At 46.3% G+C, this 115,403-nt stretch overlaps 3 protein-coding genes across 3 annotated transcripts in view; all 3 read right to left on the bottom strand.

Moving 5' to 3' along the window:
* LOC132780519 (carcinoembryonic antigen-related cell adhesion molecule 19-like) overlaps nucleotides 1–15,765 on the bottom strand; it is a 20,387-nt gene extending 4,622 nt beyond the window's left edge. The window contains exons 1-4 of the mRNA XM_067462448.1: nucleotides 15,753–15,765; nucleotides 11,176–11,550; nucleotides 9,547–9,742; nucleotides 2,289–2,329 (exon numbers count right to left, since the gene is read on the bottom strand). Coding sequence (XP_067318549.1) covers nucleotides 2,289–2,329; nucleotides 9,547–9,742; nucleotides 11,176–11,550; nucleotides 15,753–15,765 — 625 coding nt within the window. The remainder of the gene's footprint in view (nucleotides 1–2,288; nucleotides 2,330–9,546; nucleotides 9,743–11,175; nucleotides 11,551–15,752) is intronic.
* A 14,861-nt stretch (nucleotides 15,766–30,626) lies between these two features.
* On the bottom strand, nucleotides 30,627–37,976 carry LOC137095097 (carcinoembryonic antigen-related cell adhesion molecule 16-like). The gene is made up of 3 exons (XM_067461337.1): nucleotides 37,877–37,976; nucleotides 32,958–33,314; nucleotides 30,627–30,728 (listed from the first exon to the last, which is right to left on the bottom strand). Exons 1-3 carry the CDS (start codon nucleotides 37,905–37,907, stop codon nucleotides 30,724–30,726), a joined length of 393 nt encoding a protein of 130 aa, XP_067317438.1. The 5' UTR covers nucleotides 37,908–37,976; the 3' UTR covers nucleotides 30,627–30,723.
* A 12,219-nt stretch (nucleotides 37,977–50,195) lies between these two features.
* On the bottom strand, nucleotides 50,196–103,239 carry LOC137095418 (B-cell lymphoma 3 protein-like). The gene is made up of 9 exons (XM_067462075.1): nucleotides 102,214–103,239; nucleotides 97,607–97,775; nucleotides 80,092–80,200; nucleotides 67,320–67,521; nucleotides 64,678–64,766; nucleotides 60,795–60,872; nucleotides 59,674–59,841; nucleotides 57,759–57,879; nucleotides 50,196–55,296 (listed from the first exon to the last, which is right to left on the bottom strand). The coding sequence occupies exons 1-9, from the start codon at nucleotides 102,542–102,544 to the stop codon at nucleotides 54,830–54,832; spliced, it is 1,734 nt and encodes a 577-aa protein (XP_067318176.1). The 5' UTR covers nucleotides 102,545–103,239; the 3' UTR covers nucleotides 50,196–54,829.
* Nucleotides 103,240–115,403: the final 12,164 nt, after the last annotated feature.

The following is a 115,403-nucleotide window of genomic DNA, read 5'->3' as shown; positions in this document are numbered from 1 at the left end:
TGTCAATTTGGCTCTCAATGTTTTCCAGGAAGTGTATTGTCGAAGGCTTTCATGGCTGGAATCACCAGGTTCTTGTGGGGTTTTTTTTCGGGCTATAGGGCCATGTTCTAGAGGCATTTCTCCTGACGTTTCGCCTGCATCTATGGCAAGCATCCTCAGAGGTGAGGTCTGTTGGAAATAGGACAATGGGTTTATATATCTGTGGAATGGCTGGGGTGGGGCAAAGAGCTCTTCCTTGCTAGAGCTAGGTGTGAATGTTTCAACTGACCACCTTCATTAGCATTTGAAGGCCTGGCTGAGCCTGGGAAGAAATCTCCTGCTGAGAGGTGTTAAGCTGTGCCTGGTTGTTTCCTCTCTGCTTCATTAGCATTTGAAGGCCTGCCTGAGCCTGGGAAATCTCCTGTTGAGAGGTGTTAAGCTGTGCCTGGTTGTTTCCTCTCTGCTTCATTAGCATTTGAAGGCCTGCCTGAGCCTGGGAAATCTCCTGTTGAGAGGTGTTAAGCTGTGCCTGGTTGTTTCCTCACTGCTGTTTTTGCTGTTGTAATTTTAGAGTTTTTTCCAGGAAGTGCCCATGGAGAACCTTCTTCTTTCACCAGTTTTCTCTTCTGCTCTGCATCATGTTTTTATGGCATTCCCTCTTTGTCTTTTGCACTTTAAGCAGTTTTCTCCTCTTGACTTCCCTCCATGTTGGTTCTTGACTGCCTTTCCCATCATCTGCCAGTCCGTGTTTCTCTTCTTCTTCTCCCATTTGTTTCCCTTGCAGAAGCCCTCTTCTCTCTGCCTCCTGATTTTCTGGGCAGGTCAAGTCTGTCGACATCATTACACGGGTGTCACAAGGAGTGGATGGTCATCAGTTGTCTTGTTTTTCTGTCCTATTATTATTATTATTATTATTATTATTATTATTATTATTATTATTTGCCTGCCTCTCCTTGCAGCTCGAGCAAGGCACAATGTATCATAAAACATTATGTAAAATTTATTTATTTATTTATTTATTATTTACTATTCTTGTAAATATCTCAAGCCCGAGGGCGACTCACAGCGGTTTCCAGACAGCAAACAGCAAAGACAATAAAAACAGCAATAATTAATATGCAAAACAGTTAAATTACACATTTCCATAACTAGCTAATAAACCATCATCAATACACAGTTATCACAATCGCCTCATCATCCAAGCGTGATCCAAATTTGTCGTCCATTGTTCCGTTCCTATGTTCAAATTACCAGAATTGCACTGAATTACTCAAAAGCCTGCACAAACATCCAGGTCTTCAACTGTCTACGGAATGTCATGAGAGATGGTGCCAGCCTAACATCTACAGGAAGGGCGTTCCACAGCCGAGGAGCCACCACCGAGAAGGCCCTATCTCTCGTCCCCGCCAACCGTGCTTGAGAGGCTGGCGGGATCGAGAGCAGGGCCTCCCCGGAAGATCTCAAAGTCCGGGTGGGTTCATAGGCCGAGATGCGGTCAGATAGGTATCTTGGGCCGGAACCGTTTAGGGCTTTATAGGCCAGTACCAACACCTTGAATTGGACCCGGTAGCAAATCGGCAGCCAGTGGAGCTGGTGCAATAGGGGGGTTGTATGCTCCCTGCGCTCTGCTCCTGTTAGGATCATGGCTGCCGCGCGTTGGACTAGTTGCAGCTTCCGGACCGTCTTCAGGGGCAGCCCCACGTAGAGAGTGTTGCAGTAGTCTAGGCGGGATGTGACAAGAGCGTGTACCACCATGGCCAAGTCAGACTTCCCAAGATACGGGCGAAGCTGGCGCATGAGCCTGAGCTGTGCAAATGCTCCCCTGGTCACCCCCGAGACCTGGGGCTCCAGGCTCAGCGACGAATCCAGGGTCACACCCAAGCTGCGAACCTGTGTCTTCAGAGGGAGTGCGACCCCATCCAACACAGGCTGTCACCCTATACCCTGTTCGGCCTTGTGACTGACCAGGAGTACCTCTGTCTTGTCTGGATTCAACTTTAATTTGTTTGCCCTCATCCAGACCGTCACAGCAGCCAGGCACCGGTTCAGGACCTTGACAGCCTCCTTAGTAGCAGGTGGGAAGGATGTATCTGTTTAATGTATCTGTTTCATATATTAAATGCATATATGAAACAGATACATTAAAATACAGTAAATACTGGACATTGTTGCTTCTAAGGTATGTATGTATGTATGTGTGTGTGTGTGGGGGGGGCCTGAAATTGCAGAAAATTCTGCAACTGTTGATCCTGCAATATGAACACATTGCAGCCTTTTTCTGTCTTGCAAAACAGGATGGAAACACTCACCGTGTTTTGGTGACAGCGATTTCCTCCCTCTCGGATCCAGCCTGAAAGGAGATTTGCATAAGTGAAAGGGGGGAAAACCCATGCTATACAGTTCGATATAGCGATTGCAGGACGCTAACAATGCTTTGATGCAATGTTGTATTACAGATTGTTATATCATGCTTTGTTATATCATACTCCCCAACTTTCTCCGTTTGGCAGAGAGGGACAGTCCCAGTTCACCCTATGACCCTTCTTGGAAGGAATGGAAACCATCTGAGATTGGAAGGAGAAGATGTCTAGGGCTGGTTCTAAGGCTGGTGACATAATACAGTTTGAACTGCATTGAACTCCTGGCCCTATAATGAAGTTCAATTGCATCTTCATCGCCATGATCTTGTTGACGGGAAACTTCCCACCAGAGTGGAAATCAACTATTGGACAGATGGCAAGCTATTGAACCTCAGCAGACTGAAAGCCAAAACCAAAGTCACAACAACATCAGTTATAGAACACCAATATGCTGATGACAACATCGTCTGTGCACATTCAGAAGAATACCTACAAGCCACTCTATACATCTTTGCGGAAGGATACGGGAAGCTCAGCCTCTCATTGAACATCGAGAAAACTTAATTGCTCTTCCAGCAAAAGTCACCAACCAATCTCTCTCCAATGCCAGAAATGCAGCTTAATGGTGTAACATTAGAAAATGTGGACCATTTCTGCTCCCTTGGCAGCCACCTCTCCACCAAAGTCAACATTGACACCGAAATACAACACCGCCTGAGCTCTGCGAGTGCAGAATTTTCCCGAATGAAGCAGAGAGTGTTTGAAGACCGAGACATCCGTAGGGATACCAAGGTGCTTGTCTACAAAGCTATTGTCCTCCCAACCCTGCTATACGCCTGCAAAACGTGGACTGTCTACAGATGTCACATGCAACTCCTGGAACGATTCCATCAGCACTGCCTCCGGAAAATCCTGCAAATCTCCTGGGAAGACAAGCGGACAAACGTCAGCATGCTGGAAGAAGCAAAGACCACCAGCACTGAAGCGATGATCCTCTGCCATCAACTCTGCTGGACCGGCCACATTGTCCGGATGCCTGACCACCGCCTCCCAAAGCAGTTGCTCTACTCTGAACTTAAGAACGGACAACGGAATGTTGGTGGGCAGGAAAAGAGATTTAAAGATGGGCTCAAAGCCAGCCTTAAAAACTCTGGCATAGACACTGAGAACTGGGAAGCCCTGGCCCTTGAGCGCTCCAGCTGGAGGTCAGCTGTGACCAGCAGTGCTGCAGAATTTGAGGAGGCATGAATGGAGGGCGAAAGGGAGAAATGTGCCAGGAGGAAGGCGTGTAAAGCCAACCCCCGACCGGGACCACCTTCCACCTGGAAACCAATGCCCTCACTGCGGGAGAAGATGTAGGTCAAGAATAGGGCTCCACATTAGTGTAGAACTACTGCAACGCTCTCTACGTGGGGCTGCCCTTGAAGACGGCCCGGAAGCTCCAGCTAGTCCAGCGCGCGGCAGCCATGTTGTTAACCGGAGTGGGACGCAGGGAGCACACAACGCCCTTGCTGTCCCAGCTCCACTGGCTGCCGATTTGCTACTGGGCTCAATTTAAGGTGCTGGTGTTATCCTACAAAGCCCTAAACGGTTCCGGCCCAAAATACCTTGCGAACCGCATCTCGGCCTACGAGCCCACGAGGACCTTGAGATCATCTGGGGAGGCCCTTCTCTCGGTCCCGCCTGCCTCACAGGCACGCCTGGCGGGGACGAGAGAGCGGGCCTTCTCGGTGGTGGCCCCCCGGCTATGGAACTCCCTCCCTGCTGAAATCAGACAGGCGCCTTCCCTCATGGCCTTCCGCAAGGGCCTGAAAACCTGGCTCTTCGAAAAGGCCTTCAACTAAGTGCTATGTTTTTGGAATGACCACCGGAATGGACTATGACTATGAGATTGATTATGACCCCAAACTGGACGAATGCGGATTTTTAGTTTAATTAGTTGTTGTATTAGTAAGATGTTATGTTATGGTCTTGATTTATTGTAAATTGTTGTCTTTTCTATGTTCTGTACACCGCCACGAGTCGCCCTCGGGCTGAGAGTGGCGGTTAACAAGTGCAAATAATAAATAAAATAATAATAAATAGAACCAACTTAGGATAAGAAGTTAGTGAGATGACAATACTATTTCTATCTTATGCCTTTAAGTTCGCAGATAGGAAGTCCATTTTAACTTTATTATTTTGAAGTTCATTTTACTGGGTGTATCTATAACCACCATATATGCCCTATATTGGAAAGTGGCTGTCTTTACAAATCGGACAATGACACTTTTGCACTCTGAGCCAGGAACACCTTTCCACCCAGATCTACACAGAGTCCAGACGTAGCTAACTACAGGAGTTTATTTACAAAAGCATATACAAAGGGAAAATGGGCATTTCCCAAAAAGCAGTGGAAAGGGGGCTAAGAAAGAGCAATAGTCCAAGTATCCATAGATCAATAGTCCAAGATGGCAAGGGACATGAAATCCATGAAGTCAAGAGCATAGGAATAAAGCCATAAGCATAAAAACAGGAACTTTTTCCAATACAAAACTCATTCAGGAACAAAGGCAAACTTGAGAGCCAACAGGAACTTGATTTTGTGACAACGTTGTCTGCTCTGAAGAGGCCAGGAAAACACCACTTAATTTAAGTTCAAACCCGACCAAACAGTCATGAGATCTGGGTTGTTGTATGGCTATATGGCCATGTTCTAGAGGCATTCTCTCCTGACGTGTCGCCTGCATCGACCTCTGAGGATGCTTGCCATAGATGCAGGCGAAACGTCAGGAGATAATGCCTCTAGAGCAATGGTTCTCAACCTTCCTAATGCCACGACCCCTTCATACGCTTCCTCATGTTATGGTGAGCCCCAACCATGAAATTAGTTTCATTGCTACTTCATAAATGTCATTTTGCTGCTGTTATGAATAGTAATATAAATATCTGATATGTAGGATGTATTTTCATACACTGGACCAAATTTGGCACAAATACCCAATACACCCAAATTTGAATACTGGTGGGATTAAGGGAGGGTATTGATTTTGTCCTCTGGGAGTTTTAGTTGCTGGGATTTATAGTTCACCTACAATCAAAGAGCATTCTGAACTCCACCAATTATGGCATTTGAATCAAACTTGGTACACACAACTCCCATGACCAACAGAATACTGGAAGGGTTTGGTGGGCATTGACCTTGAGTTTTGGGAGTTGTAGTTCACCTACATCAAGTGAGAACAGTGGACTCAAACAATGATGGATCTGGACCAAACTTGGCACGAATTCTCAATATGCCCAAATGTAAACACAAGTGGAGTTTGGGGGAAAATAGACCTTGACATTTGGGAGTTGTAGTTGCTGGGATTTATAGTTCAGAATGCTCTTTATAGAATCAAAGAGCATTCTGAACCCTACCAACGATTGAATTGGGCCAAACTTCCCACATAGAACCTCCATGACCAACAGAAAATACTATGTTTTCTGGTGGTCTTTGGTGACCCCTCTGACACTCCCTCACAACCCCTCCAGGGGTCCTAACCCCCAGGTTGAGAAACACTGCCTTAGAGTCATGAGATCATCATTACGGCACCTGGATTTCAAGGACTGTTTCTCACTGAGTCTTTCTGAATTTCTATTAACCTCTCCTTTGCTCTCTTCAAGCAGAGACCTAAGCTTATATCCTGGGGCAATTCCCCATTTTTTGAAGGCTGAGAAGGCCGAGAAGATCGATTCTCAAGAGAAACAAAATCCCAAACATTCTCCATCTCTTCTGCAGCTGCCAGCCCTTCTCTCTGATCTACAGCATGCATTTCTGTCTGTGTTTCAGCCTGAACATACACAGACACAGTGAAAAACCCATCATCCCCTTCATCCTCTGAGGCAGAATCCCCACTTCTTGCTGCTGAGCCCCAACGGATACATACATTGCTGAAAAAAGTTAATAAATATATCCATGTTTAAAATCTCAAGGTCCTCGTGGGCTCGTAGGCCGAGATGCGGTCAGATAGGTATTTTGGGCCGGAACCGTTTAGGGCTTTGTAGGCCAACACCAGCACCTTGAATTGGGCCCGGTAGCAGATCGGCAGCCAGTGGAGCTGGAACAACAAGGGCGTTGTGTGCTCCCTGCGTCCCGCTTCTGTTAGTAACATGGCTGCCGCGCGCTGGACTAGCTGGAGCTTCCGGGCCGTCTTCAAGGGCAGCCCCACATAGAGAGCATTGCAGTAGTCAAGGCGGGATGTGACCAGAGCGTGTACTACCGTGGCCAAGTCACGGTAGTACAAATACAAAAGCAAACTGTTGCAATTTTTCCTAACTCTTTTCCATTGTAGCCCAAGTGGGGCAATGGGTTAAACCCTTGTTTCGGCAGGACTGAAGACCGACAGGTCGGTGGTTCAGATCTGGGGAGCAGGGTGAGCTCCCGCCTGTCAGCTCCAGCTTCCCATGCGGGGACATGAGAGAAGCCTCCCATAAGATGGTAAAACATCTGGGCATCCTTGCAGACTGCCAATTGTCTCTGTGCTGGTACGGCTGTACCAGGAGCTCCAACTTTATTTTCTTTCTGTTGTCTGTTTTGCAGTCATAGGACAGGCCTCCTGTCCATCATAATTACGCTTTGGTTCCACCCCTTGTTCTGGGCTCTGGGAGGGAAAGGAGCCATTTTTGGGGCAGTCTCACACAAGGTAGCTAAGCTATAGGATGTAGACCAGCTCGTCCTGTAGAAAAGCTTCCTTTTTCAATAAGCACCCAGGGAAAAAGTAGCATCCAGGGAAACAGAGCATCCAGGGAAAAGGTTCCAAGGCTCTGGCTGAGAGCTCACAGCCTCTCAGCCTCAAAGCAAACAGAGGGAAAACAGCCCTGAAGTTTCAAAGAATTCTCTGAGAGAGGACAGCATCACAGATCCATGGAACTCCAGCTGAAATATCTTCAAGCCTCGGCTGGTAGGTCTACTGGATACCCAGACGCATTTGGAATCGGTAGTAGGTCCCACACCGATGAGGCATAGATAGAAAGCAGCCTGGGAGAGGTTAAAAAGCGTTTTTTCCTACAGAGAAAGTTCAGTTACTCAAAGTCAGGTACCAGCCCATTGAGGACTAGACCAGGAAAGCCTTGAAGTGTTGTTTGAAACATTGAAGATTTATTGTTTGTTCCATAATAAAGACTGTTTCATCCTTAAGGACTCTAAAGACCATCACTTCAGGAAAATCCCTGAGAACCTCTCTTTGAGGCACCCCTGGCTTCCCACTGGGCTTAAAGTATACGTCCTATAGAAAAGTACAGCTGTTACAGGCTCAGTGCACGACAAAACAGTCTCACACCAGAAATGACTTGCAGTTTCTCAAGTTGCTACTGGCATGAAAAAAAATTCTTTCCCATTACACTATGTAACAAAATTTAAAATAAACATTCTGTCTCTGGCTTGCAAGTATTATTTCCTATTTAATTGTGCTGTTCTTACTTCGAAAATAGTTGTCCGACTCCAGAAACTTTATTTTTGTGCCACAAACTAGGTTGAATTGGTTGAAAGTTTATGAGATACTCATTGAAAAACTAGAGCAAAATGCGCTCCAGCAGGATGTCCCGTCAAAACAACGTTTCAGCAGCTTAATAAACTTTTCCAATTAGAACCAATTAGGAGATGACATTGATAACCCAAGAACAAAAATGGTGTTACATACTGTAATAATAGTAAACATTGAAAACTTGAAAGCAAAGATGTCACTCTGTCAGCCACACAGATGGAGAACTTTTCAGTATTTATGTTTCGTTGATGTATTTCAACTAATTTACATAGTGTTATCACGCCATCTTTATATTTACTAGAACTCAACGGCCTCTACCAATTTTCTCCCTTCTTTTGGGGGGCTCAGATTAGGAGAAGACAGTTGCAGAAGGTGAAGTCGAACATGACCCCCCCCCCCCATTAGAGATAGTAACTTATAGTTTGCTAAGGGCAAGGACACTAGACTGGATAATAAGGGTTAAGCCTTGGTCATTTCGGTGTGTATCATTTAATCAAGGCTTTGTGCCCTATTTTCATATGTTTACAGCAGAAAGTAACCAATTTATTACTGAAAATCATGCCACAAAAGTATTTGACTTTTCCCACCTGGGACACACCTGGGCTCCTGAGGGTCCCCCACCTCACAAACAAGGGAATCTCTTTAGCCCTCGTGGAGATATTTCTCTTTATGGACCTTCCTATGAATAATATGAACTATGGTTTACTCTCTGTGTTATGACTTCTATATTTTCCTATTTTCTCCTGTATTTCTATATTTCCCTTCATGTATTTGACCTTGCCCTGACCCTTTTGCCCCCTACCCCTCTCCTTGGGGGAAATCTACAAGGAAGCTGTCCTGCCTCTGGAAAAGCCATCAGTGATCATGAAAAGACCCTTCTCTTTGGACATTCTTTGCATGGACAATAGTAAAGGAAATCCTTTTGACTTCAGAGTTGGGCCACCATTAGGATTTCCGTTTGGCAGACTTTTTAATCATATAACAATGGGGGGAATATGACCTTAGGAAAGTCCTCTTTTCCTCCAAGCCGTTTTTCTTTCAAATCTTCCCACTAAGGACATTCGCAAAAGTTTCCCCTTTGTGCCCTATCTGATTGTAAGAGGAAAACCCGCATTAAGCCACCAATGCTTATCACAGATCCATCTCAGGACAATAAAGTGGCTTCTCTGGAAGGCTGATCCCCGGACTCGATAAGCCTAAGGACATTAAAACTCCATAATCCACTCCAGAATGCATTGTTTCCCTTCATCCCACCTCCCTCCCTTCTGATTTGCTGGAGCGTCAAGGCAGCAGGAGCCTCCTGATAGGCTCTGGTGCCCCGCGAAAGCCCTGCGATTGGCCCTGATGCATGGGGGACGGCCAAGCCTCCTCCCAGCTGTTTGCGCATCAGCCAATCCCCTTTGAGCTGGGCGGGAGGGGGAGCGGGAATTTTGAAACTCACAACTCTGTATTTCCTATAAAAATGGCCTTTACTTCTGTAACCACATGCTCTGCTTGGCGAATATAGCAACCAAATGTTCAAATGTTCTTGTATTGCTTTACTTTCCTTTAAAGGAGGATGGTTCAGGGATTGGAGAACATGCAAAACTCTGCTGATAACTTATGCTTAAGCAACTCATCAAACCTCTTACAGGCCACATTCTGATGCTCTTTTGGCCACAGCTTTTCATCTATGACATGTCGGAAAGTATATGTTGCCTTACCCGCCGGTGCTGGGCTCATTCTTGTACACGACGAAGCGGTAGACCAGCGTGGCCCCCACGGCCCCCGCCAGCAGGATGCCCACTACCACCCCGGCCACAATCCACCCCAGCATCAACGGGGGCTTGGTGGGCTCCTTGACGGCTGGCGTCTGCGGAGTGGATGTTGTCACCGTAGAAGGTGGATGCGTGGTCGGACCTGCAAAGAGAAAGCAGGCAGAATTCAGCCTCCTGTTATCAGATTTGATATGAGGAGAAAGAGGACAACTCAACACAAAAGACCTCATTCTTCTCCTTGTTTTCCTCTCCTGTGGTTGCAATCCTTAAACAATTATTCAATCAATTTTATATGCATTTACACAGACAAAAGCAGGAGCCCCCAGTGGAGCAATGGCAGGCCTGAAGACTGACAGGTTGGAGATTCGAATCCAGGGACAGAGAGTTCCACTGCTGAACAGCTCTCACAATTAGGAAGCTCCAGACTTTGCATTCTGATAGATGTTCAAAGCATAGTGTAGCGAATTTGTTGATCTATGTAAAATTTTGATGTATAGCTCTATGTTGCAATGTGGCAGAATTGGCAGAAATAGGGTAGCAACATTAGAGGCAAGATTAATTTGCATACGTGCAGCTGATTGGTCGTATGTAGATGAGTGTAGGCCAGGATTTGAAAGGGCCACTGAGCCAGAATGGCAGTTGGGGGGAAGAGAGCTGAACATTCCAAAGGGGCGGAGTTAAGTTTAAAAATAGGCAGTTAGACAGTCAAAAAGGTTCAGTTAGGGATTCCTGTTTGTGAAGGAACTTCTGTGAGAGAAAAGCAGTTAGGAAAATGGAGCTTAAGTTTTAAGGAAAATAAAGAAGTGCCAGTGTGGTTTAAGGCAGAATATAGTGCTGTCAAGAGTGTATGAAAAAGTAACATATTTGTTGATGTGAAACAGTTGAAGTTTGATAAGAAAAGTTAACTAAGTGAATGATATTGAATGTAAGACTCAAGACTGTAACAGAACACACAAATGTCACCATAAGCGTTGGAGCCAGAAGCTATAAATAAACTTTGTTACTTCGTTTACTACAAGAGTGTCTCAAGCCTGTAATATAAAAGCCTCAAGGTAAAAGCTCATAAGAAAGCCCCAGCCAATTTAAAAGGGGGAAAATACATCAATACAAGGCAGTAAAAAGATTTAAAAGAAAATATTTTTCCCCCACATCGTCACACATTAAAAGACACCTGAAAAAGGACTGAAGTAGTGAAATGTCGCACATAGCTTTGGAGAAACCCTAGCTGAGGAATCCTTTATGAGGGAGAGGGCCTTCTTGATGGTGACCCAATTCACCTATAAAACCCTACATGGCTTGGGTCCAGCCTATTTGCATGAGCGTCTCTCCCCTTACGAGCCTCCACAGGCTCTGAGATCCACCCGGAAAGCCCTCCTCTCAGTCCCACCACTGTCACAAGCCCCGTGCTGAAGAACAGTTACATGTAAGGTGTTTAAACCCGGATCTGGTATGTTTGGATAATATTATTGCAAGCCAAGAGTCTCAAGCTGCAGATGATTCAGTTTCCCTTCTTCCCTGGAGAACATGAAACTGCATTTGCTTACAAATCCAAGGGTCAAGAGGAGCCCAACTTACTGGCCAAGCGCAGCTCGAAGGTGCCTTTGAGGGTGACTTTGGGCCGGAGCAGGAGCAGGACGGTGTAAATCTTGGCATCACTGGGCCGGAGGTGCGTGATGAGGAGGGATCCGTTGGGGAAGCCAAACTCCCGCTGGGTGCTTTGGACCCCATCGCGCTGCGGACGGACCGGGTTCGCAGGGAAGTAGGTGAAGATCCTGGTGGAGCCGTCAGTGGCCTGGCCCCGGTACCAGCTGACCTCCCGCAGGACGCCGGTCACGTTCTGCACCGAGAGGGTGACGTTCTGGCCCTCAGAGAGTTCTTCTGGGATGGAGACCACGGAAACAGGATCAATGGTGCCCAGGATCGGGGTCACCCACGAACTCAAAAGGCAGACTGTCGGAGGAAGGGGTCGGAAAGGGGAAGCCAGAGCTCAAAATGAATGACAGCAAAGACAAAGGGAAGTCCTACACTTAAACAACAGAAACAAAGTGCAGAGATCCACATTTTCTCGAGTCTAGTGCACCTTTGAATCTAATGCACACCTCAATTGCCAAGAAATGTATTTGTTGGCAAATGAAATGCACAGTGGCAAAAAATGCACTGTGTTGTCGAAGGCTTTCATGGCCAGAATCATGAGTTGCTGTGAGTTTTCTGTGCTGTATGGCCATGTTCCAGAAGCATGCTTTCCTGATGTTTTGTCCACATCTATGGTAGGCATCCTCAGAGGTTGAGGGGTCTTTGGAAACTAAGTAAGTGAGTGAGGTTTATATATCTGTGGAATAATGTCCTGACCCCCAGGTTGAGAAACACTGCTCTAGGGGCTAGACCAAGACATTAATCCAAAGAATCAAACAATAACCTTGGCTAGGCTTGAGAGCCTAAAGGTTATCACCCAGCCATTTGGCAAACATTGGTCATCTTAATCCAATCAGCTAGACATTTCTTCATTGTTTCCCTCTTGCCCGCCTCCCTTTGGCTGAGCGGTCAAAGCAGGACTCAGGCCGCCATTGGTTCTCCTGCTGGCTTGCTGACGTCACAGCCAATCATAACAAAGCCAGCTTGGGGTTGGGGGGTGGGTGGGTATGGGAACTTTTGAATCTGAAAGCTATAAATATTGTATCTCTCTGTCCAATGGGCATGTCGATTTTTTTGGCAGATTACTGCAATCGTCACCCTTTCCAGCTGGAATGAAATAAAAAAAACCTCGGTGGCTTTCTCTTCAACTTGGTGAGATTTATTCTGTAATACTGGCTTTTCTTTCTCACTAGGCAACCCACAAGGGCTTGGGCCTATCCACAGCCATTCTAAAATGCTCAACAACAGGTTGACTTATTACACAAATCTAATGCACACCCTAATTTATTAATGACTTAGATGAAGGGCTAGAAGGCATCAAGTTTGCAGACGACACCAAATTGGGAGGGATAGCCAAGACTCCAGAGGACAGGGGCAGGACTCAAAACCATCTTGACAGATTAGTGAGATGATGGGCCAAAACAAACAAAATGAAGTTCAACAGGAACAAATGCAAGATACTCCACTTTGGCAGGAAAAACTAAACGCAAAGATACAGAATGGGGGACAATTCCTGGCTCAAGAGCAGTATATGTGAAAAGGATCTTGGAGTCCTCGTGGGGAGAAAGGTAAACATGAGCCAACAATGTGATGTGGCAGCAAAAAAAGCCAATAGGATTTTGGCCTGCATCAAGAGGAGCCTAGTGTCTAGATCTAGGGAAGTCATACTCCCCATGCTCTATTCCGCTTTGGTTAGACCACACCACCTGGAATCACATTGTGTCCAATTCTGGACACCACAATTCAAGAGAGATATTGACAAGCTGGAATGTGTCCAGAGGAGGGCGACTCAAATGATCAAGGGTCTGGAGAACAAGCCCTATGAGGAGTGGCTTAAGGAGCTGGGCATGTTTAGCCTGAAGAAGAGAAGGCTAAGAGGAGATATGATAGCCATGTGTAAATATGTGAAGGGATGTCATAGGGAGGAAAGAGCAAGCTTGTTTTTTGGTGCCCTGGAGACTAGGATGCAATGGAGCAATAGCTTCAAACTACAAGAGAGGAGATTCCATCTGAACATGAGGAAGAGCTTCCTGACTGTGAGAACCATTCAGCAGTGGAACTCTCTGCCCCAGAGTGTGGTTGAGGTTCCTTCTTTGGAAGCTTTTAAACAGAGGCTGGATGGCCATCTGTCAGGGGTGATTTGAATGCAATATTCCTGTTTCTTGGCAGAATGGGGTTGGACTGGATGGCCCAGGAGGTCTCTTCCAACTCTTTGATTCTAGGATTCTAATGTTGGGAAGGTAATTTAGCCAAAACAACGGTGAGCGTTAGATTTGAGTAAATACAGTTGGTTGGGTTCAAAAACAGTCCCTGGGAAAGCTGGAAATGAGGAGATGATGCCACAGAGGGGGAAAAGCCAATGTGATTCTGCCTGGGTTGAATATCGAGGATTCTAGTGTCCAGATTGAGGGAAGTCCTAGTCCCATTCTCTTCTGCTTTGGTCAGGCTTCACCTGGAAAAATAATAAGGCTATTTCCAATTCTGGGCACCCAAAGTCAAGAAGGAGGTTGAGCAACTGGAAGGTGTCCACGGAAGGGCCACCAAACTGGTCCGAGATCTGGAAACTATGCATCCCTATGAGGTTTAGAGAGGTGGAGATGTTTAGCTCTGAGAAGAGAAGACTGAGAGAAAAGGATGGGAAACCTAGAACTGGAGACCCCTCAAGGATCATCTTGGCTGTTTGTTGACACTGTAAACCTCAACCGGTTTTGGGAAGACTTTAAACTGTTGGTGGCTCCCAGCTAGGAAACTCAAGGAATTCACAACACAATTTGTCCTAACTTGTTCTAGATTGCTGGTTTTTAAACCTGACTTTACAACTGTGCTTTGTCCCAGGGTTGTTAGATGCCTTGCCAACTGCCGTGCTTTGTCCTAGGTTGCCAACTTTCCAACCGGACTTTACTCCTGGGTCTTTAAACGACAGACCACAGCAGAATCATAGAATCATAGAATCATAGAATCAAAGAGTTGGAAGAGACCTCATGGGCCATCCAGTCCAACCCCCTGCCAAGAAGCAGGAATATTGCATTCAAATCACCCCTGACAAATGGAATCACCCCTGACAAATTCGACAATTCGACAACTGCACTGATGGCTGCGCTGCCCTCCCAATTTCACAGAATCCTAGAATCCTAGAGTTGGAAGAGACCTCGTGGGCCATCCAGTCCAACCCCATTCTGCCAAGAAGCAGGAATATTGCACTCAAAGCACCCCTGACAGATGGCCACCCAGCCTCTGTTTAAAAGCTTCCAAAGAAGGAGCCTCCACCACACTCCCTCCGGGGCAGAGAGTTCCACTGCTGAACGGCTCTCACAGTCAGGAAGTTCTTCCTCGTGTTCAGATGGAATCTCCTCTCTTGTAGTTTGAAGCCATGGCTCCATCGCGTCCTAGTCTCCAAGGAAGCTACAAGAGAGGAGATTCCACCTGAACATTAGGAAGAACTTCCTGACTGTGAGAGCCGTTCAGCAGTGGAACTCTCTGCCCCGGAGTGTGGTGGAGGCTCCTTCTTTGGAAGCTTTTAAACAGAGACTGGATGGCCATCTGTCAGGGGTGATTTGAATGCGATATTCCTGCTTCTTGGCAGGGGGTTGGACTGGATGGCCCATGAGGTCTCTTCCAACTCTTTGATTCTATGATTCTATGAAGCAGAAAACAAGCTTGCTCCCTCCTCCTCCCTGTGGCTTCCTCTCACATATTTATACATGGCTATCATATCCCCTCTCAGCCTTCTCTTCTTCAGGCTAAACATGCCCAGCTCCTTAAGCCACTCCTCATAAGACTTGTTCTCCAGACTCTTGATCATTTTAGTCGCCCTCCTCTGGACACATTCCAGCTTAGAGTCAATATCTCTCTTGAATTGTGGTGCCCAAAATTGGACACAATATTCCAGGTGTGGTCTAACCAAAGCGGAATAGAGCATGGGGAGCATGACTTCCCTAGATCTAGACACTATGCTCCTCTTGATGCAGGCCAAAATCCCATTGGCTTTCTTTGCCGCCACATCACATTGTTGGCTCATGTTTAACTTGTTGTCCACGAGGACTCCACACGTACTGCTCTCGAGCCAGGCCCCATCGTCCCCCATTCTGTATCTTTGCATTTCGTTTTTTCTGCCTAAGTGGAGTCTCTTGCATTTGTCCCCGTTGAACTTCATTTTGTTAGTTTTGGCCCATTTCTATACAAAGCAGAAGAGCATGGGTGGCATGGGTCAGTTGGCAACCATATATACCTATATCTATATAGAGCAGTGTTTCTCAACCTTCCTAATGCTGCGACCCCTTAATCCAGTTCCTCATGTTGTGTTGACCCCCAACCAGAACATTATTTTCATTGCTAATTCATAACTGTAATTTTGCTCCTGTTATGAATCATCATGTAAATATCTGATATGAAGGATGCATTTTCCTTCACTGGACAAAATTTGGCCTAAATTTGCCCAGATTTGAATACTGGTGGTGTTGAGGGAAAGATTGATTTGGTCACTTGGGAGTTGAAGTTGCTGGGATTTATAGTTCACCTACAATCAAAGAGCATTCTGAACTCTACCAATAATGGAATTGAATCAATCTTAGCACACCGAACTCCCATGACCAACAGAAAATACTGGAAGGGTTTGGTGGGCATTGACCTTGAGTTTAGGAGTTGTAGTTCACCTATATCCAGAGAGCACTGTGGACTATAACTGATCTGGGCCAACAATGGCACAAATACTCAATATTCCTAAATGTGAACACTGGTGGCGTTTGGGGAAAATAGATATTTACTTTTGGGAGTTGTAGTTGCTGGGATTTATAGTTCACCTACAATCAAAGAGCATTCTGAACCCCACGAATGATAGAATTGGGCCAAACTTCCTACACAGAACCCTACGAAAATACTGTAAGGGTTTGGTGGGCATTGACCTTGAGTTTGGGAGATGTAGTTCACCTACGTCTGGAGAGCACTATGAACCCAAACAACTATGGATCTGGATCAAATTTGGCACAAATATCCGATACACCCAAGGAGGGATTTAGGAGGAATTGGCAGTGATTTAGGGGAGATGTAGGTCACCTACCTCTAGAGAGCACTATGAACCCAAACAACTATGGATCTGGATCAAATTTGGCACAAATACCAGATACACCCAAATTTGAAGACTGGCGGAGTTGGGGGTGGGATGGGTTGATCTTGTTATTTGGGAGTTGTAGTTGCTGCCAAAGGGGTTCCTCAGACATATGAGTTTTCTGATGGTCTTTGGCAACTACCTGAAACCCCTCTCGCGACCCCTTCCCAGGGGTCCCGATCCCCAAAATTGAGAAACCCTGATATATATAGAGAGAAATATGAATTCCATGACTCACCTACTAGAAAGAAACTCTTCCCAGAGACATCCCGGATCCTCGATGCTTCCATACTCAAAATAGACTACGTCTCTCTATTTGGGTTGGAAACGATCCTCAAAGACGTGAAGGAATGGTCACTCTGTGTGGTGCTGGACGCCTGGCCTCTGTCCCGGTGCCATCCTAGGGAGAGAATTCCTGGGCTTTTCCTTGGGGACAATGGAGAAGGCTTGATCCTGATCCTGGAAAGAAATCCAGAGCGTGGGTTGTGTTGTAGTCTTTGTGTAAGAGAGAAGGCTGGGGGTGCCAACTTTTGTGGGTTAAGAGCCGTAACTCCCTCCTGTGTGGCGTCAAAGCCACCCAGGCTTGACCGATTGGCCTCCAGGAATGTCCAGGAACATTAAGAGACCTTTGGCACCCACCCAAGAGTGCACACTTGCTGCCTCATTGCCTTTGGAATCACTGGGTTGTTGTAGGTTTTTTCGGGCCTGGCAGTGCCTGGGGCAATCTTTTGTTGAGAGGTGATTAGATGTACACAGATCTAATAATAATAATAATAATAATAATAATAATAATAATAATATATTGTTGAAGGGTTTCATGGCTGGAATCACTGGGTTGTTGTAGGTTTTTTCGGGCCTGGCAGTGCCTGGGGCAATCTTTTGTTGAGAGGTGATTAGATGTACACAGATATATAAATAATAATAATAATAATAATAATAATGTATTGTTGAAGGGTTTCATGGCTGGAATCACTGGGTTGTTGTAGGTTTTTTCGGGCCTGGCAGTGCCTGGGGCAATCTTTTGTTGAGAGGTTATTAGATGTACACAGATATATAAATAATAATAATAATAATAATAATAATAATAATAATGTATTGTTGAAGGGTTTCATGGCTGGAATCACTGGGTTGTTGTAGGTTTTTTCGGGCCTGGCAGTGCCTGGGGCAATCTTTTGTTGAGCGGTGATTAGATGTACACAGATATAATAATAATAATAATAATAATAATAATAATAATAATGTATTGTTGAAGGTTTTCATGGCCGGAATCACTGGGTTGTTGTAGGCTTTTTCGGACTATATGGCCATGGTCTAGAGGCATTCTCTCCTGACGTTTCGCCTGCATCTATGGCAAGCATTCTCAGAGGTTGTGAGGTCTGTTGGAACTAGGAAAATTGGGTTTATATATCTGTGGAATGACCAGGGTGGGAGAAAGAACTCTTGTCTGCTGGAGCTAGGGGTGAATGTGTTAACTGACCACCTTGATTAGCATTTGATGGCCTGGCAGTGCCTGGGGCAATCTTTTGCTGAGAGGTGATTAGATGTACACAGATCTATTATTATTAATAATAATAATAATAATGTATTGTTGAAGGCTTTCATGGCCGGAATCACTGGGTTGTTGTAGGTTTTTTCGGGCCTGGCAGTGCCTGGGGCAATCTTTTGTTGAGAGGTGATTAGATGTACACAGATATATAAATAATAATAATAATAATAATAATAATAATAATAATGTATTGTTGAAGGCTTTCATGGCCAGAATCACTGGGTTATTGTAGGTTTTTTCGGGCTATATGGCTATGTTCTAGAGGCATTCTCTCCTGACGTTTCGCCTGCATCTATGGCAAGCATCCTCAGAGGTAGTGAGATGAGATGAGCACCAGAGTCCCAGAGTCAGACATGACTGGACTTAATGTCAGGGGACTAGCTTTACCTTTTATATATATATAACATATAATATTACATATAATAATAAGTAAATATAATAATAATTATAATAATAATTATAATAAGGAAATATAATAATAATAATATAATGTGCACTCTAATAATATACCATATATTATTATTATATTTATTGTTATTATATATTATATATATATAACATATAATATTACATATAATAATAAGTAAATATAATAATAATAATAATAATAAATACAATAATAATATCATGTGCACTCTAATAATATACCATATATTATTATATTTATTATTATTATTATATATAATATTACATATAATAATAAGTAAATATAGTAATATAATAATAATAATAATAATAATAATAATAATAATATCATGTGCACTCTAATAATATACCATATATTATTATATTTATTATATTTATTTATATTCTCCTGCAGGAGACTCACCTTCAGCCGGAGAGGCGCGTCCTACATATTCTGTGCTTCCCAAGGTTTGCTTCTTCTTCTTCCTCTCCTTCGTCCTCCTCACCTGTGCATTCCTGAGCCTGACTCACCTGACCAGTTGGATTGCAGAGAGCGAGAGATGCCTTCCTTTGAGGCCCGGAAGGAGGCGGCAGCCAGGTGCTTCCAGGCTAATTTGGGGTGTGCATCTTATTGTTTACCTGCCTCTTGCATCGCACCTGGCAAAATATGGTGCTGCATCCGTTGGATTTCTACCTGTGCTGCAAAAGGAGAGCTTAGTTGTCGTATGATATCAAAGGCGCCCCGCTTTCAGGGAAGGCCTGAAAAGGCATTGGCATGTGTTGGGTAAGGGTTGGGGTGCAAAAACACCCCAAAAGTGGAGTAAACAATGATGTAAACAATGAAGAAAAAGCTATCCAATTGGTCAGTTCCTCCAAAACAATTCAATTTGGCACAAGCATCTGTGGAATGGATGCAGTTTGACCCCATTTGAACTCAGTGCTCACTGCTGGGATTTAAAGTTTGGTGAGGCACCCGCACTCTATAGCCAGAGAAGATTGAAGACCTTGTGAAACTACAACTCCCAGACAGAAACAAGGGTTCGAATCCCTACTGAGGTGGCATTTACAATGTGAAATGAATGGAACTTGGCACCATTGGAACTGCCACCGCTCAATGCTATAGAGTCCTGGGAGTTGTAGTTTCACATGGTATTTAGCCTTCTCTTGCGACGCTACAACTCCCAGGACCCCATAGCATTGAACCGTGGCAGAAACAAGAGTTCGAATCCCTACTGAGGTTGCATCTACAATGTGGAATGAATGCATTTGGAACCATTGGAACCACCATGGCTCAATGCTATAGAGTCCTGGGAGTTGTAGTTGTTCAAGGTCTTTAGCCCTCTTTCACCAAACTGCAACTCCCAGGACCCCATAACATTGAACTGTGGCAGAAACAAGAGTTGGAATCCCTACTGAGTTGGCATTCACAATGCGGAATGAACACAACTTGGCACATTGGAACTGCCACCGCTCAGTGCTATAGAGTCCTGGAAATTGTAGTTTCACATGGTATTTAGCCTTCTCTTGCCATGCTACAACTCACAGGATCCCATAGCATTGAACCGTGGCAGAAACAAGGGTTCGAATCCCTACTGAGGTTGCATCTACAGTGTGGAATGAACACAACTTGGCACCATTGGAACTGCCATGGCTCAGTGCTATAGAGTCCTGGGAGTTGTAGTTTCACGTGGTATTTAGCCTTCCAAAACAATTCAATTTGGCACAAGCCTCCCTTTCGGTGCATCTCTAGACTATGGAATGGATGCAGTTTGACCCCATTTGAACTCAATGCTCACTGCTGGGATTTAAAGTTTGGTGAGGCACCCGCACTCTATAGCCAGAGAAGGTTGAAGATCCTGTGAAACTACAACTCCCAGAGTTCTATATCCCTTTCGGTGCATCTCTAGATTGTGGAATGGATGCAGTTTGACCCCATTTGAACTCAATGCACACTGCTGGGAGTTAAAGTTTGGTGAGGCACCCACACTCTATAGCCAGAGAAGGTAGAAGATCTTGTGAAACTACAACTCCCAGAGTTCTATATCACAGAAAACCTCCCTTTCGGTGCATCTCTAGACTGTGAAATGGATGCAGTTTGACCCAATTTGAACTCAATGCCTACTGCTGGGATTTAAAGTTTGGTGGCCAGAGAAGGTTGAATATCTTGTGAAACTATAAGTCCAAGGGTTCTGTATCACAGAAAGAAACAAGAGTTCGAATCCCTACTGAGGTTGCATCTACAATGCGGAATGTACACAACTTGGCATCATTGGAACTGCCACGGCTCAATGCTATAGAGTCCTGGGGTATTTAGCCTTCCAAAACTATTCAATTCGGCACAAGCCTCCCTTTCGGTGCATCTCTAGACTGTGGAATGGATGCAGTTTGACCCCATTTGAACTCAATGCTCACTGCTGGGATTTAAACTTTGGTGAAGCACCCACACTCTATAGCTAGAGAAGGTTGAAGACCTTGTGAAACTACAACTCCCAGAATTCTATATCACAGAAAGCCTCCCTTTCGGTGCATCCCTAGACTGTGGAATGGATGCGGTTTGACCCCATTTGAACTCAATGCTCACTGCTGGGATTTAAAGTTTGGTGAGGCACCCGCACTCTATAGCCAGAGAAGGTTGAAGATCTTGTGAAACTACAACTCCCAGACAGAAACAAGGGTTCGAATTCCTACTGAGGTTGCATTTACAATGCGAAATGAATGCAACTTGGCACCATTGGAACTGCCATGGCTCAATGATATAAAGTCCTGGGAGTTGTTGTTCTTCAATATCTTTAGCCCTCTCTCACCAAACTGCAACTCCCAGGACCCCATAGCATTGAACTGTGGCAGAAACAAGAGTTGGAATCCCTACTGAGGTGGCATTTACAATACGGAATGAATGCAACTTGGCACCATTGGAACTGCCACGGCTCAATTGTTTTAGAGTCCTAGGAGTTGTAGTTTCACATGGTATTTAGCCTTCTCTTGCCATGCTACAACTCCCAGGATCCCATAGCATTGAACCGTGGCAGAAACAAGAGTTCGAATCCCTACTGAGGTTGCATCTACAATGCGGAATGAATGCAACTTGGCACAATTGGAACTGCCACCGCTCAATTATATAAAGTTCTGGGAGTTGTAGTTCTTCAAAATCTTTAGCCCTCTCTCACCAAACTGCAACTCCCAGGACCCCATAGCATTGAACCGTGGCAGAAACAAGGATTCGAATCCCTACTGAGGTTGCATTTACAATGCGGAATGAATGCAACTTGGCACCATTGCAACTGCCATGGCTCAATGCTATAGAGTCCTGGGAGTTGTAGTTTCACATGGTATTTAGCCTTCTCTTGTGACGCTACAACTCCCAGGACCCCATAGCATTGAACTGTGGCAGAAACAAGAATTCGAATCCCTACTGAGGTGGCATTTACAATGCGGAATGAATGCAACTTGGCACCGCTCAATGCTATAGAGTCCTGGGAGTTGTAGTTTCACATGGTATTTAGCCTTCTCTTGTCATGCTACAACTCCCAGGATCCCATAACATTGAACCGTGGCAGAAACAAGAGTTCGAATCCCTACTGAGGTTGCATTTACAATGCAGAATGAATGCAACTTGGCACCGCTCAATGCTATAGAGTCCTGGGAGTTGTAGTTTCACATGGTATTTAGCCTTCTCTTGCGACGCTACAACTCCCAGGATCTCATAACATTGAACTGTGGTAGAAACAAGAGTTCGAATCCCTACTAAGGTTGCATTTACAATGCGGAATGAACACAACTTGGCACCATTGGAACTGCCATGGCTCAATACTATAGAGTCCTGGGAATTGTAGTTTCTAAGTTCAGGAGAAAGAATCTCAGAGCAAGAGCGCTGCCTTGAAAGTTGGGTGAATCCTTCCCGCATTTCTGAGATTGCAATTTGGGAGATGCGAGCGACATTCCCTTGGTGCCTGTGGTTGCTGACTAAGAGTCCCTTGGGACATCACGGCAGGTCATCTCTCCATCTTGGACAGGATTGACCTTGAATATCCGGTCCAGGAGCGCATCTCCGCTGGGGAATGAATGCGGCTTGACACCACTTGGACTGCCATGGCTCAATAGGATGGAATCCCGGGAGCTGTAGTTTCGCAAAGGCATTAGGTGCACACTCCACTGGAGGATGAATGCAGTTTGACCCTACTTGAACTGCCTCAGCTCAAAGCTATGATAACCTGGGAATTATAGTTTTGCAAAGTCTTTAGCCAATTCTAGGTGCATCTCCACTGTAGAGTGAATGAAGTTTGGCTCCACTAGAACTCCCTTGGCTCAGTGATATGGAACCCTGGGAATTATAGTTTTGCAAGGTCTTTAGCCAATTCTAGGTGCATCTCAACAGTGTAGAATGAATAGAGTTTGACCGTACTTGAACTGCCTTGGCTCAATGTTATGGAACCCTGGGAGTTGTAGTTTTGCAAAGTCTTTAGCCAGTTCTAGGTGCATCTCCATTGTAGAATGAATGCACTTTGACTCCACTTGAACTGCCTTGGGTCAATATTCTATTGAACCCTGGGAGTTGTAGTTTTGCAAGGTCTTTAGCCAATTCAAGGTGCATCTCCACTGGAGAACGAATGCTATTTGGCTCCACTCAAACTGCCTTGGCTCAATGATATTCTAGGTGCATCTCGACACTGGAGAATGAATGCAGTTTGGCTCCACTAGAACTGCCTTAGTTCAATAATATGGAACCCTGGAAATTATAGTTTTGCAAGGTCTTTAGCTGATTCTAGGTGCATCTCCACTGTAGAGTGAATGAAGTTTGGCTCAATTATATGGAACACTGGGAATTATAGTTTTGCTAGGTCTTTAGCTGATTCTAGGTGCATCTCCTAAGAATGCAATACTATGGAACCCTGGGAGTTGTAGTTTTGCAAGGTCTTTAGCCAATTCTAAGTGCATTTCGACACTGGAGAATGAATGCAATTTGGTCCCGCTTGAACTTCCTTGGCTCAGTTATATGGAACTCTGGAAATTGTAGTTTTGCAAGGTCTTTAGCCGATTCAAGGTGCATCTCCACTGTAGAGTGAATGAAGTTTGGCTCAATTATATGGGACACTGGGAATTATAGTTTTGCAAGGTCTTTAGCTGATTCTAGGTGCATCTCCTAAGAATGCAATACTATGGAACCCTGGGAGTTGTAGTTTTGCAAGGTCTTTAGCAGATTCTAGGTGCATCTCGACATTGTAGAATGAATGCAATTTGGCTCCACTTGAAATACCTTGGCTGAATTATATGGAACACTGGGAATTATAGTTTTGCAAAGTCTTTAGCCGATTCTAGGCATATCTCAACACTGTAGAATGAATGCAGTTTGGCTCCACTTGAACTGCCTTGGCTCAATGCTGTGGAACCCTGGCAATTATAGTTTTGCAAGGTCTTTAGCCAATTCTAGGTGCATCTTGACACTTGAGAATGAATGCAGTTTGATTCCACTTGAACTGCCTTGGCTCAATATTCTATTGAACCCTGGGAGTGGTAGTTTTGCAAGGTCATTAGCCAATTATAGGTGTATCTCAACACTGGAGAATGAATGCGATTTGGTCCCACTTGAACTCCCTTGGCTCAATCATATGAAATACTGGAAATTATAGTTTTGCAAGATCTTTAGCCGATTCAAGGTGCATTTCCACTGTAGAGTGAATGAAGTTTGGCTCAATTATATGGAACACTGGGAATTATAGTTTTGCAAGGTCTTTAGCTGATTCTAGGTGCATCTCCTAAGAATGCAATACTATGGAACCCTGGGAGTTGTAGTTTTGCAAGGTCTTTAGCCAATTCTAGGTGCATCTACACTGGTCCCGCTTGAACTTCCTTGGCTCAGTTATATGGAACTCTGGAAATTATAGTTTTGCAAGGTCTTTAGCCGATTCAATGTACATCTCCACTGGAGAACGAATGCACTTTGACTCCACTTGAACTGCCTTGGGTCAATATTCTATTGAACCCTGGGAGTTGTAGTTTTGCAAGGTCTTTAGCCAATTCAAGGTGCATCTCCACTGGAGAATGAATGCAGTTTGACTCCACTAGAACTGCCTTAGCTCAATAATATGGAACACTGGGAATTATAGTTTTGCAAGATCTTTAGCTGATTCTAGGTGCATCTCCACTGGAGAATGAATGCCCCACTTGAACTGCCTTGGCTCAACGCTATGGAACCCTAGCAGTTGTAATTTGCCACCTGCTGTAATTGGCCAAGAAGGACCATGACCTTGCGAAACTACAACTTCCAGGATTTCATAGCATAGAGCCATGGCCAGTCAAATAAGGCCAAACTTCATTAATTTGATGGTGTTGATGCACCCAAGGACCCACCCAAAGCATTGTCCCTTACAATTGCAGAAAATCGGATCCACATTTGCATTGACTTCCAGTAAGCCTTTGCAAAAGCATACTGGTTACGGTTGCGTAACTCTAGGTCAGCAATAATGAATGCCAACCTAAAAAATGTAAGAATATATATGTGTGTGTGTATGTGTGTATTTATCAGGAATGTGCAAGGAGGTGTGTCAACCTGCCTCCAAGGTTCGTAGACGAAACCAGTCCAGCGGAGACCGAAACCAGTTTGACTGGAATTGGGAGGAAGAGAAGCTGGTGGAGGAGGAAGCGTTGTTTAGGGCTTGGAGGGCAGCGTGTGCGCAAGTGCATTCATAATAGACTTCCATGGAAGGCCTTTGATGACAGGGTGCATTCACACTGCCATATTCATGCAGGTATCCCTCTTTCAATGGCCATGGCTCAATGCTGCGAAATCCTGGGAGCTGTAGTTTCACAAGGTCTTGATCCATCCCTGCCAAAGAGGGGCAAACTACAACTTCCAGGTTTCCGTAGCATTGAGTCAAGGCGGTTCAAGTGGTACCAAATTGCATTCGTTCTACAGTGTAGATGCGCCTAGAATCTGTTAAAGACCTTGAAAAACTGTAATTCCCAGGGTTCCATAGCATTGAGCCAAGGCAGTTCAACTGAAACCAAACTGCATTCGTTCTACAGTGTAGATGCGCCTAGAACCTACTAAAGACCTTGAAAAACTGTAATTTCCAGGGTTCCATAACACTGAGCCAAGGCAGTTCAAGTGGTACCAAATTGCATTCGTTCTACAGTGTAGATGTGCTTAGAATCTGTTAAAGACCTTGCAAAACTGTAATTCCCAGGGTTCCATAGCATTGAGCCAAGGCAGTTCAACTAGGACCAAAATGCATTCGTTCTACAGTGTAGATGCACCTAGAATCTGTTTAAAACCTTGCAAAACTGTAATTCCCAGGGTTCCATAACATTGAGCCAAGGCAGTTCATGTGGAACCAAATTGCATTCATTCTAGAGTATAGATGTGCCTAGAATCTGTTAAAGACCATGCAAAACTATAATTTCCAGGGTTCCATAACACTGAGCCAAGGCAGTTCAAGTGGTACCAAACTGTATTCGTTCTACAGTTCTACAGTTCTACAGTGGACCAAACTGCATTTGTTCTAGAGTGTAAATGCACCTAGAATCTGCTAAAGACCTTGCAAAACTGTAATTCCCAGGGTTCCATAGGACTGAGTCAAGGAAGTTCATGCGGGACCAACTTGCTTTCGTTCTAGAGTGTAGATGCACCTAGAATCTGTTTAAAACCTTGCAAAACTGTAATTCCCAGGGATCCATAACATTGAGCCAAGGCAGTTCATGTAGAACCAAACTGCATTTGTTCTAGAGTGTAGATGTGTCTAGAATCTGTTAAAAACCTTGCAAAACTGTAATCCCCAGGGTTCCGTAACATTGAGCCAAGGCAGTTCATGTGGAACCAAACTGCATTTGTTCTAGAGTGTAGATGTGCCTAGAATCTGTTAAAGACCTTGCAAAACTATAATTCCCATAGTTCCATATCATTAAGCCAGGTCAGTTGAACTGGAACCAAACTGCATTTTTTCTACAGTGTAGATGCACCTAGAATCTGCTAAAGACCTTGCAAAACTGTAATTCCCAGGGTTCCATAACACTGAGCCAAGGCAGTTCATGTGGAACCAAGCTTCATTCGTTCTACAGTGTAGATGCACCTAGAATCTGTTAAAGACCATGCAAAACTGTAATTTCCAGGGTTCCATAACACTGAGCCGAGGCAGTTCATGTGGAACCAAGCTTCATTCGTTCTACAGTGTAGATGCACCTAGAATTTGTTTAAGACCTTGAAAAACTGTCATTCCCAGGGTTCCATAGCATTGAGCCAAGGCAGTTCAACTGGGACCAAACTGTATTCATTCAACAGTATAGATGCACCTAGAACCTACTAAAGTCCTTGAAAAACTGTAATTCCCAGGGATCCATAACATTGAGCCAAGGCAGTTCATGTGGAACCAAATTAGATTCGTTCTACAGTGTAGATGCGCCTAGAATCAGCTAAAGACCTTGTAAAACTGTAATTCCCAGGGTTCCATAGCATTCAGCCAAGGCAGTTGAACTGGGACCATGACAGCCATGTGTACATATGTGCAAGGGTGTCATAAGGAAGAGCGAGGAAATAAGGACTCGGGGCAATGGGTTCAAATTGCAGGAGAGGAGATTCCAACATTAGGAAGAACTTCCTGACCATATGAGCTGTTCTTCAGCGGAACTCTCTGCCTCGGAGTCTGGTGGAAGCTCCTTCCTTGGAGACTTTGAAACAGAGGCTAAATGGCCATCTGTCAGGGGTGCTTTGATTGTGCTTTTCCTGCATGGAAGAAGAGGGTTGGACTAGATGACCCAACTCTACGACTCTAAAGATGGAGAGTCCCATGCCCTCCATAGAATCCTGGAGATGAAAGGTACCCCCAAAGGCCATCGAGTCCAACCCTCTTCAGCCATCCAGAAAGACACAATCAAAGCACCCCCAATAGATGACCATAAGTGGAGGTTGGGGAACATCAAGCCCGTTGTGTTTCAAATGTAATTGTGTAATGAGAAATGTCCAAACAACACCACGCACGCACCTCTCACATCCATGACAAATGGGAACCCTTTGGAGAAGGTCTGAAATGAAATGCAACACCGCCTGAGCTCTGCGAGTGCAGCTTTCTTCCGAATGAAGCAGAGAGTGTTTGAGGACCGAGACATCCGTAGGGAGACCAAAGGGCTTGTTGATAAAGCCATTCTCCTTCTAACCTAACCCTGCTATCAACCTTTAAAACGTGGACTGTCTACAGACGTCAACATTGAGATGGAAATACAACACTGCCTGAGCTCTGCGAGTGCAGCTTTCTTCTGAATGAAGCAGAGAGTGTTTGAGGACTGGGACATCCATAGGGAGACCAACGGGCTTGTTGATAAAGCTATTGTCCTCCCAACCCTGCTGTCAACCTTTAAAACGTGGACTGTCTATAGATGTCAACATTGAGACAGAAATACAACACTGCCTGAGCTCTGCGAGTGTAGCTTTCTTCCGAATAAAGCAGAGAGTGTTTGAGGACCAGGACATCCATAGGGAGACCAAAGGACTTGTTGATAAAGCCATTCTCCTCCCAACCCTGCTATCAACCTTTAAAACGTGGACTGTCTACAGACGTCAACATTGAGACGGAAATACAACACTGCCAGAGCTCTGCGAGTGCAGCTTTCTTCTGAATGAAGCAGAGTGTGTTTGAGGATTGGGACATTCATAGGGAGATCAAGGTGCTTGTGGATAAAGCCATTCTCCTTCCGACACTGCTATAAACCTTTAAAACATGGACTGTCTACAGACGTCGACATTGAGACGCAAATACAACACTACCTGAGCTCTGCGAGTGCAGCTTTCTTCCAAATAAAGCAGAGAGTGTTTGAGGACCGGGACATCCATAGGGAGACCAAGGGGCTTGTTTATAAAGCCATTGTCCTCCCAACCCTGTGAAATGTGGACTGTCTACAGACGTCACATGCAACTCCTGGAACGATTCCATCAGCGCTGCCGCCAGAAAATCCTGCAAATCTCTTGGGAAGACAGGTGGACAAATGTCAGCATGCTGGAAGAAGCCAAGACCACCAGCATTGAAGCGATGGTCCTCCAACATCAACTCCGCTGGACCGGCCACGTTGTCCGGATGCCCGACCACCATCTCCCAAAGCAGTTGCTCTACTCCGAACTTAAGAACAGAAAACGGAATGTTGGTGGGCAGGAAAAGAGATTGAAAGATGGGCTCAAAGCCAACCTGAAAAACTCTGGCATAGACACTGAGAACTGGGAAGCCCTGGCCCTTGAGTGCTCCAGCTGGAGGTCAGCTGTGACCAGCAGTGCTTTGGAATTTGAAGAGGCACGAATGGAGGGCGAAAGGGAGAAATGTGCCAAGAGGTAGGTGCATCAAGCCAACCCTGACCAGGACCACCTTCCATGGAAACCGATGTCCTCACTGCGGGAGAAGATGCAGATCAAGAAGAGGGCTCCACACAGTCACCTAAGGACCCACCGCCGGGATACGACACTTGGAGGACCATCATCCATGGACAACGAGGGAGCAATGCAGATAATGAGGGAGCAATGCAGAGGGAGCAATGCAGATTAAATCCTCCAAGGGGGCTTCCGGATAATTTTGCCAAGCTGCAATTCCCCATCTTGGCTCAAGATTGGCATGGATCGCAATATCCAAACCTGGTACTGACCCCCGAACGTGAGCACAGAGTTCTCATTCAACCCACTTACCATTCCCCATATTTGGCAACATACCAGGACATTAGCGGCTGTGAAATGACCCAAAAAGCTAGCCATTCTCCATTGCAGAAATGTGACATGTAGAACTCCTGACTGTTGGGTCTCTATGTGACATGCACCAGGCCCTACCTGGAAGGGTTGGTGGTAAGGTAAGGCTTAACAATATTGAGATTTTGAGTTCTCTCCTGCCATCTAGTGGCAACAATACAGGGACACCCAATGAAGTCAGAGTCTTCCTTTCATAATCACCTCTCAACAAAAGATTCCCCCAGGCACTGCCAAGCTATCAAATGCTAATTATGTATTATTTTTGTGACTATTTTTGAATATTTTGTGAATATTTCTGTGGATATTTTTTATTATTATTATGACTATTTTTGAGTATTTTTTGTGAATATTTTTTATTGTGACTATTTTTGAGTATTTTTGTGAATATTTTGTGAATATTTCTGTGGATATTTTTATTATTATTATGACTATTTTTGAGTATTTTTGTGAATATTTCTCTGAATACATTTATGAAGATTTTCAGCAAATATTTTAATATTTTGTGAATATTTCTGATTATTTATATATATTTTTAAATTTTTATGAATATTTTGTGAATATTTCTGCAAATATTTTGTATTATTTATGTGACTATTTTTGAATATTTTTGTGAATAATTCTATGAATATATTTATGAAGATTTTCTGCCAATATTGTAATTAATATTTTGTGAATATTTCTGATTATATATATATTAATTTTATGAATATTTATGTAAATATTTTTGTGACTATTTTTGAATATTTTTATGAATATTTTTTATTATTTTTTATTTATGTGATTATTTTTTAATATTTTGGTGAATATTTCTATGAATAGATTTATGCAGATTTTCTACCAACATTTTAATTCATATTTTTGTGAATATTTCTATGAATAGATTTATGAAGATTTTATGCCAATATTTTAATTAATATGTTTGTAAATATTTCTGATTATTTTTATATATTTTTAAATTTTATTAATATTGTGTGAATATTTCTGTGAATATTTTTGATTGTTTTCGTGATTATTTTTGAACATTTTTGTGAATATTTCTATGAATAGATTTATGAAGATTTTCTGCCAATATTTAATTGATATTTTTGTGAATATTTCTGATTATTTTATATATTTTTAAATTTTTATGAATATTTTGTGAATATTTCTGCAAATATTTTGTATTATTTTGTGACTATTTTTGAATATTTTTTGTGAATATTTCTATAACTATATTTATGAAGATTTTGTGCCAATATTTTAATATTTTTGTGAATATTTTTGATTATTTATGTGATTATTGGTGTGATTTCGTTCATTGGTTCTTTTGTTTTTAAGCCACTCATTACGACATGAGCATTTTTATATATATAGATCGCAGCTGAGTCTGCATTGACCATATAATATGGTTTGAAACTGCATTATATGTTCTGTATAGATGGGGCCACAGGCTTTTGGAATGAAGGTACACCAAACTTGGAGGGAAGGGAGTTTTGCAAACTTGCGCTAAATGCTGCAACGTTGCATTGCAATTTGGAGTTGTTTACAAGTTCAGAGATGCGCCTCTGATCTTATGAAGAGTAATAATACACACTCATACACATTTCCAAGATGTATTTTTTAATGGAAGAGATATATCACAAAGCAAAGGAAAGGCAAGCAGGAAACTGGAGCAACGCTTCATCTTTGACGTCTTTGGAGCCAAACTGCAATCTTCGCTCTTCCTCAGAAATTGACATTGGATCAGTCTGCAAATAAATAGAGAGTTTATGGCAAGGTTTTGAGATATTTTCAGATTGCAACTCACTGCAGCCATAGGAAAACTATAGCCAGAGGTGCAAGATGCTGGGTGTTGTAGTCCAACATCAGCAAGGGAAAAGGTTCCTCGTCTGGACGAGAAATACAAGTTATGAACAAAATTAGTTCTGAAGGTTTGTTCTTAAGTTGAATTTATTTTTGATAAATATATGTTGTGTATATTTTCATAATTATTTTTATGGATATTTCTAAATGTTTTTATGATTTGTTAATTTTTTGTGAATATTATTGTTGTGACTATTTTTTGAATATTTTGTGAATATTTCTATGAATAGATTTATGAAGATTTTCTGCCAATATTTTATATTTTCATAATAATTTTTATGAATATTTCTGATTATTTTTATGATTATTTTTAATTTTTTGTGAATATTTTTGTGAATGTTTTATTATTGTTGTTACTATTTTTTGAATATTTTATGAACATTTCTATGAATACATTTATGATTTTCAGTCAATATTTTAATTAATATTTTTGTGAATATTTCTGATTATTTTTATATATTTTTTAATTTTTATGAATATTTTGTGAATATTTTTGATTATTTTTATGACTATTTTTGAACATTTTATGAATATTTCTATGGATATATTTATGAAGATTTTAATTCATATTTTGTGAATATTTCTGATTATTTATATGTATTATTTTTATGACTATTTTGTGAATATTTCTGTGAATTTTTTTGCTTATTTTTGTGACTATTTTTGAATATTTTTGTGAATATTTTTGATTATTTTGAGATTATTTTTGAATATTTTTGTGAATATTTCTATGAATAGATTTATGAAGATTTTCTGCCAATATTTTAATTGATATTTCTGTGACTATTTCTGATTATTTTTATATATTTTTTAATTTTATGAATATTTTGTGAATATTTCTGTAAATTTTTTGTATTTTTGTGACTATTTTTGAATATTTTTGTGAATATTTTTTATTATTTTAATGAATATTTTTGAGTATTTTTGTGAATATTTCTATGATTAGATTTATAAATTTTTTCAGCCAATATTTTAATATTTTGTGCATATTTCTGATTATTTTTATATATATTATTTTTATGAATATTTTGTGAATATTTCTGCAAATATTTTTCATTATTTTGTGACTATTTTTTGAATATTTTTGTGAATATTTCTATGAATAGACTTATGAAGATCTTCTGCCAATATTTTAATTAATATTTTTGTGAATATTCCTGATTATATATATATGTGTGTGTGTATTATTTTTATGAATATTTTGTGAATATTTCTGTGAATATTTTTTATTATTTATGTGACTATTTTTTGAATATTTTGTGAATATTTCTATGAATATTTCTATGAAGATTTTCAGCCAATATTTTAATATTTTTGTGAATATTTCTGATTATTTTTATATATTTTTATTTTTATTAATATCTTGTGAATATTTCTGTGAATATATTTGATTATTTTTGTGACTGTTTTTGAATATTTTGTTAATATTTCTGATTTTATATATATATATAATTTTTATGAATATTTTGTGAATATTTCTGTGAATATCTTTGAATATTTTATGAATATTTTTCATTATTTTTGTGACTATTTTTTGAATATTTTTGTGAATATTTCTGTGAATAGATTTATGAAGTTTTTCAGCCAATGTTTTAATATTTTGTGCACATTTCTGATTATTTTTATATAAATTTTAATTTTAATAATATTGTGTAATAAATACTATTTTTGTAAATATTTTTTATTATTTTTGTGACTATTTTTGAATATTTCTGTGACTATTTTTGCTTATTTTTGTGACTATTTTTGAATATTTTGTGAATATTTTTGATTATTTATGTGACGATCTTTTGAATATTTTCATGAATATTTCTGATTATTTTTATATATATATATAATTTTTATGAATATTTTGTGAATATTTCTTTGAATATTTTTCTGAACATTTTGTGACTATTTTTGTGACTTTTTTTGAATATTTTGTTGAATATTTCTATGAATAGATTTATGAAGATTTTCTGCCAATATTTTAATTAATATTTTGGTGAATATTTCTTAGAATAATTTTAATTACTTTTTTTTTTACTGTTACCAGCTGTTAGGAATTGTGGGAGTTGGAGTCCAAACCACCTGGACGGCCTTCTTCTGCAGATGCCCCCATCGTGGATACTTACTGGCGACTTGGAGTCTCAGCAAGGCGTCTGTCCAGCGTGCATTTCTCCCCGGACGCCCTTCTTGCACGACCAGGTAGAATTCCCCGTTGTCCGAAGGCTGGAGGTTCTGGATGACCAAGGCACAGTCCGTGCCCAGGCTTTCGCGGCCGGTGAAGCCTCCTTGCCTGGACACGATGCGGCCCACCTCCACCTGGAAAATCATGCGGTCTTTGCGGAAAGCGTTGCCACGAAACCAGAAGCAGATGTAAGGGTTCCGCACGTCCTGCACGGAAAGGGTGACCGATTGTCCCAAGCGAGGGTTCGGAGGCTCCGGCACCAAGCGCAAGGCTTCGGCTGTCAGGAGGCAGGAGGCCAAGGCTGGGAGACAAGGAAGACCCCAACGAAGGTCAGTTAAGGTCACCGGATCTTGAAGACAAGACCTACGCTACCATATAATGCAATTTCAAAATTCCCCTTCCACACAGCTCCATAAAATCCACACTGAACTGGAGAATAGGGCAGTGTGGTCTGATACCTATACTACAAAACCCAGAATTCTGCAGGAGGAAGACACCAGGTTTAAAGTGGATTCATTCTCTAGTACAGCCTTTCTCAACCTGGGGGTCGCGGCCCCTGAAGGGGTCGTGTGGGGGCATCAGAGGGGTCGCCAAAGACAGGATTTTCTTTTGGTCCTGAGGGTTCTGTGAGGGAAGTTTGGCCCAATTCTATCGTTGGTGGGGTTCAGAATGCTCTTTGATGGTAAGAGAACTATACATCCCAACAATTACAACTCCCAAATGTCAAGGTCTGTTTCCACCAGTGTTCACACTTGGGCATATTGAATATCTGTGCCAAGTTTGGGGGGTTCTGTGAGGGAAGTTTGGCCCAATTCTATCATTAGTAGGGTTTGGAATGCTCTTTGATGATAGGAGAACTATAAATCCCAGCAATTACAACTCCCAAATATCAAGGTCTATTTCCCCCAAACTCCACCAGTGTTTACATTTGGGCATATTGAATATGTGTGCCAAGTTTGGTCCAGGTCCATCATTGTTTGAGTCCACAGTCGTCTTTGGATGTAGGGAAATTACAACTCCCAAACTCAAGGTCAATGCCCACCAAACCCTTCCAGCAATTACAACTCACAAATGTCACGGTCTGTTTTCCCCAAACTCCACCAGTGTTCACATTTGGGCATATTGGGTATCCGTGCCAAATTTGGTCCAGATCTATCATTGTTTGAGTTCACAGTCATCTTTGGATGTAAGTAAACTACAACTCCCAAACTCAAGGTCAATGCTCACCAAACCCTTCCAGTATTTGATGTCGGTCATGGAGTTGTGTTTGCCAAGTTTGGTTCAATTCCATCACTGGAATTGAACCAAATTTCAATTCCTTAGCTCCCTCCAACCAGAGACCTAATCTCATATCACGGGACAACAGTAGCAAAATTACCATTACGAAGTAGCAATGAAAATAATGTTATGGTTGGGGGTCAACACAACATGAGGAACTGGATTAAGGGGTCGTGGAATTAGGAAGGTTTATTTATTTATCGTGTCATCAGCAACCATTGTATTACAATTCTAACAGAGCAAAACAAACACAGAGATTAAAAAGAAAAAGAAAAAAAAGAAAGAAAGAAAAAACCCACACAGATTTTGCAAATTTGGTATTTGGTTAAATGTCCTTTGACCAGTATCTGGCCACTTGGAGTGCCTCTGGTGTGGCCGCAAGAAGGTCCTCCATTGTGCATGTGGCAGGGCTCAGGGTGCATTGCAGCAGGTGGTCAGTGGTTTGTTCTTCTCCACACTCGCATGCCGAGGATTCCACTTTGTAGCCCCATTTCTTAAGATTGACTCTGCATCTCGTGGTGCCAGAGCGCAATCTGTTCAGCGCCTTCCAAGTCGCCCAGTCTTCTGAGTGCCCAGGGGGGAGTCTCTCATCTGGTATCACCCATGAATTGAGGTGCTGGGTTTGGGCCTGCCACTTTTGGACTCTCGCTTGCTGGGGTGTTCCAGCGAGTGTCTCTGTAGATCTTAGAAAACTATGTCTTGATTTAAGTCGTTGACGTGCTGGCTGATACCCAAACAGGGGATGAGCTGGAGATGTCTCTGCCTTGGTCCTTTCGCTATTGGCTGGTACTTCCCGGCGGATGTCAGGTGGTGCAATACCGGCTAAACAGTGTAATTTCTCCCGTGGTGTAGGGCGCAGACACCCCGTGATAATGCGGCATGTCTCATTAAGAGCCACATCCACTGTTTTAGTGTGGTGAGATGTGTTCCACACTGGGCATGCATACTCAGCAGCAGAGTAGCATAGTGCAAGGGCAGATGTCTTTACTGTGTCTGGTTGTGATCCCCAGGTTGTGCCAGTCAGCTTTCGTATGATGTTGTTTCTAGCGCCCACTTTTTGTTTGATGTTCAGGCAGTGCTTCTTGTAGGTCAGAGCACGGTCCAAAGTGACTCCCAGGGATTTGGGTGCGCTGCAATGCTTAGGAGGGTTGAGAAACTATGGTCTAGTGCGATGAGTAGAATGAAGTCCTAGACTCACATTGGCTTTTTTAGCTGCTGCATCAATCACACTGTTGACTCATGTTCTGTTTTTGGTCTTTTACAACTCCTTGATCCCTTTTGCATGGACTGTTTTCAAGCCAAGGGTCACCCATGCTGTATCTGTGCATTTCATCATACCAAAACCTTTCTCCCTGTTGAATGTCCATAGTTATTTGCCACTCCTACTTACCACCTATTACAGGGAAAACCAGCTGATCCCTAATCCATCTAAAACACAGAGATGTGCCTTTCACCTCAAGAACAGACAAGCATCCCGAGCTCTGAGGATTATTACCTGGGAAGGAATCCCACTGGAGCATTGCAGCGCACCCAAGTACCTGGGAGTCACTCTGGACCGTGCTCTGACCTACAAGAAGCACTGCCTGAACATCAAGCAAAAAGTGGGTACTAGAAACAATATCATACGAAAGCTGACTGGAACAACCTGGGGATCACAACCAGACACAGTGAAGGCATCTGCCCTTGCGCTATGCCACTCTGCTGCTGAGTTTGCATGCCCAGTGTGGAACACATCTCACCACGCTAAAACAGTGGATGTGGCTCTTAATGAGATATGGAGTGTCTGCGCCCTACACCACTGGAGAAACTACACTGTTTAGCCGGTGTTGCACCACCTGACATCCGCCGGGAAGTAGCAGCCAATAGTGAAAGGACCAAGGCAGAGACATCTCCAGCTCATCCCTTGTTTGGGTATCAGCCAGCACGTCAACGTCTTAAATCAAGAAATAGTTTTCTAAGATCTACAGAGACACTTGCTGGAACACCTCAGCAAGTAAGAGTCCAAAAGTGGCAGGCTCAAACCCAGAACCAGAGAGATCTCGAGCTCATCCCCTGTTTGGGTATCAGCCAGCATGTCAACTACTTAAATCAAGAAATAGTTTTCTAAGATCTACAGAGACACTTGCTGGAACACCTCAGCAAGTAAGAGTCCAAAAGTGGCAGGCTCAAACCCAGAACCAGAGAGATCTCCAGCTCATCCCCTGTTTGGGTATCAGCCAGCATGTCAACGACTGAAATCTAAGATCTACAATTGGAACACCCCAGCAAGCAAGAGTCCAAAAGTGGCAGGCTCAAACCCAGAACCTCAATCAATGGCTGATACCAAATGAGAGACTCCCCCCTGGGCACACAGAGGACTGGGTGACTTGGAAGGCGCTGAACAGACTGTGCTCTGGCACCACGAGATGCAGAGCCAACCTTCAGAAATGGGGCCACAAAGTGGAATCCACGACATGCGAGTGTGGAGAGGAGCAAACCACTGACCACCTGCTGCAATGCAACCTGAGCCCTGCCACATGCACAATGGAGGACCTTCTTGCGGCAACACCAGAGGCACTCCAAGTGGCCAGATACTGGTCAAAGAACATTTAATCAACTACCAAGCTTGCAAACTTTGTGTTTTGTCTGTTTGTTTGCTTTGTTCTGTTAGAAATATAATACAATTTGACTGGTTGTCCTGACACGACAAATAAATAAATGGAGTTGTGTTTGCCAAGTTTGGTTCAATTCCCTCATTGATGGAGTTCAGAATGCTCTTTGAAGGCAGGTGAACTATAAATCCCAACAACTAAAACTCCCAAATATTAAGGTCTGTTTTCCCCAAACATAGGAAATAAATAAATAAATAAAATCCACCAGTGTTCACATTTGGGCATATTGAGTATCCGTGCCAAATTTGGTCCACATCCATCATTGTTTGAGTCCACAGTCGTCTTTGGATGTAGGGAAACTACAACTCCCAAACTCAAGGTCAATGCCCGCCAAACCCTTCCAGTATTTGATGTCGGCCATGGAGTTGTGTTTGCCACGTTTGGTTCAATTCCATCATTGGTGGAGTTCAGAATGCTCTTTGGTGGCAGGTGAACTATAAATTCCAGCAACTATAACTCCCAAACTCAAGGTCAATGCCCACCAAACCCTTCCAGTATTTGATGTCAGTCATGGGAGTTCTGCGTGCCAAGTTTGGTTCAATTCCATCATTGGTGGAGTTCAGAATGCTCTTTGATGGCAGGTGAACTATAAATCCCAGCAACTACAACTCCCATATTAAGGTCATTTTGCCCCAAATATAGGAAATAAATAAATTCACATTTGGGCATATTGAGTATATGTGCCAAATTTGATCCAGATCCATCATTGTTTGAGTCCACAGTCGTCTTTGGATGGAGGTAAACTACAACTCCCAAACTCAAGGTCAATGCCCGCCAAACCCTTCCAGTATTTGATGTCGGCCATGGAGTTGTGTTTGCCACGTTTGGTTCAATTCCATCATTGGTGGAGTTCAGAATGCTCTTCGATTGTAGGTGAACTACAACTCCCAAATGACAAAACCAACCCCACCAGTATCCTCCCCTTCCAACTCACCTGCCGCAACGAGAAGTCCTCTCCAACCCATGGTCCGCTTTGTCCTGGGTCCCAAAACTCCCCTTATTTATATGCAGGCAAAGGAGAGGTTTCCCCAAGCAAAGGGGACGTTGCCCAACGAGACACGGAAGAGAAGAATGGGCCGTTGAGCAAGAAAGAGAAAGAAGAAAAGAACGGTTTGCTCTTAGGACACCAAAACTTACCCAACGGCAGGAAAGAAGGCTGCCAACATCCCCAGAAACTTCCCTGAATCCATCGGTTCAGCAGGGTGCATCTATGCTGTATTTTGATACCACCTTAACCACCGTAGATGGGATTTGTAGCACTCAAAGAATCATAGAATCAAAGAGTTGGAAGAGACCTCATGGGCCATCCAGTCCAACCTCCTGTCAAGAAGCAGGAATATTGCATTCAAATCACCCCTGACAGATGGCCATCCAGCCTCTGCTTAAAAGCTTCCAAAGAAGGAGCCTCCACCACACTCCCTCTGGGGCAGAGAGTTCCACTGCTGAACGGCTCCCACAGTCAGGAAGTTCTTCCTCATGTTCAGATGGAATCTCCTCTCTTGTAGTTTGAAGCCATTGTTCCATTGCGTCCTAGTCTCCAGGGAAGCAGAGAACAAGCTTGCTCCCTCCTCCTCCCTGTGGCTTCCTCTCATGCATTTATCCATGGCCCTCATCATGTCTCCTCTCAGCCTTCTCTTCTTCAGGCTAAACATGCCCAGCTCCTTAAGCCGCTCCTCATAGGGCTTGTTCTCCAGACCCTTGATCTGCTCCCTCCTCCCTGTGGCTTCCTCTCACATATGTATACATGGCTATCATGTCTCCTCTCAGCCTTCTCTTCTTCAGGCTAAACATGCCCAGCTCCTTAAGCCGCTCCTCATAGGGCTTGTTCTCCAGACCCTTGATCCTTTGAGTCGCCCACTTTCCAGCTTGTCAATATCTCTCTTGAATTGTGGTGCCCAGACTTGGACATAATATTCCAGGTGTGGTCTGACCAAAGCGGAATAGAGCATGGGGAGCATGGCTTCCCTAGATCTAGACACTATGACTATGCTCCTCTTGATGCAGGCCAAAATCCCATTGGCTTTTTTTGCCGCCACATCACATTCCTGGCTCATGTTTAACTTCCTGTCCACGAGGACTCCAAGATCTTTTCCACACGTACTGCTCTCCAGCCATGCGTCCCCCATTCTGTCTCTTTGCATTCCGTTTTTTCTGCCAAAGTGGAGTATAATCTTGCATTTTGTCACTGTTGAACTTCATTGTGTTAGTTTTGGCCCTTCATCTCTCTAATCTGTCAAGATCCCTTTGAATTCTGCTCCTGTCCTCTGGACTATTGGCTCTCCCTCCCAATTTGGTGTCGTCTGCAAACTTGATGATCCTGCCTTCTAACCCTTCATCTAAGTCATTAATAAAGATGTTGGTAGGGAAGGCACAGACCTTGTGAAACTACAACTCCTTTGATCTCATCACATGGAGCTATGCAATTGGACTGAGTCCATTCTACGAGGGTTGAATGAAAGGTACTGCCTCCACCTTCATTACTTGGGTTTGGGTGGGAATATTTTAATAAATCAAACACAGAAATAATCCTTAGAATGTGCTCTTCAACTACCGCTATTCACTTTCCCACTTAATTACCAGACAACTGGATACATTTCTGTCAATGGTGACCAAAACGATGATGAACAAAAGCCAAAATCAAGGTTACAACAACATCTGTTATAGAACTCCAATATGCTGATGACAATGTCATCTGTGTGCATTCAGAAGAAGTCCTACAAGCCACTCTAAACACCTTCGCAGAAGCATACGAGAAGCTTGGCCTGTCATTGAACATCGAGAAAACCAAAGTGCGCCAAAACCAAGGTTACAACAACATCTGTTATAGAACTCCAGTATGCCGATGACAATGTCGTCTGTGCGCATTCAGAAGAAGACCTACAAGCCACTCTCAACACCTTCGCAGAAGCATACGAGAACCTCGGCCTGTCATTGAACATCGAGAAAACCAAAGTGCGCCAAAACCAAGGTTACAACAACATCTGTTATAGAACTCCAGTATGCCGATGACAATGTCGTCTGTGCGCATTAAGAAGAAGACCTACAAGCCACTCTAAACACCTTCGCAGAAGCATACGAGAACCTCGGCCTGTCATTGAACATCGAGGAAACCAAAGTGCGCCAAAACCAAGGTTACAACATCTGTTATAGAACTCCAGTATGCTGATGACAACGTTGTCTGTGCACATTCAGAACAAGACCTACAAGCCACTCTCAACACCTTCGCAGAAGCATACGAGAAACTCAGCCTGTCATTGAACATCGAGAAAACCAAAGTGCGCCAAAACCAAGGTTACAACAACATCTGTTATAGAACTCCAGTATGCCGATGACAATGTCGTCTGTGCGCATTCAGAAGAAGACCTACAAGCCACTCTCAACACCTTCGCAGAAGCATACGAGAACCTCGGCCTGTCATTGAACATCGAGAAAACCAAAGTGCGCCAAAACCAAGGTTACAACAACATCTGTTATAGAACTCCAGTATGCCGATGACAATGTCGTCTGTGCGCATTAAGAAGAAGACCTACAAGCCACTCTAAACACCTTCGCAGAAGCATACGAGAACCTCGGCCTCTCATTAAACATTGAGAAAACCAAAGTGCGCCAAAACCAAGGTTACAACAACATCTGTTATAGAACTCCAGTATGCCGATGACAATGTCGTCTGTGCACATTCAGAAGAAGACCTACAAGCCACTCTAAACACCTTCGCAGAAGCATACGAGAACCTCGGCCTGTCATTGAACATCGAGGAAACCAAAGTGCGCCAAAACCAAGGTTACAACATCTGTTATAGAACTCCAGTATGCTGATGACAACGTTGTCTGTGCACATTCAGAACAAGACCTACAAGCCACTCTCAACACCTTCGCAGAAGCATACGAGAAACTCAGCCTGTCACTGAACATCGAGAAAACCAAAGTACTCTTCCAGCAGTCACCAGCCAATCTCTCTCTAATGCCAGAAATACAGCTTAACGGTATAACATTAGAAAACGTGGATCAGTTGCGCTTCCTTGGCAGCCACCTTTCCACCAAAGTCAACATTGACACCAAAATACAACACCGCTGGAGCTCTGTGAGTGCAGCATTTTTCTGAATTAAGCAGAGAGTGTTTGAGGACTGGGACATCCGTAGGGAGACCAAGGGGCTTGCTTATAAAGCTGTTGTCCTCCCAACCCTGCTCTATGCCTGTGAGACGTGGACTGTCTACAGATGTCAACACTGACACTGAAATACAACACCGCCTGTGCTCTGCAAGTGCAGCATTTTTCCCAATGAAGCAGAGAGTGTTTGAGGACCGGGACATCCGTAGGGAGACCAAGGGGCTTGTTGATAAAGCTATTGTCCTCCCAACCCTGCTATATGCCTGTGAGACGTGGACTGTCTACAGACGTCACATGCAACTTCTGGAACGATTCCACCAGCCCTGCCTCCGGAAAATCCTGCAAATCTCTTGGGAAGACAAGCGGACAAATATCAGTGTGCTGGAAGGAGCAAAGACCTCCAGCATTGAATCGATGCTCCTCTGTCATCAACTCGCTGGACCGGCCACGTTGTCCAGTTGCCCAGATATGACCATCTTCTGAAGCAGTTGCTCTACTCTGAACTCAAGAACGGAAAATTGAATGTTGGGGGACAGGAAAAGACATTGAAATACGGGCTTGAAAACCAACCTTAAAAACTCTGGCATAGACACTGAGAACTGGGAAGCCCTGGCCCTTGAGCGCTCCAGCTGGAGGTCAGCTGTGGCCAGCAGTGCTGCAGAATTTGAAGAGGCACAAATGGAGGGCGAAAGAGAGAAACGTGCCAAGAGGAAGGCGTGCCAAGCCAACCCCGACCGGGACCGCCTTCCGTCTGGAAACCGATGCCCTCACTGCGGGAGAACATACAGGTCAAGAATAGGGCTCCACAGTCACCTACGAACCCACCTCCAGGACACCGAACTTGGAGGACCATCATCCTCGAACTACGACGAATCACCTAAGTAAGTAAAGGAAGGCACCATCCAAACTCTCTGAACAGATGGCCATCCATTTTCTGCTTATAATACTCCAGAAAGGAAACTCCCAGTGTTCTAAATTGTTGGCCATGTGGCTGCTGGGAGTGGTAGTCCAGAAACATCTGTGCAGAGGGTTCAAAATGACCAACCTGCCAAATACCTACAGCCATGGCTCAATTCTACCACCAGGTGTCACCAAAGCTATTCCTAACCTTTTGCCAGCTTCATGACCTTGGGTTGTAGGTTTTTCGGGCTATATGGCCATGCTCTGGAAGCATTCTCTCCTGACGTTTCGCCTGCATCTATGGCAAGCATCCTCAGAGGTTGTGAGGTTCATGTCCTTACTATGCTGTTGTGGGCCTTCAAATTGCTCCTAGAGATCCAAAGGTGAAGCTATCACAAGGTTTTCTTGGAAGGATTTGTTCAGAAGGGATTTGCCTTGGCCTCTCTTTGAAGTCCAGAGAATTATAGCAAAACCTCTGTTTAAGAAACCAGTTCTGGATCCCAATCTCCCATTTCTGGGCAAGGTTTTGGAGAGAGTGGCGGCCTTTCAGCTCCAGATTATCTTGGAAACAAGCTTTTGATAACACCTAGTCCTTAGTCCCTCTGAGGATGCTTGCCATAGATGCAGGTGAAACGTCAGGAGAGAATGCTTCCAGAACATGACCATATAGTCCTAAAAACCTACAACAACTCCATAGTTATGTAGCCTTGCACTTCATCTCATGCCCTCCTTCCATGATTACAACTCTGCACTTAAACCATTCCCTCATCCTATTGTTTACAGGCTGGCCAATAAGTCAATGGACCTGATAACAAAGCCAGCGGACCTGATGGGATCCCTGCTGAAATTTTTAAAGGAGGACCTGAGCTGACACAACAACTCCACCAGCTCATAGAATCCCATTCCCTCGTCACCTGGCCACTAGGTCAGCGGACCTGATAACAAAGCCAGCGGACCTGATGGGATCCCTGCTGAAATCTTTAAAGAGGGAGGACCTCAGCTGACACAACAACTCCACCAGCTCATAGAAAAAGATGATGGAATACAGCTTAATGGTGTAATATTACAAAATGTCAACCATTTCCGCTCCCTTGGCAGCCACCTCTCCACAAAAGTCAACATTGAGACTGAAATACAACACCGCCTGAGCTCTGCGAGTGCAGCATTCCTCCGAATTAAGCAGAGAGTGTTTGAGGACCAGGACACCCATAGGGAGACCAAAGGGCTTGCCTATAAAGCCATTGTCCTCCAATTTCTCCAATTCTGTTGTTGGTGGGGTCTGAATGCTCTTTGATTGTAGGTGAACTATAAATCCCAGTAACTACAACTCCCAAATGTCAAGGTCTGTTTTTCCCCAAACTCTGTGTTCACATTTGGGTATATGGTATATTCGTGCCAAGTTTGGTCCAGATCCACCACAGTGCTCTCTGGATGTAGGTGAACTACAACTCCAAAACTCAAGGTCAATGCCCACCAAACCCTTCTAGTGTTTTCTGTTGGTCATGGGAGAAGTGTGTGCCAAGTTTGATTCAATTCCATCATTGGTGGAGTTCAGAGTGCTCTTTGATTGTAGGTGAACTATAAATCCCAGCAACTACAACTCCCAAATGACAAAATCATTTTTTTTTTTTTGAGTGAAGGACATACATTGGGTTGTTAGGTGTCTTGTGTCCAAATTTGGTGTCAATTCGTCCAGTGGTTTTTGAGTTATGCTAATCCCACAAACTAACGTTACATTTCCTATTTCTATAGATTGGGCCGGCTCTGCTTTGCCAATCCCTTCCTGGCAAAAGGCCTCAGGTTCTGGAGCGGGACTTTCCGAGCCTCTGATTTCCTGGAAACCAAAGTGGGTGGAAACCATTGCAAGCTCTGCCCACCTTCCCTTATTGCCCTCCTACCACTGGGATTACTGGAAAGAGGATTGACCCTCCCCGTTTGGATACTACAGATCCCAGAATCCCCAACCGGCACGGCCGACGACTACTCTAGACTCCATTGCCCACCAAAGCTGGCTTTTCCCAAACCAAATAAGCCAGGAATTGAGAGTATGGCTCCAAAAGACTTCCTGGCAACAAGAAACAAATTGCAAAGGTTGTAGCAAACTAGTAGCAAACTTGTAGCAAAGACGGTTTGCCATCATTTCAACTACCACGGCTCAATGCTATGGGATAATGGGAGTTGTAGTTTCACTAAGGGTGCATCTTGACTGTAGAATGCATGCAATGTGACACTTGGAACTGCTGTGGCTCAATACTAAGGAATAATGGGAGTTGTAGTTTCACTAAGGGTGCACCTCCACTGTCGAATTAATGGAGTTTGACCCCACTTGAATTGCCATTGGTCAATATTATGGAATAATGGGAGTTGTAGTTTCACTAAGGGTGCATCTCGACCGCAGAATGCATGCAAGGTACCACTTGGAACTGCTGTGGCTCAATGCTATGGAATAATGGGAGTTGTAGTTTCACTAAGCGTTCAGCTACATTGTCGAATTAATGCAGTTTGACCCCGCTTGAACTGCTGTGGCTCAATTCTATGGAATAATGAGAGTTGTAGTTTCACCAAGGGTGCATCTTGACTGCAGAATGCATCCAACTTAACACCTGAAACTGCCGTGGCTCAATGCTGTGGAATAATGGGAGTTGTAGTTTCACTAAGGGTGCATCCCCACTGTCAGATTAGTGCAGTGCAGTTGGACCCCACTTGAACTGCCGTAGCTCAAGTCTATGGAATGATGGGAGCTGTAGTTTCACTAAGGGTACATTTCCATGGTCAAATGCATGCAGTTTAACATTTGAACTGCCATGGCTAATTGCTAGGGAATAATGGAATTTGTAGTTTCACTAAGGGTGCATTTCCATTGTTGAATTAATGCAGTTGGACCCCACTTGAAGTGCCGTAGCTCAATTCTATGGAATGATGGGAGCTGTAGTTTCACTAAGGGTACATTCCCGCGGTCAAATGCATGCAGTTTAACATTTGAACTGCCATGGCTAATTGCTAGGGAATAATGGGATTTGTAGTTTCACCAAGGGTGCATGTCTGCTGTTGAAGGCATGCAATTTAACACGAGGAACTGCCATGGCTAATTGTTATGGAATACTGGGATTTGTAGTTTCACTAAGGGTGCATCTCCACTGTAGAATGCATGCAATTTAACACGAGGAACTGCCATGGCTAATTGTTATGGAATAATGGGATTTGTAGTTTCACTAAGGGTGCATCTCCACTGTAGAATGCATTGAATTTAACACTTGGAACTGCCATGACCCAGTGCTGTGCAATATTGGGAGTTGTAGTTTGTTGAAACAACAGCACTCTTTGGCAGAGAAGACTCCAGGACACTACAATTCCTAGAATCCTGTGGCAGCTCAAGTGGTGCCAAACTGCATTCAGTTGACCGTGCAGACGTGTTCTGAGCTAAACGCCTTTCGTGGGAAGGGGGAAGAGCCTCTTTTCCCAAGCTCTGATTCAGACAAGGCTGAATTGTTTCTGACCCCGATGGACTGGGAAGGGCGCAAAAGGAGAAACTGGTCTCTTGACTGCTGAGTCACAGCCTGGAGTGGCTTTGAGGATTTCGCACTCGGTCCCGCCTGGATGCCTGGGTGGGGCTGCCCCATGCTACTTCCCCACCTGAGGCAAAGGGCGACCAACAGTGGCCAACTTACTTACTTAGGCAATCCCTCGTAGTCCGAGGATGATGGTCCTCCAAGTGTAGTGTCCTGGCGGTGAGTCCGTAGGTGACTGTGGAGCCCTATTCTTGCTCTGCATCTTCTCCCGCAGTGAGGGCATCAGTTTCCAGATGGAAGGTGGTCCCGGTCGGGGTTGGCTTGACGTGCTTTCCTCTTGGCACCTTTCTCTCTTTCGCCCTCCATTCCTGCCTCTTCAAATCCTGCAGCACTGCTGGCCACAGCTGACCTCCAGCTGGAGCGGTCAAGGGCCAGGGCTTCCCAGTTCTCAGTGTCTATGCCAGAGTTTTTAAGGTTGGCTTTGAGCCCGTCTTTCAATCTCTTTTCCTGCCCTCCCACATTCCGTTTTCCATTCTTGAGTTCAAATTAGAGCAACTGCTTTGGAAGACACTGGTCAGGCATCCAGACAACGTGGCCGGTCCAGCAGAGTTGATGTTGGAGGACCATCGCTTCAATGCTGGTGGTCTTTGCTTCTTCCACATGCTGACGTTTGTCCACCTGCCTTCCCAAGAGATTTGCAGGATTTTCCGGAGGTGATGGAATCGCTGATGGAATCGTTCCAGGAGTTGCGTGTGACGTCTGTAGACAGTCCATGTCTAGCAGGTGAATAGCAGGGTCGGGAGGACAATAGCCTCATATGAAGGGTGTTTGCTTGCATTCATCTCCCAAATTCCTGCCCATTCTGGAGGCAGTGCTGATGGAATCATTCCAGGAGTTGCGTATGACGTCTGTAGACAGTCCACGTCTCACAGGCGAATAGCAGGGTCGGGAGGACAATAGCCTCATATGAAGGGTGTTTGCTTGCATTCATCTCCCAAATTCCTGCCCATTCTGGAGGCAGTGCTGATGGAATCATTCCAGGAGTTGCGTGTGACGTCTGTAGACAGTCCACGTCTCACAGGCGAATAGCAGGGTCGGGAGGACAATAGCCTCATATGAAGGGTGTTTGCTTGCATTCATCTCCCAAATTCCTGCCCATTCTGGAGGCAGTGCTGATGGAATCGTTCCAGGAGTTGCATGTGACGTCTGTAGACAGTCCATGTCTAGCAGGCGAATAGCAGGGTCGGGAGGACAATAGCCTCATATGAAGGGTGTTTGCTTGCATTCATCTCCCAAATTCCTGCCCATTCTGGAGGGAGTGCTGATGGAATCGTTCCAGGAGTTGCGTGTGACGTCTGTAGACAGTCCACGTCTCGCAGGCGAATAGCAGGGTCAGGAGGACAATAGCCTCATATGAAGGGTGTTTGTTTGCATTCATCTCCCAAATTCCTGCCCATTCTGGAGGGAGTGCTGATGGAATCGTTCCAGGAGTTGCGTGTGACGTCTGTAGACAGTCCACGTCTCGCAGGCGAATAGCAGGGTCAGGAGGACAATAGCCTCATATGAAGGGTGTTTGTTTGCATTCATCTCCCAAATTCCTGCCCATTCTGGAGGCAGTGCTGATGGAATCGTTCCAGGAGTTGCGTGTGACTTCTGTAGACAGTCCATGTCTAGCAGGCGAATAGCAGGGTCAGGAGGACAATAGCCTCATATGAAGGGTGTTTGCTTGCATTCATCTCCCAAATTCCTGCCCATTCTGGAGGGAGTGCTGATGGAATCGTTCCAGGAGTTGCATGTGACGTCTGTAGACAGTCCATGTCTAGCAGGCGAATAGCAGGGTCAGGAGGACAATAGCCTCATATGAAGGGTGTTTGCTTGCATTCATCTCCCAAATTCCTGCCCATTCTGGAGGCAGTGCTGATGGAATCGTTCCAGGAGTTGCGTGTGACTTCTGTAGACAGTCCATGTCTAGCAGGCGAATAGCAGGGTCAGGAGGACAATAGCCTCATATGAAGGGTGTTTGCTTGCATTCATCTCCCAAATTCCTGCCCATTCTGGAGGGAGTGCTGATGGAATCGTTCCAGGAGTTGCATGTGACGTCTGTAGACAGTCCATGTCTAGCAGGCGAATAGCAGGGTCAGGAGGACAATAGCCTCATATGAAGGGTGTTTGCTTGCATTCATCTCCCAAATTCCTGCCCATTCTGGAGGGAGTGCTGATGGAATCGTTCCAGGAGTTGCGTGTGACTTCTGTAGACAGTCCATGTCTAGCAGGCGAATAGCAGGGTCAGGAGGACAATAGCCTCATATGAAGGGTGTTTGCTTGCATTCATCTCCCAAATTCCTGCCCATTCTGGAGGCAGTGCTGATGGAATCGTTCCAGGAGTTGCGTGTGACTTCTGTAGACAGTCCATGTCTAGCAGGCGAATAGCAGGGTCAGGAGGACAATAGCCTCATATGAAGGGTGTTTGCTTGCATTCATCTCCCAAATTCCTGCCCATTCTGGAGGGAGTGCTGATGGAATCGTTCCAGGAGTTGCATGTGACGTCTGTAGACAGTCCATGTCTAGCAGGCGAATAGCAGGGTCAGGAGGACAATAGCCTCATATGAAGGGTGTTTGCTTGCATTCATCTCCCAAATTCCTGCCCATTCTGGAGGGAGTGCTGATGGAATCGTTCCAGGAGTTGCGTGTGACTTCTGTAGACAGTCCATGTCTAGCAGGCGAATAGCAGGGTCAGGAGGACAATAGCCTCATATGAAGGGTGTTTGCTTGCATTCATCTCCCAAATTCCTGCCCATTCTGGAGGCAGTGCTGATGGAATCGTTCCAGGAGTTGCATGTGACGTCTGTAGACAGTCCATGTCTAGCAGGCGAATAGCAGGGTCGGGAGGACAATAGCCTCATATGAAGGGTGTTTGCTTGCATTCATCTCCCAAATTCCTGCCCATTCTGGAGGGAGTGCTGATGGAATCGTTCCAGGAGTTGCGTGTGACGTCTGTAGACAGTCCACGTCTCGCAGGCGAATAGCAGGGTCAGGAGGACAATAGCCTCATATGAAGGGTGTTTGTTTGCATTCATCTCCCAAATTCCTGCCCATTCTGGAGGGAGTGCTGATGGAATCGTTCCAGGAGTTGCGTGTGACGTCTGTAGACAGTCCACGTCTCGCAGGCGAATAGCAGGGTCAGGAGGACAATAGCCTCATATGAAGGGTGTTTGTTTGCATTCATCTCCCAAATTCCTGCCCATTCTGGAGGGAGTGCTGATGGAATCGTTCCAGGAGTTGCGTGTGACGTCTGTAGACAGTCCATGTCTAGCAGGCGAATAGCAGGGTCAGGAGGACAATAGCCTCATATGAAGGGTGTTTGCTTGCATTCATCTCCCAAATTCCTGCCCATTCTGGAGGGAGTGCTGATGGAATCGTTCCAGGAGTTGCGTGTGACGTCTGTAGACAGTCCATGTCTAGCAGGCGAATAGCAGGGTCGGGAGGACAATAGCCTCATATGAAGGGTGTTTGCTTGCATTCATCTCCCAAATTCCTGCCCATTCTGGAGGCAGTGCTGATGGAATCGTTCCAGGAGTTGAGTGTGACTTCTGTAGACAGTCCATGTCTCGCAGGCGTAGAGCAGGGTTAGGAGGGGAATGGCTTTACAAACAAGCCCCTTGGTCTCCCTCCGGATGTCCCAGTCCTCAAACACTCTCTGCTTCGTTCGGAAAAATGTTGCACTCGCAGAGCTCAGGCGGTGTCGTATTTTGGAGTCAATGTTGACTTTGGTGGAGAGGTGGCTGTCAAGGGAGCGGAAAGGATCAACATTTTGCAATGTTACACCATTAAGCTGTATCTCTGGCATTGGAGAAGGATTGAAACATTCACACCTAGCTCCAGCAGACAAGAGTCCTTTGCCCCACCCCAGTCATTCCACAGATATATAAACCCATTTTCCTAGTTCCAACAGACCTCACTACCTCTGAGGATGCTTGCCACAGATGCAGGCGAAACGTCAGGAGAGAATGCCCCTAGAACATGACCATATAGCCTGAAAAAACCTACAACAACCCATTATTATTATTATTATTATTATTATTATTATTAACTCTGCCTTAACATCACAAACCACAGGTGTTGACAGTAGAAAAATAACTTTATTGACACATCAGTAAATAAACTCAAAAGACCCCTTTTAATTTTATTACCCCGCGACGGTCAGGGGGGTCTGACGTTTCAAGTATCGCTCCTCGTCAGAGCAGAGAGAAGGATGTTTGCCAAGAGAAGGATGATGGGCGGCTCACAATCCAGCACTCTCCCCGATTCGGCATTTCCTGATTGACTCCCCATTACATTCAATTGCAAAACCAACTGGAAAGTGCAAAAGGAGGGAAGGCAGTCTGGCACCATTGTCCTGGCCCTGGCTCCATGAGACAGCATCCTGGGAGTTGTAGTTTCCAAAGGTCCTCGGCAATCCTTTGACAAAGAGTGCATCTACCCTACAGAACGAATGCAACTTGGCACCACTTGAAATGCCATAGCTCAAGGCTGCGGAATCATGGGAGTTGTAGTTTCCCAAGGTCCTCGAAAATCCTCTGCCAAAAGGTGCATCTACACTAGAGAATGAATGCAGCTTGGCACCACTTGAAGTGCCATAGCTCAAGATTCATGGGAGTTGTAGTTTCCCAAGGTCTGCTGAAGGGTGTATCTACACTATAGGACGAATGCAGCTTGGCACCACTTGAAGTGCCATAACTCAAGGCGGTGGAATCATGGGAGTTGCAGTTTCCCAAGGTCCTCAGCAATCCTCTGCTGAAGAGTGTATCTATACTATAGAATGAATGCAATTTGGCACTCCTTGAAGTGCCATTACTCAAGGCATTGGTATCGTGAGAGTTGTAGTTTCCCAAGGTCCTCGGCAATCCTTTGCCAAAGGGTGCATCTACACTACAGAATGAATGCAACTTGGCACTCCTTGAACTGCCACAGCTCAAGGCTTTGGAATCATGGGAGTTGTAGTTTCCCAAGGTCTGCTGAAGGGTGTATCTACACTGTAGAACTTATGCAACTTGGCACTCCCTGAAGTGCCATAGCTCAAGGCTGGGGAATCATGGAAGTTGTAGTTTCCCAAGGTCCTTAGTAATCCTCTGTTGAAGTGTGTGTCTACACTATAGAATGAATGCAACTTGGCACCACTTGAAGTGCCATAGCTCAAGACTGCGGAATCATGAGAGTTGTAGTTTCCCAAGGTCCTCGGAAATCCTCTGCCAAAAGGTGCATCTACACTAGAGAACGAATGCAGCTTGGCACTACTTGAAATGCCATAGCTCAAGGCTACAGAATCATGGGAGTTGTAGTTTCCCAAGGTCCTCGGAAATCCTCTGCCAAAAGGTGCATCTACACTAGAGAACGAATGCAGCTTGGCACCACTTGAAATGCCATAGCTCAAGACTGCGGAATCATGGGAGTTGTAGTTTCCCAAGGTCCTCGGCAATCCTCTGCCAAAAGGTGCATCTACACTAGAGAACGAATGCAGCTTGGCACCACTTGAAATGCCATAGCTCAAGGCTACAGAATCATGGGAGTTGTAGTTTCCCAAGGTCCTCGGCAATCCTCTGCCAAAAGGTGCATCTACACTAGAGAACGAATGCAACTTGGCACCACTTGAAATGCCATAGCTCAAGGCTACAGAATCATGGGAGTTGTAGTTTCCCAAGGTCTGCTGAAGTGTGTATCTACACTACAGAACGAATGCAACTTGGCACCACTTGAAGTGCCATAGTTCAAGGCTTTGGAATCATGGGAGTTGTAGTTTCCCAAAGTCCTTAGTAATCCTCTGTTGAAGGGTGTATCTGTACTATAGAACGAATGCAACTTGGCACCACTTGAAGTGCCATAGCTCAAGGCTGTAGAATCATGGGAGTTGTAGTTTCCCAAGGTCCTTAGTAATCCTCTGTTGAAGGGTGTATCTGTACTATAGAACGAATGCAACTTGGCACCACTTGAAGTGCCATAGCTCAAGGCTGTAGAATCATGGGAGTTGTAGTTTCCCAAGGTCCTTAGTAATCCTCTGCTGAAGGGTGTATCTACACTATAGAACAAATGCAACTTGGCACCACTTGAAGTGTCATTACTCAAGGCATTGAAATCATGGGAGTTGTAGTTTCCCAAGGTCCTTAGTAATCCTCTGTTGAAGTGTGTAGGATGAATGCAACTTGGCACTCCTTGAAGTGCCATTACTCAAGGCATTGGAATCATGGGAGTTGTAGTTTCCCAAGGTCCTTAGTAACCCTCTGTTGAAGTGTGTATCTATACTATAGAATGAATGCAACTTGGCACTCCTTGAAGTGCCATAGCTCAAGGCTGAGGAATCATGGGAGTTGTAGTTTCCCAAGGTCCTTAGTAATCCTCTGCTGAAGGGTGAATCTACACTACAGAATGAATGCAACTTGGCACCTCTTGAAGTGTCATTACTCAAGGCTGTTGAATCATGGGAGTTGTAGTTTCCCAAGGTCCTTAGTAATCCTCTGTTGAAGTGTGTAGGACGAATGCAACTCGGCACTTCTTGAAATGCCATTACTCAAGGCATTGGAATCATGGAAGTTGTAGTTTCCCAAGGTCCTTATTAATCCTCTGCGGAAGTGTGCATCCACACTATAGAAAGAATGCAACTTGGCACCCCTTCAACTGCCCTGGCTCCATGCAATGGCATTCCGAGAGGTTGTAGTTTTCCAAGGTCTTGAGCCGTCCCTCCCCAAGAGTGCAAACTACAGCTCCCTTGGCCCCATAGCATTAAGCTATGAGGTTGGAATGCTTCCAAACTGCATTCGTTCTGCATCATAGATGCACCCACAAAGTGTCTCCGAGACTGAGTAATCGATTCCAGCTTTGACACGCTCCTTGTGATGTCTAAGGATTTTTAGGGAATTTCTGAAATTGCCCTTCTTGAAATGCACCTAAGGATTTCCTACTGAGAGGAAATCCCCCGCTTTCCCCCAACGCTCTCCACTTCTGCAACGATACTTCCGGACCTTGATGATTTGGCAACCCACCGCTGGGAAATCTGGCAAGAGGATTGGGAACAGGGAGGACCGAACACGGTCGTAAAGCTTTCCCGTTCCAAGTCCAGCTGTGCGCAATGGGACATCCCGTCCACCAGATGGGGAGAAAGGCCTGCAACCGGTTGTCATGCCCTAAACAAGCGGGAAAAACCCACTCCCCAGTTTGCAGTTTAGGAGGAATCTTTAAATAAAGGATAGGATTACATCCTGGGGGCGGGTAGATGATGGGACTTGCAATCCACTGTCAGGTAGGTGGGATTAGCAAGCCATAGGTGGATGCTGGGACTGGCAATCCTTGGGTGGATAATGGGACTTGCAATTCATGGGCAGATGAGTAGGACTAGCAAGCCATAGACGGATGCTGGGGCTTGCAATCTTTGGGGTGGATAATGGGACTTGCAATCCATGGACAGGTGAGTAGGAATAGCGGCCCATAGGTGGATGATGGGACTTGCAATCCATGGACAGATGAGTAGGACTAGCAGCCCATAGGTGGATGATGGGACTTGCAATCCACTGTCAGGTAGGTGGGATTAGCAAGCCATAGGTGGATGCTGGGACTTGCAATCCGTAGATGGATAATGCGACTTGCAATCCACTGGCAGGTAGGTGGGACTAGCAAGCCATAGGTGGATGCTGGGACTTGTAATCCTTGAGGTGGATAATGGAACTTGCAATCCATGGACAAGTGAGTAGGACTAGCAGCCCATAGCTGGATGATGGGACTGGCAATCCTTGGGTGGATAATGGGACTTGCAATTCATGGGCAGATAAGTAGGACTAGCAAGCCATAGGCGGATGCTGGGGCTTGCAATCTTTGGGGTGGATAATGGGACTTGCAATCCATGGACAGGTGAGTAGGAATAGCGGCCCATAGGTGGATGATGGGACTTGAAATCCATGGACAGATGAGTAGGACTAGCAGCCCATAGGTGGATGATGGGACTTGCCATACACAGACAGACAGGTGGATGGGACTAGCAGCCCATAGGTAGATAATGGGACTTGCAATCCATGGACAGGCAGGTAGGACTAGCAGCCCATAGGTGGATGATGGGACTTGCAATACTTGGGTGGATAATGGGACTTGCAATCCACAGGAAGGTGGGTAGAACTAGCCACCCATCGGTGGAAGCTGGGACTTGCAATCCATGGGCAGGCAAGTAGGACTAACATCCCATAGGTGGATGATGGGACTTGCAATCCACGGGCGGGTAGATAAGACTAGCAAGCCATAGGTGGATGCTGCGATTTGCTATCCTTGGGTGGATAATGCGACTTGCAATCCACAAGCAGGTGGGTAGAACTAGCAACTCATAGGTGAATTATGAGACTTGCAATCCACAGACTAGTAAGTGGGACTAGCAAGCCATAAGCGGACAATGGGACTTGCAATCTGTCGATAGGACTCTCAAGTCATGAGTGGATGATGGTATTTGCAATCCATGGATGGGATCTATGACAAAGGGATGGGTGCATGGAGACTTGCTATCTGTGGATGGGACTAACAATCCACGGGCAGACGATAAGACTTACAACCTGTGGGTGGGATTTGCAACTCATGGGTGGGTGGGACTTGCAAAACATGGGCGGTGGATGGGACATGCAATTGGGTTGAACGGGTGAGACTGGGTGGGCGATGGGGCTTGCAATCCATGGTCCTAGCACACCGCAAAGGGTCATCTCAGGCTTGACGGGAGTTGCTACACGGGTAGACGATAAGACTTACAACCTGTGGGTAGGATTTGCAACTCATGGGTGGGTGGGACTTGCAAAACATGGGTGGTGGATGGGACATGCAACTGGGTTGAATGGGTGAGACTGGGTGAGCGATGGGGCTTGCAATCCATGGTCCTAGCACACCGCAGAGGGTCATCTCAGGCTCGACGGGAGTTGCTACACGGGTAGACGATAAGACTTACAACCTGTGGGTGGGATTTGCAACTCATGGGTGGGACTTGCAAAACATGGGCGGTGGATGGGACATGCAACTGGGTTGAATGGGTGAGACTGGGTGGGCGATGGGGCTTGCAATCCATGGTCCTAGCACACCGCAGAGGGTCATCTCAGGCTCGACGGGAGTTGCTACACACCAAAAATCTTTGAGCAGCGTCCCTGTGAAGCATCAACATTCCTACTCCAGGAAGTGGTCCTTGGGCATCCTCTTCCCGTGGACTTGCAAGTACACGCAAACATTCCTCGGAGGTGATCGGAATTCGTGTTGTGCTCGGAATCTTTAGCAGCAAAGTGCAAAAGCCTCCATTGTCCTGTTGCCTTGCGCCGGAGAGCAGTCGTCGGAGAGCATCCACCCTCTCGCCTCCTTCTTGTCAACTGCCCCGAGGGTCACTGCCCCGAGGACAAGGCCACTGCCCCGGAGAGTCCAGCGGCTCCTGCGACTGGTCCGCACCAATGCTCCTGGGCTGCACCTGATTGGTCAAGGACTCCGAGGACACGGCAAGGAGTGAGGGATTCACGCCGACCGGGATCAGCGGGAGAGGATGAGGCGAAAGGCCGTGGCCGGAGCTCACAAACGGGTAGAGGGAGAAGGCCGGGTCCATCATGCCCTCGGTGACCGGTAGGTAGTACTTGGGGGGCCCCCGAAAACCTATTGGCTGCTCTGCAGCGGGAGGGGAGGGGCTCCTTTCCGGTTTCACGCCCTGCAAATGGGTGGTCCCCAGTGACTCACTGGACGACATAATGCTCTCTGGCTTCTGATTGGCCGAAACAAGGGGCTTCGGGGTCCGGGCCGGGCTCGGAGTCGTGGGGCACGAGTCAGGCGAAGAGCGCAGCAGGCCTGGAAAAAAGGAATGAAAGCAACTCATCAAATCACATTGGTTTAACATGGACACAATTAGAAGTTGTTGGATCAAGTTGGGATGGATGTGGCTCGCAAGCTGCATGTGGCCCCTTGAAAACTGCATCACAGGAATTGGGATTTTGGCAACTGAAATGACCCAAATTGAGCATCGCAATGCTCTTCGACTTGATGATATGTTTACCCTTGAACACAATGTATATGCAAACTATGCCTCACACAAGACCCCCATATCTATGGAGGTCCCAGTAGAACATAGACTTGCATCGGAGAACCTACAGATTTTGGAGTTTGCAAGGTCTTCCAATGCAACTCTATGGCATGCTGGGAACAAAAGTGGGTCATTTGATGATGTTCGGCTATATCGGTTCCACAATTATGGGGATATTACACTATCTATATAAATAAAAATGCAATGTTCTTGTGGGTTTTTTCGGGCTATATGGCCATGTTCTAGAGGCATTTCTCCTGACGTTTCGCCTGCATCTATGGCAAGCATCCTCAGAGGTCACCTCTGAGGATGCTTGCCATAGATGCAGGCGAAACGTCAGGAGAAATGCCTCTAGAACATGGCCATATAGCCCGAAAAAACCCACAAGAACTGAGTGATTCCAGCCATTAAAGCCTTCGACAATACAAAAATGCAATGTTCATTTGTGGGATTGACAGAACTCAAAGACCTCTGGATGAATTGACACCAAATTTGGCAGCAAAACACATTCTAATCTGATCTATATCTTTCAAACAAAAAAAAAACCCTTTAAAAATGAAGGGGAAATAACTTAAAACTCCCCAAAAAGAAAAATGCCTTGAAGAGCATGCGCAAAAGCCCCTCTCCCCATTGCGCGAGAAGAATGAAGCACCAGCCATTGTGAGGGAAGAGAAGCCTCGCCATGGACTCCCTTTCCATGCAGGAAGGCAGAGTCTTTTTCTTTTGGGGAGGGGGCGGATTGAGGAAAGGAAAGAGAGAAGGAAGGAATGGCCCAATGGAGGGGTGGGGGCTTGGCAAGTCAAGCCCCGGCAGCAGCTGGAGCCACCACAGAGGCTCCATGAGGCCCACGTGGCTACCAGGCAACTCTTTCCCTAAGACCAGAGGATTGCAAGGCAAGCCTGACTGCAGGAGCGGCTGCACACGGCCCCGGCCCCTTGGATGAAGGGAGGATGCAAACCATGGGAAGGCCAGCAACTCTCCCACTTGGGCTCTGCATCCCCCCTTTTGTTTGTGGGATTGACATAACTCAAAAGTTGAACTCTGCAATATGGTATCTCAAGATGGCATTCTCAGTGCAAATTGTTCCCAAAATGGGAATGAACTCGACTTTTGCACCTAAGTTGTTGTCTCTGGTGATGAGAGAGGTTTTACAATGCCTTCCGCCAACTGACCAATGTTAGTGGAACTACAAGATGTCTTGCGATAAGATTGTCACCAAACCTTATCTTTTTGGCAATTGCAACATGTATCCCATCTCCTTCCCCTTTAAGAAAGAATCCTAGCCAAACTGTAACTTAATGGTATGTCAGGAGTCAATTTCTAACGGCATGAAGACATCACAAATTCCCTCGGTGACATCCTGACTGAATCATCCTGGCTGAATCAATTCTCTCTCTGTGACATTTTGAAGCCAGCAGAGGGCACTGGAAGCCTTGTATTGGGACTTGTGAAGCAACAAGTTCTAATAAGGACACTGAGAAGAGGGGGGAGATAATAATAATAATAATCCTTTATTTATACCCCGCTACCATCTCCCGAAGGACTCGGTGTGGCTAACAAGAAGCCGAGCCAAAATACATCAGTAAAACAGAACAACAACAATACAATAATAATAATTTTAAAACTCATAAACAAAGCAAAAAACATTAACAATAACACCGCGGCGCATTAATGGGCAGAAAAGGTGTATAAAAGGAAGTGTTGGTGGGAAAAAGTCAGTAGCGTCTTTCTTTGCTGCAGAGATACAAGCAATATATCCATTTCAAAGCAAAAACGGCTTGTGAGTGGTTATTTAATATTGCTATATAGATCCTACAATCTGACAACAGACTGGTAGTAAACAGACTGGCTCCAGTGGTCCTACTGACCGGTGTAAGTCGGACGGAGAACTGGACATCTATCCAAGCCAAATGGTAACTTAATGGTAGTGAAAGGACTGGCTCAAGTGGCCCTACTGACCGGTGTAAGTCGGACGGAGAACTGGACATCTATCCAAGCCAAATTGTAACAATGGTAGTGAACGGACCGGCTCCAGTGGTCCTACTGACCGGTGTAAGTCAGACGGAGAACTGGACATCTATCCAAGCCAAATTGTAACTTAATGGTAGTGAACGGACTGGCTCAAGTGGCCCTACTGACCGGTGTAAGTCGGACGGAGAACTGGACATCTATCCAAGCCAAATTGTAACTTAATAGTAGTGAATGGGCTGGCTCAAGTGGCCCTACTGACCGGTGTAAGTTGGACGGAGAACTGGAGATCTATCCGTGCCGTTTGTCGGGGATGATCCGTCTTGGCTGTTATCCGGAGCTGGTCCAGAGCGGGAAGCTTTCCCTCTCAGGATGTCAATGACCTGAAGGAAGAAGAAGCAAGAAAAGAGGATGTCACCTTGACTTTGTCATGCTTCAATGCACCCAAATCATGCTTTATCTGGAATTACGAAATAATCCAAAACAAGAGAGAGTGGCATCACGAGTCAAGACAAGAAACAATCTGGGCCAGCTAATCACCTCCCAACAAAGGATTCCCCAGGCAGTAAGAAGCCACACCTTGAAAACTGCTAGGCCATTAAATGCTAATCAAGATGGCAGATTGCAGCATTCACACCTAACTCCAACAGACAGGAGTTCTTTCTCCCACCCTGGACCTCATTCCACAGATATATAAACCACATTTCCAAAGTTTCTAACAGACCTCACAACCTCTGAGGATGCCTTCTGTAGATGCAGGTGAAACGTCAGGAGAGAATGCTTCTGGAACATTGCTAGACATCCCGGAAAACTCACAGCAACCCACTGGCATCTTTGCTTTCTGATGTCTCAATGTACCCAAACATAATGGCATGCACAACATTATTTTTTTAAAATATTGTATACAAAAAGGAATTTTGGGGTATGGATATATGAACCATAAATGAATTTCATGTTTAGACTTGGGTCCCATCTCCAAGATGTCTACTGGTCTTCAGCATTATGGAAAAGGGAGACTCCTCCTGCAAATGGCCACAATTGAAGTAATAATGACACTATGGAACATGATTTTTGTCACCCAAAACAATATATGCTGCAATTGGCCTTCCCCGTGTTTTTAGCTTGCAGGTCCCACCATGCGGCAGGGCCAAGGATTATGGGAGTTGTAGTCAGAGGCGGCCCTAGGTAATTTTCAACGGTAAGCAAACAGTATTTTGGCGTCCCCGCCCGCCCAACCAATCATTGATATATATATTTTCCGTTCATCGTGGGAGTTCTGTGTGCCATATTTGGTTCAATTCCATCATTGGTGGAGTTCAGAATGCTCTTTGATTGTAGGTGAACTATACATCCCAGTAACTACACTTGCCACACTTGCTCCCTTGCCTGGCCCGCTTTGGGTCCGGAGGCGTGCCTGAAGACCCCGGCGTGTGCCCCAAAAGTCACCTCTTCTCCTGACTTTCTCCTCAGCCATTGGGACCAAGAGAGAGAGAGAGAGAGAGAGAGAGAGGTGGAGATGCCCACCTTTCCTGAAGGAAGGCGCAAAAACAAAGGAGGGAGCGGAGGTTGGAGATACCTCCAGCCGGAGGGGCTCTCTCTCTCTCTCTCTCTCTCTTGGTCCCAATGGCTGAAGAGAAAGTCAGGAGAAGAGGCGACTTTTGGTGCGCACGCTGCGGTCTTCTGACACGCCTCCGGACCCGAAGTGGGCCAAGCGCGGCGGCTCCGCCCCTTGGCCCACCCACGGATTGGGGAGAGGAGAGGAGGCGGGTGGAGCGCCGAGGGATGGGGAAAGGGAGCCGGTTATGGGGAAGGGATCAAACGCGGAGAACGATTGAGTGGCGGCTCTGCTGGCGCACCCGGTGGCCGGGTGGAGCAGGAACGAGAGGGGCGAGGCGAGGCTCAAGGGCCCGGCCCCTTTGGGAAGAGGATCGCCCGGCAGCGAGGCAAGAAAGCCGAGGCTCCCCCCGGACTGCGAGGGCTGTTGTGAGCGGAGGGGGCGCTCCTCAAGTGGCGGTCGAGGGGCATTTACAGAGGCGCCTCTGCACCCCTGGCAAAAAAAGTGTTCTGCGACCGCTTACTTCGCGTAATGGATGAGCCGCCCCTGGTTGTAGTCCAAACTGAAGACTGCCAGCCAGCGACGGCAACCTCTCCAAGCGCCTTGTTTTGCTCTCACTCACCCGCTTGTTCTTGGCCACCATCAAAGGGGTGTCGTTGTGGTAGTTCTTGAGGCTGCCATCAGCCCCGTTGCGGACCAGGAGCCGGAGCGTGTCCAGAAGGCCTCGTCCGCTGGCTGCGTGGAGTGCCGTGTTGCCACCGTAGGATTGCGCATTGACGTTGGCACCGTGCTGCAAAAGGGAAACAAAAACCACACCACTTTTATGAGCTTTCAGATCAACTCCAGCCCTCTTATTGATCTCCCTCACAGTTGTGTTGGTCAAGTTTCTTCATTGCCTTCCTCTGAGGCTGTGTGTGTGTGTGTCTGTACATGTATATAGTCAGGCAGACAGACACACAGACAGATAGATGTACACATATATAGCCATGTACATAGATACAAGGGTTGAATGAAAAGTAATGCCTCCACCTTTGTAACTCCTCAACAGACGGCAGTACTAGTATGCAGCAGGTACTGGCTTGTTCAGTAGACTCTCATCTACAGTTCCATTATGACAGAAAGCTTTAGCATTGAATGGTTGTGTTGATAAAGTGCGAAGTATGGAACCCTGCGCAGACGGTCTGTCAATGCGACTTAAGCAACGTATGCGGCAGGTACTGGCTTGTTCAGTAGACTCTCCTCTACAATTCCATTTAAGTGGGAAGCCTTAGCCTTGAATGGTGGTGTTGTTCAAGTGTGAAGTATGGAACCCTGCGCAGACGGTATGTCAATGTGACTTAACATATGCAGCAGGTACTGGCTTGTTCAGTAGACTCTCCTCTACAGTTCCATTTAAGTAGGAAGCCTTAGCCTTGAATGGTTGTGTTGTTAAAGCGTAAAGTGTGGAACCCTGCACAGACGGTCTGTCAATGCGACTTAAGCAATGTATGCGGCAGGTACTGGCTTGTTCAGTAGACTCTCCTCTACAGTTCCATTTTGGTGGGAAGCCTTAGCATTGAACGGTTGTGTTGTTAAAGTGCAAAGTATGGAACCCTGCACAGAATTGGAAGGGAACTCCAAGGGTCATCTAGACCACCCCCAATTTCCGTTTGAAACCCTTCCATGAAGGAATTTTTGTTCCTTTACCAAAGAAAAGCATTTGGTTATTGAATGAGACCAAGAGAGCAAACAAACCCGCCTCACCTTGAGTAGTAATTCAACCATTTCCAGGTTGTTGTTCTCTACGGCGTGCAAAAGGGGAGACCGCCCACTCTTAATATCCTGGAAGTGAGGAGAAAAGAGGTGGGTTATATTGATTGCACACCTGGGTTCGAATCACAAGCATCGTCACACTCATTCTGTGCACCATTCAAATGTGGATGATGTGCATTCAAAAGCGGCTGACATGCGGCCAAGCCCAAAATAATACAACATAATAATAATAATAATAATAATAATAATAATAATAATAATACACTTTATTTATAACCCGCCACCATCTCCCCAAAGGGGACTCGAGGCAGCTAACATGAGGCCAAGCCCAAAATAATACAACATAACAATAATAATAATAATAATAATAATAATACACTTTATTTATAACCTGCCACCATCTCCTCAAAGGGGACTCGGGGCAGCTAACATGAGGCCAAGCCCAAAATAATACAACATAATAATAATAATAATAATAATAATACAACATAATAATAATAATAATAATAATAATAATAATAATTTTTATTTATCGTGTCATCCGCAACCAGAACATAATAATAATAATAATAATAATAATAATAATAATAATAATAATACACTTTATTTATAATCCACCACCATCTCCCCAAAGGGGACTCGGGGCAGCTAACATGGGGCCAAGTCCAAAATAATACAACATAATAATAATAATAATAATAATACATAATAATAATAATAATAATAATAATAATAATAATACACTTTATTTATAACCCACCATTATCTACCCAAAGGGGACTCGGGGCAGCTAACATGAGGCCAAGCCCAAAATAATACAAAATAATAATAATAATACACTTTATTCATAACCCGCCACCATCTCCCCAACTCTAGGATTCTAGGATTCTGCACACAATGACCATATGTAAATTGTGCACAGAATGCACCCTGAATTGCAAATAGGCTTTGGAGGAAGCGGTTGTCTGATCGTCCCCTTGGCCCAGTCCCAGAATCTCCTTGTCTTCTATCTCTGGGGTTGGACTTGAGACTGGCGGCTCTTTGGGGCAGAGACCTGTCCTCTTGGACTTTGCAGAAGATCCCCGCCGGGAGAGATAAGGCACCCAAGAAGCCTGCTTGACGTTGTAACTTCTCCAAGCCCGTTTCGTTTGGAGAGGTGAGAAGGCACGTCTATCCTGTGGAATGAATGCAGTTTGAACTGCCATGGCTTCATAGAATCATAGAATCCGAGAGTTGGGAGAGACCTCATGGGAAATCATCCAGTCCAACCCCATTCTGCCAAGAAGCAGGAATATTGCATTCAAATCACCCCTGACAGATGGCCATCCAGCCTCTGTTTAAAAGCTTCCAAAGAAAGAGCCTCTACCACACTCCGGGGCAGAGAGTTCCACTGCTGAACAGCTCTCACAATCAGGAAGATCATAGAATCATAGAATCTTAGAGTTGAAAGAGGCCTGGTGGGCCATCATCCAGTCCAACCCCATTCTGCCAAGAACCAGGAACATCACATTCAAAGCACCCCCGACAGATGGTCATCCAGCCTCTGTTCAAAAGCTTCCAAAGAAGGAGCCTCCATCACACTCCGGGGCAGAGAGTTCCACTGCTGAACGGCTCTCACAGTCAGGAAGTTCTTCCACATGTTCAGGTGGAATCTCCTTTCTTGTAGTTTGAAGCTATTCCTCCATTGCGTGCTAGTCTCCAGGGAAGCAGAAAGGAAGCTTGCTCCCTCCTCCTCCCTGTGGCTTCCTCTCACATATTTAGACATGGCTATCATTTCTCCTCTCAGCCTTCTCTTCTTCAGGCTAAACATGCCCAGCTCCTTAAGCCGCTCCTCATAGGGCTTGTTCTCCAGACCCTTGATCATGAGTTGCCCTCCTCTGGACACATTCCGGCTTGTCAATATCTCTCTTGAATTGTGGTGCCCAGAATTGGACACAATACTCCAGGTGTGGTCTAACCAAAGCAGAATAGAGCATGGGGAGCAGGACTTCCCTAGATCTAGACACTAGGCTCCTCTTGATGCAGGACCAAATCCCATTGGCTTTTTTGCCGCCACATCACATTGTTGGCTAATGTTTAGCTTGTTTCTTTTTGTGAGAAGACCGAGGCAAAGAAGGTATTAAGTAGTTCTGCCTTTTCCCTATCACCCCCTGTCAGCATTGCCCCATCTTCTCCTCGAAGAGGTCCTATCGCCTCCTTGTTTTTCCTTTTTCTACTGACATAAGAAAAGAATCCCTTTTTATTGTTTTTAATGTCCCTGGCAAGCCTGAGCTCGTTTTGTGCTTTAGCCTTGCGGACCTTTTCCCTACAGGTGTTGGCTCTTTGTTTGAATTCTTCTTTGGTGGTTTCTCCCTTTTTCCACTTCTTGTGCATGTCTCTTTTGTGTCTTAGCTCAGTTAGAAGTTCTTTGGACATCCAGTCTTAGCTCAGTTAGAAGTTCTCATGATATGGGATCCTGGCAGTTATAGTTCTACAAAGGCCTCGTCCTGATATATTAACACTGTTGAAAGAATGCAGTTTGAGGCCACTTTGAACTGCCATGGCTTCATGCCATGGGTTCCTGGGAGTTGTAGTTCTTCAAAGGTCTATAACCTTGTCTGATATATCAATATTTTTGAAAGAATGCAGTTTGGCACCTCTTTGACTGCTGTGGCCCTGGGATCCTGGGCGTTGTAGTTCTACAAAGGTCTTTGTCCTTGTCCTGATATATCAACACTGTTGAAAGAATGCAGTTTGAGGCCACTTTGAACTGTCATGACACCATGCTATGGGATTCTGGGAGTTGTAGTTCAACAAAGGTCTTTGGCCTCCTCCTGATATAGTAACACTGTTGAAAGAATGCAGTTTGAGGCCACTCCATGCTATGGGATCCTGGGAGTTGTAGTTTTACAAAGGTCTTTAGCCTTGTCCTGATATAGCAACGTTTTTGAATGAATGCAGTTTGGCACTTCTTTGACTGCTGTGGCCCTGGGAGTTGTAGTTCTACAAAGGTCTTTGGCCTTGGCCTTGGGATCCTGGAAGTTGTAGTTCTACAAAGGTCCTTGGTCTTGTTCTGATATATCAACACTGTTGAAAGAATGCAGTTTGAGGCCACTTTGTACTGTCATGACACCATGCTATAGGATCCTGGGAGTTGTAGTTTTACAAAGGTCTTTAGCCTTGTCCTGATATAGCAACATTTTTGAATGAATGCAGTTTGGCACCTCTTTGACTGCTGTGGCCTTGGGATCCTGGGAGTTGTAGTTCTACAAGAGTCTTTGGCCTTGACCTGATATATCAACACTGTTGAATGAATGCAGTTTGAGGCCACTTTGAATTGCCGTGGCTCCATGTTATGGGATCCTAGGAGTTGTAGTTCCACAATGGTGTTTGACCTTCTGATTTGGCAACACCATGCAACGAATGCAGTTTGGCACCTTTTTAGCTGCCATGGCTCCATGCTATGGGAATCTGGGAGTTGTAGTTTCATAATGGTGTTTGGCCTTCTGATTTGGCAACACCGTGCAACGAATGCAGTTTGGCACCTTTTTAGTTGCCATGGCTCCATGCTATGGGAATCTGGGAGTTGTAGTTTTACAAAGGTCTTTGGTCTTGCCTTGCTACAGCAACACAGTTGAATGAATGCAGTTTGGCACCTCTTTGGCTGTCATGGCCCTGGGAGTTGTAGTTTCCCAAGGTCTTGAGCCTTCTCTGCCAAAGAGTGCCAAACTACAACTCCCAGGTTCCCATAGCATGGAGCCTTGGCAGCTGAAGTGGTGCCAAACTGCATTAATTCTACGGTGTAGACGTCCCCCCTTGGAAACACAGGTATAGATCCAAAAAGGGTCAATAACGTTTCATCTCAACTCCCTTTTCTCCCAAACCTGAGACTCACCACGGCATCGACGTCAGCCCCGTGTTCAAGCAAAGCAAGGACCATGTTGTGGTCGGAGGTTCCAACGGCTACATGGAGCGGAGTTAAACCTAATGGGAAAGAGATCAAGAGTTGGAAAAAGAATATGAAATAAACACGGGGCTCCAATTTTGAAATGGCCATCTGTCAGGGGGGCTTTGATTGTGCTTTTCCGGCATGGCAGAGGGTTGGACTAGATGGCCCATGTGGTCTCTTCCAACTCTGTTATTCTATGATTCAATGATTCTAAATGGACGGTCACCCATGTTTTCCCCTCTCAGTGAGATGAGGTGAATAGCAAAAACACATTATACTATAATTTATTGGCACCTCTTTGGCTTTTCTCCTGACATTAAGTCCAGTCGTGTACGACTCCGGGACTTTGGTACTTATCTCCATTTCTAAACCGAAGAGCTGGCGTTGTCCATAGACACCTCCAAGGTCATGTGGCCTGCATGACTGCATGGAGCAACATTACCTTCCCGCCGAACAAATATTGATCTACTCATATTTTTTTTCGAACTGCTAGCTTGGCAGAAGCTGGGGCTAACAGCAGGAGCTCACCCCCACTCCTCGGAGTCGAACCTGCGACCTTTCAGTCAACAAGTTTAGCAGCTCAGCGGTTTAACCCACTGTGCCACCTAGAAGTTTAGGCAGTACTTATTGATCTACTCACATTTGCATGTTTTTGAACTGCTAGGTTGGCAGAAGCTGGGGCTGACAGCAGGAGCTCACCCTGCTCCTCAGAGTCGAACCTGCGATCTTTCGGTCAACAAGTTTAGCAGCTCAGCGGTTTAACCCACTGCGCCACCTAGAAGTTTAGGCAGTACTTATTGATCTACTCACATTTGCATTTTTTGAACTGCTAGGTTGGCAGAAGCTGGGGCTAACAGCAGGCGCTCACCTCACTACTCGGAGCCGAACCTGCAACCTTTCAGTCAACAACTTTAGCAGCTCAGCGGTTTAACCCACTGCGCCACCTAGAAGTTTAGGCAGTACTTATTGATCTACTCACATTTGCATGTTTTCGAACTGCTAGGTTGGCAGAAGCTGGAGCTGACTGCAGAAGCTCAACCAACTCCTCAGAGTTGAACCTGCTACCTTTCAGTCAACAACTTTAGCAGTTCAGCGGTTTAACCCACTGCGCCACCTAGAAGTTTAGGCAGTACTTATTGATCTACTCACATTTGCATGTTTTTGAACTAATAGGTTGGCAGAAGCTGGGGCTAACAGCAGGAGCTCACCCCGCTCTTTGGATTCGAACCTGCGACCTTTCAGTCAACAACTTTAGCAGCTCAGCGGTTCTAACCCACTGCGCCACCTAGAAGTTTAGCAGTACTTATTGATCTACTCACATTTGCATGTTTTTGAACTGATAGGTTGGCAGAAGCTGGGGCTAACAGCAGGCGCTCACCCTGCTCTTTGGCGTTGAACCTGCAACCTTTTGGTCAACAAGTTTAGCAGCTCAGCGGTTTAACCCACTGCGCCACCTAGAAGTTTAGGCAGTACTTATTGGTCTACTCACATTTGCATGTTTTCGAACTGCTAGGTTGGCAGAAGCTGGGGCTAACAGCAGGAGCTCACTCCTCTCCTCGGAGTCGAACCTGCTACCTTTCAGTCAACAAGTTTAGCAGCTCAGCGGTTTAACCCGCTGCGCCACCTAGAAGTTTAGGCAGTACTTATTGATCTACTCACATTTGCATGTTTTCGAACTGATAGGTTGGCAGAAGCTGGGGCTAACAGCAGGAGCTCACCCTGCTCTTTGGCGTCGAACCTGCGACCTTTCGGTCAACAAGTTTAGCAGCTCAGCGGTTTAACCCACTGCGCCACCTAGAAGTTTAGGCAGTACTTATTGATCTACTCACATTTGCATGTTTTTGAACTGATAGGTTGGCAGAAGCTGGGGCTAACAGCAGAAGCTCACCCTGCTCCTTGGAGTCGAACCTGCTACCTTTCAGTCAACAAGTTTAGCAGCTCAGCGGTTTAACCCACTGCGCCACCTAGAAGTTTAGGCAGTACTTATTGATCTACTCACATTTGCATGTTTTTGAACTGATAGGTTGGCAGGAGCTGAGGCTAACAGCAGGAGCTCACCCTGCTCTTTGGAGTCGAACCTGCGACCTTTCAGTCAACAAGTTTAACAGCTGAGCGGTTTAACCCACTGCGCCACCTAGAAGTTTAGGCAGTACTTATTGATCTACTCACATTTGCATGTTTTTGAACTGATAGGTTGGCAGAAGCTGGGGCTAACAGCAGGTGCTCACCTCACTACTCGGAGCCGAACCTGCAGCCTTTCAGTCAACAACTTTAGCAGCTCAGCGGTTTAACCCACTGCGCCACCTAGAAGTTTAGGCAGTACTTATTGATCTACTCACATTTGCATGCTTTTGAACTGATAGGTTGGCAGAAGCTGGGGCAAACAGCAGAAGCTCACCCTGCTCCTTGGAGTCGAACCTGCGACCTTTCGGTCAACAAGTTTAGCAGCTCAGCGGTTTACTGCGCTACCTAGAAGTTCAGGCAAGGACTATCCAAAATGGTGCACCATTTGGAAGAAAACTGTCTGTGAAGATGGCCAGGGGGATGGCTGTGGGAGGGGCCTGCCATGCCCACCCACCTTTGCTCACCTTCGAAGTTCCGGGCTTCCAAGTCCAAGGGTGCCAGGCTCCCTTCCAGCAACTCCCGGAGGCAGCGCAGGCTGCCATGTTCGCAGGCCAAATGGAGGGCCGTCTGCCCGTGCCGGTCCAACACCATTGGCGAGGCGCCGTGGGTCAGCAGCACTTTGGCCAAGGCCGGCTGGCCGGTGATGACCGCCAAGTGCAAGGGAGTCTGGAGGGCCAAAGAGAAACACGGTGAAACCTCCGGGTGAAACTCAAACATGGCAACACTGCAGCTTATGCACTGCAGAACTTGGAAAGCAGATGCTTTTGGGGCCAGAGTTCCAGCCAGGTCACATTCTCACAACCACACTATATATTTATCATGTCAGGAGCGAACCAAACAGTTGTATTGTATTTTTAAACACACATACACACACACAAACCAAGTTTGCAAACTTAGAATCATAGAATCAAAGAGTTGGAAGAGACCTCCTGGGCCATCATCCAGTCCAACCCCATTCTGCCAAGAAGCAGGAACATTGCATTCAAATCACCCCTGACAGATGGCCATCCTTACTTACTTACTTACTTACTTAGGCGATCCCTCGTTGGACGAGTAAGATGGTCTTCCATTATGCGTTTCCTTGTGGGTTCGTAGGTGGCTGTGGAGCCCTCTTCTTGACCTGCACCTTCTCCCGCAGTGAGGGCATCGGTTTCCAGACGGAAGGCAGTTCCAGTCTAGCTTGGCATGACGCACCTTCCTCTTGGCACATTTCTCCCTTTCGCCCTCCATTCGTGCCTCTTCAAATTCTGCACCACTGCTGGTCACAGCTGACCTCCAGCTGGAGTGCTCAAGGGCCAGGGCTTCCCAGTTCTTATTATCTATGCCAGACTATGAGTCCATCTTTCAATCTCTTTTCCTGCCCAACAACATTCCCTTTTCCGTTCTTGAGTTCGGAGTAGAGCAACTGCTTTTGGAGATGGTGGTCGGGGATCCGGACAACGTGGCCGGTCCAGAGGAGTTGATGGCGGAGGACCATCGCTTCAATGCTGGTGGTCTTTGCTTCTTCCAGCACGCTGACGTTTGTCCGCTTGCCTTCCCAAGAGATTTGCAGGATTTTCCGGAGACAGAGCTGATGGAATCGTTCCAGGAGTTGCATGTGACCTCTGTAGACAGTCCACGTTTCGATAGTATATAGCAGGATTGGGAGGACAATAGCTTTATCAACAATCCCCTTGGTCTCCCTACAGATGTCCCGGTCCTCAAACTCTGCTTCATTCGAAAGAATGCTGCACTCGCAGAGCTCTGGCAGTGTCAAATTTCAGTGTCAGTGTTGACGTCTGTAGACAGTCCATGGTTCGCAGGCATAGAGCAGGGTTGGGAGGACAATAGCTTTATAGACAAGCCCCTTGTTATCCCTACAGATGTCTCAGTCCTCAAACACTCTCTGCTTCATTCAGACAAATGCTGCACTCACAGAGCTTAGGCGGTGTTGAATTTCAGTGTCAATGTTGACTTTGGTGGAGAGGTGGCTGCCAAGGGAGCGGAAATGGTCAACATTTTCTAACATTGCACCATTAAGCTGTATCTCTGGCATAGAGAGGGATTGGCTGGTGTCTGCTGGAAGAGCACTTTGGTTTTCTCAATGTTCAATGACAGGCTGAGCTGCTCGTATGCTTCTGCGAAGGTGTTTAGAGTGGCTTGTAGGTCTTCTTCTGAATGTGCACAGATGACGTTGTCATCAGCATACTGGAGTTCTATAACAGATGTTGTTGTGACCTTGGTTTTGGCTTTCAGTCTGCTGAGGCTTGTAGGTCTTCTTCTGAATGTGCACAGATGACGTTGTCATCAGCATACTGGAGTTCTATAACAGATGTTGTTGTGACCTTGGTTTTGGCTTTCAGTCTGCTGAGGCTTGTAGGTCTTCTTCTGAATGTGGACAGATGACGTTGTCATCAGCATACTGGAGTTCTATAACAGATGTTGTAACCATGGTTTTGGCTTTCAGACTGCTGAGGCTTGTAGGTCTTCTTCTGAATGTGCACAGATGACGTTGTCATCAGCATACTGGAGTTCTATAACAGATGTTGTAACCTTGGTTTTGGCTTTCAGTCTGCTGAGGCTTGTAGGTCTTCTTCTGAATGTGCACAGATGATGTTGTCATCAGCATACTGGAGTTCTATAACAGATGTTGTAACCTTGGTTTTGGCTTTCAGTCTGCTGAGGCTTGTAGGTCTTCTTCTGAATGTGCACAGATGACGTTGTCATCAGCATACTGGAGTTCTATAACAGATGTTGTTGTAACCTTGGTTTTGGCTTTCAGTCTGCTGAGGCTTGTAGGTCTTCTGCTGAATGCACATAGACAATGTTGTCATCAGCATACTGGAGTTCTATAACAGATGCTTGTTGTGACCTTGGTTTTGGCTTTCAGTCTGCTGAGGCTTGTAGGTCTTCTTCTGAATGCACATAGACGACGTTGTCATCAGCATACTAGAGTTCTATAACAGATGTTGTTGTGACCTTGGTTTTGGCTTTCAGTCTGCTGAGGCTTGTAGGTCTTCTTCTGAATGTGCACAGATGATGTTGTCATCAGCATACTGGAGTTCTATAACAGATGTTGTAACCTTGGTTTTGGCTTTCAGTTTGCTGAGGCTTGTAGGTCTTCTTCTGAATGTGCACAGATGACGTTGTCATCAGCATACTGGAGTTCTATAACAGATGTTGTTGTAACCTTGGTTTTGGCTTTCAGTCTGCTGAGGTTAAAGAGCTTGCCATTTGTCCAATAGATGATTTCCACTCCAGTGGGAAGCTTCCCATCAGCAAGGTGAAGTCTCATAGCGATGAAGATGGAGAATAAAGTTGGGGCAATAACACATCATTCCTGTTTGATGCCTGATTCCACCTTAAATGCTATTGACAAGCTGGAATGTGTCCAGAGGAGGGCGACTAAAATGATCAAGGGTCTGGAGAACAAGCCCTATGAGGAGCGGCTTAAGGAGCTGGGCATGTTTAGCCTGAAGAAGGCTGAGAGGAGATATGATAGCCATGTATAAATATGTGAGAGGAAGCCACAGGGAGGAGGGAGCAAGCTTCCATGGAGATTAGGATGCAATGGAGCAATGGCTTCAAACTACAAGAGAGGAGATTCCATCTGAACATGAGGAAGAACTTCCTGACTGTGAGAGCCGTTCAGCAGTGGAACTCTCTGCCCTGGAGTGTGGTGGAGGCTCCTTCTTTGGAAGCTTTGAAACAGAGGCTGGATGGCCATCTGTCAGGGGTGATTTGAATGCAATACTCCTGCTTCTTGGCAGAATAGGGTTGGACTGGATGATGGCCCAGGAGGTCTCTTCCAACTCTTTGATTCTAGGATTCTATGACTTTGGGAGCCATTGCTGTCCAAGACTGTTGGCATCATGTCATCATGGAGGAGCCGCAGGTCAGACAGGTCACACACTCTCAGCCCTAGAAAACCCTGCAACAGGTTCACCGTGGGGTCACCAAAATTTGAAAAGGCCTCAAGGTCACACAACAACAACAATCTTACAAGCAAAAGAGATGCCCAAGTAAGAACACAAAAGTGATGTCAAACTTTCTTTTCCTCTCTGTTTCTTGAATCGTTTCCCTTTGCTATTACCATGAAAAACATCACGTTGTAAACCGAAAACATTTGGGTTTCCAAATATGTTCATGTATTGCTTTCATTACGTCTCGATCATCAAACCGGGTCTAACTCTTGCCGGCGGAAGATCGGGAATTGCAAAAGACAAAGGGTGCTGGGTTTACGGAGAAACCCACCGCATTGTTGTGGCTCGTTTCTGGGTAATTGAAGCCGAAAGAGAAACGCAGCCGGAGGCATCTGCTGCGACTTCTGCTGCGGCAAGAAGAAATGGAAGAGAAAGAAACCGGTGAGCGCCCGGGGACTGATGGCACATGGCTTGCCTCTTACGCACCGGGCTCAGCAAAGGAAACCCGGCTGGCGGCCACAAGGCAAACCGCATCCTCAGCACCTGCCATCGGTGACGCAAGGAGACGCTTCTCAGAAGAGAACCAAGTCGATGCCTTGAGAGGGTTTATGAGAAATGGAGATCAAGGAAACGGCAGCGGGTCAGGGCCAGGTTGCGATCGGGGAGGAAAACACCCATGTTTGCGCTGCATCAGCATCCCCTTGGTGGCACCCCAACGAGACAATGCACATGCACACAACATGGCATCCCGTGTGGTGTAAAATCTAGTGTTTCTGTCGAAGGCTTTCATAGCTGGAATCACTAGGTTCTTGTGGGTTTTTTCGGGCTATATGGCCATGTTCTAGAGGCATTTCTCCTGACGTTTCGCCTGCCTCTATGGCAAGCTTCCTCAGAGGTAGCGAGGTCTGTTGGAAGTAGGAAAATGGGTTTATATATCTGTGGAATGACCAGGGTGAGACAAAGGACTCTTGTCTGCTGGAGCTAGGTGTGAATGTTTCAACTGACCACCTTCATTAGCATTGAAAGGCCTGGCTGAGCCTGGGGGAATCTTTTGTTGAGAGGTGATTAGGTGTCCTTGCTTGTTTCCTCCCTGTTGTTTTGCTGATTCCGGCCATGAAAGCCTTCGATGATTCCGGCCATGAAACCCCTTTTTCCTATTTCCAACAGACCTCACTACCTCTGAGGATGCTTGCCATAGATGCAGGCGAAACGTCAGGAGAAATGCCTCTAGAACATGGCCATATAGCCCGAAAAAACCCCACAAGAATCTAGTGTTTCTGTTTGTCATGGGAGTTCTGTGTGCCAAGTTTGGTTCAATTCCATCGTTGGTGGGGTTCAGAATGCTCTTTGATTGTAGGTGAACTATAAATCCCAGCAACTGCAACTCCCAAATGACAAAATCAATTTTTTGAGTGAAGGTTGTTAGGTGTCTTGTGTCCAAATTTGGTGTCAATTCGTCCAGTGGTTTTTGAGTTCTGTTAATCCCACAAACAAACATTTTTATTTATATAGACTAGCCGTCCCCTGCCACGTGTTGCTGTGGCCCACATGGGCGTTCTGTGTGGGAGGTTTGGCCCAATTCTATCATTGTGGAGTTCAGAATGTTCTTTGATTGTAGGTGAACTATAAATCCCAGCAACCACAACTCCCAAATGTCAAGATTCTATTTTCTCCAAGCTCCACCAGTGTTCAGATTTGGGCATATTGAGTATTCGTGTAGAGTTTGGTCCAGATCCATCATTGTTTGAGTCCACAGTGCTCTCTGGATGTAGGTGAACTACAACTCCAGAACCAAAGGACACTGCTCACCAAACCTTTCAAGTATTTTCTGTTGGTCATGGGAGTTCTGTGTACCAACTTTGTTTCAATTCCATCGTTGGTGGGGATCAGAATGCTCTTTGATTGTAGGTGAACTATAAATCCCAGCAACTACAACTCTGAAATGACAAAATCAATTTTTTTGAGTGAAGGACATACATTGGGTTGTGAGGTGTCTTGTGTCCAAATTTGGTGTCAATTCGTCCAGTGGTTTTTGAGTTCTGTTAACCCCACAAACGCACATTACATTTTTATTTATATAGATGATGGTGATTATTATTATTATTATTATTATTATTATTATTACTATTATGTGTCTTCACTGTGTCTGGTTGTGATCCCCAGGTTGTGCCAGTCAGCTTTCGTATGATATTGTTTCTAGCGCGCACTTTTTGCTTGATGTTCAGGCAGTGCTTCTTGTAGGTCAGAGCACGGTCCAAAGTGATTCCCAGGTATGTGGGTGCACTGCAATGCTCCCGTGGATTCCTTCCCAAGTAATAATCCTCAGAGCTCAGGATGCTTGTCTGTTTTTGAGATGAAAAGCACATGTCTGTGTTTTAGATGGGTTAGCCCTTGTGCTGTGCTACTCTGCTGCTGAGTACGCATGCCCAGTGTGGAACACATCTCACCACGCTCAAACAGTGGATGTGGCTCTGAATGAGACATGCTGCATTATCACGGGGTGCCTGCGCCCGACACCACTGGAGAAATTACACTGCTTAGCCGGTATCGCACCACCTGACATCCGCTGCGAAGGAGCAGCCAATAGTGAAAGGACCAAGGCAGAGACATCTCCAGCTCATCCCGTTTGGGTATCAGCCAGCACGTCAACGACTTAAATCAAGACATAGTTTTCTAAGTTCTACAGAGAAACTCGCTGGAACACCTCAGCAAGCGAGAGTCCAAAAGTGGCAGGCTCAAACCCAGAACTGATATGAAATGAGAGACTCCCCCCTGGGCACACAGAGGACTGGGCGACTTGGAAGGCGCTGAACAGACTGCGTTCTGGCACCACGAGATGCAGAGCCAACCTTCAGAAATGGGGCCACACAGTTGAGTCCATGACATGCGAGTGCGGAGAAGAGCCAACCACTGACCACTTGTTGCAATGCCACATGCACAATGGAGGACCTCCTTGCGGCAACACCAGAAGCACTCCAAGTGGCCAGATACTGGTCAAAGGACATTTAATCAACTCCCAAACTCACAAGTTTTTGTATTTCTCTGTTTGTTTGCTTTGTTCTGTTAGACATGTAATATAATGGACTGGTTGCTCTGACACGACAAATAAATAAATAAAATTATTATGTGTTATGCCTTTCTAGATCTGCATTGTGTTGTGTGTTATGTTGCAGATTTCTGAATCTGTTTGTGCTTTGACCCTTGTGTCTGGAGCCCACAGATACAGAAAGCATAAACAAATCTATGAACGTCTGGAAAGGAAAGGCATGTGCGCACTCTTTTCCTGCCTTGTCACCACAAACACCAGTGGAAGGGAAAGACAGGTCGGGCCAAAGCAAAACAACCCCGTAAGGGAACCAACCAAGCGAAGGCACGGCACTTGTGGTGCTTCTTTTCCGAGCTGTTGTGAGTGACTCAGGCCGGCTGACCAGGGAGGCGGCCGGCCGCTCTTGAGCAAGGCGCTGGAGGAAGCAGTGGAGGGCTGGCCGGACGCCAGGTGCAGCGAGGGAAAGTCCCGCTCGGGGAGGGCACAGCCGGCTGCCAGGAATCCAGGTCACGCTGGCTTCGCTTTCGGTCTCTTGGCTGCTAGGGCTGAGCATGGTTGAGCCAGGATTCGAACCCTAGATTCAAAGAGACCCCAAAGGCCATCCAGTCCAACCCCCTTTTGCAAATCTTCAGAGAAGGAGACTCTGTCACACTCTCAGTCCAAGCGTCTTTGAGAGTGTGAGAGTCTCCTTCTCTGATGATTTTGAAGCAGAGGCTGGATGGCTATCTGTTGGGATGGCTTCGATGGTGACTTTCCGCATATCCAAAGTGGGCCAGCCTGGATGGCCTTTGGGCATCCCTTCCAACTCTGGAATTGAGAGTGTGGTAGAGTCTCCTTCTCCAGAGGTTTTTAAGCAGAGGCTGGATGGTCATCTGTAGAGAGAGTTTTGATGAGAAGGATATCTTCTAGCAGAGGCTGGATGGTCATCTGTAGGGAGAGTTTTGATGGTGTCTTCCTCTGTGGCAGAAAGGGGTTGGATTGGATGACACTTGGGTGTCTTTCCAACGTTTGTATTGACAGAGTCTTTGTCTCTGAAGATTTCGAAGCAGAGGCTGGATGGCTATCTGTTGGGAAGGCTTAGATGGTGACTTTTTGGTGTCTTTGAGAGTGTGACAGAGTCTCCTTCTCTGAAGACTTTGAAGCAGAGGCTGGGTGGCTATCTGTTGGGAGGGCTTCGATGGTGACTTTCCGCATATCCAAAGTGGGCCAGCCTGGATGGCCTTTGGGCGTCCCTTCCAACTCTGGGATTGAGAGTGTGGTAGAGTCTCCTTCTCCAGAGGTCTTCAAGTAGAGGCTGGATGGTCATCTGTTGAGAGAGTTTTGATGGTGTCTTCCTCCGTGGCAGAAAGGGGTTGGATTGGATGACCCTTGGGTGTCTTTCCAATGCTTGGATTGAGAGTGTAACAGAGTCTCCTTCAAAATCTTCAGAGAAGGAGACTCTGTCACACTCTCAAAGACACCCAAGGGTCACCCAATCCAACCCTTTCTGCCACGGAGAAAGACACCATCAAAACTCTCCCTACAGATGACCATCCAGCCTTTGCTTGAAGTTATCCAAAGGAGACTATCACACTCTCAATCCTAGAGTTGGAAGGGACACCCAAAGGTCATCCAGGCTGGCCCACTTCGGCCATGCGGAAAGTCAGCATCGAAGCCCTCCCAACAGATAGCCACCCAGCCTCTGCTTCAAAATCTTCAGAGAAGGAGACTCTGTCACACTCTCAATCCAAGGGTCATCCAATCCAATCTCTTTCTGCTATGGAAGAAAGCACCATCAAACCCCTCCTGACAGATGGCCACCCAGCCTCTGCTTAAAGACTTCCAGAGAAAGAATCTGGACCTACACTGCCATGTAATCCAGATTTTCAAATCAGATAATCCACATTATCTACTTTGAACTGGATTATATGAGTCCACACTGTCGCATAATCCAGTTCAAAGCAGATAATCCGGATTTCATATGGCAGTGTAGAAGGAACCGGTGACTCCACCACACTCCCAATCCTAGAGTTGGAAGGGACACCCAAAGGCCGTCCAGCTCGACCCCTTCTGATATGTGGGAGGACACCAACTAAGCCTGTGGTTCTCAACCTGGGGGTCGCGACCCCCAGGGGGGTCACCTGGCCATTTTGGAGGGGTCGCGAGGCCAGATCCATTGGCCCCACCCCAAGGATGTGGGCCAGGCGAGGGCTCCTCCGCACGAGGCCTGGCCTCGCGCAAAGCCTGCCTCGCGCTCTCGTCTTCCAAGAGCGCGAGGCAGACGAGGTTGGTGGTCACCACAACATATTTGGGGGTCACCACAACTTGAGGAACCATATTTAGGGGTCCCGGTGTTAGAAAGGTTGAGAACCACTGAACTAAGCACTCCCGACAGATGGCCATCCAGCATCTGTTTCAAAACCTTCAGAGGAGGAGACAGCACCAGACTCCAAGGCACCTGATTCCACTGTTGAGGGTCACCATAATATTGAGGTGGAATCTCTGAGAGCCGACAAGGAGTGCATCTACACTGCAGAATCAATGCAGTTCGATTCCACGTCCTAAAAAACGTTTCCAAGGTGCGTCCGCACTGCCAAATGATTGCACTCAGCACTACTTTGCATGCCACCCTTCAGACCCATTCAAAGTTCCTCTGCGAAAGTTCAAGGACGTTGTGCAAAGTGTCTTCTGGGGAAGCCCAGCCACAGAGTGCGATGGCAACGTGAGATAAGCTTCCCGTGAAGGCAGGAGTTCTTCAGAAGAGAGTGGCAAAGGGCACTTTGGGGAAGGCGGCTTGCACTCCCACGGCATTCCTCTGAAGGTCCTGCAAAGTTACTCTAAGGGACCAGAACTCTCTCACTGGCACGGCCTACAACCAGAAGGATCCAAATGCCTGGGGAAATGGGGCTTTTGGGGCCCAGCTAGGCTTTATTTATTTATTTATTTATTATTCAAACTTCTATGCGGCCACTCCCCTGGGGCTCGGAGCAGCTTACAAGAATGGCTAAAATCTAGCACAATTTAAAAACAATTTAAAACAATTTAAAAACAACACTATCAAAGATCAAAGGCCTGTCGAAACAGGTATGTCTTACACGCCCTGCCGAAAGCTGGTCAGTCCCGCAAGGCACGGACTTCAGGTGGCAGAGTATTCCAGAGCGATGGTGCCACTGCTGTGAAGGCTCTGCGCCTAGTTGCTGTTAGACGCAAGGTCTTGACACTGGGAATTTCCAATAGATCTTGGTCCTCAGAACGGAGGGATCTCTGAGGTTGGGAGGGGGTGAGGCGGTCCCTCAGGTACATCGGCCCCAGACCATGCCAGGCCTTAAAGGTGAGTCCCATCTCTTTGAAAGTGATCCGGTGCTCAATGGGTAACCAATGCAGCTGCAGGAAGATTGGGGTGATGTGGCATCTCATCGGAATTCCCGCAAGAAGCCGAGCAGCTGCGTTTTGTACCAACTTGAGCTTCCGGATCACCGACAGAGGAAGGCCAATGTAAAGGCTGTTACAGTAGTCCAGTCTTGAGATGACCATGGCCTGGATCACCGTAGCGAGGTCGTCCCTGGTCAGGGAGGGGGCCAGCTGTCTAGCCTGCCACAGTTGAAAGAAGGTGGTTCTGCTCATGGCAGAGAGAGACCTGGGCCTCCATCATCAGCAGAGGGTCCAAAAGGACTCCCAGACTCTTGACCAATGATGACAGGCGTAGTGCCTCGCCATCCAGGGTAGGCACCTGGATGTCCCCACTGCCCGGTCGACCCAGCCATAGGATCTCCGTCTTTGCTGGATTGACCCTCAACCTGCTGGCACGCAGCCATCCAGTCACGGCCTCGAGGCACGGATGGAAACAATCGGGTACAGAGTCTGGTCAGACTCTTTAGACCAGGCATGGGCAAACTTGGGCGTTTTGGAGGGAGGGCCCAAGAGAAAAGCAAAACGAAAGGGCCTGAGGATGTTAGGAATGATGGGAGTTGGAGTCCAAAACACCTGGAGGGCCCAAGTTTGCCCATGACTGCAGTAGAGGATCTGTATCCAAAGGCACTCATTGAACATCGAGAAAACCAAAGAGCTCTTCCAGCAAAAGGCACCAGACAATCCCTCTCCAAGGCCAGAAATACAGCTTAATGGTGTAACATTAGAAAACGTTGACCATTTCCGCTCCCTTTGTAGCCACCTCTCCACCAAAGTCAACACTGACACCACAATACAACACCGCTTGAGCTCTGCGAGTGCAGCATTCTTCCGAATGAAGCAGAGAATGTTTGAGGACCAGGACATCCATTTGAGGACTGGGACATCCGGTACAAAGCCATTGTCCTCCCAACCCTGCTATTCGCCTACGAAATGTGGACTGTCTACAGACATCAACATTGAGACTGAAATACAACACCGCCTGAGCTCTGCGAGTGCAGAATTCTTTGAAGTGTTTGAGGACTGGGGCATCCGTAGGAAGACCAAGGGACTTGTTTACAAAGCCATTGTCCTCCCAACCCTGCTATATGCCGGCAAAACATGGACTGTCTACAGACGTCCACAAAAGTCAACATTGAGACTGAAATACAACCCTGCCTGAGCTCTGCGAGTGTAGCATTTTTTCCAAATGAAGCACAGAGTGTTTGAGGACCGAGACATCCGTAGGGAGACCAAGAGGCTTGTCAATAAGGCTATTGTCCTCCCAACCTTGCTATACGCCTGCGAAACGTGGACTGTCTACAGATGTCCACAGAAGTCAACATTGAGACTGAAATACAACACTGCCTGAGCTCTGCGAGTGCAGCATAGTTCCAAATGAAGCACAGAGTGTTTGAGGACCGAGACATCTGTAGGGATACTAAGATACCAACATGCTTGTCTATAAAGCTATTGCCCTATATGCCTGCGAAATGTGGTCTACAGACGCCCACAACAGTCAATATTGAGACTGAAATACAACACCGCCTGAGCTCTGCGAGTGCAGCATTCTTCTGAATGAAGCAGAGAGTGTTTGAGGACCGGGACATCCATAGGGAGACCAAAGGGCTTGTTTACAAAGCCATTGTCCTCCCAACCCTGCTATATGCCTGCGAAACATGGACTGTCTACAGACGTCCACAAAAGTCAACATTGAGATTGAAACACAACACCACCTGAGCTCTGCGAGTGCAACATTCATTCGAATGAAGCATGGAGTGTTTGAGGATTGGGACATCTGTAGGGAGGACAAGGAGCTTGTTTACAAAGCCATTGTCCTCCCAACCCTGCTATTCGCCTGCGAAACATGGACTGTCTACAAATGGTAGACAGCTTAATGGTGTAACGTTAGAAAATGTTGACCATTTCCACTCCCTTGGCAGCCACCTCACCACCAAAGTCGACATACGCCTGCGAGATGTGGACTGCCTACAGACGTAAACATTGAGACTGAAATACAACACCGCCTGAGCTCTGCAAGTGCAGCATTCTTCCAAATGAAACAGAGAGTTTTTGAGGACCGGGACATCCGTAGGGAGACCAAGGGGCTTGTCAATAAAGCCATTGTCCTCCCAACCCTGCTAGATGCCTGTGAAACATGGACTGTCTACAGACATCACACTCAACTCCTAGAATGATCCCATCAGCGTTGCCTCCGAAAAATCCTGCAAATCTCTTGGGAAGATAAGCGGACAAACGTCAGTGTGCTGGAAGAAGCAAAGACCACCAGCACTGAAGCAATGGTCCTCCGCCATCAACTCCGCTGGACTGGCCACGTTGTCCAGATGCCCGACCACCGTCTCCCAAAACAGTTACTCTACTTTGAACTCAGGAATGGAAAACAGAATGTTGGAGCGCAGGAAGAGATTGAAAGATGGCCTCAAAGCCAACCTTAAAAACTCTGGTATAGACACTGAGAACTGGGAAGCCCTGGCCCTTGAGCTCTCCAGCTGGAGGTCAGCTGTGGCCAGCAGTGCTGCAGAATTTGAAGAGGCACGAATGGAGGGTGAAAGAGAGAAAGGTGCCAAGAGGAAGGCACGTCAAGCCAAGCTAGACCAGAACTGCCTTTCGTCTGGAAACCGATGCCCTCACTGCACGAGAAGATGGAGGTCATCTTCTCCACGGTCCATCTTCTCCCTACTCCACGGTCACCTATGGACACCGATCTTGGAAGACAATCCTACTCGGACAATGAGGGATCGCCTAAGTAAGTACCTTCAAATTTCAGACAACAGAGAGTCATGGCAAGGTCTAATATTTCAAGCTGGCTTGGCCAAAATGGCTCAAGGAAGCCTCCAAGGGTAGTTGACCTTTGCCAAAGACCATGGCCATTCCCTCCATTTCCCAATCCTTGAGGCTTACCTGCCGCATGTTGTTGAAGGTGTCCAAGTCCCGATGTCCCTGATGGAAGAGGGCCACCAAACGCTGGACCACCGAAAGGTTCCCTTGGACCACAGCGATGTGGAGAGGCCTGGAAGGAGACCCAAGAAGGGGCTGTAAGCACTCAGAATCACACCAAATAACACTGTTTTGATGTACTGTTGAAGGCTTTCATGACCGGAATCATTAGGTTGCTGTGAGTTTTCCAGGCCATGTTCTGGAAGCATTCTCTCCTGACGTGTCACCCAGGCATCCTCAGAGGTTGTGAGGTCTGTTGGAAAGTAGTAACATTGGGTTTGTATATCTATGGAATGATGTCCAGGGTGGGAGAAAGAACTCTTGTCTGTTGGAGGAGGTGTGAATGTAGCAATTGGCCACCTTGATTAGCATTGAATAGCCTAGCAGTTTCAAGGTCTGGCTCTTTACTGCCTGGGGTATCCTTTGTTGGGAGGTTTTGGTGCAAGACAATGGGAGTTGCAATCCAACCCATATATATCTCCAACCCTTGGGACACTTTTCAACTTAGGACCTGGCCCGAAGAGTTGTGTTGCAAATGCCAGATTTATGTCTGCAATATATGAATTATAGTGGGCAAACTGTGGCCCTCCTTGCATAATACAATGTCTCTACTTCATGGATTTTCACTTATTGCAGGTGGTCCTGGAACGGAACCCCGCAATAAGTGAAGGAACACTGTAATAATAATAATAATAATAACAACAACAACAACAACAAATGTTCCGCCCCAGTGTACAATCCACCTCAGAGATTAAGATCATTGGGAGAGGCCCTACGCTCGATCCCATCATCCTTGTAAGTACGGCTGATGGGGACACGAGACGGGGCCTTTTTGGTGGTGGCCCCTCAGCTGCAAGCACCCAACTCATTATATATGTCAGTGTCGAGTTGGACAGTGACCCCTATCATTCCTCTCCATGGTCTCTAGACTGACTAGGGCAGGCATGGGCAAACTGTGGCCCTCCTTCCATGTGCCCACTTCGTGAATTTTCACTTATCGCGGGTGATCCTAGAACAGAACCCCTGCAATAAGTGAAGGAAAACTGTAATAATAATAATAATAATAATAATAATAATAATAACAACAACAACAACAACGTTCCGCCCCAGTGTATCATCATCATCATTATTGTTGTTGTTGTTGTTGTTGTTGTTATTATTATTACATTGTTCCTACACTTATTGTTGGGGTTCCATTCCAGTGACAACAACAACAACAATGTTCCGCCCCAGTGTACAACCCACCCCAGAGATTAAGATCATCGGGAGAGGCCCTGCACTCAATCCCACCATCCTTGTAAGTGCGGCTGATGGGGACAAGATTACAAGGCCTTTTCAGTGGTGGCCCCTCAGCTGCAAGCACCCAACTCATTATATATGTCAGTGTCGAGTTGGACAGCGACCCCTATCATTCCTCTCCATGGTCTAGACTGACTAGGGCAGGCATGGGCAAAGTGTGGCCCTCCTTCCATGTGCCCACTTCGCTGATTTTCACTTATTGCGGGTGATCCTAGAACAGAACCCTCGCAATAAGTGAAGGAAAACTGTAATAATAATAATAACAATAATAATAATAATAACAACAACAAATGTTCCGCCCCAGTGTACAACCCACCTCAGAGATTAAGATCATCGGGAGAGGCCCTGCGCTGGATCCCATCATCCTTGTAAGTGTGGCTGATGGGGACAAGAGACGGGGCCTTTTCGGTGGTGGCCCCTCAGCTGCAAGTGCCTAACCCATTATATATGTCGGTGTCAAATTAGACAGCAACCCCTATCATTCCTCTCCATGGTCTAGACTGACTAGGGCAGGCAAGGGCAAACTTTGGCCTCCTTCCAGGTGTTTTGGACTTCAACTCCCACCATTCCTATCAGCCGGTAGTTGAAGTCCAAAACACCTGGAAGGAAGGCCGAAGTTTGCCCATGCCTGCCCTAGTCAGTCTAGACCATGGAGAGGGATGATAGGGGTCGCTGTCCAATTTGACACTGACATATATAATGGGTTGGGTGTTTGCAGCTGAGGGGCCACCACCGAAAAGGCCTTGTACTCTTGTTTATATATATATATATATGACCTTGTGGGCCATCCAGTCCAACCCCATTCTGCCAAGAAGCAGAAAAATCTCAAAGCACTCCCGACAGATGGCCATCCAGCCATGTACATAACAACACAGCACACATGCATATTAGGTCCAAGTGTCTGGGATTTGTCTCTGAATATCTGGCTCTTCCAAGGGTCTAGGTTATTAGAAGTTGTTGCTGTTGTTGTTGTTGTTGTTGTTGTTGTTAAGTATATAAATATTATATGTACAATTAAAATATTAAAAATATTAATAACAAAAAATATAAACATATACAATATCAAATATATATAATATAAAAATATAAAATATATAAATATATAAAAATATAAAAGAATATATAATTATAAAAATATTAACATTATATAATTTATATATAATGCAATATATATAAATATATAAATACAAAAATGTAATATCTAGAGATGTATATAAAATGTTTTAAATATTTTATATTATTTTATATTTTACATTTTACCTTTTAATAAATCATAAAATACAAAAAATATAAAAATATAAAAATATTATCGACATAAAATATCTAAAATATATAATGCAATATATAAAAATATAAAAAATATGAAAATGTAATATATATATATATATATACTAAATATTTTAAATATTTTACATTCTTTTATATTTTACATTTTACCTTTTAATAAAATATAAAAAATATAAAATATATAATGTAATATATAAAATATAAAAATGTTATATATATATATATATATATATATATATAAAAAATATTTTAATATAGTAAATATTTTAATAAAAAATTACGTGCAGCTTCAAAGTGTGGCTACTTCCTGCCTGGGGGAATCCTTTGTTGGGAGGTGTTAGCTGGGCCTGTTGGGACTTGCAGTCTGATTACAGTTTTCCAACCTGAGCCAGGCGAAGGAGGCAAGCCCTCTTGCTCACCTGTGTGCAAACCCACACCTCTGGGTCTCCTCCCAGGTCAAAGAGCACTACTTCTGCTTCTTCTTCCTCCTCCTCCTCCTCCTCCCTCTGGCCTGACTTCAGGGAAACCTCCCCATGTTGTCTTCTCCCCGTTTACCATAAAGCAAAACCACCTTCTTGCTTCGGGGCCAAAGCCAAGCCGCAGCAAAAAGGGAAGGGCTGGCGGAGGGAGGGAAGGGAGGAAGGAAGGAAGAAGACAAGCGAGGGCTTCTCGTAAGACCTAAAGTTGACCTCGGCTTCCTGTCTCAGCCTCCCCACTTCTCTCCCCAACCCCCCAAAAAAGGCTCTGATGTGATGACTTCCTTCCAGGACCGTGAGAGAGTGGTGTCCCCAAGGAGAGAGACGCATGCAAAGGGTGGCCAGCCACTGCGAAACACACCTTGGGTTTTTTCCCTGGGAAATCCCTCTCCGGGTGGCAAGTTCCTCTGGGCGGCACCTGAGCACTGGAAAGGCTCCAGTTGACAAGACCGGGATTAGAATGGGAGAACTGGGAAAGAGGTGGAGAAACTGGGAAGGTGGGTGGAAGAACTGGTAGGCAGGAGGATTGGAGGTGAAATGGAAGAACCAGACTGAGAGGCAGCTGCTCAAAAAGCCAACGGGACTTTGGGCTGCTGTTGGGAATCAGCCTGTGTTGGTGTCGCATGATGCTCAGGATCATGATGCTCTTCATGGTGGGACATGATGAAGGAAATGATGGTGCTGAGGCTGAGGTGCAAGATGGTGATGGTTTGGTCAATGATTTTCAGGCAGACAATGACAGAGAGGCCCCAGTGCAAAGGGCAGTTTCTCATGAGAATATCCCTAGAATCATAGAATCATAGAATCAAAGAGTTGGAAGAGACCTCCTGGACCATCCAGTCCAACCCCATTCTGCCAAGAAGCAGGAAAATCACATTCAAAGCACCCCCGACAGATGGCCATCCAGCCTCTGTTTCAAAGCTTCCAAAGAAGGAGCCTCCATCACACTCCAGGGCAGAGAGTTCCACTGCTGAACAGCTATCCCAGTCAGGAAGTTCTTCCTAATATTCAGGTGGAATCTCCTTTCTTGTAGTTTGAAGCCATTGAAGCCATCTAAGATATCTCAAGGTATCTCCAGCTTATGGTCATCTAAAACATCTCAAGGTATCTCCAGCTTATGGTCATCTAAAACATCTCAAGGTATCTCAAGGTCATCTAAAACATCTCAAGGTATCTCCAACTTATGGTCATCTAAAACATCTCAAGGTATCTCCAACTTATGGTCATCTAAAACATCTCAAGGTATCTCCAACTTATGGCCATCTAAAACATCTCAAGGTATCTCCATCTTATGGTCATCTAAAACATCTCAAGGTATCTCCAACTTATGGTCATCTAAAGCATCTCAAGGTATCTCCAACTTATGATCATCTAAAACATCTCAAGGTATCTCCAACTTATGGTCATCTAAAACATCTCAGGGTATCTCCAACTTATGGTCATCTAAAACATCTCAAGGTATCTCCAACTTATGGCCATGTCATAGAATCATAGAATCCTAGAAGAGTTGGAAGAGACCTCATGGGCCATCCAGTCCAACCCCATTCTGCCAAGAAGCAGGAATATTGCATTCAAAGCACCCCTGACAGATGGCCATCCAGCCTCTGTTTAAAAGCTTCCAAAGAAGGAACCTCCACCACACTCCAGGGCAGAGAGTTCCACTGCTGAACGGCTCTCACAGTCAGGAAGTTCTTCCTCATGTTCAGATTGTATTACATTACAATACATTGTAAAACCTGACAGAGGCTATTTAACATTCCATCTTTTTCATGAGGGGATTCTGGTCATAATTGTTTGGGTTCACATTGCTCTCCGGATCCCTAAATCACTGTCAATTCATCCTAAATCCCTCCTGTATTTTCCATTGATTATGGGAGTTCTGTGTGAGAAGTTTGGCATAATTCTATCATTGGTGGGGTTCAGAAGGTTCTTTGATTGTAGGTGAACTACAAATTACAGCAACTACAACTCCCAAATGTCAAGGTATATTTTCCCCAAGCTCCACCAGTGTTCACATTTGGGCATATTGAGTATTCATGTCAAGTTTGGTCCAGATCCATCATTGCTTGAGTCCACAGTGCTCTCTGGAGGTAGGTGAACTACAACTCCCAAACTCAAGGTCAATGCCCACCACACCCTTTCAGTACTTTCTGTTGGCCATGGGAGTTCTGTGTACCAAGTTTGGCTCAATTCCATCGTTAGTGGAGTTCAGATTGCTCTTTGATTGTAGGTGAACAATAAATCCCAGTAACCACAACTCCCAAATGTCAAGGTCTATTTTTCCCAAGCAATATTCAGATTTGGGCATATTGAGTATTCATGCCAAGTTGGTCCAGATCTATAACTGTTAGAGTCCACAGTGCTCTCTGGATGTAGGTGAACTACAACTCCCAAATGACAAAATGACTCCCCCTTCCCCGATCCCACCAGTATTCAAATTTGGGCATATTGGGTATTTGTGTCAAATTTGGTCCAATGAATGAAAATACATCCTACATATCAGGCATTTACATGACGATTCATGTTGGGAGCAAAATGACAGTTATGAAGTAGCAACAAAAATAATGTTATGGTTGGGGGTCACCACAACATGAAGAACTGTACTAAGGGGTCACGACATTAAGAAGGTTGAGAACCACTGCTCTTGATGGTAGGACATGATGAGGGAAATGATGGTGCTGAGGTGCAAGATGGAGATGGTTTGGTCAATGATTTTCATGCAGACAATGACAGAGAGGCCCCAGTGCAAAGGGCAGTTTCTCATGAGAATACCCGTGCTAGGCTTAAGGAGGATGGTTTACTCCCTCTTTCTGTGAGCTCTCAAGATTTGGGTTTGGAACACAATCTGACACCTGGAAATTCTGGGAGTCACTGTGGACTGTGCTCTTACCTACAAGAAGCACTGGGAGTGAGATGGGAGAACTGGGAGTGAGATGGGAGAACTGGGAAAGAGATGGGAGAACTGGGAGAGAAATGGGAGAACTGGGAAAGATATGGGAGAACCGGGAGAGAAATGGGAGAACTGGGAAAGATAAGGGAGAACTGGGAGAGAAATGGGAGAACTGGGAGTGAGATGGGAGAACTGGGAGATAAATCACCCTAAAGGGCTGAGAATGGCGGTTAATAAATGCATCAAATAAATAAATAAATAAATGAGAGAACCGAGAGTTAGATGGGAGAACTGGGAGTGAGATGGGAGAACTGGGAAAGAGATGGGAGAACTGGCAGAGAAATGGGAGAAGTGGGAGTGAGATGGGAGAACTGGGAAAGAGATGGGAGAACTGGGAGAGAAATGGGAGAACTGGGAGAGAGATGGGAGAACTGGGAGTGAGATGGTAGAACTGGGAAAGAGATGGGAGAACTGGGAAAGAGATGGGAGAACTGGAAAAGAGATGGGAGAACTGGGAGAGAAATGGGAGAACTGTGAATGAGATGGGAGAACTGGGAGTGAGATGGGAGAACTGGGAGTGAGATAGAACTGGGAGTGAGATGGGAGAACTTGGAATGAGATGGGAGAACTGGGAGAGAAATGGGAGAACTAAGAAAGAGATAGGAGGACTGGGAAAGAGATGGGAGAACTTGGAGAGAAATGGGAGAACTGGGAATGAGATAGGAGAACTGGGCATGAGATGGGAGAACTGGGAAAGAGATGGGAGAACTGGGAGTGAGATGGGAGAACTGGAAAAGAGATGGGAGAACTGAGAGAACTGGGAGTGAGATGGGAATACTGGGTAAGAGATAGGAGAACTGGGAGAGAAATGGGAGAACTGAGAGTGAGATGGGAGAACTCGGAGAGAGATCGGAGAACTGGCAGTGAGATGGGAGAACTGGCAGTGAAGTGGGAGAACTGGGAGTGAAATGGGAGAACTGGGAGTGAGATGGGAAAACTGGGTGAGAGATAAGAGAACTGGGAGAGAGATGGGAGAACTGGGAGAGAACTGAGAGAGAGCTGGGAGAACTGGAATGGGTGGCACTGGAGAACTGGGAATGAGAAGGGAAAAGTGGGGGGTGTGACTGTGGGCTGGGATGGGAGAACTGGGGAGGCGGAATGGGAGAAATAGGGGAACCGGGACAGGTGTGATGGGAGACCTGGGGAAGCAGAATGGGACAACTGGACAGGACAACTGGGAAGGTGGAATGGGAGAACTGGAATGGGTGGAATTATGAACTGGGAATGCTGGAACGGGAGAACTGGGAGTGAAGATGGGAGAACTGGTGAACTGGGGTGGATGGATGTCACCCATATCCTGACATTCCCCAACTTTTGGTACTTCCATTCCCCGTTGACCAATTTGCAACTTGGGATCAATTGGGTGCAAAATTCAAAACAAGGGTTGTTTTCTGTGGTTGTTGCTTTTCCAGAGGCCCATTTGGACTATGGAATTGCAGCACTGGGAGAACTGGGAGGAGACGGGGCAGTTGCAAAGCAGGCCGGCACCTTCCCGCTCCTCCAGCCCAGCACCTCCCAGTTCCCCAAATGGGACTGCGCTTCCCCCCTTCCCTTTGCACCTTTCCAGGAAAAGAGAGGGCAAAGGTGCCAAGGCTGGTGACATCACAGGGGAGGCAGGCTGTGTGCGTGCATGCGTGTGTATGTGCATGTGGTTCCTGCTGCATGCCAAGGGAGGGGCCGGTCTCCAGTGCGGAGGAGGAGGAGGAGATGGGGATTCCCCTGGCCTTGGCTCAGGGTTGAAAACCGGCCAGACCTGCTTGCTTCCAAGGGAAGGGCTCTGCCTGCCAAATCTTCCACCCAAACACTCCCGGAAAAAGAGGCACCCAGGCACAAAAATATCACCTCCAAGTCCTTCTTGCGTGCTGCCGCTCTTTGGGCATGAACCCTTGCAAAAGGCGGGGAACAAACAAACCACACATTGAACACAGTCGGTCCAACTTACCTATCCAAACGTATCTCTCCTTATGAACTATCTTTGCATTTGGTGGGGACGAGAGACAGGGCCTTCTCAGTGGTGGCCCCTTGACTGGAATGCCCTGCCTTGGGATATAAGACTGGCCCCCTCCCTCCTGACTTTTCGAAGGCCCTGCTCTTGGTCCTACCTTCCTTGCAGATGCGTTTGGCGGGGACGAGAGACAGGGCCTTCTCAGTGGTGGCCCCTTAACTATGAAATACCCTGCCTTGGGATATAAGATTGGCCCCCTCCCTCCTGACTTTTCGAAGGTCCTGCTCTTGGTCCTACCCTCCTTGCAGATGCATTTGGCATCGACGAGAGACAGGGCCTTCTCAGTGGTGGCCCCTTGACTATGGAACACCCTGCCTTGGGATATAAGATTGGCCCCTTCCCTCCTGACGTTTCGAAGGCCCTGCTCTCGGTCCTACCTTCCTTGCAGATGCGTTTGGCGGGGACGAGAGACAGGGCCTTCTCAGTGGTGGCCCCTTGACTGTGGAACGCACTGCCTTGGGATATAAGATTGGCCCCCTCCCTCCTGAGGAGTTTTCGAAGGCCCTGCTCTCGGTCCTACCTTCCTTGCAGATGCGTTTGGCGGGAACGAGAGACGGGGCCTTCTCAGTGGTGGCCCCTTGAGTGTGGAACGCCCTGCCTTGGGATATAAGATTGGCCCCCTCCCTCCTGAGGAGTTTTCGAAGGCCCTGCTCTCGGTCCTACCTTCCTTGCAGATGCGTTTGGTGCGGACGAGAGACGGGGCCTTCTCAGTGGTGGCCCCTTGAGTGTGGAACGCCCTGCCTTGGGATATAAGATTGGCCCCCTCCCTCCTGAGGAGTTTTCGAAAGCCCTGCTCTCGGTCCTACCTTCCTTGCAGATGTGTTTGGCAGGGACGAGAGACAGGGTCTTCTCAGTGGTGGTCCCTTGATGCCATGGTATGGGCAAAATATGTAAAGTGCTTTGGAGGACAAAGTGCTATGGGATCATTATTCCGGGAAGGCACACTGGAACAGCCACGTCTTCAAACTCCTCCTAAAGACTGCCAGGGTTGGGGCCTGCCTGATGTCCTTAAGGAGTGAGTTCCAGAGTCGAGGGGCCACCACCGAAAAGGCCCTCTCTCTCGTCCCCACCAATCGCGCCTGTGATGCAGGTGGGATCGAGAGCAGGGCCACTCCAGGTGATCGAAGAGATTGTGTGGGTTCGTATACAGAGATGCGGTCACGCAGGTAGGCGGGTCCCAAACCGTTCAGGGCTTTGTAGGTGAGAACCTGCACCTTGAATTGGGACCGGGAAATGAATGGCAGCCAATGGAGCTCCTTGAACAGGAGGGTTGGCCGCTCCCTGTAACAACCTGGCTGCTGCCCGTTGGACCAGTTGGAATTTCCGGGCCGTTTTCAAGGGCAGCCCCACGTAGAGTGCATCGCAGTAATCCAGTCTAGAGGTGACTAAGGCGTGGGCCACCTTGGCCAGATCCACCTTCCCGATACTCCTGACCTCACGATCGTGGGGAAAAAAATATAGATCATCGATGTTGCTATCCCAGGTGACAGCAGGATTGCAGAGAAACAACTGGAAAAGCTTTAGAGTCTTGCTTATCCAACATAGATAGGCCAGTAGAACATTGGATAAGCCAAAATGTTGGATAATAAGGTGACCTCAGGTGACCTCAACTTGCTTTCTGAGGCTGAGAGAGTGGGACTCTTGGCCCAGTGGGTTTACACAACAACAACAACAACAACACAGTAGAGTCTCGCTTATCCAACATAGATTGGCCAGTAGAACACTGGATAAGCAAAAATGTTGGATAATAAGGCGACCTGAAGTGACCTCAACTTGTTTTCTGAGGCCGAGAGAGTGGGACTCCTGGACCAGTGGGTTTCCACAACAACAACAACAACACAGTAGAGTCTCGCTTATCCAACATAGATCGGCCAGTAGAATATTGGATAAGCAAAAATGTTGGATAATAAGGTGACCTGAAGTGACCCCAACTTGTTTCCTGAGGCCAAGAGAGTGGGACTCCTGGCACAGTGTGTTTCCACAACAACAACAACAACAACAACACAATAGAGTCTCGCTTATCCAACACAGATCGGCCAGTAGAATATTGGATAAGCAAAAATGTTGGATAATAAGGCGAGATTAAGGTGAAGCCTATTAAATTACGTTATGATTTTACAAATTAAGCACCAAAACATCATGTTTTACAACAAATTGACGTGGTAATGTTATGTAGTAATTACTGTATTTATGAATTTAGCACCAAAACATTGCAATGTATTGAAACACAGCTGTGGATCCAGGCAGGAGGCAGACTTGCGTTGGATAATACAGAACATTGGATGAGCGAAGGTTGGATAAGTGAGACTCTGCTGTAACAACAACAACAACAACAACAACTGACCAACACAGTCATAATCTTCAGCACTGACATCAGCATGGAGTTTGGATAATACAGAACATTGGATGAGAGAGGTTGGATAAGTGAGACTCTATTGTAAGAACAACAACAACAACAACACAACAGACTAACACAGCCATGATCTTCAGCATTGACATCCATATGGAGTTTGGATAATACAGATTTTTGGATGAGCGAAGGTTGGATAAGTGAGACTCTACTGTAACAACAACAACAACAACAACAACAGACACAACAACAACAACAACAACAACAACAGACAGACACAGCCATGATCTTCAGCATTGACATCAGCATGGATTTTGGATAATACAGAACGTTGGATGAGTGAAGGTTGGATAAAAGAGACTCTACTGTAACAACAACAACAAAACAACAGACCAACACAGTCATAATCTTCATCATGGAGTTTGGATAATACAGAACGTTGGATGAGTGAAGATTGGATAAGTGAGACTCTACTGTAATAATAACAACAACAGACCAAAACAGCCATGATCTTCAGCACTGATATCAGCATGGAGTTTGGATAATACAAAACGTTGGATGAGCGAAGGTTGGATAAATGAGACTCTACTGTAACAACAACAACAACAACAGACTAACACAGCCATGATCTTCAGCATTGACATCAGCATGGAGTTTGGATAATACAGAATGTTGGATGAGTGAAGGTTGGATAAGAGAGACTCTACTGTAACAACAACAACAACAACAACAACAACAACAACTGACCAACACAGCCATAATCTTCAGCATTGACATCCATATGGAGTTTGGATAATACAGAATGTTGGATGGCGGAGGTTGGATAAGTGAGACTCTACTGTAACAACAACAACAACAGACCAACACAACCATGATCTTAAGCATTGACATCAGCATGGAGTTTGGATAATACAGAATGTTGGATGAGCGAAGGTTGGATAAGTGAGACTCTACTGTAACAACAACAACAACAGATCAACACAGCCATAATCTTCAGCACTGACATCCATATGGAGTTTGGATAATACAGAACATTAGATAAGCGAAGGCTGGAAAAGAGTGACTCTACTGTAAGAACAGCAACAACAACAACACAACAGACTAACACAGCCATGATCTTCAGCACTGACATCAGCATGGAGTTTGGATAATAGAGAACGTTGGATGAGCAAAGGTTGAATAAGTGAGACTCTACTGTAACAACAACAACAACAAAAACAACAACAACAACAGACCACCACAGCCATGATCTTCAGCATTGACATCCATATGGAGTTTGGATAATACAGAACGTTGGATGAGCGAAGGTTGGATAAGAGGGACTCTACTGTAACAATAACAACAACTGGCCAAAGCAGTGGTAATCTTCAGCATTGACATCCATATGGAGTATGGACAATACAGAACGTTGGATGAATGAAGGTTAGATAAGAGGGATTCTACTGTAACAACAACAACAACAACACGGTGGAGTCTCACTTATCCAACATAAACAGACTGGCAGAACATTGAATAAGCAAAAATGTTGGATAATAAGGTGACCTGAAGTGACTCCAACTTGTTTCCTGAGTCCGAGAGAGTGGGACTCCTTGCCCAGTGGGTTTCCACAACAACAACAACAACAACAACAACAACAACAACACAGTAGAGTCTCACTTATCCATCATTGATGGACCAGTAGAACATTGGATAAGCAAAAATGTTGGATAATAAGGTGACCTGAAGTGACCCCAACTTGTTTCCTGAGACTGAGAGAGTGGGACTCTTGACCTAGTGGGTTTCCACAACAACAACAACAACAACAACAACAACAACAACAACAACAAAAACACAGTAGAGTCTCGCTTATCCAACATAAACAGGCTGGCAGAACATTGGATAAGCAAAAATGTTGGATAATAAGGCGATCTGAAGTGATTCCAACTTGTTTCCTGAGGCCGAGAGAGTGGGACTCTTGGCACAGTGGGTTTCCACAACAACAACAACCCCACAGTAGAGTCTCGCTTATCCAACATAAATAGGCTGGCAGAACATTGGATAAGCAAAAATGTTGGATAATAAGGCGACCTCAAATGACCCTAACTTGTTTCCTGAGGCCGAGAGAGTGGGACTCTTGGCCCAGTGGGTTTACACAGCGACAACGACAACAACAACACAGTAGAGTCTCACTTATCCAACATACACAGGCTGGCAGAACATTGGATAAGCAAAAATGTTGGATAATAAGGCGACCTGAAGTGACCCCAACTTGTTTCCTGAGGCCGAGAGAGTGGGACACTTGGCCCAGTGGGTTTCCACAACAACAACAACAACACAGTAGAGTCCCACTTATCCAACATAGATGGGCCAGTGGAACCAGTGAAAGGACCTGAGGCCAGGAATTGTGGGAGCTGGAGTCCAAAACACCTGTAGATCTCAAGTATGCCCATGCCTGGTCTAGAAGATGGAGCTCCTTTTTGGACGACTACAAGTCTTACATCCCTCCATCACTGTGGGGACGATGGGAGTTGTGATCTGCAAAAAGGGAACCCTGTTTTGCATGCGGTTCAATGGCTTCCAAAGCCACCAGACTTGGTTTTTCTGAAACCGTTGCCATCTCCAAAAGCCCCAAAGAGGAGAACTGGGGCTTGTGACCCAAAAACCTGAAATTCCCCAAGTCTGGGAGACCGAGAAAAAAGCAGGAAGTCGCTTTGCAAAGGCTTTGCTAAGTTCCTTCTTGAAAGAATGAATAATTTTAGTAATTTCATTCCCAGATGACCAATTTGCAACTTGGAACCAATTTGGTGCAAAATCCAAACAGGGTTGCTTTATGCAGTTGTTGCTTATTGTCTGCTGGACTGTTCGCACTATGCAATCCTAGAATCCAAGAGTTGGAAGAGACCTCCTGGGCCATCATCCAGTCCAACCCCATTCTGCCAAGAAGCAGGAATATTGCATTCAAATCACCCCTGACAGATGGCCATCCAGCCTCTGTTAAAAAGCTTCCAAAGAAGGAGCCTCCACCACCCTCTCCAATGCCAGAGATACAGCTTAATGGTGCAACATTAGAAAATGTTGACCATTTCCGCTCCCTTGGCAGCCACCTCTCCACCAAAGTCAACATCGACACCAAAATACAACACCGCCTGAGCTCTGCAAGTGCAGCATTTTTCCCAATGAAGCAGAGAGTGTTTGAGGACCGGGACATAGAATCATAGAATCATCGAATCCTAGAGTTGGAAGAGACCTCCTGGGCCATCATCCAGTCCAACCCCATTCTGCCAAGAAGCAGGAATATTGCATTCAAAGCACCCCTGACAGATGGCCATCCAGCCTTTGTTTAAAAGCTTCCAAAGAAGGAGCCTCCACCACACTCCGGGGCAGAGAGTTCCACTGCTGAACGGCTCTCACAGTCAGGAAGTTCTTCCTCATGTTCAGATGGAATCTCCTCTCTTGTCATTTGAAGCCATTGTTCCCTTGCGCCCTAGTCTCCAAGGAAGCAGAAAACAAGCTTGCTCCCTCCTCCTCCCTGTGGCTTCCTCTCACATATTTATACATGGCCCTCATCATGTCTCCTCTCAGCCTTCTCTTCTTCAGGCTAAACATGCCCAGCTCCTTAAGCCGCTCCTCATAGGGCTTGTTCTCCAGACCCTTGATCATTTTAGTCGCCCTCCTCTGGATACCATCCAGGTGACCCTCCAGCTTTGCAGAATTAACTCCACAGATTGAGTTAATATGCCTAATAATTTATCTCTAGGAACCAATTAGATGCACCTATATGGTAAACAGTTTCCTAGGGAGTGGACAACTAAAACCTTTTTATTCAGACAGGCTATTAAAGTGGAAGGCGTTTAAGATCTAGTGCCTTAACTGTTTTGATGGATTGTAACTGCGATTTTTTTAGTGCTGTTTGAGTTTAATTCTATTTAATGTTTACATTTGTTATATTTTTACTGTATACTACTGTTTTTATATCAAGCCACTTTGTGTCCCTTTTGGGGAGAGAAAGCAAGATATTATTATTATTATTATTATTATTAATATTAATAATAATAGAATCCTAGAATCCTAGAGTTGGAAGAGACCTCCTGGGCCATCCAGTCCAACCCCATTCTGCCAAGAAGCGGGAATATTGCATTCAAATCACCCCTGACAGATGGCCATCCAGCCTCTGTTTAAAAGCCTCTAAAGAAGGAGCCTCCACCACACTCCGGGGCAGAGAGTTCCACTGCTGTACGGCTCTCACAGTCAGGAAGTTCTTCCTCGTGTTCAGATGGAATCTCCTCTCTTGTAGTATGAAGCCGTTGTTCCATTGCGTCCTAGTCTCCAAGGAAGCAGAAAACAAGCTTGCTCCCTCCTCCTCCCTGTGGCTTCCTCTCACATATTTATACATGGCTCTCATCATATCTCCTCTCAGCCTTCTCTTCTTCAGGCTAAACATGCCCATGCTTTACTTCACCTGCCCAGAAAATCAGGAGGGAGAGGGATTTTGCAAGTGAAACAAACGGAAGAAGAAGAAGAGAAACCTGCCCTGGCAGATGATGGGAAAGGCAGTCAAGGACCAACATTAATGGAAGTCAATAGTAGAAAAGACAAAGAGGGAATACCATAAAAACACAATCCAGAGAAGAAGAGAAAACTGGCCAAAGAAGGCTCTCCATGGACAGTTCCTGGGAAACATTGAGAGCCAAATTGACAAGGAAAAAACCTAGCTGTGGCTCACAAATGGGACTCTGAAAAAGGAGACAAAGGAGGGCCTGATTCTGGCAGCCCAAAAACAAGCCATTCGAACAAATGCCATTCCAAGCAAGAATTGAAAAGTCGATGACAGATCCCAAGTGTAGACTCTGCAAGGAAGCAAAGTGATGGATCCCATCCTCAGCTGCTGCAAGAAGATCGCTCAGACAGACTCGAAGCAGAGGCACAACACAGTTACTCAGATGATCCATTGGAACTTGTGCCACAAACACCATCAAAGCAAGAATTGAAAAGTCAACGACAGATCCCAAATATAGACTCTGCAAAGAAGCAGCACAATCCTCAGCTGCTGAAAGAAGATCGTGGACAGACTACAAGCAGAGGCACAACACAGTTGCTCAGATGATCCATTGGAACTTGTGCCACAAACACTATCTGCCTGCAACAAAGAACTGGTGGGATCACAAGCCGGAAAAAGTTACGGAAAATGAACACATCAGACTACTCTGGGACTTCCGGATTCAGACTGACAGAGTTTTGGAGCACAAGACTCCTGACCTCACGATCGTGTTAAAAAACCAAGTATGGATTGTGGATGTTGCAATCCCAGACGACAGCAGGATGGAAGAGAAACAACTGGAAAAGCTGACACAATACGAGGATTTAAAGATCAAACTGAAAAGACTCTGGCACAAACCAGTAAAGGTGGTCCCAGTGGTGATCAGCACACTGGGTGCAGTGCCTAAAGACCTTGGCCTGCACTTAAACACAATCGGCGCTGAGAAAATCATCACCTGTCAGATGCAAAAGGCTACCCCACTGGGATCTGCATGCATTATTCACCGATACATCACACAGTCCTAGACACTTGGGAAGTGTCCGACGTGTGATCCAATACAACAGTCAGCAGAGTGATCTTGTTTGCTGTGGACTCATGTTGTTATGTTAATGATGATGATGATGATGACGACAATGACGATGATGATACAAGGATAGGTAAAAAAATATTGCCTCCATGGTTCTAATGTTTTTCTCTCCAGCTACTGGACTATCTATGCATGATATGATAGAGGTAACCTTACTCGACTGAAGAGAAGGCTGAGAGGAGACACAACGAGGGCCAGGGATCAAGATGTGAGGGGAATACGTCCTAGGGAGGAGGGATTAATGACTTAGATGAAGGGCTAAGGCATGATCATCAAGTTTGCAGACGACACCAAATTGGGAGGGAGAGCCAATAGTCCAGAGGACAGGAGCAGAATTCAAAACGATCTTGACAGATTAGAGAGATGATGGGCCAAAACTAACAAAATGAAGTTCAACAGTGACAAATGCAAGATACTCCACTTTGGCAGGAAAAACGAAATGCAAAGATACAGAATGAGTGACGCCTGGCTCGAGAGCAGTACGTGTGAAAAAGATCTTGGAGTCCTCGTGGACAGGAAGTTAAACATGAGCCAGGAATGTGATGCGGCGGCAAAAAAAGCCAATGGGATTTTGGCCTGCATCAAGAGGAGCCTAGTGTCGAGATCTAGGGAAGTAATGCTCCCCATACTCTATTCTGCTTTGGTTAGACCACACCTGGAATATTGTGTCCAATTCTGGGCACCACAATTCAAGAGAGATATTGACAAGCTGGAATGTGTCCAGAGGAGGGCGACTAAAATGATCAAGGGTCTGGAGAACAAGCCCTATGAGGAGCGGCTTAGGGAACTGGGCATGTTTAGCCTGAAGAAGAGAAGGCTGAGAGGAGATATGATAGCCATGTATAAATACGTGAGAGGAAGCCACAGGGAGGAGGAGGGAGCAAGCTTGTTTTCTGCTTCCCTGGAGACTAGGACGCAATGGAACAATGGCTTCAAACTACAAGAGAGGAGATTCCATCTGAACATGAGGAAGAGCTTCCTGACTGTGAGAGCCGTTCAGCAGTGGAACTCTCTGCCCCAGAGTGTGGTGGAGGCTCCTTCGTTGGAAGCCTTTAAGCAGAGGCTGGATGGCCATCTGTCAGGGGTGATTTGAATGCAATATTCCTGCTTCTTGGCAGAATGGGGTTGGACTGGATGGCCCATGAGGTCTCTTCCAACTCTTTGATTCTATGATTCTATGATTCCTTTCTGCTGCCCTGGAGACTAGGACGCAACGGAGCCAAGGCTTCAAACTACAGGAGAGAAAGGAGGTTCCACCTGAACATGAGGAAGAACTTTCTGACTGTCACAAGAAATTCAATGTGCAGATTTGACCATCATCCTCCTGGTCCTGAGGACACTCAGGTTCAGAAAGCTCAGACTCAGACTGAGCCACAACACCTGTTTTACTCCCGGTATTTAGCTTTTCCATAACGACGTTGGCAAAACAACAACAAATGAAACTCTCCCATTCCCAACATGGCCACCTTATGGATCCCTCCTCCTGTTAATGTCCCCCGTGTTTCTTACGTGTCGCCATCTTCGTCCTGCTTGGTGGCTGTCGCGATGTCCAGCGCCAACTGGGCCTCGACGGAGCAGAGCAAGGAGTAGGGCGTAGGGACCCCCAGGAATGGGTGGGGAGGGGTCACCGAGTGCAAAATGGGGGTCAGCTCCGGACCGAGGAAGGAGCTGGACAAGCCTGCAGGACGAGGAGAGAAGGTCGTGAACACAAGTGTGCAAAAGATGCCTCCCAACTGGATAGCCTTGGGATGGTCAACTGCAGCCAGTGTGTTTATTGCTACCCGTATTTCCTTGATTCTAATGTGCCACTGAATCTTAATGCGCACCCCTTTTCAAAACCCTGGGACCAAAAAATATGTATTCGTTGCCGAATGTAGTGCGCAGTCGCAACTGATTTTTCGTAATTTGGACACTGCAGTTGCCGCCTGCTTAGAATCCCTTCACTGAAAACAAAGCTTCCAATGATGGGAAGGGGTTCATCTATGCCAGGCATGGGCAAACTTCGGCCCTCCCTCCAGGTGTTTTGGACTCCAACTCCCACAATTCCTAACAGCCTACCGGCTGTTAGGAATTGTGGGAGTTGGAGTCCAAAACACCTGGAGGGAGGGCCGAAGTTTGCCCATGCCTGGCATAGATGAACCCCTTCCCATCCTTGGAAGCTTTGCTGCTAGTGCCTCACTAAACTACAAATCCCATCACTGCACAGAATTTAGCCAAAGCAATTAAATTAGAGATGATGTCCCTTAAAGAGAAGCTCCCAAAACAGCTGCCTCTTTGGCTTTGGCTCAGCACCAAGATCTCCGCACGATGCGACTCTAATGCGCACCCCAATTTGGGCAAGGCAATTTGGCCAAAACAAAAGGCGAGCATTCGAGTCGAGGAAATAGAGGTGCTATATATCCATTTATTTTACTTGTATCTGGTTTCTTTCCACATCAGCATGCCAAAAGGCTAGAGTTTTGCAAAGTGCAAAACTACAGTGGGTGATGGGCTACGAATGATGGCCACCAAAAAAGCAATTGCAGCCTAATTAGAAAAGTGTATCCGGACCGCAAGTCCCAAGAGGCCCAGTTGGACTGCAACTCCCATTGTCGTGGGCCACTGGCCATTGTCTCCAGGTAAAGCTAGAACCTGACAATGTGTCCAGTTGGATTGCAACCCCTCTCATCCACCATCAGGGCTTGACCTCCCCTTCCTCATATTTATTTATTTACAATATTTTTATATTTGTTTACAGTATTTATATTCATATCTATCTCTATTCTGGAGATCCCCTTGGACTTCAACCTCAGTGGGATCAACACTGCCCTATATACCAGGACATCTGAGTCTACATCAGGTCTGGGCCAACTATTAGGTGTTAGGAATTGTGGGAGTTGAAGTCCAAAACACCTGGAGGGCCCAAGCTGGCCCAGGCCTGACTCTACACTCACAGATCATGGGAAATAGGGCAGTGCAGCGCCTGCTAGGATGAAATGCATCCTTACACCATTTAAAACCGTCAAATCTAATTGGCCTGATAATCTTTCCTATTGCTACTTTATTGCCCTGTCCCAAAAGCTTGGTCCTACCCTATACGGTTCCGGTCCAGTGTATCTGTCCGAACGTATCTCCCTCTACGTCCCACCCCGGAGTTTGAGATCATCTGGGGAGTCCCTGCTCTCGACCCCACCGCTATCACAAGTGAGGCTGGTGGGGACGAGGAGCAGGGCCTTCTCAGTGGTGGCCCCTCACCTGTGGAACTCACTCCCGGGGGAAATTAGGGCATCAACATCCCTCCTCTTCTTCAGGAGGAAGGTAAGGACGTGGTTGTGGGACCAGGCCTTTGGGCAATCTGACAACTAGATATGGACAACCAGATGGATAGGACTGACAGGACTGACAATTGTGGAATTGGAATTTGAACTATGAGAATGTGAAACGCTGACCGTCAATGAGGAGAAATGGTTTGTATTGGTTTTATTGCTTTTCCTGGTTTTATGGTTGTTTTCGCCTTGCAAGAATGGTTGTTTCTGTTAATTGATGTTGTTGCTAGAATTGCTGTTTTCTGTTAAGTGATGTTATTTTGTCTTATTGTTGTTATGTGATGCGGGCATCGAATTGTGCCTTGCTTTTGTAAGCTGCCCTGAGTCCCCTCCGGGGTGAGAAGGGCGGGGTAGAAGCAACCGAAATAAATAAATAAACAAATAAACTCCCATTGTCCTGGACCATTGGCCATTGTCTCCAGGTACTGCTAGAACCTGACAATGTGTCATGTATTATTATTCATTTATTTACTGTATTTGTATATCCGCCTTTCTCAGCCAATTGGAGACTCAAGGCGGTTTCCAACAAATCAGTATACATAAAACATAATATAGATAAAAAAAACATTAAACAGTAGAAGAACATCACAAAAGCAATAAAAACAACATCCTCAGCGTCTCATTATTCTCAAGCATTGTCCAGTTGCGTTGTCAGGTCATTCGATTTTCTATATTAGCTACTCTGTATTTGTAAACACTTGAACAGCCACGTTTTAACTTGCCTCTGAAATGTCAAGAGGGAGGGAGCAGATCTGATCCCCCTAGGGAGGGCATTCCATAGCTGAGGGGCCACCACTGAGAAGGCCCTGTCTCTCGTCCCCGCCAAACGTGCTTGTGACAAAGGCGGGACCGAGAGCAGGGCCTCCCCAGATGATCTTAAAGTCCTCAGTGGTTCGTAAGGGGAGATACGTTCAAACAGGTAATTTGGCCAGAACCGTTTAGGGCTTTATAGGCCAAAGCCAGCACTTTGAATTGGGCCTGGTAGCAAACTGGCAACAAGTGGAGCTGGCGCAACAAGGGGGTTGTATGTTCCCTGAGTGCCACTCCAGTTAACAACCTGGCTGCAGTTTGTTGGACTAGTTGAAGCTTCCAGACTGTCATAGAATCATAGAATCAAAGAGTTGGAAGAGACCTCCTGGGCCATCCAGTCCAACCCCATTCTGCCAAGAAGCAGGAATATTGCATTCAAATCACCCCTGACAGATGGCCATCCAGCCTCTGCTTAAATGCTTCCAAAGAAGGAGCCTCCACCACACTCCGGGGCAGAGAGTTCCACTGCTGAACGGCTCTCACAGTCAGGAAGTTCTTCCTAATGTTCAGATGGAATCTCCTCTCTTGTAGTTTGAAGCCATTGTTCCATTGCGTCCTAGTCTCCAAGGAAGCAGAAAACAAGCTTGCTCCCTCCTCCCTGTGGCTTCCTCTCACATATTTATACATGGCTATCATATCTCCTCTCAGCCTTCTCTTCTTCAGGCTAAACATGCCCTGACAATGTCTTCAAAGGCAACCCCACGTAGAGAGTGTTGCAGTAGTCTATACGGGATGTAACTAGAGCGTGGACTACCATGGCCAAGTCAGACTTCCCAAGCGTGTCCAGTTGGATTGCAACCCCTCTCATCCCCCATCATGGCTAGGCTGGTCAGTTTAGTGTGACCAGTTGGATTGCAACCCTACTCATCTCCCATCAGGGTTAGGCTGGTCAATTTGGTGTGTCCAGTTGGATTGCAACCCCTCTCATCCTCCATCAGGGCTGGACTGGTCAGTTTGATGTGACCAGTTGGATTGCAACCCCTCTCATTCCCCAGCGTGGCTAGGCTGGTCAATTTGGTGTCCAGTTGGATTGCAACCCTGCTCATCTCCCATCAGGGCTGGTCAATTTGGTGTGTCTAGATGGATTGCAACCCCACTCATCCCCCATCTGGACTGGGTTGGTCAGTTTGGTGTGTCCAGTTGTATTACAACCCCACTCACCCCCCATCAGGGCTGGGCTGGTCAGTTTGGCATGTCCAGTTGGATTGCAACCCCACTCATCACCCATCAGGGCTGGGTTGGTCATTTTGATGTGTCCAGTTGGATTGCAACCCCTCTCATCCCCCATCAGGGCTGGGCTGGTCAGTTTGGTGTGTCCAGTAGGATTGCAACCCCTCTCATCCCCCATCATGGCTGGGCTGGTCAATTTAGTGTGTCCAGTTGGATTGCAACCCCTCTCATCCCCCATCATGGCTGGGCTGGTCAGTTTGGTGTGTCCAGTTGGATTGCAACCCCTCTCATCCCCCATCAGGGCTGGGCTGGTCAGTTTGGTGTGTCCAGTTGGATTGCAACCTCTCTCATCCTCCATCATGGCTAGGCTGGTCAGTTTGATGTGTCCAGTTGGATTGCAACCCCTCTCATTCCCCTGGTCAATTTGGTGTGTCCAGTTGGATTGCAACCCCTCTCATTCCCCTGGTCAATTTGGTGTGTCCAGTTGGATTGCAACCCCACTCATCCCCCATCATGGCTGGGCTGGTCAATTTGGTGTGTCTAGATGGATTGCAACCTCTCTCACCCCCCAACAGTGCTCGGCTGGTCAATTTGGTGTATCCAGTCGGATTGCAAACCCACTCACCCCTCATCAGGGCTGGGCTGGTCAGTTTGGTGTGTCCAGTTGGACTGCAACCCCACTCACCCCCCATCAGGGCTTGACCTCCCCTTCCTCCTATCTATCTGTCTCTATTCTGGAGATCCCCTTGGACTGGGCAACCTCAATCCACCCCCCCCCCAAGATCCCGTCCAGGGGCGCCAGGGGCAAGAGGGTGGGGGGGCAGTCCTTACCGGGGAAGTAGGCGTGGGGGAGGCGCGGGTAGGAGAGGGGCAGGAAGGGCCCCCCGAGCCCGTGGGCGCCGTGTGCGGCCCACCGCCCTCCCGGGACCTCCTCCTCCCTCTTGGGCACCTGCCCGGCGGGGGGTCCGCGCGCCTCCTCGCCCTGGGGCCCCCCTTGGGCGTAGCGCCTCTTCCGGAGGGGCAGGCAGGTCTGGGCTTTGGGGGGGCCCTTCTCTTCCTCCTCCTCCTCCTTCTGGGGCCCCTCTCCTCCTCCTCCTCCTCCTCCTCCTCCGCCGCCGCTCTTCCTCCAAGTCCTCAAGTCCACCGGCAGCTCCCCGGCCATCGGATCCCCAAACTCCGGGGTGGGCGGGCTGCGGGGTCCCCGAAAGTCCTTTTCCCCCCGAAGGTTGAGACACCCCTCTTCTTCCTCACTCTCTTGCTTCCTGGACTGGCGTGGGTTCCTAGGAAGGGAGTTCCGCCCGGCGGCTCCACCCGCGCCTGCCTCGCCAACTCATCCTCTTCGCTTTCTCTTTCATGCCGCTTCCGTGTCCGTTTCGAGCGAGGAAGGACACGGCAAGCCACGCAGGTGGGAGAACACCCCCTCCAGAAACCAACGCAGGTCCCGAGTGGGTCGGGCCAGGAAGGGAAGCAAACAAGAAAGAGAGAGAGAGAGGCAGCCGGCGGGACTTCCCCGACTTCTCAGCTGAAGCCGCGGGACTTTCACAGCCACTTCTCCTCCCCTTCCACGGAGGAGAGGGGGGTGGCTCCTCCCCCTTCTAGTAGCCCTTCCCCTTTCGGTTCCACCCTCTTTTTCCTCGGGGGAGTCCCGGGTTCGTGCTTCCTCCCCAGTCAAGGCAACCCCTCGCCAACTGGGCCAAAGTGAGCTCTGTTTTGCGCACAAGTCTAGGGCGCATTTGCTTTTACGCACGGCTTTTTCCCGGTCTTTCCCCCCTTTTCGGTCTTTTCCCGGAGCCCCCTCTGTACATCCTGGAAAGGAGGAAGGGGAGAGGAAGGGGAACCCCACCCCCGCCCCACCCCCAAGTCGAAGGGGAAGAGGGAGCTTCCTTCTTTCCTCCCCAAAGAAAAGAAAGAGGGAAGCCTTTCTTTACGCACTTGCTTTTACGCACGGCAAGAACGTCCCCACCGCCGCCTTGTTTCGGTCTTTTCCTGGACCTTCCCCACTTCTTTTTTTGGGGGGGAGGGAGGAGAAGGAAGAGGAAGGGACCCCCCTTATTTCCGCCCCATAGAAAGGGAAGAAGCGCGTCCCTCTTTCCCTTCCCAAACTGTGCCAAATGCGCTCTGCTTTTACGCACGGGCGAACGAGCCTTGGTTGGTTGACGCGCGAGGAAAAACACCCCTTCTTTTCCCTCTCCCCCCCTCTCCCCCCCCCAATCTGAAGAGGAGGAAGTGAAAGAGGAAGAGGAAAAGGAGGAGGAAGGGGATCCCCCTCTGCACACACCTCCCACCCCCATCGAAGCGGAGGAAAGCACTTCCTTCTTCTTTCCTCGCCAACTGTGCCAAATGCGCCTTTGCTTTTACGCACAGACAAAAGCACCCCCGTTTGGGGTCTTTTTCCTGGACCCCCCCCCCCATATCCGGGAAGGAGAGGAAGAGGAACCCCTCTTCGGCCCCGCCCCCAAGTCGAAGAGGAGGGGGCGCCTTCCTCTTATGATGACAGCGACGATGATGTTTGTTTACACCCGGTTTTTGCTCTCCACAAAGGAGACTTCGCCCCCTTCTACACTGCCAAGCAACTCCAAGGATCAAAGCAGATAATCCACATTTGAACTGGATTATAGGAGTCTAAACTGCCATAAACTGACCTTGAAGGAGCTGGGGGTGGTGACGGCCGACAGGGAGCTCTGGCGTGGGCTGGTCCATGAGGTCACGACGAGTCGGAGACGACTGAACGAATGAACAACAACAAACTGCCATATAGAATCATAGAATCCTAGAGTTGGAAGAGACCTCCTGGGCCATCCAGTCCAACCCCATTCTGCCAAGAAGCAGGAATATTGCATTCAAAGCACCCCTGACAGATGGCCAGCCAGCATCTGCTTCAAAGCTTCCAAAGAAGGAGCCTCCACCACACTCCGGGGCAGAGAGTTCCACTGCTGAACGGCTCTCACAGTCAGGAAGTTCTTCCTCGTGTTCAGATGGAATCTCCTCTCTTGTAGTTTGAAGCCATTCCTCCATTGCGTCCTAGTCTCCAGGGAAGCAGAAAACAACCTTGCTCCCTCCTTCTCCCTGTGGCTTCCTCTCACATATTTATACATGTCCCTCATCATATCCCCTCTCAGCCTTCTCTTCTTCAGGCGAAACATGCCCAGCTCCTTAAGCCGCTCCTCATAGGGCTTGTTCTCCAGACCCTTGATCTGCTCCCTCTTCCCTATGACTTCCTCTCACATATTTATCCATGGCTCTCATCATATCTCCTCTCATTCTTCTCTTCTTCAGGCTAAACATGCCCAGCTCTTTAAGCCGCTCCTCATAGGGATTGTTCTCCAGACCCTTGATCTGCTCCCTCTTCCCTATGACTTCCTCTCACATATTTATCCATGGCTCTCATCATATCTCTTCTCATTCTTCTCTTCTTCAGGCTAAACATGCCCAGCTCTTTAAGCCGCTCCTCATAGGGATTGTTCTCCAGACCCTTGATCTGCTCCCTCTTCCCTATGACTTCCTCTCACATATTTATCCATGGCTCTCATCATATCTCCTCTCAGCCTTCTCTTCTTCAGGCTAAACATGCCCAGCTCTTTAAGCCGCTCCTCATAGGGATTGTTCTCCAGACCCTTGATCTGCTCCCTCTTCCCTATGACTTCCTCTCACATATTTATACATGGCTCTCATCATATCTCCTCTCAGCCTTCTCTTCTTCAGGCTAAACATGCCCAGCTCCTTAAGCCGCTCCTCATAGGTCTTGTTCTCCAGACCCTTGATCATTTGAGTCGCCCTCCTCTGGACACATTCCAGCTTAGAGTCAATATCTCTCTTGAATTGTGGTGCCCAGAATTGGACACAATATTCCAGGTAAAGTGGTCTATGATCCGGACTGGAACTTGGACTCTGGATTTTGGATTCTGATTTTAACAGGCGTGTTTGTAATCAATTGTTTAATTGCTGTTCTTAACATTTTAATGTATTGCTGATTAACAGAACTCAAAAACCACTGGACGAATTGACACCGAATTTGGACACAAGACATCTAACAACCCAATGTGTGTCCTTCACTAAAAAAAAAAATAGATTTTGTCATTTGGGAGTTGTAGTTCACCTACAATCAAAGATCATCTGAACCCCACCAACGTTGGAATTGAACCAAACTTGGCACACAGTTCTCGCATGACCAACAGAAAATACTGGAAAGGTTTGGTGGACACTGATCTTGAGTTTGGGAATTATAGTTCACCCACATCTAGAGAGCACTGTGGACTCAAACAATTATGGATCTGGACCAAACTTGGCACGGATACTCAATATGCCAAAATGTGAACACTGGTGGAGTTTGGGGGAAATAAAATCTTGACATTTGGGAGTTGTAGTTGCTGGGATTTATGGTTCACCTACAATCAGAGAGCATTCTGAACCCCACCAACGATGGAATTGAACCAAACTTGAAACACAGTTCTCCCATGTGGGCCACAGCAATGCCTGGCAGGTGACAGCTAGTAAATAAATAAAATCAAAACAGATAGAAGACGGCTCGGAAGCTCCAACTAGTCCAACGCTCGGCAGCCATGATTCTAACAGGAGCGGAGCGCAGGGAGCATACAACCCTCCTGTTGCTCCAACTCCACTGGCTACCGATCTGCTACCGGGCTGAATTCAAAGTGCTGGCGTTGGCCTTTAAAGCCCTAAACGGCTCCGGCCCAAGCTACCTATCCGACCGCATCTCTGCCTATGAACCCACCAGGACTTTGAGATCTTCCGGGGAGGCCCTGCTCTCGATCCCGCCTGCCTCATAGGCACAGCTGGTGGGGACGAGAGACAGGGCCTTCTCGGTGGTGGCCCCGCGGCCATCATTAATGGTATTCCGCAAAAAAGTGAAAACCTGGTTGTTTGAGCAGGCGTTTGAATAGTCAGTGCAATGAGTGTAATGAACATAGGAATGGAACAATGGATGATGGATCTGGATCATGTTTTTAGTGATGAGATGCTAGTGAATGGCTATTGGTGTTAATTGTATATTGTTGTTAATTGTATACTTTTCTATAATATGTTATGATGTTTAACTGTTTTTTATACTGTGTTATTGTAGCATTGAATTTTTGCTGTTCTTGTTGTTAACCGCTGTGAGTCGCCAAAGGGCTGAGAACAGCCGTATACAAATAAAGTAAACAAACAAATAAATAAATAATCCGGATTTTATATGGCAGGGACGCCTCTTTGTGCCGTATCTCCAGAGTTGCATCTTCTCCACTGCTGAATGAAGGCACCTTGGCACCATCTGCACTGACACTGGCTGAATGGGATGGCAGCCCTGGGTGTTGTAGTATTGACAAAGGTCTCTCTTCCCAAACTACAACTCTCAAGACTCCATAGCAGGAAGAGGAGCTCTTCTGGGTTGGGTTTCCTTGCTTGGCACAGAAGCAGCAGAGCTCCAGAGAAGGAGGAAGCTGGCAAGATGGAGTCTGACAGGAAGGACGCAGGGTGACGTTTGTAGGACGGCAAGGGGGGAGGAGGAGGGGGAAAAAGTGGGATTCCCCCAGAACTCGCCCAAAGGGCAAACGAGGTCATGGAGGAGAAGGGGGAAGCGCGCCCCCTGGTGGTCTATGCAGACAATGACAGCAGGTTGAGCATTTTTTTATTTATCGTACCAAGGGTAGGTAAAGGTAAAGGTAGTCCCCTGACATTAAGTCCAGTCATATCTGACTCTGGGGTGTGGTGCTCATCTCCATTTCTAAGCCGAAGAGCCAGCGTTGTCCATAGACACCTCCAAGGTCATGTGGCCGGCATGACTGCATGGAGCGCCGTTACCTTCCCGCCGGAGCGGTACCTATTGATCTACTCACATTTGCATGTTTTCGAACTGCTAGGTTGGCAGAAGCTAGGGCTGACAGCGGAAGCTCACGCCGCTCCCCGGAATCGGTACAGTTGTGATAAATTTGAGAAAACACAAAGTAGTGGTGACCCCCAAACATAATATTATTTTGTTGCTACTTCATAACTGTCATTTTGCTACTGTCGTGAATCAAAATGTAACTATCTAATCTGCAGGATGTATTTTCCTTCACTGGACCAAATTTGGCACAAATACTATCCAATACTCCCAAATTTGAATACTGGTAGGGTTGGAGGGGGATTGATTTTGTCATTTGGGAGTTGTAGTTGCTGGAATTTATAGTTCACCAACGATCAAAGAGCATTCTGAGCTCCACCAACGATGGAATTGAACCAAACTTGGCACACAGAACTCCATGACCAACAGAAAATACTGGAATGGTTTGGTGGACATTGATCTTGAGTTTTGAAGTTGTAGTTCACCTACATCCAGAGAGCACTGTGGACACAAACAGTGATGGATCTGGACCAAACTTGGCACGAATACTCAATATGCCCAAATGTGAATATTGATGGAGCTTGGAGAGATAGACCTTGACATTTGGGAGTTGTAGTTACTGGGATGTATAGTTAACCTACAATCGAAGAGCATTCTTAACCCCACCAATGACAGAATTGGGCCAAACTTTCCATACAGAACTCCCATGACCAAATGTGGAGTTTGGGGGAAATACCCCTTGACATTTGGGAGTTATAGTTGCCGGGATTTATAGTTGACCTACAATCAAAGAGCATTCTGAAGTCCACCAATGATGGAATTTAACCAATGTTGGCACACAGAACTCCCATGACCGACATCAAATACTGGAAGGGTTTGGTGGGCATTGACCTTGAGTTTGGGAGTTGTAGTTCACCTACATCCAGAGATCACGGTGGACTCAAACAATGGTGGATCAGGACCAAACTTGGCACAAATACTCAATATGCCCAAATGTGAGCACTGATGGAGTTTTTGGGGAAATAGACCTTGACATTTGGGAGTTATAGTTACTGGGATTTATAGTTCACCTACAATCAAAGAGCATTCTGAAGTCCACCAATGATGGAATTGAACCAAAGTTGGCACACAGAACCCCCATGACCAACAGCAAATACTGGAAGTGTTTGGTGGGCATTAACCTTGAGTTTGGGAGTTGTAGTTCACCTATATCCAGAGAGCCCTGTGGACTCAAATAATGATGGATCTGGACCAAACTTGGCACGAATGCTTAATATGCCGAAATGTGAACACTGGTGGAGTTTGGGGAAAACAAAGCTTGACATTTGGAAGTTGTAGTTGCTGGGATTTATAGTTCACCTACAATCAAAGAGCATTCTGAACCCCACCAATGACAGAATTGGGCCAAACTTCTCACACAGAACCCTCATGCCCAACAGAAACTAATGTCTGTTCTGATGGTGTTTGGTGACCCCTCTGACACCCCCTCATGCCCCCCCCCCCCAGGTTGAGAAATGCTGTTCTAGTCCAATCCTAACAAAATAATATATTTCCGCAAAAAAAAAGGAGCTGGGCTTGCAAAGGCTTGGCCACATCCTGAATCAGATATGATATTGAACTCTATTCCCCTCTCAGGCTAAGGTCCCAACGAGTCCAGACCAATGGAGGAAATGACTTTCGCCCCAAAGAATGCTTGGAGGGTGAGGCGGCCTCTTTCAAACGCATTGCCCGCCATGGAGGAATGCAACCCAACCTGCTTCTGCTTCACAGGACTGCATTGCGGTACGATGCGCACAACTATTTTGGGCCCTCGAGCTTCGAAAGGCATTTCATATCAAAGGACTCTCTATGGCAGTGTTTCTCAACCTGGGGGTTGAGACCCCGGGGGGGGGGGGTCATGAAGGGGTGTCAGAGGGGTCACCAAAGACCATCAGAAAACACAGTATTTTCTGTTCGTCATTTGGGTGCTGTGTGGGAAGCTTGGCCCAATTCTATCATTGGTGGGGTTCAGAACACTCCTTGATTGTAGGTGAACTATAAATCCCAGCAAGTACAATTCCCAAATATCAAGGTCTGTTTCCCCCAAATTCCCCCAGTGTTCATATTTGGGCATATTGCATATCTGTGCCAAGTTTGGTCCAGATCCATCACTGTTTGAGCCCACAGTGCTCTCTGGTTGTAGGTGAACTACAAATCCCAAATGTCAAGGCCTATTTTCCCCAAACTCACCCAGTGTTCACATTTGGGCATATTGCATATCTGTGCCAAGTTTGGTCCAGATCCATCACTGTTTGAGACCACAGTGCTCTCTGGTTGTAGGTGAACTACAATTCCCAAACTCAAGGCCAATGCCCACCAAACCCTTCCAGTATTTTCTGTGGAACATGGGAGAACTGTGTGCCAAGTTTGGTTCAATTCCATTGTTGGTGGGGTTCAGAATGCCCTCTGATTGTAGGTGAACTATAAATCCCAGCAAGTACAACTCCCAAATATCAAGGTCTGTTTTCCCCAAACTCCCCCAGTGTTCATATTTCGGCATATTGCATATCTGTGCCAAGTTTGGTCCAGATCCATCACTGTTTGAGCCCACAGTGCTCTCTGGTTGTAGGTGAACTACAATTCCCAAACTCAAGGTCAATGCAAACCAAACCCTTCCAGTATTTTCTGTTGGTCATGGGAGAACTGTGTGCCAAGTTTGGTTCAATTCCATTGTTGGTGGGGTTCAGAATGCCCTCTGATTGTAGGTGAACTATAAATCCCAGCAACTACACCTCCCAAATGACAAAATCAATCCCCCTCCAACCCTACGAGTATTCAAATGTGGGCGTATTGGGTAGTATTTGTGCCAAATTTGGTCAAGGTCTGTTTCCCCCAAACTCCCCCAGTGTTCATATTTCGGCATATTGAGTATTAGTGCCAAGTTTGGTCCAGATCCATCATTGTTTGAGCCCACAGTTCTCTCTGGATGTAGGTGAACTACAACTCCCAAATGTCAAGGCCTATTTTCCCCAAACTCCACCAGTATTCATATTTGGGCATATGGAATATCTGTGCCAAGTTTGGTCCTGATCCACCATTGTTTGATTCTACATTGCTCTCTGGTTGTAGGTGAACTACAACTCCCACACTCAAGGGCAACGCTAAAACAGTGGATGTGGCTCTTAATGAGACATGCCGCATTATCACAGGGTGTCTGCGCCTGACACCACTGGAGAAATTATATGGTTTATATTGGACCACCTGACATCCGCCGGGAAGTAGCAGCCAATAGTGAAAGGACTAAGGCAGAGACATCTCCAGCTCATCCCTTGTTTGGGTATCAGCCAGCACGTCAACGACTTAAATCTAGGAATAGTTTTCTAAGATCGACAGAGACACTCGCTGGAACACCCCAGCAAGCGAGAGTCCAAAAGTGGCAGGCTCAAACCCAGAACCTGATACTGATATCGAGCTCTTTTGGGGGGTTCTCCCAGCGAGGGGAGGCCCAAAGGACCGCAAATGGGGTCCTGACCTTGGCGAGCGACCAGCGGAGGCCAATTCAAAAAAGGACGCAAAAACGTTGAAAATCAATCTCACCAAGGCTGAAGAGGAGATCTGCGACCGAAGCGTTTATTTTGCGATTCAGCTGAAAAGGATGCGTTACAGGGATGAATCCTCAAGTAAGCATACAGAACAGTGAATTTCAGGCATATTTATACAGGCAAAACAAAGAAATCCCGGTTTGAATCCCCCGCCCGCCTTCTGTCAGTTCCCTCTGTCCTGATTGGCCGGCTCCGGAACAGCTGGGAGGAGGCTTGGCCGCTGGTCCCACCCTCCCTCCAATCGCCGGCCGCTGTTGCCTCCCGAGGACCAATCAGAGCCCTCGGAGCGCCTCCAGAGATTGTCCAATCAGCGGCCAGGAGGCGGGCTCTGGTTTGACAGCGCAGAGGGGCGGAATGCCTGGGAGGCGTCTGCCAGCTGATGGAACACCTTTTGTCTTTTCACGGCAGGGAGGCGGATGGGGAGAACAAGGGATTTCCGGGGTCTTGATAAAAGATGTGTATGAGCAAAAGGGGTGGCTATGGATGGTGTCTGGATCTCAACCCTGCAGGCGAAGGGGTCCTTTGTCACAGGGGAGCGTGCACAAACACCATGATTGATCTAATCAGTTGGTTTTTCCGGGCTTTTGGCTGACAAAATCTCTGGCTTTGTTCGTCTGACTCTGAAAACAAAGCCATGGAATTTGCCAGTATTTGTCCATGCAAATGTCAATATGAATGGAGTTTCTTCCAAGGAAATTGGATTTCCTTAACTGTAATCCCCAGGTCACATATTCTTTTATAGGGTAAAGTTCAAGGGGGGGAAGGCAAGGAAAGGGGTGAGGGTACATCTCATTTCATTTCATTACATTCCATTTCATATACTTCATATATATTCTTCACAGTCTTTCATAACTCATAGATTTCATAGGAAAGATCCCCATCCCAGTAAAGTTTATTAGAAAATCCACAGCAATTAATAAAGGCAATCAGCAGAGTTCCTAAAGTATGATCCTTTGCAACAAGGGCATGCACCCACAGGCGGGGGCCATGCTTCCCAAGCGGCTTGGTTTGGAGTTCATGGAGGAAGTCCGTGACGCTATGGCCCCAAGTCAATCAGAGAAGGCAGAGAGGTCCGCAAAGAATCTGCAAGTAGTGGAAGGTGGAGCAGAGTCCCTCAGTGAACCGCAGCTCCCAGTCAAGACCCGGGAGCCATCTGGCCCTCTCCCCGGGGCCGCCACAGTCGACCGCTGCAAGTCCCAGGCGGCTTGGATCCACGTAGAGCGAGGGCTGCCGCCAAGAAGCGGGGAGTCCCAGTTTGACAATCAGCTGTTTCTCTGCAAAACAGAAGTTCTAAAAACAAAACTAATTTCTTCCCGGGAGGAGCAGCCCAAACCAGAGGAACTGAGGTGGCAGATAGACTTAGAATTAATCATAGAATAAGCCAAAATTGGAACGGCGGCGATCCGCCATGTTAAATGATTTAGTGGATAGCGGGGTCCGTAATGGCGGTTTCCTTATCCGCGTTTTGGTCGAACGCAGATTCGGGGTCCGGGGGCCACCTGGAGCCCCCCCCCCCCCCCCCCCCCCCCCCCCCCCGCGGGCTCACGGGGTTTATGGAAGCGTTCATGGAGTGTTGAGCCAGGAAGGGATACAAAAGTAGCATGCGAAAAGATAAAAAGTTTCAAGTTTCAAGTGGTTTATTTGGGAGTGATACAAAGTAAGGGAGGGGGAAAGTTAGCTGAGGTTTGCAGGCGTTCCTGGCCTTGGAGCTGGCAGCTGAGGCACATTTCATCTGCTGGCCTCAAAGTTCGGCCCAGGAACTGCGGAACTCCCTGCTGCAGTTCAAACTAAAGTAAAGGCTGGGCTACCGGCAGCGCCAGCTGTCAATACCAAATGAGAGACTCCCCCCTGGGCACACAGAAGACTGGGCGACTTGGAAGGCGCTGAACAGACTGCGCTCTGGCACCACGAGATGCAGAGCCAACCTTCAGAAATGGGGCCACACAGTGGAGTCCACGACATGCGAGTGCGGAGAAGAGCAAACCACTGACCACCTGCTGCAATGCAACCTGAGCCCTGCCACATGATGCACAAGGGAGGACCTTCTTGCAGCAACACCAGAGGCACTCCAAGTGGCCAGAGACTGGTCAAAGGACATCTAATCAACTACCAAACTCACAAATTTTGTATTTTGTCTGTTTGTTTGTTTTGTTCTGTTAGAAATGTAATACAATGGTCTGGTTGCCCTGACACGATAGATAAATAAATAAATTGTGTAGAGAAGCCAATGGAGCAAGACCGCATTTGACCCATGTTAATTTTAATATTTGTATATATGTGGACTGGACTGACCTTGAAGGAGCTGGGGGTGGTGACGGCCGACAGGGAGCTCTGTCGTGGGCTGGTCCATGAGGTCACGAAGAGTCGGAGACGACTGAACGAATGAGCAACAACATATATGTGTTTTATCCTGTATAATTCTGCTATGTAAATCGCCTGGAGCATCTCGGATGGAGGGCGATTAATAAGTAATTAAAGATGATGATGATGATGATGATGATGATGATGATCTGTCAGGGGTGATTTGAATGCAATATTCCTGCTTCTTGGCAGAATGGGGTTGGACTGGATGGCCCATGAGGTCTCTTCTAACTCTTTGATTCCATGATTCTATGACTTCCTGGGGGAGGACCTTGGGAAACTATAACTCCCATTACCTTGGGAAACTATAACTCCCAGGACCTTGGGAAACTATAACTCCAAGGACCTTGGGAAACTATAACTCCAAGGACCTTGGGAAACTATAACCCCCATTACCTTGGGAAACTATAACTCCCATTACCTTGGGAAACTATAACCCCCAGGACCTTGGGAAACTATAACTCCCAGGACCTTGGGAAACTATAACTCCCAGGACCTTGGGAAACTATAACTCCCAGGACCTTGGGAAACTATAACCCCCATTACCTTGGGAAACTATAACTCCCCTTACCTTGGGAAACTATAACTCCAAGGACCTTGGGAAACTATAACTCCCAGGACCTTGGGAAGCTATAACTCCCAGGATTCCATCGCAATGAACCGTGGCAGTGAAAGTGGTGCCAAAAACACGGATTAATTCCATAGTCTCATGCGAAAGGACTGTTACGCCTTTCTGGGCAAAGGACCTTGAGAAACTACAACTCTCAGGATTCCATTGCATTGAGCCCTGGCAGTTCAAGAGCATTAATTCCATTGTGTAGATAAGTCAATGGAGCAAGACCGCCCCCTGGTGGCCAATTGGAAGAATGGCAAGGATTGCAACTTGCCAGGTAGGAATCATAGAATCAAAGAGTTGGAAGAGACCTCCTGGGCCATCATCCAGTCCAACCCCATTCTGCCAAGAAGCAGGAATATTGCATTCAAAGCACCCCTGACAGATGGCCATCCAGCCTCTGTTTCAAAGCTTCCAAAGAAGGAGCCCCCACCACACGCCGGGGCAGAGAGTTCCACTGCTGAACGGCTCTCACAGTCAGGAAGTTCTTCCTCATCTTCAGATGGAATCTCCTCTCTTGTCGTTTGAAGCCATTGTTCCATTGCGTCCTAGTCTCCAAGGAAGCAGAAAACAAGCTTGCTCCCTCCTCCTCCCTGTGGCTTCCTCTCACATATTTATACATGGCTATCATATCTCCTCTCAGCCTTCTCTTCTTCAGGCTAAACATGCCCAGCTCCTTAAGCCGCTCCTCATAGGGCTTGTTCTCCAGACCCTTGATCATTTGAGTCACCCTCCTCTGGATACATTCCAGCTTGTCAATATCTCTCTTGAATTGTGGTGCCCAGAATTGGACACAATATTCCAGGTGTGGTCTAACCAAGGCAGAATAGAGCATGGGGAGCATGACTTCCTTAGATCTAGACACTATGCTCCTCTTGATGCAGGCCAAAATCCCATTGGCCTTTTTTGCCGCCGCATCACATTCCTGGCTCATGTTTAACTTGTTGTCCACGAGGACTCCAAGATCTTTTTCACACGTCCTGCTCTCGAGCCAGGCATTGTCCCCCATTCTGTCTCTTTGCATTTCGTTTTCCCTGCCAAAGTGGAGTATCTTGCATTTGTCACTGTTGAACTTCATTGTGCTAGTTTTGGCCCATCATCTCTCTCATCTGTCAAGATCGTTTTGAATTCTGCTCCTGTCCTCTGGAATATTGGCTCTCCCTCCCAATTTGGTGTCGTTGCAATAACTCCTGCTAAATAAAGTGCCTTCCTTCTTCTCCTTCTTCCTCCTTCCTGTTCTTTGAGGATCTCTTCACCCTTATTTTGGGCAATCAAGGTGAGCAAAGCAAGGCGGGGCTCCCAAGGTGAGATATACGTATATACTAGGCTTGGGTAACCACGGAAAAATTTGGTTCTAAACTCGTTTCGTTTTGTTTTTTTAAAGAATTCTGAAATTTTACTTTAAAAAATTTCGAAATTTACGAAATTTCATAAAATTACGAATTGATTCGTTAATGGCGGACGCAATTGCGCAATATGCTAAAAAACCCTCCAAATGGGACAGGGGGAACTTCTGAAGCTTCCCTCTCCCTCTGTTGTTGACTGTTGGTGTGATAAAACTAACAACAACTATATTATATTATATTATATTATATTATATTATATTATATTATTATAATATGATTATATTATATTGTTGTATATT

This window comes from Anolis sagrei, chromosome Y (assembly GCF_037176765.1).
Source record: "Anolis sagrei isolate rAnoSag1 chromosome Y, rAnoSag1.mat, whole genome shotgun sequence".
Classification (NCBI taxonomy): Eukaryota; Metazoa; Chordata; class Lepidosauria; order Squamata; family Dactyloidae; genus Anolis; species Anolis sagrei.
This window is presented reverse-complemented; position numbering and strand designations above follow the sequence as displayed.

Excerpts from the sequence above, each read along its gene's own strand:
- LOC137095418 (XM_067462075.1), bottom strand. The coding sequence starts at position 102,544 with ATGGCCGGGGAGCTGCCGGTGGACTTGAGGACTTGGAGGAAGAGCGGC. Across the intron at positions 59,842-60,794 it reads TGGTTGAATTACTACTCAAG|CACGGTGCCAACGTCAATGC; the intron begins GTGAGGCGGGTT and ends TCCCTTTTGCAG. Across the intron at positions 55,297-57,758 it reads TCTCCGTCCAACTTACACCG|GCCTGCTGCGCTCTTCGCCT; the intron begins GTCAGTAGGGCC and ends CCTTTTTTCCAG.
- LOC137095097 (XM_067461337.1), bottom strand. The coding sequence starts at position 37,907 with ATGGGTTGGAGAGGACTTCTCGTTGCGGCAG. Across the intron at positions 33,315-37,876 it reads AGGACTTCTCGTTGCGGCAG|CCTTGGCCTCCTGCCTCCTG; the intron begins GTGAGTTGGAAG and ends CTTGTCTCCCAG.